Below are 142,203 nucleotides of genomic sequence, written 5' to 3'. Positions count from 1 at the left end.
GGTTGCCAAGTTACCGCAACTCTGCTCGCCAAATGGTAGTGCAGTTAGATCAGGGGATAATCGATCATTTTTACGATCCACAAGGTTTAGTTAATTTAGGTTTAACAACATGCCAGGAAAATCTGTATTGGTAACATCGCTAAGGGATTTATTCTACAAGCTGCTACTGTAAGTGTGTACAATGAGTCTGAGTGTTGAAGCCTGGACAGTTTTAGCGATCGCAGTGGGATTCGGAGCTGTTTTATAGAAAACATCACTGTTGTATTAGTTACGATATCCGTATCCCATCGCAGAGCGCAAAATGTTTTTAAAAACGTGCAGAGGACGGCGTCGTGTTTAGCTCGTGTAGAGGGAAGTATTGGCACATGTCGTAATGATAAATGTTAACGTATACAAACCGTGTCATGTGAAGGATGGGAGAAACTGCACGAGAGAGAGAGCAGGATCTTTTTAAGGTTTCAGTGACCACAAGTGTGTTGTACCCCCAAAAATGAGACGATGTAAGATTTGGTATAAAACGGCACTCTTTTTGTTTTTGTTTTTTTTTCTTCCTGTGTCGAGAGAACAAGCCTTAACTGTTGACTTGAAAGTTGACATAAGTTCATTTGAATGAAGACCTGCTTTTTTTTTTTTTTGTTTGTTTTTGTATTCTCTGACACCCCCACCACCCCTCGCATGGAGGCTTTATTCGATCTCGAATTTTGAAAAAATGTTCTCCCCTTTTTTTTTTTTTTTTTTTTTTTGGTGTTTCATTTTTTTGCCTACAGTATTTTGTATTGTTGTATTAAATCATTTAAATGATTTTTTTTTTTACCTTATTTCTGTTTTTTTTTTTTTTTTTGTTTGTCGGAGAGATTGTGTTTTATAAACTACTTCTCGAATCAAACCGTTAACTCAGGCACGACAAATGCCGGCCAAAAAAAAATAATTAATTCACAAGTAAGCCTTCTGATGGATTCTGAATGGATGTAAACTTTGACCTGCTGTGATTAATTTGAAAAAGAAAAAAAAAAAAAAAAAGGTTTTCAGTATAAAACCACACATGTATATATCTGAATCTGGATGTGTTCTGTTTTAAACCAGTGCTGGCTGATTATCATCTTTTCTTCTGGACTCTAAGATGTGGTTTTGATTTATTTTTTTTTTGCATTCCGCTGATGTTATCTTAATTTTATAACTCGAATACAAACATTAAAACCGATCGAAACCAGTGGGTGAATCTGTGCACTTTAATATGTGGTGAAGAAAAATGAAAGATTTGATATCGGAAGTGATGAAAATGAGTGAAGCTTCTGTGAAGAAATGGGAGGAGCTTCTTAATAACTGAGAGATCTGAAAGTTCATGCTTTGTATTCACCACCATTCTCTGCTCGCTCATTCCTCAGCTTTACATCCGTCTGCTCAAATGTGTGCCCGTGTGTAGAAAATGAACAATTTGATTCTTCTTTCTTCAGTTCCTCACTCGCTGCTTTACTTCCTGTCTTTAGGTACTTCCTGTTTACAGTTTGTCAAATGAAATGGATGAAATATTTTTGACTTGTCCTATAAAACCTGTGTGTGTGTGTGTGTGTGTGTGTGTGTGTGTGTGTGTGTGTGTGTGTGTGTGTGTGTGAGAGACATTAAAAATTGAAGTTGCACTTAGTCTTTTCGGGGGCCAAGCACCCAGACATTTGGTGAGTCGTGCTCTTTAAACTAATCAATCGCAGGAACACGGAGCCGTAACGCTTGGCTTCAAGACTGATTTGTAGTTTGATTTGTGATGTGTTTTGACTGTAGACACACAGGGACGGTGGTAGTTGGAAGATGATTGTTGTCTGGTTGATATGGTTAAGATGTTGGACTTCTAAACTCAACCTTCCAATCAGATCTCAGCGCTGCCACAGCTGGATTATTGAGAGACCTTTTAACTCTCACCTTCTTTTGTTTGTATTGAATAAGATCATAATAAATAGCTTTAAGTCGTGGTTTTTGAAGTTTAGTACCAAGTTAGTGTCTGTGCATGAAGTCGAGATGCAGCCTCTCACGTTGTTTACGGTCTTCGCTCTCAGATTTGTTGGTTTAACTGGCGACCCGTTTTGGCGTATTCTGTATATTTGAGAACGTTTGTTATTCTGATCATGACCCGGAACCAAATTTGCTGATAATTGGACAAACGTTAAAGCATGACTGAGTGTGAACGCCGAATAGTCACGTGATGATCGTAGAAAATTAACCTCTTCGTCACTTGAGGTCACGAAAGCAGGTTCAGCAGCGGCGTAGCCGAAAGATCCGCTCGGTCCAATAAAAAAAGAATCATTCTGAGAAGCGCTTTATTTCTCCAGCAAATGAAAAAGGCCTCTGGTTTCTGTGTAAACTAACGGAAGTGTTTCACAGAGCAACAAACTTCCACTGTGCAAGATTAGAAATCCCAAGTGATGTGTGAATTTGAGGTACAGAACAACAAGTCATCACTTCCTCCTCGTGTGTGTGTGTGTGTGTGTGTGTGTGTGTGTGTGGGGAAACCCGTGCTAAGGCGATGAATATACACGACTTCATGATGAAACTAAAAAAAGATTTTTTTGTTTTTTTTGTTTGTGTTTTTAAATGTAAGACTGCACTAAGATGAAATGGACATCAAAGGAAGTCCATTTTCACTCCTGTACCCATGTTTGGTTTTCCTGCTCTTTTACTGCTCATGTGACTTTAGTCTGAAGGAGTTTATGGATGAGGAGAACCAAGCTGCAGTTTCATCATCTCAGAAATTTAGATGAGATCCCTGATGCCAGCTGCCGAGAAACAGAGACCGGAAAATGAAAGTGCATGTGATGTAAAGCTGGTTTAGTGCTACAGCATAGTCACTTTCAGAAACACTATACAGGACACACACACACAGAAACCGAAATGGTGCTTGTATAATTGTCAATGGTAAAATTATTTTTCAGGGATTATAATTTAAAAAAGTGACCGATATTTGGATTATCAAATTACAATATTCAAAATTACAATACAGCAAAGTTTAAAGGATTTCTTTAAAAAAAAAATACTGTTATACAAAAGAAAAAAACAGTTTTACATGTTCTTTGGTATCGTCGTGCTGAATAATTTTATTTTTAATTTGTGCAATATAGTGATATCCTGTTTCACGGATTCTGTATAAACAGTTGTTTTCTTAAATTGTGGTCATTTCCAATTTTATAGAATGTAGAACCTTACAGGACGAGTCTCCTGACAAATCTCTGAAATGACTGATCTTTATTAGGGATCATGGAGAAGAGTTTGTGGAAACCTGAGCATGAGTTTGGTACTTTTTTTAAGAGGTTTCACTAGATTTGTTAAAGGCCGGTACTGATGTAGGTGAGGTGAGGAGGCCTGGGGTGCAGTCAGTGTTCATTCATCCCAAAGGTGTTCAATAGCAGGAGATCTTCTGCACACTTCCAACCCATGTAAAGCGTATCTTCATGGAGTTGGCTTTGAGGACAGGGTTATTTTAATGCTGGAACAGGTTTAAAAATATTTTCATGTTTCTGCGTTCAAAGACCTCCTATACAGGTGTTAGTGGTAACAGTTTTGGGGAAGAACCACACATTGCATGATTATATCATCAGCGTGATGCTCACTTTTCTGACTTACTGAAGTGGGTAAGTATTTTATCCAAAGGAAATTGCACAGATCAAAAGAGTGTTTCAGACTAGTCGATGTCGGAAAGCCCCACCTGAGCTCTCACACAGGAAGCTCGGCAGTGACAGAGCTCCTACAGTGATGTGCTTGATGACCTTTAAAAGCTCAGAGCGCAGCTGCTGCCACAAACTTCATGGATTTTCCAAAAGCACCACTAGAGGGCGGTGTGGCTGCATGTTTTACCCCGTTATAACACTAGAGGGCGGTGGGGTCGCGTGTGTTTTTGTGAATTATAATGTAAATTGTTATAAATAATCTTTTTCTTCTCTGCATCTCTTTCTTGCTGTCTTTTCTTGGACTGAATCTCTTCCTCTAAGTGTAAATTTTTATTAAGATTATATATATCTATATATCTAAATATCTATATATATATCTCTCTCTCTCTCTCTCTCTCTCTCTCTCTATATATATATATATCAATACAAATTTACATTTAGAGGAAGAGATATAGTGTGTGGGTATCAGGAATGTGTGTATCATGAAAAAAAAAGCCTGCGTTACATTTTCTTTAAAAAAAAACAAAAAAAAAAAAAACGGGTACCCTGGACTGTTAAATTCTTTAGTGTATTCCTATTTTAACCACAAGAGGGCAATGTTTCCCCAACTCAGAATACAGACTTTCACAGACATTCTATCCATTACAGATCTTCCCTCATGAGAATAATGCAATGTGTCTGGATGCACTGTTTTGTCCAAAACTTTGCTCCCCTGTTTATTTCCAAATGTCAAAAAAATAATTAAAAATATATATATTTTTTTGCTTTTTAACTAAACATGATCCAAAAAGCTCCATAAAGATACTTTACATGGGTTGTAGTAAAAGATATTGAGTAGCCTGCTATAGAGTTCTGACCTCAACCCTATTAAACACCTTCGGAATGAATGTAAATGTTGACTGGACCCCCAGGCCTCCTCACCTCACCTACAACAGTATCTGACTTTATTACCACCTTCACAAGCACACTCCAAACTCTAGTGGAACATCTTCCCAGAAGAGTGGAGGGCTATTATGACAGCAAATGGGGACTGAATGTAAAATTGGAGAAAGAAGCACATAGCAATCTTATAGTATGGTGTTACTTAGTGTGTACGTTCTTATCATTCCAAGAAACCTACTACTATACAAGAAGCATCTTGTTACAAAGAATAATAAAAAAAAAACTTTATTGCTACAAACACATCTAGTTATTCACCAGAATCATAGAGGGAGAAATGATTCGAGTTTTAATCTGATATAAAATGCTTTTCTGTCATTTCTGTCTCTCTAAATTGCCATTATTTATTTCAGAACCTCTGCTGCCTGTTTGCCCCTAAAAGCACCACTGATCTAAAAAATATAAAGTCTCTAAAATAAAGCCCTGGATAAATATCAGCGAGAGTCTTGGGAATGATATGAAATTCCTCCAGACTCGCTGAGAGGATGAGTTATAGATTTTGGACGCGGTGCTGGGAGACGCAGACGGAGACGCCAGTCGTGGCACTACAGGAATGTAGGACTGGCATCTACGGGACAGCGCCGAGCATCTCGCACGTCGCAGAGAAGGGACCGTCGTCACGTCACATCTGCGAGTTCTGGGAAACAGCTCTCGCACATTTCTCGCCTAGACTAAATAACAGTGAGACGGAGCAATTTCCCAAACGTGGATTTTTTCCGAGCTCTTCTCTTGATCCTAATTGCTTTCAGCCCCTTTCTGTCGAGACGATGATTATTCTGGAGCCGGTAGCCATGATTTGAGCGTGGCTCGGAAAGTCGTGCAGTCTCCCCTGGATTCCTTCACCCGAAGCACCACCTATAAATAAAAAGCACATGCATGACGTTCTAGCCAAGAAGTGTATGAAACAAGAAATTAAGCACGGGGTGTGTGTGGTCATTCTTGTGTACTTTGCCCCCCCCCCCTGAAGCTAGCATGCTTCAAACCCTCGTCATATTCTGACTCTGACAAGTTAAAACATGATTTATTAGCATATTTTCCATCATGGTTTATGACTGTTTCGCTTTCTTATTAAGCTCAGCTCATATTTTGTTTTTTTTCCCCAGGCTCAAGGCTCTGGAGTCCACTGGTCTCTGGCATTCCGAGCCTCCAGAGCAGACATGAAGATTCAGCATTCAGGCGCCAGGGTTGAGGGCCTCCAACTTCAGCTTCTCAACTCAAGTGTGCTGCTTCCACCCATGAGCTAATGGAGTACAGTAAATGTGTGTGTAGGTTCAGGTGAAGGAGATGTGCCCTTTGTGTCTGTCAATCACAGTAAAGAAGGTGTGGAATTGTGCCTGTCAGTCCCACATGAGGAGGTGTGGCTGATGTGGCTGTGGGCCAGAATAAGGGAGGTGTGGTTTCTTTAGCTGTCATTCAAAAATGAGGTGTTGTGGCTTTTGGGCTTTTAAATTACAGTAAAAGCTGAATCAGAGCTGAAATGCCGGGTCCATTCCAGAAAAACAAGGCGTGGCCTTCATGCCTGTGAATCACAGTAGAAAAAGTGAGCATGGCTTCTGTTCACGTCAGTGCTGGGGGCTTGTAGGTCCTAGTAAAGGAGGTGTGGCCTTGAATCACCTTCAATCATATTGGATTATACACTTTACTGAGTTCATTTCTGCCTAATAACTTGGATCACTGATTCCATTGTCTAACTCTGTAAGAAGATACATACTTTGATTAGTTTTCCCCCCATACATCCAGTGGAAAATTCTCAAAATGTGGAAACACAGAGGTAACATTGGCGTGAGCCGTACTCCCTCACCCTCCACACGCTACAAAAAAATCCATCCTCCAGAGGACTCTAACCACGTGAAGTGCAATTCATCAAATCCTACTCGCATTATCCGTGTACTTGTGCTCGCCAAAATCGTGGAAAAATACATCTTTAAAAGTAAAACGAACGAACGATATCAGTAAACGCGAGGGATTTCCATAATAAATCGTTTTAATGACGTGGAATTTGACCTCAGAGGAAACCGTTAACGGAGTCCTAAAACATAATGGGTTTAGCATGAGTAACAGACATCGATCTGGCTCTCGGCGCGAGGAGACTGAATCGACTTCCTGTGTTCCTGCTTGGTGTCAGCCAACCAGAACAAACGAGGCGTTTATTTACAATTTACGGAAGGAGTCTCCAGTGTCAAGTCAAGTCAAGTCAAGTTTATTTGTATAGCGCTTTTCTCAACAGACATTGTCTCAAAGCAGCTTTACAGAAATCAGCAGTGAAGGTGAATGGTGTGTGTTTATCCCTGATGAGCAGCCATGGCGACTGTGGCAAGGAAAAACTCCCTTAGATGTTATGAGAAAGAAACCTTGAGAGGAACCAGACACAAAAGGGGAACCCATCCTCATTTGGGTGACATCAAGAGTTTGATCATAAATCTTTCAACAATACAGAACACTGGAGAGTGAGAACTAACATGAGCACTGGAGTATAAGATTATAAGTGATGTTCTTTCTACAGTCTTTTACAGTCTTTATGAAACTAGGAGCTACTGTATCAATGCTTCGTAAAAGTCAGGGGTGAAGAAACTTTTCTGACCATCGTTCTGCCTGGCGGATCATGTTTTTAAGAGATAAAAGAGGTTGGTGTGGGGAAACCATTGTGATGTGAATTCCACAGCATTAATTGCACTTATAAACCGAGAAAAACATTCTTTCTTTGATAAATAAAAGCTTTGTAAGATTGGTCAAATTTGAATTTACATTTACATTTGTGGTATTTAGCAGACGCCCTTTTCCAGAGCGACGTACAATAGTGCTTCGAGTCTCCAGAGAATTTCACTGTGCGTCAATGTATATGTGAAAAGTGAGTCTTTTCTTTCTGTCGTTTTTTTTTTTTTATGCCCCTCATATAAAAGTCACTTTACAAATCAGAAAATGTATAATTTTTTAACGTAATACTTTAGATACATTTTTATGAGATAAGCTAAACAGCTATTTCGGCTATATTGTTGCTCACAAAAGACAACTCACAACCAGTGATTAGGCTTGAATGTAGCTTATTTTGGCTCATTTTGAATCTCCTTTTGGCCCAATTTTTATAAATAAATGTTTAAAAAAACAGATTATTCAGGATTAATTACCAACCTGAGGCAAGTATGTCATGATTTGCCCATTTTCCCCATTACCTATTACCTACATTAGCATTGTTGCATCAGAGTCAACCCAAAAGAGCAAACAGTTTGCCAGGTAAATATTTTAGAGACAGCTTTTACCATAAAAACGAAGTGTGTTTCTTTTTTAATACACATAAGATGCTGCTCTAATGGACTATGTGCTAAAACACAGACAATCCATTAGTCATGTTGGCATCTATTTAATCCCTTGTATAACAAGTTAAGCCTTGCAGAAGCCTGAGTGTCTGCCAGTAGTGGCATAAATATGCCAGGCTTTTTCCTGAAGGCCAGCAGTGTAGAACACATGCCAAAACCTCACTGCCCTTAATTTACCTCAGATTTACCTCAGACAGTCTGGACCAGGGTCTGCAGTGTGCTCTGTACCTGTCCGACAGGAGCAGCTCGTCTCTTAGCACACCACATTTCCACACTGGCCAGAAGACATGCTCAAGACACCATGAGTTCAGATTTGTGTCCACCAGAAAAATTATTTTCGCTGTTCGTTATACATGGTGACTTGTAACACTGTTTGTAGGACCTCTAAAATATGTAGAGCATACAAGATGTGTAGATAAATTCACACTGTTTGGACAACCTCTCTGTAATAACTCTTCTGGGAAGATGTTCCATTAGATTTTGGAGTGTGCTTTTGAAGATTTGTGCTCCTTCGGCTAGAAGTGCATTAGGAAAGTCCGGTACTGATGAAGGTGAGGCCTGGGTTGGGGTCAGCGTTCACATTTACACCCAAGGTATTAAACCGGGTTGGGGTCAGAGCTCTATAAGAGGCCACTCAAGATCTTCCACACATGTTCAAGCCATGTATCTTTATGGAGCTTGGACATTGTCATGCTGGAACAGATTTGGGTCTCCTAGCTCAAGTGAAGGGAAACTTTCATGGGACTGCATCCAGAGGCATCCTGTACAATGGTCATTTGGGAAAGATCCACATATAGCTGAAAAAGTCAGGTGTCCTGATACATTTGCACATATAGTACACTACTAGTATTAGTAATAATATGCAGTAATGTATTTGTTAAAATGGCTTCACTTTTTCATAAAATAATATATGAATGTTATTTTACAAGACCAAATACGTACGGCATGTAGAAAAGTGCATAAACGAAGCCAAGAAAATGATAAACATGTTGTAATGGTTAATTTCGAAGCAGTTTATCTACCGCTCAAAGCCTATTAAACCTTTCTCGATCTGTGAGCAAGTTTTGGCAGCACACGGTTAACCAAAGCCAGTGCAATTACTGCTAATCAAAAATTCCTTTCTGCAGGGTTGTTTACAAATCGAGCAGCCTAAACAATTCCACCGTACCTGCCGATAAAAGGACGGCTTCTTGTGCCTGCGCAATTCTTTTTTTTTTTTTTCTGTTTTGGAGTGGGCCAGGATCTCCGTCTTCCCCACTACACGCTCCAGATCCCAAACATATAAACACACACACACACACACACACACACACACACACACACACACACACACACACACACAACCTCAGATCTGTTTTAATGCGAGTCCAGCCTGGATGAATTACGATTAAATAACTGTAGTGTTAACATTGGTGATTTTATTGGCCCATTCTGCCAGGTGGGTGTTCTTGCAATAAAAAGCCCGAACCATTCTTAAATAGCTAATAAATCGAAAAGGTGGTGTGTTTTTCACTACACACACCGAGTCTTGCTGTTTAAAGCAGTTTAACAGCACAATAAAAAGACGCTTTAAGACATTACATTTGTTTTGAACAACCATATTCCAACCCCCCCTGAACCTGGTGCCTTTGCTGGTTTGGGGATAATAAAGACCGAAGTATATGACTCTGGAAAAACTCTGATCTGAGTTTAACAAACGATCCGAAAACCCCCGCAGATCATCATCTCCGCCACCACAAAGTGCTGTGGTGTTGAAGTGCATGAAATGTACAATTTAGCCTAAGCATCTTGTACTGTTTTACAGTGAATGGGATCGTGTTTTACCTCTACCTCTGTCTCTCTTATAGGTTTTGTTGTATAAATTCTGATAAAGCATTGTTTGTGAAAAAGAGTGTGTGAAGTAATGTATCTTCTGCTTTAAACACTACTCCTTTAAACCCAGCATAAATACAACACGAGGCTCCAGGACAGAGTCTTATTGAATTTTAAGTGTTGGTCGTTTCACTTGACAGCTAAAACATAACGTCAAATGATGGTTTTCTGGTTGAATAGCCGCCTGAAATCCAACACTGTAAACTCACAGAATGTAACTCGTGTTAATGTATGAGAACAACCAAGAGTGCCTTAGCTACTTAATTAGATATTAATGCTGCTAATAAACATTGGGACTTTGACAGGAGACCCATGTGAACACAACCAAGCACTATGAGCTGTAATAAAGTTTCCAAACTGGTTTTCTCAGCCACATAAAACACTTCTGCTGGTGCCATGCACTCAAGATTTTCTTTAGTCATAGAAAAGAAAAAAGGAAGAAAGCATTAGAGTTGTATAATTTATGATAGCTCAGTGGATAAGATGTTAGACTTCTGAAGAAAAGGCTGTGCCCTTGAGCAATGCCCTAAACTGCACAGTTGTATAAATGAGATAATTGTATTTCACTGTGAACACGAGGTGTTGGCCGAACGCCATAAATGTAAAAATGCAAATAAAAATTCATATCTCATGGAATGTAGGCATCATGTAGGGTTCAAGAATGTGCACTTGCTAGTTCCTGGGTTTGTGTTGATGTGATGAACACATTGCACATTGCAGTGAAAGACTTGTTCAGACAGAGGATAGACAGTCTGGGGTCATTCCAGTTGCATTAATGTCAGGGATGATTCAGTTCATTTCAATTTTATTTGCGCGTTTAAACACTATCGTCCCGAAGTAGCTTTACAGGAAATAGATTATAAACATATATTTTAAATGTATAAATCAGTTTATTCCTAATGAGGAAGCCAGTGGTGACAGTGGCAGGGAAAAACTCTGATGACATTTTGATGGAAAGTTGCAAGGTTTTCATGCTGTCTGCCACACCTCCCTTTATCAGTGTGTAGCAGTGGTATCACGGCGTTTAGATGAGGTCTGTACTAGTGGAAGGTTGCTGGGAGGTTGAGAAGTCTTAGTGGTGTACTTCACAAATGACTGGAGCTGTAGTCAATGTTAGTGAAAGTAATACACAAAAGGTTCAGAGAGGATAAATATGAGGCAATAGAGGGTCTATTATTTATATTCTAGTATACAGTTATTATAAACTGATATTATTTAATACTGATGTATTCACATCCAAGGCTATTTAATGTGTCCTGGATTTGTATTGTAAATGTAATGCATATTTGTATGTTCTTGTTTTTACTGTTTTCCATCAACTGAATGAAACGTTTTGTATTTAAAATGGCAACTAGTTTAAAATAATATTTTTTTTTCATGCAAATCATGTTTTAAATCCACACGAGTGGATTTTATATTAAAACCCGACAAGACTCTCATTGGTACTCATGTGGTTTTGAAATCAGACAATACAATAATAGTACATTTGAATTATAATCAGGGTAATGCTATGTACTTAAGAAATAGTTATTTGGCCCGATTTTTAGCCAAATCGTTCTTTGTTTTGAGTTACAGTTTGTACAGATCTGTCTCCTGGCAAATACCAAAATACTTCATTGTTCAAACTCTGAAAGTCAACACAGAAATTAATTTTCTTGCCTAAATGCTTGGATAGATCCAGCATGCACTGCATATTCATTATACAACAACTAGACAAGCAGCGACTTGAAATCTCTCATGTTTGTTTTGACAGAAATTGACCATGAGATGGTGCCAGTGACCGCTTGGCTTGACTTTGCATGCAATTTTCAAATTATGTAACAAGGCTCCTTGAGAGCTTGAGCAGGTTAGTATTTAACAAGGTGTTGCTCTAAAGACCACACTGTTCGTTCAGCTGAGGAGAAGTGGTACAGGCAAGAAGGACGCACTGATAAAAGAGGAGGTGTGGCAGGTTGTGTGGAAGGCTGTGCATATTTCCCACTAAATGTCATCATCCTTGATAGCAAAATTTCAGCATATCTGACATGCACACTTCTGCTCCACCCAAATGTCCTTCAGTGTTTTGGAAACACAAATTGAATTCTAAAATAATCAGATCAAATAAACGGTATTTGTTCTCGGTTTCCTTGCGCTCTTTTTCCTTATTCGTCGTCTAAAAAATGGTTTTAAAGAAATTAGTTGCCAAATTGATATCCTCCTGATAAATAAAATGCAGTAGGGATTAAATTGGACAACTTTTAATGATCAAACAATACGCACTAGGACCCAGAGGCCCATGAAAAAGGGCAAAACAAAGCTGGCAGGAGCAAAGGAATGAGCCAAAACACAGGACTGTCAGGAGAAAAGAGAGTTGGGAATGCTCAGACAGGCGGATAGGATGAGGGTAAGAAGAGGTTGAGATGAGGGAGAGAAGAGGGATCAGGGTGGCTGCAGAGAGACAGAGTGACAGATCGAGATTCACAAGCAGATAAGCAACAGAAGGAGGAGTGGAGGGACGAAAGAAGGAGGGGTCGAAGCTGCTCAGGAGCTTAAAAACAGCAGAGCGCGAAAGGGAACCTTCATACACACAGAGTGAACATGGAGTAAACCGAAGGCGCTCGTCAGGAGGAATAAATCAGCATCACTCGAAGGCCTACGGAGTGGAAATGAACCGAACAAGCAAAGCAACAGAGGGACTGTAAGGTTAGTGAGAGAGCAGGGAGTAATTGAAAGGCAATCCCACCCACTGAGAAACAGACACACACACACACACACACACACACACACACACACACACACTGGCTTTATCACAGCAAGTCACACTATAACCGTGTAGCTGTCTAATCATCACACAAACACCTCAACGGTGCCACACATGCTGTATTTATGGAATACACGCACAAGGACTCATAATTCAAAGCTTGCCCTGAGGGAGTTTAGACTGTAGCAAGAAGGCATAGAGAGTCTTGGATGACCCAAGGGCAGGACTGAGCTCGGAGGGAAAAAAAAACACTGACGTTACCTTTTACACAATTTGAATAGCTTGAGATAAACAATCCAGATCTTCAAAACAAAACCTCAGAGAGAGATTTTCCTTTTTTTTTCCCTCTCTTAAAACTACCCCAGTACTATTTCTTCATGAGAACCATCCTACCTTTGAGGAACTGCAGATCCGTCTTCACATCAACTAAATACGTTTGACTGGAAAACTACACGCTCACTCTTCACTTTCGCAGAAGTGGGATGGGAACTGAACACTGAGCATCCGTGAGAAATCACTGCCCTCTGAACCTGCATCATGTTTCCCTGGCATGGGCCAAAAGGACCACTCCTGCCCCTGGTCCTGAGTCTTCTACTCGCCACCTGCGCTGGACAGGACAGCCTGGAGGATCTAGACGGTGATGACGAGAGCAACTCCGTAAGCACAGAGAGTCCTGTAAGTTCAGCATCCATGCCCATGTGGTGTGCACCTGTGTTAATGTTGCAGGGGAATCATTTTATGTGATTTTGTCGTCATCTTGCAAGCATATGGTATTATACAAGAGGTGAAAAACGCTGCCTCAAACTAAATGATAATATTCTTTATTATATATCTGGCAGGGCTGATGCACGCTCCAGTGGGAATGCTGCAACATTTTTTAACAATTATGACTGGTATAAATGTGGTGACCTTCTCTTCTGCAGGAGACTGTGTCTTTAGATTTGGACATAGTTGATCCTCACAGTACCTGGATTGTCTTCAGGGATAACTCAAATAAGGGTGGAAACAAGAAGCCCAAACAAAATAAAAGAACCTCTAAGGTAAGGATCTTCTACTGGACATGTATGTTGCTGAACATGCAGAAGATCTTAAATGTGAATGAATCAATTAGAACATCTATAGGAAGTGAACAACCTTTGAGAAACACCCCCCTCCCCAGATGTGATACTTCTCTTCCTGTTCCACACTATGTAGGGATAAAGTGTGCCTTAATATACACTGAATTCCTACATTTAACCACTCTATCACTCTATTTCTCCAGCATGGTTTGCCTGGTCCTCCAGGCCCTCCTGGACCCCAGGGGCCTCCAGGCCCTCCTGGCCCACTGATGCCCAACCAGGATGAGATACTAGAAGACCTCCAAGTAAAGCTAAAAGGTATGTCAGCAATAATGGTTTGTTTTTAGATATCAAGGAACCAGAAATGCCAAACTGACCCATTATAAGGCGTCATTGCTCAGCCAACCTGGTCAGCACGGGGTCCTGATCAATCACGAAGCTCAAACACTCCTGTTTATGTAAAGGCAGCCGAGTCATACGTTTCAGCAGTGTGGTTTCAGAAGTATCTAAAGCATAACAGTATGAAGCAGATTTGAAAGGCATTCCAAAACGAGGAAAGGTTGAGGTCTTGTTGAGATTTAAACACTGTATGGTTGGAAAAATATTTAAATGCATGATTGATCAATATATATGTAGAAAACAACAAAACCACATTTACAGTATAATTTTAATTCCAAAATGTATATGACCTGCTCTAACTTTCAAAACCAGTTCATCCCAATTTATTATTTTTGGGATGACACATTCTAGACTTTTGCTTAATAAGAATATCACTTGGTGTTTTTTGATTTTTTTAACGTATGGTTTTAATGGACTCGTGTCTCCAATTCTTTTATGAGGCTGCCAGGATGTAAAACAGTAGCGATGTAGCTCATTTACCTCAAGGCTCCATATGTTGTTTGTTCTGAAATGCTTTTCTGCTCACCAAGTTTGTAAAAACTAGTTGTCAGTTGCAGTTACTTCCTGCTGTCAGACTCAACAAGGTGTTTTTTTTACACTGGATGTTTTTTGTTTTTCACACCATTCTGCATGAAAAACGAAGAGTTCAACAGTTTTCTGAAATACTCAAACCCATCAATCAGGCCACGGTCATAAACACTAAGATATGATTTTGTGCATTGTGTTACTGCCACATGATTGGCTGATTAGATAATTGCATAAATTACCAGGTGTTCCGGCGTTCTGATTTCTATATATTGAGCTGAGAGCAAAATTTTCACCAGCAATTCACAACATGCATGAACAGGCTTCTCCTTAAATACACTCATGAAGCAAAAAAAACTTCTGACGTTTGACCGCAGATATGTCTGAAACCTTGCCCAGTCTAAGATGAAATCCTTACAGATACAGCTTCAGCATAAATCATATACAGTCAATAAAGTATAAGAAAATCCGAGAGATTTTTAGTGAAATATATCATCTGCAATATCATCTGTTTGAAAGATGCATCGTTGAGGTCTGAGAAATGGTTTGGTTTGAACAGGAAACATCATAAGCAGGATCGAGCTTCATTTCAAAAACTGGTTTCTACACAAACCATTGTAGCTTTTATCTTCCTCAAATCAATAACACATTTATTTACAGGCTATTTTACAGTTTATACAACTGAAAATCAAATCAGGGATGGGCAGAGTTCGCTCATGGACCAGATTAGATTTTAGATACTGAGCTACTTGTGGGATTTGCTTTTTGAACATCTCATTCTACATTTAGTCTTCGTTTGCTGTTATAATAACCTCCACCCTTCTGGGAAGACTAGATTTTGAAGTGTGCTTGTGGATATTTGTGATTATTCAGTCACAAAGGTGTAATTAAAGTCAGATACTGATGGTGGTGAGGTGAGGAGGCCTGGGGAGCAGTCAGCGTTCATATTCATTTCAAAGCCTCTCAAGATCTTCCACTCGAACCCATGTGAAGCATATCTATCTGGCTTTATGCACAAGGTTATTATCATGCTGGAACAGGTTTGGGTCTCCTAGTTCAAGTGAAAGGAAAATGTAATGCTATCACACGTTCTATACAATTGTGTTCCTTCAACATTGTGCTAACAGTTTGGTAAAGCACCACATACGGTTGAAAAATGTCAGGTGTCCCAATACTTTTATCCATTAATTTTGGGCAATGCAGTTGACAAATTTGACTTTGAAAGAGAGTGAAGTAAAGGTTGATGAAGGAAGGACTGTTTGCTAACTCCTGGGGATTTCGTATAACTGTAACTAGTTTGATTCAAAACAAAAACCATTTGTTACTAGTGGATTAAACTTGTGTTATTGTTGGTGGAAAATAGACTTTGCATCTGTAACATAAATCACTGTTGCTGATTTATTTCCTATAACAGCATATTGTGAAGTGTTTTGTAGGTGTTGACCTACTGCAGGACAATTTTCAGAAAATACCCTCAACAGTTCAACACTTAGCAGCAGACAGGATTAATCCCCCTAAGGGTTTTGCATTCACACTGTTATAATGTATGTTTCATCACTTAAAGACCTCAACAATAATTCATACTTTTGTTGTAGGCCACTGTATATTGTAACCAGGCTGAAGGTTGCCAAGTTGTGCATAACTGTGTAAGATAACTGATGTGTATGTCTGTGCAAATAGAAATCACACAGCAGGTTTTCACAGGTGTCAGGTGCTTGTAAACTAGAAAACTGACCCAGAAAAGCAAAATGTAGATGAATATTTATACGTTTTAATTTGGAGTAAGGCATGGAGGGAAAAGTCTGGCAGCAATACCCATGCATAAACGCTTCAAGAGTCATCACACCAATATTAATAATTGTGGTCTGGTAAAAAAAGTGAAAGAATGAAAAAAAACCCAAACACATTATAGCATGCTTTTATCTATACATGCTCAGCAATACGAGGTTTTATCTATACATGCCCGTCCAATACGAGGTTTAACATCACATTGAGCCGTAAATATTTCCAAAAATACGCAAAAATGCTCGCATAGATACCCCACAAAAAGCTCAAAATGTTTTATTTTGCACATCGAACCACAAAGCGGTTTAATGAACACTGTGAAAACGGCATCCTAAAGACGGCTGCGAAAAAATAAACAACCGAGCAAATGCGGGAATGACTAGATACAATAAATACAGTTTACATACAAATAAATTGCATTTTATTTTATAAACGGCTCTTACATTTTTTTCCACTCGTTGATTATTTCCTTCGAGCAACATTTTATGACGTATTTTATTTATTTAGTACAATTTCTTAAGAAAACGTAATACTTTTCATTATTAAGTGTAAACTCGTCTTTCCTGAAGATTCTGCGAGTTTTACCTCTGATCTGGGAAACTCCTTCGCCAAGTGTGTAGTCAACGTCTACACATTAACAACCATCGCACTGTTTTACAGATGTTTCTGAGACACCGATTTCTACGACAGGGTATTAAAAAGAGCTCATTACATAATGACTTGGCAATGGAGCTACACTACTGTCAAAACCACTACTATAGAAAATGATCAACACTTTAACATCATCCTGAACATTGTGTTGTTTATAGAGTTGCGCTTTAATGCTCTTACTGGCACCTGATGTGGATGATGTCTGACTGATGTATTTAATGACTGTTTGGCCTGACATGTGTGTGTGTGCAGGCTACGCTTTTAGCGCAAATCCTGTAGTGTGTGTCGTATTGTCTTGTGAGTTTGTCGGGACGTCGCATGTTTGATCGTGAGCTGGTTTGAGCCTTTAATAGGTGTAATTTTCTTGGACGTCAGTGTGACTTGGACCTGATATAGAATTCCCTGGATTCCTTACTATGTGTGTGTGTGTATGTGTGTGTGTGTGTGGAGTGAGCATTGGATGTTGGCCAGGAAAGCAGACACAGGTCTGTTTGTGCTCTGGAGCAGCGAGCTGCAGGCTGTTCTGACAGCAATATAAAACATAAAGGCTCTTATTCACGCAGCAAAAACACAGTGGCGCCGCAAACTCAAGCATGTTCAACACACACGCACTCACACACACACACACACACACACACACACACACACACACACACACACACACACACTCTCTCTCTTTTCTTCTTCTTGCACTCCAAATATTTACATCTCCCTTTCAGGCACATTTTGTTTAATGACTTTATATGTAGTCAAGTGTCAATCAAAGATAATCCCAAACGTTTCAAATCTCACTGTTTATCTTCGCTATTTAAGACTTAAGAGAGTAGCGAGGGTGTGAAATGCCGACAGTTTATCAAACAGCACAGCTGTAACGTGAACAATAAGGCGTGAGGAAAATAAAGCTGGCTTCACTTCACTTCACTTCACTTTTATTTGTATAGTGTTTTTAATAACAGACACTGTCCCAAAGCAGCTTCACAAACTTAAATGAATTGCGAATATACATTTTAGTATCATAGAGTCATTTATGTTTATTCCTAATGAGTGCTCCATTGGCAAGGAAAAACTCCCTGAGATGACATGAAGAAACCTTGAGAGGAGCCCGGCTCAGGAAACCCATCCTCATCTGGGTGACCTTGAATGTCCATTCATTATAGTTCCATCATTGTTGAGGTTTGTTCATGTGGGAGGTGGGAGCTCAGTGGTTAAGGCATTGGACTTTGGATCGGAAGGTCACAAGTTAACACTTAACACTATAAATGAATGACTTTTTCAGACAATTTCTGTCTTCTGGAGTTATTTCTTTACGTCCTTTTGTTATTATGCAACTCAATTTCCAATCCAAAAATATTTCAATTCTCCCTCAAACAGGAATGAAGATCTCAAGGATGCCATGATTGTCTGGGAGTTCTATTGGCTGAGCTCTGTGGGTGGGAGGGGTTTACTCTTTCTGTCATGTCAGCCAAAAGCATCGCTAGTCAGTTGACTCGTATATGAGACAGAGGGCAAATATTGCTTTGTGTATCACAGCACTTTGGAAAATTGTAGCGGGTTGGCTTTACGTGTCTTATCGGAATAACGATAACGGAGCCGTTCGCTGGGTGGGAATTGACCGAATTCCCAAATTAGAAAGAAATTCAACAAAACGAGTGTTGGAGTTAGGATTAATAAATAAAAAAGATCTCCTTTCTTTACCCTATTCTTTTTATTCTGGCTGCATTTTGTGTGCTGTCGTCCGTGCCAAATACATCTAGAATACATCTGTCGCATGATTCATGGAATTATTACATAAGCACCATGAACCATCATCATCCAGTGTGGCTGCATCCCAAACCACATACACGGTTTACATAAACATCACCACAATTATCTCACCATCATCAGTCTGCTGTGGCTGCGTCCCAAACCACAAGTGGTCAAAAGTGTGGAACTTGTGCAAAGCGCAACATACAGTGTTTTTGTTTGTTGCGTCACTTTATTCATTTTATGAGCATTGTTAAAAAAAGGATTGTATTGTATTACATTTTTATAATATATTCAATTAATTTTTGCATTATAATTTCTTAAAACAATTGACCCCAAAATGAATATATTACTGCTACACACATTATATATGCTGGATAAACCCAATCCTAATATTCGAGATGTGTGGATTTGTGGACACTTTCAGGTTTTTCCTGCAGATTGCATGAGCTGTATGAGATGAGTTATGAAATCAACCTGCAAACGTGGCAGACGAGTGTATCTTTGGTGACGCGTCTACAGTGGGTGTTTGTCATTAGTATGAATTGTTTAAGGAATAATAAATCGCTTCAATGCATTAAGGAGTTCAAGCACAATCAAGAGTACAGTGGTTACGTTATGTGTATATTGTGATCACATGTCCTGGGACTTGTAATTTACTATAAACTTTGCTTCTTGTTGCTGTCAGAGATTGTGGACAGCCAGTGTGAGATCTGTGAACAGCCCCCCCGCGTGGCCACAGCCTTCCACAGCCACCTGCACCACAATCTGCTGGTCCAGAGACGGAGCCTGCAGGAGCTCCAGCCTTTCAGCAGTGTAAGTTCCCTAAACTCATACCATCAGCAAACTATTTCTTGGCTGAATACCGTGACTATGGCTCGTGGCACCCCCCCACATCTGGAATAAACTTCAAACAGCTTAAATGTAGATTCTGTTTTAATGATGACTGAGGCTTTTTAACACCATCACGAACCAGAATCGAACATAGTTTTATTGGTAAAGTCAGATGAACCCACAGGAACACAGAGAACCTGGCAGTCACTCCGTTTGCCTGTTAGATTCTGAATTAACTGTTTATATGTGTGCAGTAAACTTTAGGAATTGGTCATAAAAACTCTTCACATTCGTGAGTTTTAGTTTGTCAGCATTAACAAAGACGGGGTTTGTAACCGGTCAGAGGAGCTCATTGTTGGTTCAGTCTTTGATAGCTTGCGTTTTTTAACTTTGAAAACTTTAAATTATGAAATGTTGGGAATTGGGCTTAACAATGAAGATTTGTGACCTTTCTAAAAGAAGATTTTTTTTCCTTAACAGCAGTTGCGCCCATTTTTTCCCCCTCAAACATCATAAACACCAAGCAACAACTAAAAATCATATTATATTTCAATTATTGTGATGATTAAATTTGTTCATCACACTTTTTAATCCAATTTCATCAATTATTCGGATGCATGTACAGTTAGTGTGTGTGTGTGTGTGTGTGTGTGTGTGTGTAAAAAAAAACCACACACACACACACACACACACACACACACACACACACACACACACACACACATACCCTGTGACACATTATACACAAAATACAATAAAACTGTAATTGGAAATGTATGGCTTTTGTTTTGTCTTTTATATAATGATGTCTTATTTTGTTTGTATCTCAGCACCCTACATATAGTAAATGAGGCCCTCACCCTCAATGTGTTTTTCTAGATTTTAAGTAAACGAAATGAAACGAGCCGCTGGCACAGGGACTAGACGAGCTGGCAATCGAAAACAGCTGGAACAGTTTGAGTCATTTCTCTTCTCTGTGCTTCCCACAGCCTTCAGACACTGAGCAGTTTCAGCAGCGAGGGCAGGGCTTTAACTCCAGCAGCGGCCGCTACACCGTGAATGTGTCGGGGTTCTACCAGCTCACAGCCAGACTGGTGCTGGGTAAGTCAGTACACAATGCACATGCCACTGAATGCTATCTACTGCACTTTCCTAATACATCAACATAATAAGGTAAGGGTTAGAGCCAGGGTTAGCATGTGCAACCTTCCTCACAACTTACTTCAGATGCACATATACTTAAGAATTAAGGGTTTTCAATGGCATCTTTCCTTCTGATGCGGACTCTGCCCCATCCCTTAACCATGGTCACTGTTTATATAGATTGTTTTAACCTATTATGAACAGTTATGGATTAGGGGTGGAGTTAACATTTCATTTTGGTTAATGACTTGATTTATACCATTTCTTATAGTTTAATTTGCATGACTTGGGTGTGTTTTTCTTCCCACTTGGATCAGTTATGAAGGGTAATGGTTATGATAAAGCTAACCTTTGGGGTATAAATTAAGTATAGACTAAATGAATGTTTAAAATTGAAAATAATTGGTTTGGCAGTAAAACTATTTGAATAATTAAGTTTTAATTTGTATGGTCTTCCCACCAGGAATTATTCACATTCTTTGCCCAGCATCATTTTGTGCCTTAAAGCTGGTGTAGACCCAGTTGCATAATTTATTCATTCAAAAGTCAGTGGCAGTGTAACAGTGAGAGATAAAGCTCAGTAGAATAGGATGTGGTTTTTCACCCTGCATCTTCCTACTTTAACCCTCTCCCTCATTACATCGTGTTCTTTTCAGAATCGAGTGAGACTCAGAAAAGGACCCAGTCACGACAAAGGGACAGTGTGAAGGCCTCCATATGTATCGAGTCTCTGTGTCAGAGCAACATGTAAGTACAAAGGCGTAGTTGAATGTCCAGATTTGGGTAAATATTTTTTTATACTGTGTTTTATTGGAAAGTCGCTATTCTAGAACAATATATTCGTACACACCTGACCTGTAACTGTATAGATATATATAACTGGGGTGCAGTTCCAGATTGATTTAGGTCACGGGTCTACACAGGAGACACGAGTTCTTCCACTCCCACGTTCACACACTATGTTCTAATGAAGCTTGATTTCTGCACAGAGTTCAGTGATGATGCATGAACAGGTTTGGGCTTCTAGGTTACAATAAAGGGAAGGTATAATTGCACAATTTTAATTGCAATGGTGTCTACAAACATTTGGCCATATAGTGCAGGGGTGTCTATCTACAATCTTATCTACAGGTATACAAGTGCCAGTGTGGGTGCAGGTTTGAATCCCATTTAAATCACAATCTTCACTTTTCAATTTCAGCTGTGGCTCCTGCTTAGCTGGAATAAATAGCAGCGCCCATGCCAACCCTTTTGCAGATAAGATTAGTCTTCCCATGTTTATATTACCCAGAGTGCACTCTGAAGGCACAGCGGTTTTAGAAATGAAAAATGGGTGACATTTCTTTATTCTCAGTTTAAATGCACTGCAGCTCTTAACCTGTGAAGATTTTTTCAAGATGTAAATGTAAGGCTTAGAAATGTTCAATCCTGGTGAAATGTGTAATTCTCACTGCAGTTGATAGCACAAGCGGATGAAGTGTATATCAAGAAATATATCAAGAACAGATGCATGCGCAATTTACATTAAATAGACATGTGGTATACAAAGTAAAAAAAAAAAAAAGAGACAGAAACTAATTCTGGTTCTTGCCCAGAATATTCAAGGTACCTAGTGGAGAGATAAGCAAGAAGAATTTTGAGATGCACTTCGGTTTCCTAAACATTGCAGTATTCTGGGACACTTTTACAGGATTATAATGTGTCTAGAGAGATTGTTGAGGAGGAAAAAAAGGTAATATCACAAATAATTTGTAACCTGTCAAACCAATCTATTGATCTATTTAGATCTGAAGAAATCACTCCATAGCAGGTGGGATTTAAGGCAGACCTACATTTGGCCTCAGTAATCACACTATTAACAGTAATATATTAAGATTAAATGAAAGAAAAGTGGGATTATTGTAAGTATTGTGATGTAGAAATGGCACAAACCTGTTCCTAGCGAGGTCACTGCTCATCTTTCAGCAGCTGAGATATGGGAGGGTACCAGACAGTGCAAGTCCTGAATGCACGTGCTCTACACTGAACCACACTTAATGATGATGGTAATAGTGATGGGTTTTGTGATGGTTCTGCAGGTCTTTGGAGATGGTAACAGGTGTGACTCCCACAGGAGGAGTGTTCAGTGTTCTGCTGACAGGAATCTTATACCTGCAGGTAGGACTGACTAACACACACCGAGCAACCATATTTCACGTTACCTTGGCAATGTTATCAATTTAATCTTGTACAGAAGTGTTTTATTCTTTTTATACCACAACAGTTTATAATGAACATTTGTTACATTTACTTTACATTCTTTTATGCCAGTAAAAAATGGCAAAGCAAAGACACGTGTGTGTGTGTGTGTGTGTGTGTGTGTGTGTGTGTGTGTGTGTGTGTGTGTGTGTGTGTGTGTTCTGCAGGCTGGAGAGTACGTGTCTATTCTAATTGACAATGGAACAGGATCTGCACTAACAGTCCACCAAGAAAGCTTGTTTTCTGGGCTTCTTCTTGGAGTATAAGAGCTTAAGGATAAACTACACATGGTCAGGGACAGAAAGACTTGCATATGATTAAACACCCAGACAGATACACACAATGAGAGAGAGAGAGAGAAAGAGTGGAAGTGAGAGGACACATGCGGACATACATTCATTGGTCACTTTAATAGGAACACCTATACCCCTGCCTGTTAATGCAGTTCTTCATTCAGGTGGCAGCAGCACAATGCAGCTACAGTTCAGGAGCTGAACTGGACCATATCAGGACTCTGACAGTTAAAGACTTTTTCAGTCATCGACGGTCCAGTTCAGGGTAGTCTGTGCCCATGATGGCCTCTGATTCAACTTCTTGCCCAACAGGATCGAAACCTTCTGTGAAGGAAGGGCTATGATGTTCGATGCATGATGAGATGCTTTAATGATCAGCATGGTTGTGATAAGTGACTACGTGTTCCTGTTTCCTTCTTGGCTGCTCAAACCTATTTTCCTATGATCACTTAAATCAACAAGGCATTTCTATACACACAACTATTACTCATTTAATACTGTTTTGTTTCTAGAGGCAAAAAAAAAAACGGTGATCAGCATCCTCCCAGGTGATCAGCATCCTCCCAGGTGATCAGCATGCTCAAACCAGTCCATCTGGCACCAAAAACTAAGCCAGAGATCACACTCTTTCAGATGTTTAATGTAAAATTAAGCTCTTGAACTCCATGATTTTATGCATTGTGCTGCTGCCACATGATTGGCTGATTGTACACCTCCTTCATGCTGGTATTTATGCATTCCCGTTGCGAGTGTATATATTAAACAGACACAGTGAGAACGACCAGTCTTTTCCAGGCCTTTTCTCCTTCTCTCCATACACATTTCCTTGTTTGTAATACAGAAATCATATCAGCAATAATAATTATGCCGTTTTCCCCAAGATATTTACACTAGGGCGCTTGAAAAACATTTTCACCTCGACAGCGGATTACACAACTCTGACACGTTGAACAGTGGAGATGTACGGATTTATTTCATGCGCTGTGTTTTACGCTACAGCTGTCCACTGAACAGGTTCGAGAAATTATATACGTATTTATTTCGCATTTTTCAACAAAGTTTGAATGTTAATAAAAACCTCGCTGAACCTCGTCCTCCCCCGACTCGTCTTCATTTACACATATATTTAGTAATGATTACATCCAAGTGACCAGACGTGGGACGCCACACCATCACAAAGCCATACACACATTCACACACACTCATGGAGTAATCAAGCATATCCCCTCTATCTACTGGCATGCTAGAGACCCATGCAGACATGTGGAGAACACGTGGAACATCACAAAAACATGTGGAGAACACGTGGAACATCACAAAAACAGTAACGTTGGACAGGATGGACCAGGGAGCCCTGGAGTGTTTGAATTCTTTAATAGACCCAGTTGATGTTTATTTTTGGTGTATTTTTTCACCAACTGTTTGGATCAGTAACAACCCTGAAATCGCAATACAAGGTGATTAAGCAGTGTTTATTAAATTTTTATGTACACCACTGTCATGACTATGTGTAACATGTACGTGACTTTCCATAGATTTCCTTGGTTCTAGAGCCCCATTTCTTGAAGGACGGCCAAAAATGTTAAGACTTTTGACAGGCATTGTGGATTTAATGTGTTTACTATTTAATCACGCCTGCTCAATACTTTTCGAGCACATTTTCACTTTTTCGTTCTGTTTGTGTGCAAATGTTATTGAGATCCAAAGTAGAGGCTGTTAGTGCTTCAAAAATGCAACACATTTCGAATTTTCTTTCTCACATACACATTCATACAGACATACGCAATGCTTTTTAACAACTATCCAACATCTATGTGAAATTAGATTGAGAATCTTCTTCTTCTTCTTTTGGCTGCTCCCATTAGGGGTCGCCACAGCGGACTATCCGTCTCCACACCCCCCTGTCCTCTACATCTGCCTCTTTTACACCAACTACCTGCATGTCTTCCCTCACCAAATTCATAAACCTCCTCCTTGTTCTTCTTCTTTTCCTCCTTCCTGGTGGCTCCATCCTCAGCATTCTTCTACCAATATAACTCATGTCCCTCCTCTGCACATGTCCAAACATCTCAATCACACCTCCCTCACCTTGTCACCAAAACGTATAAAAAATAAGGTTAAGAATAATAATATAATATAATATAATATAATATAATATAATATAATATAATATAATATAATATAAAATAATATTAACAGATATTGAAAGAAGTACAGATTGAAGTGTCCCAGTGTGATTGTCACTAAAGTGCCTGTGTGCTGGTTTTAAAGTGACACTGTGCTGTGCCAGTGAGAAAAGTGAGACAGAGAGAGAGTCCCAGTATCAGGAGCTAGGTGTTTCTTGGTTTAGATGCTGAACAGCCTTTAAGAAGAAGCTCCTCCTCGTTCTCCCTGTGTTTGCTTTCAGGGATAAGAAGCGCTTCAGAAGGGATCAGAAGGGATCAGAAGACTCAAAAGGGAAAAGAGTCTATTGTTGATATGGCTGAGGTTCTTTACACTCTTCCTGGACCTGGTCTGGCACCTGCGTGCTGTAGATGTCCTGTAGATCAGGGAGCTCGGTGCGGATGGTACGCTAGGCTGAATGCACCACCCTCTGGAGGACTCGCCTGTCCTGCATGGTGCCAAACCAGGAAGTAATGCTTCCAGTCAGGATGCTCTCAAAGGTGCAGGTGTGGAAAGTCCTTAGCACCTGAGAGAGCAATATAAAGTCCCTCAGGCGTCTCATGGTACAGACGCTGCCGGGCTTCACCAATGTTTCTTGATGTGACAAGACCATGACAGAATGCCAAGGTACCGGAAACTGTCCACTCTCTCCACTGGGATCCTGTTGATGTTTAGCGGTTGGTATGACTGCTCCTGCTTCCTGGAGAAGTCCACTATCAACTCCTTAGTCTTGCTGATGTACAGGAGAAGATTGTTCTCTTGGCACCATGATGGTGGAGATGGAAGTGGCCACACAGTCATATGTGTACAGTGAGTACAGCAGGGGGCTAAGAACACAACCCTGAGGAGCTCTAGTGCTGATTGTGAGGGAGGATGAGGTGTGTTTGCCCACCTGTACTGCTTGTGGTCTGTCAGGAAGTTGGAGATCCATTGACTCAGGGGTGGGCTGAGTCTCAGGACCTCTAACTTAGAGGTGAGCATAGAGGGGATTATGGTATTAAACGCTGAACTGTAGCCCACAAACAGCATTTTTACATAATTCCCTTTTCTGTAGTCCAGGTGGCTCATCGTGTGGAAATGATGTATAATGGCGGTAAGGGAAATGTAGAGGATCCAGAGTGTCTGGTAATGAAGCTGTGATGAAGTCTCTAACCAGTCTTTCAAAGCACATCATCACTACTAAGGGTCAGGGCTACAGGGTATCGTTGAGGCAGGTGGGCTGGGGATTCTTTAGGACAGATATAATACTGTTTGAAGTATGAGTGAACAACAGACTCTCCAGGGAGAGGTTGAATATCTCGATGAACATTAGTGCTGAAGCCTTGAAGCGAGTGTAAAAAGTATTTAGCTCGTCTGCCATTTCTGTTTCAGACTGCAATCATGTAAAAAAAAACGTCATATTTGAAATAATGACACCATGTTAATAAGAATTGCAAAGAAAAAGCTATCACTTCTATTGTTGTTAAACGTTCACAGCGACAGAAAAGCGTTTCAGGCCGAGTGTGTGACGTGCCGGTGTAACAAAATCCACAAGCTGCGTTCGCCGCAGCCTTTTATCCTCCAAATGATTTCCATGCACAAGGGTGTGTGCGGTTTATTTTTGGGGTTTGGGTTGGTGTGATATGAACAGAGTCCTCTCGTCATGTGTGTGTGTGTGTGTGTGTGTGTGTGTGTGAGACAGTCGCAGCTGGGTTTCACTGTGTAAAGATCTATTAAGTAACCCCAAATGGATTTTGGCGAGTTTGTTTATGGCCTTTGATCTACACATTTGATTTTTCGCCATTATGAAGTTTAAGACTTGGTCTGGAAACATTTATGACTTTCTGAGTAGATCCTTTAACTAAGAAGCCATTATGAGGCTGTTTTTCTGATAAATGTTTCGTCTCAAATAGCAATTTCGGGTTAAAATATTTGAAAACTGTTCAAATGTGTCGGGTTTTGTGGGAGTTTTTATAAAACTATTAGAAACCTTTCAGCAACATTGCTGCAAACCTTTTGATTGCAGTTAATATGAACCCAAACACTAAACAGCATAAATGTGTGTGTATGGAAATGATTTCTTTTCGAATGTTGCACAATATTTACGAAACATTACTGAGCATTTTGAGGACGTTTTCTGTGAACCAGTTTAAATGTTAACAAAATGCATTCCTTTGCTCTGTTTTGTGCAGGATTTTGTAAATTTACATACAATTCGACTTCTTAAAAAAGAAATGACACCCGAACATCAGCTTCGACTCACATTTTACTGCTAAGTCCAAATCTATTATCCACATTGATTATGAAGCAATTTAGTGACCATTTAGTGAAAACAAGTTAAAAAGATGATGATCCAGAACAAATAGGACCAAAGTAATTGTACCTTCATGTCTTCTAGTCCGAGTCGTTCGTTCTTTTGTCACGTGACTTCCATATACGCTACACAATGTAAAAGATGCGTGTCGAGTAGAAAATAAACGGATGGTCTGAGATTACTCGTTCTTCTGAGTCACATTAAAGACTCGTTTAAAACGTACTAATCGTTCATGAATAAATCAACACTAGAACACAGCGGTTGAGATTATATAAGATGGTTTATCTTTACATTCAACAGGATTTTTAGCAGCAGCCTTTCCTGCTGGTATCTGAAGAAGTCTTTAAATGAGCTTGCTACATAAAAGTGGTGTCCAATAAAATGTTTCTTAGCATGGGGGGTTTCACAGAATGTACACAGAGCTGGGATTTCGTGTTTGAGCAGAAATGTACGAGTCAGTCTTAAATATCCAACACTCTTCTGGTGCTACTGAGGGGAGTAACTGCAGTGGCTGTGCTGCATTACTGGAAAATCTGGTGCATGCCACTATTACACAGTTTAGTTGCCAAGTGAAGCTCCTGAACACATGCACAGAGAATCAGCTAAACTTTCAGTGACCTACAAAACCATAATGACGAAATAAGAAAATGGCTGATAAAATACTGTTTGAGTGACCAGGCAACATTTTAGACTCCAAAACGGATAGAATGATGGAATTTGAGGAGTTTGATGACTCCGATGTTTCAGCAATCGTGATGAGACTCTCCTTATGTAATAGCTTCATTAGTCTTATTTACAGCAAACAAACTTTTTCTGACCAAACATCGCTATACACGGTGTAAATAAGTCAAAATAACTAAAGTATAAAGTTAAGTAATAGGTCAGAATAAGTTTTAATCATACGGAAAATTGAAAATCTGAATTTTTTACATAGAAGAAATAGAAGCATTAGAAATAAAATAGAAGTAAATAGAATAAGAAGTAAAATAGCTTTCGATTACATAGAATCACCGCTAGAAACACACACACACACACACACACACACACACACACACACACACACACACACACACACACACACACACACACACATTCGGAGGTTGTGGACTGTGTGCTGTACTGAGGGATAAGAGATGAGGTCATCATACTCAAATAGTGGCGCCTGCTGTCTGGCTCAGTGCCCCACTCTCTCAACACACACATACACACACACACACACACACACACACACACACACACACACACACACACACACACACACACAAAGCTGCATTTGCAGTACAAGTGGAGTGCCTTACCTTACGAGGACCTTCAAATAACGTGCAGAAAGATAAATGATCCCATCATAATCATGTGGCTATTTACACATGATGGTTCCACTGAAAGCAATGTCTCATTAAACACACACACACACACACACACACACACACACACACACACACACACACAAGCCTGTGTTTGCCAGCATGTTTCTTGTTAATTGCACTACATGGCAGGCTTTCAGTGTAGAATAAATGATGTTTGTTTTTCAGGAGAAATGAGCGAGTTTCCACGCGCAGCATCACGACTCCTCCGCCTGGCTTCCAGCACATTCCCCCGCCCGAGTCCCCCCAGCGCCTGCTCCCACTTCTCACCACTCTCTCATCTACAACAATGCATTGTAGCCAAAAACACCCATTGCAAGGCCTGACTTGAAGAAATAACCTCTAAAATAACAAACAAAAAAATGAAGAAGGATGTTCTTGTTTTAGATTTAGGACCCGGGAACCAGAGGCTACCAGAGCGACGGGGTGACGTCAGGAACTTTTACGCCGAATTTTATCATCGACTGGTTGATAAAAACCCTTGAAGTTTGCAGCAAGTATAAAGATAACAAATAAGTGCAGCTTGTAGTTACCAGTTCAGCATTGTACAAAATGCGATCTAAAAACTCAACATCCTGCTACCAACTCACCCCATTAGCATAAAAATAAACTTCATTATAAACCAGGAGTGTTTGCTGATGCAATAGTAACTGAATCAGCATCCGAATTACTAACGCACAATCCTGCCTTCAATATCTAGGGCATGCCCACTGTGACCTTTGATTTGGCCAGTACAATATCCTTATTTAATTTTTTTTTTCTTTGTAAGCAGATAAACCTTTGGTAATATTTTCCACAGTCTGATTGACCTGACTGACTGTTACCTACATAATATTCTGGAATAAAAAAAAGTTTCTTAGTAGAGATCACAGATATCACCGCTGACTCGCTCATTAGATATAAACTTATAGGGTTTAATTCATCAATTTCAATAATTTATTACACAATATATATCTGTGAAACTGCATTGTGACAAAGTTCACTGTTAAAAGCACAATACAAATAAAACCGAATTGAATTACAAGCGTGTGTCTGTATGGCTTATAGACCGGATTCCTGTATTAAGCACTAAACTCTATTGTACAATAAATGGACTGTTTTCATTGCAATTTTTTTTTTTTTTTTTTTTAAAGAAAACTTTGAAAATAAAACTGCATTAGCTGCATTAACTGCATATTTATGTCTAAATATCATGAAATCTTAAATGTCAGGAGCTGTGCTAATTTGACATTTAATATACTACAGTTTGTTATAATGCAATCACAATTAAGTTTGATTTTTGGTCCTTCATAGGAAAACACTTCTGCTGCATTATTACATGCTAATTTTGGGGGGAAAAATGACAATAAATCCACATTATAATTAAAATGATATAACAATAAATAATGTCCAAGCTATCATGCAATTAAAAAAATATTAAATACGGATATATGTGATGCTGCTTTCAATTTGTAATCCTACTGTCGTTCACAATTTTGTATAGTGAAGTATGTTTAGTGCACTATTAACACCACAATGCATTGAAGATGGCATGCTGAAGTGTCCCTGTAACATCAGTATCTTTATTGTGTAGAAGTTGCCTCAAATCTGAAAAGGTAATTAATTTCCTCTAATAGAACCAAAGGTAGAAATGCAGCCGCAAAGCACAGTTTGAGATGAATACTCCTGCTCCAATACACCATCATTTCTAACTTTTATCTTCTTTTTTTGGCTGCCCCGTTAGAAGTCTTCATAGCGGATCATCCGTCTCCATACCACCCTGTCGTCTTGCCTCACCACATTCATATACCTCCTCAAATTGGCTTGGTGGACAAATAGAGCTGAGTGCTATATTCCCTAAAAATATGACCAAGAGGTAGTAAGTAAATGATAAATAAAAGAGGGCCCAGAACAGAGCCTTGAGGAACACGAGCGGAAACAGATGAGGTGTATGATCTGAAGTTTTTAAGAGGGACAAATTGATTGCGCCCAGAGAGATATGATCTGAACCAGGAAAGAGGGACACCAGTAATACCTATAGAGCATGCCTAATCTAATCTGGAGTTAATACAGCAACTTTAAAGATGAAGGACCCACACCAGAGGTGAGAGAAGACTATATGATATCAGTTACTATACTAGATAGAGAAGATAAGCAGGCTTTGACCAATTGAGTGTGGAAAGGCTCTAACTGACAGGTGGAAGACTTAGATTAGCGAATAAGACTCGATAACTCATCAACAGTTGGAAGAAGAATAAAACACTTTAGGATGCACAGTTATAAGGAAATAATTATCTTTGTGGTTGTAAAATGAACTCTGCTTCATCACACACGTCGACTTTGAATGATTAATAAACTAATATCTATAGCTGTAACACCATACTGTCTCTTATAAAGACAGCAAGACTGAGACAGTCCATTATGGCAGGCAGAAAAAGTTGTTTGCATATTGCCAAAGCAACTGCATGCCGGAGAGAAGAAATGTGTTCGCTGAGAGATGTTTGAGTCAGACATGAAAGCAGGTCATTAGGGGCCATGAGGATCATCCTGCCAGAGATATTTCAGGATATTCTTATCTCACTGGATCCAAACTTTCCACTCATTCATCCTCACCTGCCTGCTGGAGCTGAGAGAGGGCTCATGTTCCCACAGCGCCCCCTGCTGTCCCGCAAAATACAGCACTTTATATTGAAAGTTGCTCCCATTTAATGAACCATGTGATAAAACAGTAGACTTTTTAGCTTTTTTTTCAGTAGAAAATAATTGTAACTTTTTTAATCATTGAATGATGAGCATAAAAAACACTAAATAATTAATTAGTATTTGCTAGCACTTACCTAACAGACTTCTTGTCAAACCTAAAGAACCACAAATTAAAAAAGCATTTCACTACATGTTGTACTCTGTGGGATTGTGTATGTGACAAATATTTATTTTTCATAATTTATTTAATTAAATATGAAAAATATGAAATATAAAATTAAATATTTTTAAATATGAAAATTTTTTATTATTTTATTTGCGATATTTCCCAATTAAATCTAAACAGCTATTAATTTAATTTTCAGAAATCAGATTTAGATTGTTTTCATTTTATGAATATCATTTGATAATTTTGTTAATTTTCCTCTTACATCTTATCATTATCATTAGTCATATAATTATTGTAATTTAAGTGGACCAAACAACACACTTTTCCCACTTTTCCACACTTTTCCCATAGTTTGATAGGCAGAAAAACCCAAATAAATAAATGATTCATATCAGATGTATTTTGTGTAAAAAAAAAAAAAATTGGTGTTACAAAAGTTTTACATGCTCAATTTTTTTTACATAAACAGCATTAAAGAGTTGCCTTCTCACACACACTTTTAAACACGCTGCTTTCAAAACCCAATAGCGTCAAATCACTGATGTGAATTCTGAATCTTTTAGCACCAGTGACCTCACTGCAATTTATCCCAATTTTTAAAACTGAGTCCAAAATGTTGATGATAACATTATAGGGAGGGTTGAATACTATAACTTGGAATGAAACTTTTATAATTGAATTCTATTTTTAATGAAACATAAGTACTAATAATGTTTAAGGGGTAATGAAGGCACTTGAACCGTGGAAAAGATTTTGAGAGTGAGATTGTTCAGTAAAAACAATGCTGGAACTGATTCAACTTTAGGGCTAATAAACAAATCAAATGTTACCATGTGATTTTCTTCTTTTTACAATTCTATCGTCTAAACCAGCCTAGCCTTGGAGATGATGGAACATCTCTCAGACTGTATCTATGCATCATTTTGCCCATTTTGTTCACTTCCAATGGAGCAGCAACTTTCACAGTATTTTTCCCATAAAGTCCCTTTTCATAGTCCAGAAGCTGGTCCCAGAATCCTTCGTTGAGGCGGATCGAGGGTCGACTCTGCCTCACCCAGTTGTGCGCCTGGCACAACGTCACTCCTTTGTACTTCATGAGGTAGGCCATGATCAGAGCAGGGGAGCGGCTCATGCCTGCCGCACAATGCACCAACGTCCCACCTGCTCGGTTGTTATGAATGCGGGCTGCTACTCGGTCAAAGTGGTCACTCAGACGTGCAGTGGGAAGATCAGGAACAGCCACACGTATACATTCAACTCCTGGGTATGTGGGGCAGCTGTGGGACAGGGTGGCGTTTACGATGAGGGTGATGCTCTTACGAGCCACGAGAGCTCGATTGAGAGGGGCATCGGATCCGCCCAGGAAAAGGGTTGGGGTGATCTGGGACAGAGACATGAAGCTGGAGAAAACAAAATGTAAAGTTTACTCCTAACAACCTGGTCATCAATTGTCATTCTACACACGCAAATTGTACCTAGCATCTGCTGGTATTAAAGGGCCGATTTGTAATTTTGCAACGATTTTCAATATAAACTTCACCAGTCTTTTCATTATCTTCAACCAACCTCACAGTCTGTTAAAATTATAATGGGAGACTGAGAAGCTCTCTGGTGCGTCGAGGTGGAGCTAAATTAGGACCAATTAAACTGCAAACAGACTCGTGATATGAATAGATTCTGTTCATAATAAAAAAATAGTTTTAGCGATGTATAAAATAAGCTGTAGGATTTACTAGATGTTCAGGAACACTTTAAAATTACAAGCAGCACCTTTAAAATAGAAATAAAAACTGTAAGATGTAAAAGAAAAAACTAACAATTTACAAATGATATGTTTTTTATACAAAAACGGACAAATATTCCTAACACCTCCATTTCCATTTCAATAATAGCATCCCGGTAATTTTTTTAAAAACATTTGATTGGGTCAAATTTAATTAGAAAAAGTAGTTGTTTCTGAACCATTTTAACAAAATACAAATAGAACTACAGGGATAAAAAGCAATAAACCATTTCACATAAATATTTTAACCAGCCATGATGATAATTATATGTATGTTAAAACGAAGTGTTATATAAAATCACGTCTACATTGAATTATTTTATATTATTAGATTGTTTTACTTTATTACTTCCAGTCATGTTTTTAAATGTATCCATGTGATTTGAATCGACTGACCTGGTCCCTTGTTCTCTCTCTCTCTCCTGACTGCTCTGTGTTTCTCTGCCACAGAAAATCAGCTGTTGGCACACTTGAACCATAAAAAGGCTTTTGGGAACCAGAGACCAGGAGAGCGGGAGGTTAATTTTAGAAGGGCCAAGCAGCTGAGGATAAGCCCAGAGAAACACCGCTCTGTAAAGTAAGTTACAATCAGCGGCAGGTCATGAGGGTCAGAAAGGCCTTCTCTGTTGGCTTAAACTCAAAATCACTGACATGTTAAAATATATTATTGTCTATAAATATGTATTAAATGCACAAAAATAAAGGGAAATGCACTGAAAACATGGGATCATCAAGGTCAATATCGACGCTTCTGCTAGAGATGATGTATGCCGGAGGTCCAGCTGTGGATGCACTGAAAGCGAACTTGCCGAATTGTGTTTTTTTTTGTTTTAGTAATGCCATTCATTCTCACCGTATACCTATCTGTAATACAGCGCTCTGTTATACTGGGTTTCTCTTTAATATTGATACTATAGATGTGGCATCGTAACGATGGTTTTAAGAGGTGGATTTATTCAGGTTGGACACCACTGAAGGCAGAGGTCTGAAATACACAGTGGTTACAGTATAATAAAATAAGAAACCTTTTGTCCTCTATAACTCAGTTATGACTGTGAAATGCTGCCTGACTTTAAACTTGCTTTAAATATAAAATAATTATCAATTCTTAAATTCGTCTTTTTAATATTCACTTACAGGTATTGTCTTTATGGGACTATTATAGCCTATTAGCCGCCTGAAATTGTTAGAATGATTAAAAATATGGCAAAATAATGGTATTTGAGGTTGTAAAAATAATACACAAAATACACAAGCTTTATATACAGGGGAATAAAGTAATTTTATTTAAACAAGTATTTATTTATTTATTTAATTGAATTCCAAAAGAGGTATTAGATAATTATGACAAATTAACACTAACTTCCAGAAAAAAAGAAACAAAACAAAAAAAAAGAAAATTAAAAAATTTCAATGTTTTCAGAGAATCACATGTTTTCAGTGCTTTTTTGGTTTTTTTCAAAGTTTATTCCACTCATCCCTGTTACGTCATTGACAAGCGATCAAAGTGGACCGGTCGCGTTTTAATGACGTATCACTGCTTTGTTTGGGTTACAACGCAACAATCATGGCGGAATTGAATCGACAGCTTCAGGAATATTTAGCGCAGTCTAAAAGCGGTGCAAAGACAATATCCCAGTCGAGCTCCAGCACCACGGTGAACATCGACGAAGCCGAAAGCAATGTAACAGGCACCTGGTTCGGTCGGTGGTCGAGCCCGTTCTCGGGTCGCGCCGGTTCTTCCACAGGCCCGAGCACGAGCAGCGGGTTTTCCTGGCCGTGGTCAGCGGAATCTGATCCCTGTCTGCCTGGCGTGAGTCGGTCTCAGCGAATGGTCGCGTTCGTGGTGTGCATCTTATTCTCGGCGCTGTGTTTCGGACTCTCGGCTCTATACGCGCCGCTGCTCTTACTGAAGGCGAGGAAATTCGCTCTGCTGTGGTCGCTCGGCTCGCTGTTCGCGCTGACTGGCGCCGCCGTCTTGCGCGGCCCGAGCCGCATGATCGCCGCCCCGTCCCCGGGGGCCGTGTTGTACATGTGCTCGCTGGGGGCGACGCTCTACGCGGCGCTGGCACTCCACAGCACCATGCTCACGGCGCTCGGAGCCATCGTGCAGATTGGCGCTATAGTGGGCTACGTGGTGTCTCTGGTACCCGGTGGCAGCGCCGGGATGCGGTTTGTCGGCGGAATGGCTGCATCGGCAATTAAAAGGACAGTGACCGGAAAAACCATGCCCATATGAGCACGTTATGGACACATTACAGAAGACAATAGTGTGCAGGACAGATGTGTTTGAAATTTTGGGATGTGTATTGTATTAATCTAGAGTGCAGATTACTAGTGTTTCTCATCACCTGCTGTCAGGAGAGTGGGTTGGGTTCTGCATTTATCTGGATTAACTACAAATTAATTGATATTTCCACTGTGAAATGAGGACCAAAGCAGTACTTGTGCACATTTAACAAATTTTGTAATATTGTAAATAAACATGGATATTTACACTGTACAGTTTTCTAATCTGGGAATGATTTGTCGTGTAGGACAAGTGCATCTCACTACCGTGTTTTCTAGTCAGTCTGATGAGACAAGATTGAACATCTCTGAGAAATACCATGTCTCCATTTTGATAATGAAGAGAGATGATAAAGTGTAGACCTGAGACCATTAACACTGCACATGACATTTAATTAGTGGTTTTAGTCTGGATGCTCGAGTAGGACAAAAGAGCTTCAGGAAAGCTTCTAACAGGATTTCATAATCAAATAACTTCCTCTAGGTGAACAATACAGCAGTGTTGGAAGGAATTCACCATTCGAGGGCTGCTGTTTTTAGGAAAACAATAGCATCCAAGATGGACCAACTCTATTGTGTTCAAATTCACACCAAAAGGGCAAAAATGTGATCACTTGTGACCCTGTACCTTTCATTGCTGTATTTCAATAAACATATATTAATTTACGGCTGTTAATGCGCTCTTAAATATTGACATAATGATATAAACTTGTGTTAAAATTATTACTGAAAATAAATTGGGTGTGAAATGTGAAAGAATGGAAATGACGACTGATTTGATATAAATCTTGCACAAACTTCTATTGCCATCTCATACAAAAATGCACAAAACAAATATGACAACCTTTTGACAAACTGTACACGTTGAAAGAAAGTCTGCAGCCCCACGAGACTGCTCAGGTTTCCAGAATTCTTTTCAATATTATTTTTTTTTTTTACATAAAATTGATCGTCTGGATGAGACTTATTTCAGTCACTGGATTGGAGGTGTGCACATGGTGCATTCTGAAGTTTGAAGAGGAGTGGGGAAAGCTCTGAGCCAGTCCAGTGAACATCAGTGATTTTCCGTGTGAGAAACAGACTCCGGATAGTGCATTGTAGAGTATTTGGTGAAGGACTGTTCAAAAACACTCCAAAATGAAGTGAAAGGTGTTCGCTAGTCTTTTATCTGTGGTGTCCAAGTGTCAGATTCCGGTCAGCCTGAGCAATTAAGTGAAGAATGCTCAGTCACAGCGTACAGTCCTCAAACGTGCTCATTTTTCTATAATTGGTACGAAGAACATGAGCCACTACGACCTCAGGACGAACTGGAGAAAACGCGCAGATAGGCGTCGAGACTCCGGAGCTGATGAAGCAGATCTGTGGCTTTTTATTTTTTTTTTGTTCCTTGATTTTCAATCCACAGTGTCCCACCCACTGTCTTACGAGCATAGTTCCCCCTACCGTCCCCGGCCTCCTCTCAGTCCACGGCCACCGCGAACCCACCCTCCTCTACTGCTTCTGGATGGAGGAGGACCGTAACTGACGTCGTCACGTGGTGGAGGCCGACCTGAACACAGAAAACATGTTACACTGTGTGTATTTAATATTTAGGCTTGCTGTAGTAATCTGTAGTGTTGAGGCAGAAAATGACATGGAAACTTATTGGTTTCCTCAAAATCATGGTGTCTCACCTGCCCCTCGGTCATCAGGTCCAGCTCCAGGTGAGTCCATGTCTCCCGTGCCCGGGCCGTCATGCCAGGGACGCTTGCGAGGTGGGAGTGAGGCCATGTCCATGCCCTGTAGTGAAGAAGAGCGCTCCCTGCTGACTGCAGACGGGCTGTCGTGCATGCTGTGGTCACCTCTCTGGCCTTCCCGATAGCCCTCATGACCTGCACAAACACACACACACACACACCCACCAGTGTCACAATTAAAACATTTCTTTTCTACAGTATGGGAAATTCAACAATTCATGTTCAGCTTCACATTTACACTATCTGCCTACCCCCTTCCAGCCCACAGGGTTGTTTTTGGTTTTTGTTTTACAGTGGTTCTACCTGAGTCTCGCCCTCCCTCCCAACCCTCCTGGTTTCTTCCTCCTTCGTAGTGAGCCGCAAACTCATCAGGAGTTGGCAGAAGCCCCTTTCTTCCTACACCACCTATGAGATATGAAATGTTCAATCTCATGCTGATTGCACGGGTTCTCAGTGTGTGCGTGTGTGTGTGTGTGTGTGTGTGTGTGTGTGTTGGCTGAAAAGGACCACAGGATTTGAGTCGAACCTCCACGTGGTGTTCCTCCACGTGGTGTTCCTCCACGCGGCCTCCCTCTCCCTCCATTCCCCCAGCCCTGGCCCATCTCTTCCTGAGAATCAAAGCTCTCGTCTCCTCCGTACTCGTCCTGGTAACTTCCTCTGCCTCCGCGTCCGCTCATTCCACCTCTCCTGAAACTAAACAACACAAGAGCATTACAGCACTTTTTTGTCACATCACCTGATTATGGTGTGTAATGAACAGCACACAGAGGCAGTGTTGTGTTGAGTGTATTTATAATCTGTAAATGTACGGTACTTACGAATCTTCAGAATGTGGTGGTCGTCTCAGCCTTTGGTCGTACCCATCTACCGCACCCTCATACCCATCATCAAACCTGCACAGACAATCGGCAACTGGGATTAGCTAACTCTTATAAAGCTGGACATCATGGAGGGAAAAAAAAAACCCTCAATAATTCTATTTGTAAACCTAAATGATTTAGATAGATCATCAAATCATCCACTACTGAAAGAAAAAAAGTCTCTAAAGTGACTTCACTGTCTGACGCACCTTTCATAGTCATCGTCATGAGAAGGGAACCTCTCCTGGTTTTCCCACTGTCCTCCAGAACCTCCTCGGTGGCCCCTGGGATCTCCATGGAAGTCCTGTCCTGGTCTCCTCCAGCTCTCTTGATAGCCTCCATCCTCTGGCCAGTACTGAGAACCTCCGTCTGATCCCTGGTGTTCATGTGGAGGTCCCATGTGGTGGTTTGGAGGCCCTCGAGGTCCATCTACATATATTGACACAAACATAACATTTGAAAGCATGTATTAAGATCTGGTACCTGATTAAATGATTTTTTTTCTTCATATAGAACTACAATTGATAAAATCCAAGCAGGTTCTCAAGCTGACCTTTTCCACCAGGACCATGCATCATTGACTGCGGGCCAGAATTCTGTCCCTAAAATGTTAACAAAAAACGGAGATTCAAACTCTGCGGACTCTTGAATCAAAATTTTTTTCGTTCATGTAATTTACCTTTTTTACCTGGCTGAACTGTCCTCTATTCCCCTCGCCCATGTGTGGCAGTTTGCCCTGCTGCATATAAGGAGGTCCTTGCATGTTACCCGATGGACCCTGCATATTGTTCGGAGGCCCGTGCATCCTCCAGGAGGAGGCCCCATTCCATGCATGTTCCCCATGCCGTGATTTCTGGGTGGAGGTCCCATCATTCCTCCTGGTGGAGGGCCCTGGGCACCCATCATGTTCCCGTGAGGTGTTGGTCCACGCATGTCCTGGTGCATCATTCCACCCTGGGGTGGCCCTTGACCTCGAGGTGGAAGTCCCATCATGTTTCCTGAAGGTGGTCCTGAAGCCATTGGACCTGGAGGAGGACCCTGCATGCCCCTGGGCCCTGGGGGCATTCCATGAGACCCCATATTCCTGTGGGGTCCAGGGTGGCGTGGAGGTCCGTGATGATCCGGAGGTCCCATCATGCCTTGCGAAGGAGGACCCTGGTGAGGCAGAGGACCGGGAGGTCCCATCTGACCTGGTGGTATATACGGACCAGGCATGCCACCTGGACCCATCGGAGGGCCCATGTTGGGAGGAATCTGTTGCGGTGGCATTGACTGTGGAAAGCCCTGTGGAGGCGGTGCCATGGGGCCTCCTTGTCCAGGAAGGATGGCATGGAGCCTGGTTGACCTCCAGGAGGTGGCATGCTCTGATCCTGGAGTTGGGCCATTCGCTCAATCTTCAGTTGCTGCAGATGAAAATACGACATGTAATTAAATGTTATTTGACGTTCACAGAAATTCGTACGCAGATTTAGCTCTGAAGGGAAGTTTTCGCCCGTGTTCTAATAAACCAGTATCAGAAGCACACCTCTAACAGCATGGGGTTTGTGTACTGCAGTGCAGCCATCTCCTGCTCGATTTCAGCCTGAGACTTCTTCTTGAGATCCACCTTCTCATCCTTCCTTTCTTTGGGAGGCTCCCCTGGAACCATAGCTGGTACCTTGTTCTCTGCCCAGGCCTAGACAAGGAACGAGTAGCGATTAGAATATGGTTTACAATAGAAGTACAGTGTTTGAGTGGTTGGATCGGCAGGTTGCGAGTTCAAATCCCAGCACCACCAAGAAGCCGAGTTTTCCCTCCCAAATATTGCCCGAAATACATGAAATTCTCTGTATAAGTATTTCTTATAAAAAAAAAAAAAAAAACACAAGCAGAAATAAATTGTTTGACTTACCTGCTGGAATTGAGCGGGAATTGGCTTTGCATAGGGAACCTTCTTTGTTGGGGGTTTCTTCAGGTCTTTTTGCATCACCTCATCCATTCCCCAATCCAGCCCTGGGATGCTCATCTCAGCCTCCGGTACTGTCTCTTTGTCTGATTAAGAGTACAAGCAATGCATTAATATGGATTTTGTTCTAAAGTTGTGCAATATATGGACAAAAGTATTGGGACACCTGACTTTCCCAGCCATATGTGGTTCTTTGGCAAACTGTTACCACAAAGCTGAAGGCACACAACTGTATTGGACGTTTTTGGATGCAGTAGCATGAAAATTTCCCTTCACCTGAACTAGGAGACCCAAACCTGTTCCAGCATGACAATGCCCCTTTGCACAAAGCAAGCTCCATGAAGATATGCTTTGCATAGCATGGAGTGGAAGATCTCCAGCTATAGAGCTCTGCCTTCAACCCTAATAAACACCTTTGGGATGAATTTAAAAGCTGAGTGCACTCCAGGCCTCCTCACCTACATCAGAATCTGACTTTACAAAACACCCTTGTGGCTGAATGAGCACAAATCTCCACAAGCACATTCAAAAATCTAGTGGAACATCTTCCCAGAACAGTGGAGGAAGTTATAATAGCAAACTGGAACTAAATGTGGAATGCGATGATCAAAAAGCATATGCCATTCTTATGACCGGGTGTCCGCAAACTTTTGGCAATTTGGAAATTCCAACTTCACAATACTTCAGCACACCGAACGTGCAGACGTTCATCATCACTATTAAGTTTTCCAGTTAAAACATCCACAGCAGCACATTATATCGTGTGTGTGTGTGTGTGTGTGTGTGTGTTGAGGTTGGTTACTTACTAGTTTGTTCCTGCTCCATGGCGGCTTTTAGCTGCTCCGGGATCCCCATCCCAGGAATGGTGGCCAGATTGTTGGGCTCCATGTCGTCTAGATGCAAGAACATGACACTCCATCACCCTGTTTATTGTTTAACAATCCATGCAGTTACAGTTATTATATGTGATCTACAATCTCTCACCATATTCGACTCCATCCTCTGACATTCCAGGTAGGAGATTTAGGTTGTACCGGTCACGCATTTTATCTCCTGGACGATTTCGGGTCCAGAATTTGCTGAAGGTTCGAAAAAAAAAAAAGACCATCATCTCAAGGTACTCTTTTTTTAATTATAACCTTTCACAGTGTGTTGGTTTTTGTTTATCTCTGGAAAATTACATACATAGTTAAAAAACATACCTGGTGTGGTCATTAGACCCTGAGCATAAAATGTGGCCGAGAGGATGCCAGGCTAAGCTCCAGATCATACCCTCGTGAGCCATCTCCATACCACCCACCTCCTTCTCCACTCTGTCAATGATAAATGCATGTTAGGATTTACATTAAAATTTCTGCGAATGAAAAGTCCATACAGGGAAGCAGCTCGTACCCAGCATTCCAGAAGAGTAGTGATCCGTCAGAGCCTCCGCTCGCAAAAAGACCCTCGTGGATCGGGTGCCAGGCGACAGCTGCGACAAAACATACACCATCAGCGTTAGGAGATACGCCAAGTACACAAACGCGTGAACCCAGAAATCTTTACAGGTTTTACCTGTAGCTTCCTTTTTGTGTCCTCTGAACACCTGCAGCTCTTCTTTCAGGTTGCGAATGTCGAACAGTTTACACAAATGGTCACGCGACGCCGTGAGGAGCCAGTTTCCGTTCAGGTTCCACTTCACTTCCATTACCGTGTTTTTATGAGCATGTCTGAGACACAAAAAACAGCGGTGAGGATGCGATTAGAGCATCTCGGGGTTTATTGTGGAATGATGAGCAACAGTTTTTCGAGAGGGTCCAAGTTATTTTCAAATGGCAATAAAGAACATGGGCACCAAAGAATATGGAATAAGTGAATTTCAAAATATAGTTTTTGTTATATACTTTGGTCATACTTTTGGCTTGATTACCAACATTCAGATTGCTCCTACTCGAGCGGAGCTGAACGTCTTGCTAGCAGCCAACTTCACAGATCTACTCATCTCACCAGTTTCAGGTCTGATGTTGTGTGATGGAAGAACGTTTCTAACTAAAATGCAGCGCAATAATAAACTCACAATGTTGCCAGACTCTGGCCATTTTTTGGATCCCAGAACTTGATCGGCTGCTGGCTGTCTTTGCTGCCCGAGACCACCAGGCCTTTGGTGGGATGCCAGTCGACACACTTGACGTCTGCGCCGTGACCTGGAAAGCAACGGATGCGGAGAAATTAAACGCGTCAAACAGCATCATATTCACAATACCGTAGTGTAGTAGAAGTGGCAAAATTAGGGTGTGTGTGTGTGTGTGTGTGATTAATAAGGAATGTAGAAAACTTCTGTTTTCCCCGTGTCTGTTTTCTGAGGCATTTTATCACTGCACTTCCCCAGTATAAATGGCAGCACAAATTTCAAGTGCAAAATATCCACCAAATACGAGAAATTTATTAAAGACAAAAAAAAAAGGTTTGTGTAAATCGTAGGTTTGTGTCCACAATCAGGAATTTGTTTAAGAAAAGAAAATGCTCCGATATCTCACATGAGCTTTATAGTGAAATGAAGAAAAACCTCTGGGCCAAATAGACTAAACCATAACATCAAGATCTAATGGGTCAATTACAATCCAATTTTCAGAGGACCAAAATCTTAGTAGTAGTTAAAGTTAGTGACTATTGGATAAAGGAAATCAAACAGTAGGAACCGTAATGCATTAACGTACAGTGTTGTAATATTTAAACCCTTACACAGAACAGGTTGAGCTGATTTCATGAAGTTACACAGAATTATATGGCGTTTTATAAGTAGAGTTTTCAACAACTTTAATCCAAAAGAATGCCATTAAATACTGTACATTAATAGAATTCTGTGGACCAACAATCTGTTGTAGACCAGTGGAATATTTTAAAAATTGTCTAGACCCAAGTGAGAATATAAACCTGTTTAAAACTGTGTTTTTAAACTGGGTATCAGAACAGAAAAACGGCACATAAATACGAAACTAGAACAAAGGGGGAGTTTCGCGAGACTTCCAATAAAGAACGAGAAATTGATGTACTACATGAAAAGTCTCATTCACCTCATTTGCATAAAGGTAGAGGAGGAATCTCGTAGAAATATGTAAATGATCAAAGTACAAAACGCGAGTTTTTTTTGCTAGCTTTAGCCGACTTGTACCTCCTGTGTGTGCTCTTCTCCCCCACGACTTAAAGCGTTTGGTAAAGTTACATTTTTATATCAAGGGACAGCGAAGATTATTTCAGCTTTGTTTAAGTAAACTAACTTGCTGCTACTTAAATTAGAATTAGAAATTAGAATATAACAATATATAACAAATCCAAGGCCTACTTTATTAGTCTGAATACCTGAGAGAATTAGTTACGTTACGATTCTTCCAACAAAATTCTGTGAAGCAACAGACATCTGCAAAATTCCAAAAGAATTCTGATGCAGACCATAAATATATTTAATGACATTTGGCGGCAGCAGCCCTCATTCACAGCGACTTACGTTTATCTCATATTTATTTATTTTTAAATATACCGAGCAGTTTATAGGCCCAGCAGAGACGGATTGATGGTGCTGGGCATCAAACTCCCAACCTTCCGATCCAAAGTGACACACCTTAACCAGGGAGCTCTCGCTGTTCTAATCAAGAGGAGAATTATAAACCAATAGATCTCAGCAGGAATTTTACTGAACTGAAAGTAATCCTGCAGAATGTTGGGAGACTTTTGTGGAATAGTGAAAACCAAAAACAGTTTGATAGCCTCAACTGAACTCTGGAATTCTCGACCTATAGGATTCTGCAAACCAGGATAAAATTCAATTCAGTGAACTAAAATGTTAAATTTGAAAACCAATACAATTTATAAACCAATATAAATCTCCAAAATTCCATCAATTACAAAACACCTGCCAATCAAGAACTTTTTACAAATGAGAACAAAAGCAGATTAACATCATGTACTTATTTGATGATCACATCAGAGGAAAATGAATTTGTTTGTAACTATTGGGTAATATCTGTAAATCATTCCTCCTGACTGGCAAGACAGACTGAGTGTGGTGGGACAATGTGCTGGAAATATTATGGATCAAAAACAGCAAAACGAAGGAACGTGGGTACCAGTGGCACAAATGTCGATGTTGGGCGTTAGTTAAATACTGGACATGAAAAATGGGAAAGTGAGGAAATTTGTTCCAGGGAAAAAAAAAACACCAAGGTGTAGTAAATCCGATCCATTGAGGTTTCAGGAGCAGCTGGTCCTCTAACGGAACTAAAAATGGTAATAGATTTGGTTGATGTGTGTTGAGTATAAACATTTTTTCCTAATAGCTGTGTTTCTTCAGTTACAATTTGTAATTGCTCTGTATAAGGGCATCTTCACTAAACGCAATAAATGTAAAAGACATTTAACTCTGGTGTGGTTGAGGAGAACACATGCATCATAAAGATAACATTAGGGCAAATGTCATCAATCAGTGAATGATTGTTAAAATATTCAAAGATCTTTGAGATCGTTTTACTCCAGTGAAGTATCAATTTTGTCCAAATAAATGAGAACATTAAATCACTTTCTCTCTTTTTCCAAATGGTCTTTAATGAATGACCTCGGAGTCTGAAAATGACACGTCCCAGAACACGGTTTATATCCGGCTCACAAATACTCGGCTCAAAGCTCCGTTTTAAAAATCAATAAAAGTAATACTTTAAGATGTGCTTGTGCACGAATCTACAGTCAAATCTCCAGCAGTGGCTGCTTCATTTTTATTCATCATCAATGAACCACATTAAAATAAAAACACAGGAATCTTAGAATAACTAATAGTTAAAAATGGTTAACTAAAAACACACTGCTATTTTTTTAAGACGAGTCAAATGTAATTTGAACCTGATGATTTTCTTTCCATTACAGAGAAACTTTTTTTTTTCTATCGAATGAACCAAATAAACAGGTGTGTGTTACGGTTTACTTCCTCATTCCTTTGACGATCTTTCCAGTTTCATATACGCCTGAAAACACCACACGCCAAAACTTGGTCCCTGCTCTAACCAACAGGCTCAGAGGTGCTAGTGTGGGTATGTGACTGTTCATTTCAGAGGAAATCTTTACAAAAGAAACCCGAATGTTGTGAAAATGTAATGAAAGTGTAAGAAATGTAGAGAAAAGAACTAAAAATTGTGTTTAAATGAAAACAAGTTACTACTTAAAAAAAAAAAAAAAAGGAGCACTACAGATACAACACTAAGACATTATTATATATTATTAGACAAGACGTTAGGCAGCTTGTATGATGTGTAGGATTTAGATCAGTTTAGGAGATTAGATCAGATGTAATCTAAACAACATTTCCCAGTAAGGTCAAGCACTCTCTCTTTTTACTTGAGTCATCTTCTAAACACTACTGGCACGACAGAGGAACAGGCGAGGTTCTACAGCATCTTACCAGAGAGTTTAAAACTGCTACGCAAAATCTAATTGGACTTTGAATTTTTGGAAATAAGAAAAAAGTAGAACCCGATTGCAGCGAGACAAACAGGGATACCGGAATCTCGTCCTCCATGTTAATAACTGTACGCTTGTAAAATTAACCTAAAGATATTATTCAAACATGATGGGAGAAGTGCAGAAAAAAAAAAGAACCAAACATTTGACCTTGCTGTGACCTTAATCCTGTTTTTATTTTTTATAAAATGTATTCAGCTCCAACACTGTAATACACCTCCAGATATACTGAAGAACATCTCATGGGCGTTAAATCATTAAATAATCTGCCTTTATTAAAGAGAAATCGTCACCATTGTCCTAGATTGCGGCGTAAAGAGAATAAAACGTGTCCAGACATGCTGCTTTTGGAAAATATATTCCAACCGCCCAGTTTTTTACTTTCCCATAAACGTTGCTCACGAACGCTTGACTCATTACTTAATATGACGATGGACAACTGCTATAAAAATGTACAAAAAAATAGAATAACTTTTCAATTGAAGATGGAAGAGTCTGGGTTTGGTTTCATTTTAAGAAAAAAAGGAAGTCAGTGTTTTTATTTTCAAGAAAATAAATAAAACAAACTTTTTTAGTTTTTCATTTGTATTTTGATCACTAACATTTTCCATATATAAAGGATTCAACTAAACTATCTGAAAGCTAAAGCATATATGTATGTGTGTGTGTGTGTGTGTGTATATAAATAAATAAGTTAGGCTGGAAAAATCAGGTGTCCCAATACTTTTGTCCATAATAATGTAATAAACACAAGCAGAAATAAATGTGAAAGGTTTCAGTTCTAATATTGTGGAATAATAAATCTTTAGCACACTGACAGAAGGATCACCTTATAAAACTGAGAGGTGGAAAATGTGTAAATGAAGTGCCCCGCAACACACACACACACACTTAAAAATGTGTTTATATTCCCTGACAAAAGTGGTGTTTGTGTCTTCAGGTCAGTCATATAAACGTACCTCGGAGTATTCTTTCTTCGTGGCAGCGCAGAAAGTCCCAGATGCGCACAGTTCCGTCATCGGAGCAAGTTGCAAATTTATTATCCGTAGGAGAGAAACTGAAGACATGAAAAAGAATCAATAATGAAGGATAACAAAAGCAGCTCTTTGTGGGACTGGGAAACTTCCCAGGTTTCTGCAGAAAGGGGGGACGGGGGGGTTCCCCTGAATTAAACGGTCACTGAATTTAAAGATCTGATTCGGTACTGGAGCAGCAACACACTACACGCTTTTCAAACTAGTTGTCGTCGACAGAAACCCGTTCCACATCCACAACTACAGAATTCCGGCAAAATGGGACGCGAGTGTTTTAAAAAAAACAAGGACCGAATCTAAAAACGGTGGAAGTCACATGTCTAAAGTACTTTAAGCTGTATTTCCGCCAACACCCCCCACGTAACTACAAGCAAAAGACACATATCAAGAAATAGAAAAAAAAAACCTCTAAAATGCTAATCAGAGAATGAAAAGTCAGTGGATGGGGCAGCGTTTTATCCTCTAGATTTGCACCAGTAACACAGCAGAAAACAGCTACTTTTCAGCAATCGCTATATAATATCAACCATGGAAACCATAATCCCATGTTCTTGTGCTCTGCTGGTGCACTAGAATTTGGTGAACAAACTGAATCCTGATCCAGTCCATTAAAGGTGAATGTACTTGCTACCAGGTGCAAATGTGGTTATTACACACAACACATCATTTCCCCCTTAAAGGAATCTACTTTTACTTCAAAACGTTTTTGGGCTGGAAAAGGAAAGAACAGTTTCCAGGTGTGGAAAAACAGCACAGGGACAAATCTCTATTCTCTGCTCTATTCACTTTTGTAGGCTGCTGCTGTTATTAAAAAGAAACCTGTAATCATGAATCTGGTCTACAAAAGCACTAACCCTGAGCAAAACAATAAACCGCAGTTAATAATTGATTTCTTTGGTTATATCTAAACACCAAATTAAACAAAAACAAACAAAAAAGAAAAAAAACACTATACACCATAAACCAAAGTTTTCCCACTGCTCATCCATTAAACACTGAAAATCCACAAAAGTGACCCAATGGCCTTTTACTTCCCCGTCATGTGTGGAATGACATCAAAAAGGGACTTTTATTTATTGATTTTTTTTTTTTAATATGTGGCTTTTTACTCTTGAAACCCAAGAGTGAGAACATAAAGGGAAGGGGAAACCATGATGACCAACTTTATTTGAGATTTTCTCCTTTGGATGTGACCAGAGTATGAAAATGGAGTGAGAGGTTTTTCCAAGTTTTCCAAATGATCACATTTCCCAGGCGGGAGTGGGATGGACTGTGTGGAATTCGCTCATCTTTATTCTAATAACCTTTATTATATTAATCTTTATTTTAAGAATTAAATCTTTATTCAGGACTAAATCAGGGTGCCGTTGTCGTGCAGCGGTGTGAAATGGACCGTGTAGCGCGAGTGTACCGTAAAAACCCTTCACATTCATCATTTTGCCCCTGTGGGTCTCACCATGTCTAGTCTTGTGGTTTTAATAACCTTAGCATAAAGATAAAGGTGAATTCTTTATTTAAAAATGTTCTCTGTACATTGTTATTAAATATTAAAAAATCCAGGATACAGAACTTTGGAGCCACAGGTGACAAATCAATGCAGTGTTGCAACAGCACACACATACACGTGTCAAGAATCAAAAACATCAACATCGAGCATAACAGGGAGACGTATAAAAGGACGGAAGACGCCCGGGGGCGCCTCCGATACACGCTTCTTGGGTTAACTACGGAAAAGGGTAGATTGGGTATAGACCTGGCCTCTCTAATCGCCTCCTTGTGCGCCTGGAACATCTTGACGTTGTTCATGTTGGACTGCCAGTACTTCACGTAGCCGCCGTGGTCGGCGGTCAGCATCCACATGTCGTTATGAGACCACGTCATCGCGCGTACCGGGCTGTCGTGTGCCTGCGAGGAGAAAGCGGCCGAGTCGGTAACTGGGTCTCACGTCGGATCCGTTAAGAAGGATTTGTCCTACTTATAGGAACACTTACCTGTAGAATGGTCTCAAAGTTAAAGGTAAGGCCGTTCCATAAGGTGAATTCCCCACTCGAGGCCCCGGTTACGAGCCGCCTGCCTTCAGGGGTCCACTGTGTATTTATAAAGAGGAGAAGAAGATGGACAGAAGCAGGGAAATAACATGATGAGAGCAGCAACTTCAACAACTTGACAAAACAGCAGTATTTGACAGTATACAGGACACACCCCTCCTGAGTGGGCGTGACAAAAACGGACACTACCCTGGTAGTGAAGGCGAACTTACCCGTACTACAAACACTGGGCACTTCACTTTATTCGTGGATGTTCTGACGAACTTTGTAGTCACTGCGTTCATGGGGTTATTGAGCATACCGACAGGAGGAACGAGCTGCAGACACACACACACAGAATGATGGTAAGAAAAACAACCCTGTAGTTTCCAAAAGGCTGAAGACAAGCAGAGTTAAACCACTCACATCGTTAAAGCAACCTGCATCAGGCTGGACAGAACGAAGATCTCGATGATCCCGCTGCCAGAGGCGGTTCTGTCAGGGAAGAGACAAAAAAAACCCGTCACTCGGCGCACCTATTACAATTAAATTAGTCGAGTCGGTTTTATGATAAGTGAGAATGAGAAGGTGTTTTGAAGTTACCTCGAGGTATCTGATGACCGACGGGTTATAGTCGATGGTCTTTCGGTTCACTGCTTTCCTCATGCGCTTGCCGTCAAAAGTGAGCTGCTGCATGGCCTGCTGCTGCGCAAAGTCCGGCCTCTTGTAGAACAGCTGCCGAGGCGCCTGGTGCTGGAACCGAGGCATGTGGAAGAAGCGCGGCGGGGAGCCGATGTCAGTCGCCATGATGGTGCGTCTTCAGCTAAGCCTGTGGAACATGGAAAAATTGATCAACATCTACACTAGAACAGTCGACAATTTAACCAATCGCGATGCTCCTAAATGTTATGAATAGTTTTCAATTAACGGTTGATAATTTCCAACCAATCAGGATCCTGACTGATCTTATTTTAATAACTGGCAAACGTTTCACGTTAAATCGAACATCGCAAAATCACATTATTGGGGAAACCGGAGCGCCGCAAGAGATTCTTTTTTCTTTAACACATCAACAGATACAATTTATCTATTGAATGATAAAAAAAAAAAAAAAAAACCACAACATTACACTGAATATCTCCAGGTCCCATATTACACACAAAGTAAAACAATACACACAACTACAATATGTTTTTGGCAACGTAGGCAAACAGATACAGAAGGCGACACACAGCACATGCACAGGATTCAAATAGCAGTAAAATGTCCCACAGCTACTGCATTTCATTTTTAATATGCGTGTGGGCATAAATTTATAGCAGTAAACAAAAACATTCACACAAGTATTTTATCTGTGCATGTCAACCGTACAAAAACAATCATTCTCTTCTGAAGAAAATCAATCAATAAAAAGTCCGCTCAGTCTGACAAAAGCAGAATAAAACTTTACTTATAACTATATATATATAATTTTCCAATTTTAATAAAGATCATCCCTTTTTGAAGAATACATTAGATTATTAAGTGTTCAGCAAAATCTCATAACTCTAAAAAACAGTTCACATCTGAAAAATCAGCAAGATATCCAATCATATGGTTGCAAACAAATATACAGAACCATATACAGACAAATCTGTTTAGTAAAATTGATCACCCTGACAGAACATCATATTTTAGTGGCGTTAAATCCTCAAAAAATAAAATGCAACTGCACTCAGTCTGTCAAACATCAACACAAAAAGCTGGAAAAAAAAAAAAAGATCTCTGCATCCTGATAGTCAGAAATGTCATTTTGTGTTTTCAGAACACTGAAGTTGCTGCACAGTAACACAAACAAAGAAACGATCAGTTGGCATCAGACACCTGCTAACACACATGAGGTAGTGCTTGGATAAGAGTTCAGGATTGTACAAAAGGATACTAGGAAGGAAAGGACATTTTTTTAATGTAATTTTTCACAATGTAATAATATATATGGAATTTCTACATTCAATCTTTCTGCTTATGAAATCAATTTTTTCTGCTGATCCTGAAAATGATCACTGTAATAATGTGTTTTACTGGTCAGTCAGAAAGATTAAAAGCACTACACAGTTGCACATTCTCTAGTATATTTCCGTAGGGATGAACATGTCGATCTTTCTGTACTGTATTTAAACTGAGTAGACTGTTCGATAGTGATGAAAGGAAAACCATGCTGCATCTGACAAATCAATTTGCAATCTCAAATAATCTTCCTCTCGGTGATGCATGACGTTCAATGCAGATCAATCTAGTGTAGATCAGCTGCAACGCCAGCGCTACATTAGTGACCATTACAATCATCTGTGCATACAAAAATCTGCGATATAAACCGCACGACTAAATATTACACCAAAACGTGATAGTGACCAAATATCCAGGATTACTTGTGAACAATCACGATATCAAGGAGATTGTAGCATTTGGGGAATTTTCTCTTGCTGTTCACTGCCATTAATAGCGTCTATTGGGTTGATCAGTGTCTATCCATGTGACTAAAACAACCTTTTTTTATATTTGAGCTTCGGTTTGAATCGTACAAGTTTCCTTTTCCATTCAAGCCACAGGAGATGAAAGTCTCCATTTTAGAGCAAGGAGTAATTCGATTATTAAATTATTACAGCTCATAAGTATAATTTGTGTCTGGGCTCTTTATCTTTGGAATAAAAGACTTTCTAATCTTTCAAACCCATCAGCAGTTTTCTCATTTAGAAGCATGGGTGCACCATTCTCCTAACCTCGTGAACAACTACATTCACTAGTGTGATAGTTAATCCAGTTTATATTCATAGAGCAGGTTCATTAACGTGTGCACATTTTGGTTTGGTTGATGTTCTGGCTGAAAACTGGCTCACATAACATGAATGCATCTTCCAAAAAAATAAAAAAGGACTCCGTAAAGGAGAGGAACAGCATTCACATAAGAATCAAACACAAGACATTAGAGCTAATGAGTTTATGCTTCTTCTTCCATGCTACAGAATACAGCTGAGAAAGCTGAAAAGATGGTTATTCGCTTAAGTTATTAAAAGGAAAAAAGGTGCAATGGTTTCAAAATCCTCCATTACATCAATACCTCATTTCTGTAACGTACACCTCTTATACAAAAGACAAGAAATAAGCAAGTATAAAAGGTCGGGGAAAATCAAGGATGGTGAGAGAACAACTGTTTGTAGCTGCTATAATGAAGGTGGTAACAGGAGCGAACATCACATCACTATAGAGATCGTGACCTGTATGCTGTTGGTCGCCGTTTCCAAATATCTTCTACATTAAAGAAGCACGTGATGATGTTCGCCCCTGTTATCGCTTCCACTAATCTTCAGGGTGGCAGCAGTAAACCATCACACTGACATTTTCCGAGGAAAGAAAACTTGATACAGTGCAGGTTACATACTTGATGCTGTACACATACCTCATGAAGATGGATGGGGAGGAGGAACAGCACAAATGATTACTCACATGAAAATAGATGGGATTTCAATACAGAAAAACCCTACTTGGACTAATACATTGATTAGCTTAAAAAAAAAAAAATTAAAAAAGAAAGAAAGAAAGTGGGGAACAAAAGGTGGGCAGTGAAGGATCTCAGTGAAGAACATCCCACATGCACTGGAAGTTATATTATATATATAACATTTATATAAACAACACTTGAGCCTTCTAATTCTAGAGATCATCAAGAGTGAGGGTGAAGCCAACGCTTGAACAGTGAATTTTTTTCTTCGCAGCTGCAGGGTCTATAATCTATAATATAGAACCTTTGGAGTAGAGGGTGGTAACGGGGGGCCTTGCTCAGGGGCCCAAAAGTCACATTCAGACAAGCCATGTTTAAACAAATGGTGTATGTGGTATTTCAATCCTTTTCACACAACCTTAACAAAACTGTTTTAAATTACAGGCAAAGATCATGACAATCAAGAAGACTTTCAAAAAAGTCTGTTCAACTCTACCAAGCTTATACAGACTGTTAGTACAAAGTTGGAAGCACACAATTCTATAAAATATCTCTAATATGTGATGGACTAGGAGACCCAAACCTGTCCCAGCGTGACAACGCCCCTGTGCACAAAGCCAGGGGCTGAAAATATAGGTTACGTGGATTGTGGTGGAAGATCTCTACTGACCCTACAGAACACCTTTGGGATGAATGAGAACGCTGACTTGCTCCCCAGGTCTCCTCACCTTCTCACCCACATCACTACCTGACTTGACTAACACCCTTCAGACTAAATGAGCACAAATCCCCACAAGAAAACTTCTAAATCTAGTGGAACATCTCAGAGAAGTGACGGGGTCGGGGCATGAAGGTTTCATGAAAAGAAAAAAAAAAAAAGTTTTGAAACCCCAAAATGGCACAGTGTTAAAATAACCACCCTCATAACCAGAGATCATCCAGCCATTGAGAACGGCTCGAAGTTTAAAGTTCAGTGTAGGACTGTAACTCTCACAAACAGTGTTTTATCTCTTATGCACTTGTTGACATCCATGTCATTTACTTTAAACTCAATTGTGTGTGTGTGTGTGTGTGTGTGTGTGTGTGTGTGTGTGTGGGGGATCCTTTATTCGACATCAAATTGATCGAATTTTGCTTTCTACAAACATTTAATAAAACCCTGTAAAATTAATCCCACGTAGCCATCAAACATTCAAAAAAAGAAAAGCATCAGAATATACACAGCAGATCCGAGACACCAGATTCTAGTCAGATATTTCCACTCGGTTCTTTCTGCATGCAAGTGGTGGACATTTAAACACACAGGAAAGAGAAAATCTAAACCCCCACACTGTTTTGAGGTCCAGGAGCATTAGTTTGAACCCTGATATCCAGGATTAAAAGATGTATTGTAGCTTGTTTGGGGCACTGAATAAAAGCTCAGGGGATTATAGACACATTATATATGAGGACAATGAAAATGTATTCGCACTGTAAAGTCATTTAAAGGTCAAATCCCTTGAGTGTTGTAATGATTCGATTTCACACAGTGTGAACCTTTAAGCTTGTACAAGAAAAATCCACTTAAAAACACATTCGTCACTACATTTTCTCTCCAGTTAACAATCACCTTCGTTACCCACAATGCCGAGTGACTTCCTGTTTAGTGGTTTAGCAGGTTTTGCTCTGCGCTTATGATCAAACTGGAAGCAATCACAGGTTTCCAGATTGAGAAACAAAGAAATGATGACTGGTTCTGTTGCTCCCTACTGTTAATGTGATTATGGAACCAGCCCACTGTCCCTTTCCCTCAACTCCCTTTTCTTGCCTTATTGCCTCATGCACCTTGTTTCCTCCATCGGGAGCTTTCTAGCTTTTCCTTGAACACAATATGGATGATACAAATGTCCTCTTTATACTACTGCTGAACTGCTTTTTGTTTTTTTAGACATTTTGTCCCCCCCCCCCAACAGTCGATTAGAAACCATTTCTCAGTGACTAGTATTTCCCCTCCCATGTGCTCATTTCTGGGACAAAACCAAATTCTTCCATTTTTTGGACCTGCTATGTCTATGGTAGAAACACAGATGGGAACTTTAAACTATATCTCCATTGCATCCTAGGGCTTTGATTGCACCTTTTGCCATCCACATAAATGTACACTGGATTTCTCACTGAAACAAAACCGAAAATGGTGAGGGAATAAAACAAGTGCAAACTGTGAAGCCTGATGGTGTCACTTGAGAACTTTTTTCCTTCCTGCACTAACAATGTCTGCTGTCATGTTATTCATGTAAATAACAAACCAATATATTAATTAACCAAATTAGAAGCAGAATCACCAGACACAAAGAGTTCAGTACAAACACATTCAATGTGAAACTTTCCTTCAAAACTGTGGTTGTGCACAGAAAGACCATTAAATGTGTGTGTGTGTGTGTGTGTGTGTGTGTGTGTGTGTATATATATATATATATATATATATATATATATATATATATATATATATATATAAGGGCTGTCAAAACTAACGCACGCAAATGAATTTTAACGGCACGAATTTTATAAACATGCGATTAACCCAGTGCATTTCTATTAAATACAAAAATAAATATAAAAGAGGCGAAACTTTAACCTTCAATACAACACATTTAGGCACAACATCCTTTCTTTACTGAGATATATAAAAACTTTGTAGGGAAAAATGCTTTATCATCACTAAACATTTCTTTTATGATGCACTAAATTTTAAATTAAACACTAAAATACAAACATAAAAGTTTGGAGTCCATATTATTTACGGAATTTAAAACAATTACTTTAAAACATTTGCTAAAATATTTATTTTTATATATGTATTAATTATATAAAAAAAAACACTACTCTTTTTCTACTACAAAATTCCATACTTTTCTTATTTTTATAGTGTGGACATCAGTATTAATACTGAAAATAAAGAAAGAACACTGAAGGAGGTGGTGGTTTTGACTGGTAGTCTGTGTGCATGTACAATATATATGTATACATTTATATACACACATACAAAGGGCTGTTAAAATTAACGTTAACTCGTTAACACAAATTCATTTTAACGGCACTCTTACGCAGAGCATTTCTTTAGCATTTTTATTAAAAATATAAATAAACATAAAGAGGCAAAATTAAAACCTATGCAACATTTATTCATGACTTCCTTTCTTTACTCAAATATAAAAAAAATTCATTAATCACTAAACATTTTTTACTGATGCACCAATTCTCAAATCCGCCACGACGCACACATCCAGCAATTAAAGCCGTCCGTGTGGAAACACAGCAAAAGTTCCATTTGGTGTCCTGAAGATTTACGTAAATTATAACACCGTAATTACTTACTTTTAGTACATGATAACTAGTACTGTAAAAAAGTATATTTTGCCTTCATGATCCATGTTGAGTTTGGTTTCACTAAACACATTTGCATAAAGCATCAATATTTGCCCATGGCCATGTTGATGAGAGTATTAAAAACTTTAAAAAAGTGTTAATTTATGGTACATTTCGAACAGATACAAATGTGCGATTAAGTTGCGATTAATCACGAGTCAACTCATGATCACGATTAAATATTTTAATTGATTGACAGCCCTAATTTATACTTATATTAGAGTGTGTATATGTATATATATATATATATATATATATATATATATATATATATATATATATAGAGAGAGAGAGAGAGAGAGAGAGAGAGAGAGAGAGAGAGAGAGAGATATTCAGGTGTGTAAAAAAAACTTTACAATATTTTCGAAAATTAAATGAAAAACACGTATAAATTATATATAATAAACGAGTCCCAATGAACTCCAGTACATAAAGCAAACACATTTACATGCATTTTAAAATCAGGTTCTGCTCAAATTGGGTCAAGAATAAAATAATTACAAATAAAATAAACCTTGATATTTAACTGAGTAGTATTTTTTTTTTTTTTTAACAAAAAGAAATAAACAAAAGAGCGCCATGCTAGCTAAACTGGATGAGCAGCTAGCATAACGTAGGGGTTGAAAACAAAAAAAAAACACCAGGTTTATGGCATAAGATTGATTCTTAATATTTGTAAAGTGTTAAGTGAGTATTTCTGAATATCTGTTTTTATAATTTATGCTTATAATTACCCGAATTCAGTCTAAATCTAATACCATGCTAATCACCTGTGTGCGCTTTTTAGCTAGCATCACGCGCACAACTGTTTTCCTACTTTGTGTGAATGATTCAGCGCTTCCAATATTAATAATTAAAATATAAAATTTGTTAAACTATGTTTAGTTTGGAAAAACGCTAGCAAAACACACACACACACACACACACACACACAATAGTAGCTAGCTAACTTACCTCGCTAAACTCCCGGACTCAACAAACCCTAATTCCTACATGATTATACCACAAATACGGCTTTATTTGTTGGCATACAACATATAAAATAAATATATAAAACATTTTTATTCCGTAAATGTTGGTCCTATTTCCTCTCCCTCTCACTCACACACACAGTCTCACGGTGTGTGTGATTGTTTTAAATGGCGCCCCGGTCACACACCGTTGTTTTATCTTTTATTATTTTTCGTTATATTTCTTTCAGAACTCACCGCAAAAATATCCAGTGCTGACTATAAAGCTATTTTTTTATATTCACGACTCTTCTGTATTCTCCTAAAGAAAATACAACAAAAAAACTAAATCCCCAGCGTGCAATCATCAGATTGTCAACATGAACCGCAAGTCACTCGCGGCCGCCATCTTCAAGGCCTCCCCCCCCAAACAACCCCCGCCCTCCTCCTCCCAACCTTCCGTCTTGCTGCTCGGGGTTTACGTGATGACGTCATCAGACGCGACAGGGCTCAGTTGTTGTGGTGACGCCATCACGCACGCAGGACTTACCTTTAAAAATCTATTAAAAAGTCTTAAACTTAAAAATTTAAGAGAATTCTTTGCAGGGTATGATTAATTAATTTTACCAAGCGGGTGCAATATATATATATATATATATATATATATATATATATATATATATATATATATATATAGATCATAAGTCATATTTATTATTTATATATATTATATTAGTATTCAGTTTAATTATGGTTTTTATTAATCCGATTTAAATATAAGTTTTTTGCTTTTTCTGTGATATAATTTCATACTTATATGTATATAAAGAGAGAGAGAGAGAGAGACCATTTCAAGGAAGTCAACGATAATAAAAGCCTTGTGATGATACTGCGCATGTCTGATTCTAAAGCACTTTTTGGTGAAATTTCCACTTAATTACCGCTCTGATTTAAGGATCCCTAAATTTAGACATTGAGGAAACAACTTTCTACTCAGAACATTAAACGTTTACCTGAAGTACCGTATGCAGGTATGTGTTATTATCTGGTTGAGACCGAGTGTGTCTAAGCGGTAAAGATTTATTGTAGAATAAATGCCTACATGTAATTCTTTAGCAGAAAAGTTGGCCATACAACGTGAATGATGTCTCGCTTGTGTTTAATGAGGATCACAAATAAACAAGAGGGCGCAATAAAGCCGTGTGACGTAGCTTCCGGTTGTTGATTTGTTTGTCGGGAATTTTGTGTTTGTGTCTTACACTTTCGTTATTTTTTTCTCATCGCATTCTCTACTTACCGTTTGCTTCGTGTCTTCTCTTTTTTTTAATTTGTGGAAATACGCTTTATTCACTGTTTAAAAGCAGTGAGTGGAGCCCATTCCTATCAGAACTACAAACACACACTACAGTAACCACATTATGGTACGTCATTTCTCTGCTATGGCGAGCATTTAGTGTGTGAAGTGTGATATGTTTAGTATTTTTTGGTTGCTAGCGATCATTTTATCTGTGAGCAATTTTGAGGGCAAGGCTGTTTGGCCTGTTAGGGCTGAATGGTATCCATTCCATTCGGGAAGGTGCTGCTCTCATTTCTTGTAGTATAGGTCATAGTCTCAGAACAGCAATAGTTAACCAGTGACTGTACAGAGCCAAGGCCAGGGAGCAGACAGACAGGCTAAACCGACCGTCTGCTAGCTGCAGCGTCGTCACTCAGGATTCACTATATTGAGAATGTGTCTGTCCCCTGAGTGAATCCAAAATGTAGAAATTCTCAAAAAGTCTAAGTAACCTGATTAACATTACATTAAATAGGACTGAATGCACAGCAGCAATTCTGAGCTAAAGATAGTATTGTTGAATATTAGATCTCTCATGTCAAAAGCGCTGACTATAATCAAAATTATTACTGACCAGGGGTTTAATGTAATGTGTTTGACAGAATCGTAGATTAAACTGAATTAATATGTAGCATTAAATGAAGTGAGTCCTCCTGGATATAGTTACATACACCAGACCTGTCTAAATGGCAGAGGAGGCAGAGTCACAGCTATTTATAATAATCCCTCATCAGGGACAAACTTACACTTATAAAGAACATCTCATTCATTTTTATTACCACATTATCTGTGTAAAGCTGCTTTGAGACAATGTTCATTGTTAAAAGCGCTATACAAATAAAAATGACTTGAATTGCAATACAATGCTGGCCAACGTGTCTTTTTTAAAACCAATATATTAAATTCTAATTTTGCATGTGTTAGTTTTGTATAAAAATAGATATCCCCGATTTGCTAGTCAATATCAGGAACTCCTGGTCTGAGAGCGCATGAACAACGTGGTCCAAGTTTTAATTTTAAAATTTTTAAACACAAAAACAAATAATAAACCAACCAAAAAATAAACCAAGGCCAAGTATGTCTCCAGACCTGAACCTTATTTTGCACCTGTGGGACATCCTGAAGCAGAAGGTGGAGAAGCTCCATGTGTGTAACATCCAGAAGCTCGTGATATTATTATGGAGGAGTAGAAGAGCAACAGCAACAACCTGTGAAGCTCTGGTGAATTCCCAGGAGGATTGAGGCAGTGCTGGAAAACAGTGGTGCTCACACAAAATACTGACACTTTGGACATTGTTTTGATATGTTCACTTAGGGTGTTCTCACGTTTGTTGCCAGTTATTTACCCAATAATGGCTGTATGTTGAGTTATTTTAAGAGGAAAGCAATCTGAAGTGATATACAAACTGCACATTAACTAAAATATATCCAAGTTTCATTTCTATAGTATTGTTCACCTTCCAATCAGTAACCCAGCACCTTAACCAATTATATATATATATATATATATATATATATATATATATATATATATATATATATATATATATATATATATACATATTTTTGATTCGTTTCCTGTAACAGAAAGATGAGGAGGGTTTGTGAGTGATGCAGGAAAAGAATCGACAGTAGGGCCATGGAGATTCCTCGTGGCTGCTGTGCTTCTCTGATCATGTAGTAAATTTAGCAGTGCTGTGTGTGTGTGTGTGTGTGTGTGTGTGTGTGTGTGTCTTTGCAGCACTGAAAGTCCATGTGAATCTGAGTAACGTGCAAGTATTTTTGTCTCATTTCAACAGCAGCTGTTTTTATATTTATAACACACACACACACACACTGAACGCTGAATGCTGCAGCTGTGTAAGATAACAGACTCGCTGTTCATCAGCAACGCTCGCTCGGCCTGCAATAATGAGCTCCTCCAGAAGGAATCAGTGACCCTGTGCATCAACGTGTCCAGGCAGCAGCCGAGTCCTCCAGCGCCGGTCAGCACTCTGCGTGTGGCCGTGTATGACGACCCCAACGAGGACCTGCAGGCGCACTTCGACCGCTGCGCCGATGCCATACTCAGCGTTGAGGCGGGTGGAGGCCGCACCCTCGTATACTGCAAAAACGGCCGCAGTCGCTCGGCTACCGTGTGCATGGCCTACCTCATGAAGCACCGCAGCTTGTCCCTTACCGAGGCGTATGAGGTACAATTCTCACTTTGTCACTGGTGCGAAAGAGTCGACTCTTTTAGCTCCCCACACACCAAAAAAAGACTTGAGTTGTTTTTTTTTTTTTTACTACAACAGCCATAGCCGGGATTTTTCTCTTTTTTAAAAAGGTTTTAGTAATAAATACGAGGTACATTTATTTTACATTATGTTGATCATATTCAGTCCTCACGTGTCCTTATCGCTTTTAGTTTCTTGCTCGCCAGTCTTCTGTATTGTTTTAAAGACTATATTCACACTCTTGATTTCACCAAATGATGATGAGGTTCCCCCTTTGAGTCTGGTTCTTCTAAAGGTTTCTTCCTCATAACATCTAAGGCAGTTTTTTCTTTCCCACAGTCGCCACGGCTGCTCATCAGGGATAAATACACATCGTTTACCTTCATTCTTAAATTCTGTAAAGCTGTTTTGACAATGGACAATGTCCATTGTGAAAAGCGCAATAGAAATAAACTTAACTTGACTCAATGCATCTCGAGTCTTTTACCAATGGAAGATCTGTCTTTCTGACCTGGAATTTTCCTATTAATTATTTTCTCTTTAATGATTTAATTATTTAAGTTGATGCTTATTGTCTTTTTATTGTTTTTTTTTTTATATACTTTTATATAATTTTACCCACATTTAGAATTTTATATATCACATTGTATAGTAATGATGTGTAAAATCTTTGAATCAGCTCTTTAAAATAAAGAATCGATTTACATCCGTGAGATGTTTGACTTTTTTTAATTGATCTATTTGTATAGGCAATTAGGCAAGATGGCCATATTCAGACTTTTAAAGTGTCCTAAAAGCCAGTGGAGGGCCGTCAGGGCAAGCAAGACCTTCTTTGCTGTCCTGAACTCCATCTTGATTACTGACTTACATTGTAATATAGTGTTGTCCATGAATATGTATAAAATTATTCCCAATAAGCTATTCTTTTAACAAATGTGAGTTTTTATTTTTATCATGAAATCAATGTTGCCCAAAGCTGTTGTTTGAACTAATCAGACTGTGATTTGATCACTTCGAGGCCATCTAGCAGGCGTCTGATAACGTTGGCATGTTCATGTCCTTTGATTAAACAGTCGGAGAGTGCACTAGTCAGAGCTCGCAAACTGAATCTGGAGCAAACTGCGCACTGCTCAAATATACTGTATTTGTGGATTAAATAGCTGTTTTTTTTATTCTACATTGGATTGATTTGGTCGCAGATACACACTTATTCTTTCCTGTAATATTTGCGCAAAAACACACCATTGCCTTCATTTAAAATCCCCAGGGAAACCGAAATGCACAGTCAAAAAGCACAAAATTGTAGGGAAACCCTGGGAATTTTTACGAGGTTGCTAAAGATGTACAGTTTGCAGTGCAGTGCAGTAGTAAGTGTCTTAAAATGTGCCTCGTGTAAAATACAATTGTTCGCATGCCATGGATTTACCTGTTTCTTTTATTCTATCAGATGGTGAAAAGTGCCCGATCAGTGGTGGAGCCAAACCCGGGTTTTTGGGCTCAGCTGGAGCGATATGAGCAGGAACTGAAGATCAGACGGTCAGCAAGCAGTAGTCTGAACATCTCTTTATCTTAAAAAAAAAAACCCCATCCAGTCCATTTTTCATTTAATTTAATTTTATATAGCATGATTCATTATTTTGCTGTACTCGCCATTTAAATTGTATAAGTGCCTGAACATTTGCTATTAGTGTAGATGACACTCCCTACTGTAACAACATGACAGCATGAGTTTTATTTTCAGGTTTTTTAGAACAATTTATTGAAAGTTAGCTGCTATGCTAATAAATAAATAAAGACTACAGATTGTCTGCGCTGTTGAAACCGGACCGTCCATGGAATTTGATGATTCATTTGATGATTCATTCATCTGCTTTTCAGAGACCTACCTGAACACAAACGCCTGCAGTTCAGCCCGATTTCTCTACAGCGACTATTTCACCGGAAACAAAATAAATAGAATATCTCTTGAACGATGTGTAGTTAATTATACCTTCACGTACTGTACATATTATTTATTGTATTATACAACCAGAGATATCAAAAGTACACACATCTTTCACTCAAGTAAAAGTGCAGATACTTATGTTTTAAAAGACTTTGGTAAAAGTTGAAGTACTGACTACACTTTTTCACTCAAGTAAAGAAGTTTGGTCTCTGACATGTACATGTAAAAAGTAGCCATTACTACTAATTGTTTTTGTGTCACGCTGGTAACTGGAGCTTATCACATCATATTAATACAAAAGAATTAAAAATTGTGTTACCTAATTCATGTATCCAGGCTGATCATCTAAAATATAGAACACAAGCAGAGCAGAGATGATGATGAAGATCAGGCAAAATCTTGAATTATCGTTTTGTTTACCTGTATTCAAAAACTTTTTTCCGTCGGCTGCGTTTCTCCTTTTTTTCCCGTTTAAAAAGCAATGAATGGAGATTATTCCTATCGGAACTGTGAACACACACGACAGGTACACCACGTTAAGGTACGTTTCTTTGATATGGCGAGCATCCAGTCCAGGCTCTGCATGGGAAAGTCTGGATGCCCTAGGTGGATTTACCATTAGAGTCTTCGCAGTTTGGCAATTGGGTGACGACTCGGTGGCATACCTACAAAGCCAAAGCTAACACTAAAGCACCTGCTGAGAGTGGGCTCTGGTTATTGGAAACTCTATTCTGGGGCAGATAAAATAAGCTAGGCAGAAGATAAGTGTATACTCGGAGCCAGGGTGCTGGTCATAGCAGGTCAGCTTAGGTCTTTAGGAAAGCATAGGTTCTCTAGATCTAATACTAATGATATACGCTTTTGACAGTCAGAGGTTACTAAGAGTAACATTATTGAGGTGTGTAAATCAGGGAAGGCAATGTTCGATGCTGTAATATGCTATAGCTTACAGCAGGTTATGGTCGGTGAACTGCTGGATGTTTGAGTGGTGCTCCAAAAACATCCAGCTTCCATCCAACTTGGGAAGGTGCTGCTCTCATTTCTTGTAGTAAAGGTCATAATCTCAGAACAGCACTAGTTAACCAGTGACTGTCCAAAGCCAAGGCCAGGGAGCAGACAAACAGGCTAAACTGACCGTCTGCTAGCTAAATAGAGTCATAACCCAGGGTCCACCAAATTGAGACTGTGTCTGTCCCTTGAGACCAAAACGACAGTAACATTAGTTTAAATAAGACAGAATGCACAGCCAGCACCTCTGATCAATAGGATTGTTGAATATTGGATCTCTCATGTCAAAAGCGCTGATTCCAAATTAAATTATTAACGATCAGGAGTTTAATGTAATGTCTTTGACAGACAATTGGATTAAACTGAACAAATATCACATTGATTATAAAATACTACTGTTAAAAATATAATGCACTAAACGGTCTCGCGCCACAGTATCTAAGTGGTGAACTGTACAATTATGATCCACCTCGCCTACTTAGATGGTACTCAAAAGGTGCAGGGGACAGCAGAGGACAGAGCTTTCTGTTATGAACCCCACAGTTATGGAACAACCTCCCAAAAGCTTTCGGGACTCAGACACAGTCTCAGTGTTCAAGTCGAGGCTGAAAACATACATATTTAGTCGAGCCTTTTAATGATAACTTTTTCTGAGGTAAAGAAGCAGATATATTAAAATAGATAAGGTAACAAGCCTGGTTTGAAACTGTGGGAAGTAGATGCAGTGATTCAAAATACAGAATCAGGACTGTTTTTTATGATATTATGTACCGTAAATGATGAAATAACTGTTTTGCAATTTGATGTTGAACATTATTCTGAAACAGTTTGCACACAGTCTTTCACAGATTGCTGAAGCTCGGCCCATCTTTACTTCTGCGAGACTGACTTTCTAAGATACACTGTTTATACCCAAATCATTTTACTGACCTGTCATCACTTAGACTCAATTAGTGCAAACTGTTTCTTCAACTGTTTAATTTGAATAACACTTCCAGGATTTTGTTGCCTCTGTCCCAACTTTTTTTAAAATGTGTGAAAACATCAAATTCAAAATGTATTAATTTGTTCCTTAAAATGGTCCATTTCCTCAGTTTCAACATTTGATATGTTTTCTATATTTTATAGTGAATAAAATAGATTTATGACATTTGCAAATCGTTGCATTCTGATTTTATTTAAATTTGCACAGCATCCAAACACTTTCGGAATTGGGGTTGTACATCAAAGAGACGACAGAATGTGTCTCCTTGAGATTTTCTTGCCCCAATATAAACAATTTTATTAAATGAAGATGATAATGACATTGTAGAGAAACAACATTGAACCGGGACATGTATTGATTAATAATTAGGTCTTTATTAATGCATGCAATGAGGCACTGCATGACTGGGTACAGTCAGTAATTAGCATAATAAGTAATTAGCTTTTAGAGTATCTCTTCAAAAAATAATTAGCCAAAATAATTCTTGAATGATCGACAAAACAGGATTCGATCAAGGCTGCTTTTTCACGCTATCAATCCAATCAAAATAATTGGAGACTTTGGTGTAGATGCCCAGTTTGTCTGTGTGGCCACAGCCCTCGCCCCAGGATACGAGGCCAATGAGGAACCACGTGTTTCGGTAGAGCGTCATCATGGGGCCGCCGCTGTCGCCACTGCACGCATCCTTGATGCTTCCGATGCTGCCGGCGCACAGCACGTTCTCCGTCAGGTTGTTGCTCATGTGCCGTCTACACTCTGAGTGCTCCACCAGTGGTACGTTGATGTGTTTGAGATCAGAGCTGTGCGGATTTGTCCCTTGTTTATCCGTGCCCCAGCCTGTCACCACCGTCATGGTGCCGTTGAGGTGAAGCACACGGTCCGCCAGGTCTTTGCTCGGCAGACATGCAGGGACGATGTACTTGCTGAACGTTACGGGCGACGCCAAACGCAGCATGGCTATATCGTTGTCTGCCTTCTGGCTGTTGTAATTTGGGTGGGCGACGCTTTGAACCACAGCAAGGGTGACCTCAGATCCTTCAAACTCAAAACGTTTGTAGTCACCTAAAGGTCATTAGGTTTTAGTTAAAATGCAGCTACCTTAAAAGTATTTTATGCAGACATGAGGCAACTGTGCACCTTATTTTGGCCAAATATGATGGTCCTCCGATAACCTTTCACAAATATGGTAGACCAAACTGTAGGGGTATGGCCAAAAGTAGAGGTAGTTGTGGAGAACACATGGAGAGATTATGGGTCATAAATAGCATAAATAGGCTGCTGTAAACTAGCACAGGTGTAGACAATCACAAACATTACCTGCTTGCTCTGCACAACTCCATTTTAACTGTTGGCATTTGACCTGCCACTATCTATTAAAATGGCAGGCAATTAAGTCGGTAGCTGATGTACAACAAAAATACGCTTGAAAAATTTGGTTCCCAGTGGGTTTAGGAATTATAAATAGGCTCAAGATTCATTAATGTCAACCTTCTGTTGTAGGGCTCTATATAATATGTAAAATGCAAGTATCAAGCAATGACAAATCACAAACCGAGTCTGACACCGAAGCGGCTGAATCCTTCCAGACAATGAGCAGCAGTAAGAACCCAGAGATCATCAATCAAGACGCCTCCGCAGTGAAATTTTCCTTTGGCATTCAAGATTAGAGCCTGAGAAGGAAATACACAAACATATGTATTAAAACAGTTCAACAGCAAGCAGAATATTTAGAGAGGAATAAATGATAGAAGAAATTCCAGACTGGAATTCGCCACAACACACGTATTAGCGAAGGTTTTAGGATCATGGTACATTTTATAGAAATCAATCAGTGTTTGAGTCATTAATATCATTTTATTAATAGATCAGTGTGCTGAGAGTCACATTTGAGTCTTTTCATATAAACTGTATTGATTAAGTAAAGAGTCTTGTGATAAAAAATTATAATAGGAACATTATAGTTATAATAAATCATAGTACTTTGGATACCTTGTGTATCTCTACTTTAACTCAACTACATGGTTTGTGTCCTTCGTCCACCACTGCATCTCAGTGGTGGGTTTTAACATTCAGGATTCCACCACTGCATCTCAGTAATGGGATTTAACATTCAGGAACAGGTTTCCTTGGTGAGATACATGCTACTTTAAATTGTATCTCCAATCAGAAAACAAATCATTTCAAAACCATTGTTGTTTTCTGGACCTGGTGGCAATTTTCCCTTAGAGCTTAATACATTTGGTGTACTGTGAAAACACGTTTCCAAGAAAACAACTAACCTGCCAAGGACTTTCTCCTCTTTTGCCAACTTCACCGCCAACAAGCCAAGGCTGAAGACCTTCAATGGGCTTCGTTCTGTAGGACGACTTAGCGATCAAAATCTGTCCGCAAGATTGCTGATCTGAAAATCAGAGACAACGCTACCATTATATTACCATCATAAAAGGTAGAAGATTTAGCAATACAGAGACCTGGAATGCACTTGAACACATCTGCGCCGTCCTCACTTTTCGGATCACACTTTTTGAAGTCCTCATTGAGCGTGTATCCATTAATACAGCTGCAGTAGCGTCCTGTGTTGTCTTTCCTCTCGTGGCAGTTGTGATCGCAGTCTCCGTTGTCCAGTGAGCAGTTCGTGTGTGTGCTATCTGAAAGTCAAATCCGGCTCAGAATAAAGTCTTAAAAAGGAAAAAGCCACTAACCGAATGGCATATTGAGATTTATATTTTATTTGTGATCTTCAGAGGCAGTCAAGTTTAATGGTCTAATGCAGGGGTCCCCAAACTTTTTTCTGTGAGGGCTACATAATCTTTCCTTTCTTTATTGGGGGCCGAGTCAGTCTGTAACAGAAAATGACTTTGGCCCAAGTGACAACCAGTGTTATTGTGGAGATATAATTATGACTTCAAATGCCTCCTGATGCTAAATTCGTTTTTTATTTTGTTCTGCACAGTACAGACAAATGAGCTTTACTTCACAAAAGCCTTTTATAAGAGCGTTATTAAATTCATTCATTAATTATTTTTTATATTCATTGCTATTGAAATCAAAACAAATTAATTACCGGTACTAATGCATATGCATATGGCTGGTGGGTGAACATAACAAATAATTAGGCTATGTTAATAACTAGAGGTCGATCGATGGTCAATTTTATATATATATATATATATATATATATATATATATATATATATATATATATATATATATATATATATATATTCTTTTTTTTTTTTTTTTTTTTTTTTAAAAGTATACTGTAGAAAAAACAAACACCCTATGTAAAATAGTACTGAATTCTATTAAAAACATACTGAATGAAATAAATGAGTTTATGAATTAATAAATATCATTATATAATTAATACATTATAAATAATAAACATGCAGTAAAAACAAACAGCAAGTGGTGTCAGTGATTCGCCTCTAGAGGTCGCTATTGAAATGACAGCGGAACGGATGCCGGAAAAACTAACAGTATGGATTTTTGCCTCGACCTCTGTTAATAACTAAGGGACATTTTAGCTCTAAAACCAGCCTTTATTATTAAATACAGATATGATATGAGTAAAACATTTAAAATAAAACTTTCAAAATATGTCTCTAGCTTTATTTAGAGGGCCGTTCCAAATGTGGGGGGCTTGTGGGTTTGGGGACCTCTGGTCTAATGAACTTCGGAGAATTTTCATTCATTGAACTTGCTTTATTTCCATGTATTTGACTTCTTGTTAGGAGTGAGTCTACCTAATTAGAAAGATCTTGTCTTTTTGTCTCTTCTGAAACTTGGTGTTACTGCACTGTGAAGTTGCATTGCACTCTGGGACTTTGACCCTGAACATTTGCACCAGCATACCACTGCTTCTATGCAAATCTTCCCATGAATATAGTACGATGTTAAAAGTTGTTTAAAAAAATGCAAGAAAGCGAGCACTAAAGAAATCAGCACCAGAATCATTAACATGCCACAAATATTATATTAAAAAGAATCCATACGCTCCATATTGGGGTTTTCATACAAAACCTCTTTTTTAGATGACAGTGTTTTTCTTCAAACCCAGTATTTTAGAACACTGGTTCTCATCGGAGACATAAGAAACAATAATACACAAAAAAAACCCAAAAAAACATGTGGTCCAGATGCTGATGCTTCAACTTACCTTAAATAAATCAAACACTCACCTGCATAAACGCTCCAGAACCTTAACTGTAAGAGAAGAAGTGTAGACCTTTATCAGATATTGCTTTGTAAGGAAGAAACACAGGTGTACTAATCATAAAATGCCTAACCGTTGCCTCTCTGGTCCGATAGATCTCTTTGGCCTCCTCGAAGTCACACCGCTCTTCCATACATTCTCGCTCCAGTGATGGAGACTTGAGTTCCTCCAGAATGGAATTGGCCCTTCGGCTACGCAGGAGCATGTGTGCCTTCGGACTGCTGTAAAAAACTGATTTATACGCTAAAACGTGAACAACTTTTTATTGTTAGGGTCCGAAACCATAACGTGGAACACGTCAATGTGAATCTGTCATTTCGGATTAAACAGTTACTGTGTTTCAAACAAATACAAATAGAAATATCAATAGGAAATGCTATTTGTAATAAAAGAATTATGATTGTAGAAAACAGATGAGGGTTCTGTTAGTTTCTTCATAATGATGGATTACAAAGCAGTTATTATGTGAACATGGTCATATTTATTTCCTTAGAGAACAGGAAATAGTCAACAAAAAGGATTCAGTTGCATTTATGACTTATTCAGCAATAGTGTGGAATTCATTTTATTATTCATTAAAAAAACTTTTACACAAGAAATCTGTTGATTCTGATTGTTCAATTCATTTCCTACAACAGCGCAACTACAGATTAATGCTTTAAAATATCGTTACACAGCAACAGCTTATTCACATGGGCTGTCGTTTAAAAAAAAAACAAAAAAACAAACGCATGTGTTAAAATTTCGTGAAATAAGCCGTTTTTTTATGTAACAACTATGGAATGAGTCTCCAGTCTGTTTATTTATTACGTTTTAGAGAGTTTGGCAGAAAGCTACATGGTTTGTGCATTGGACTGAGTTGCACAGCAACAAGGTGCTCACGTTCATGCAGAGCAGGGTTGCCAGATCTCAGCATAATTAACAGCCTAAATTTTCTATTACAAATCACAAATATCCACTGGATCTGAAGAAGATGAGGATAAATCTGAATATGCATTTAGCAGATTAGTTTTTTTTGAGGTAGTACCTGGTGAACAGACAGCAGAAGCAGCCCAGAAGATAATCAATGCAGGGCAGAAAAAAAGCGTTCCACGTGCCATGGTGACTGCAGACAAAACAAAACTGAAATCCTTAGTATTATTTATTATTTAAAAATGCTTATCGGAATCGATTAATTTAGGATTACAAAACATTGACCTTGTGTGCGAGGTCATATTTAATGTATTCCCCTGCGATAAATATTGCATAAATAAAAACCCCCTGGGATATTATTATTCTAGCAATAATGACATCAGTAATCATAACAGAAAACGAGGTGGGACTGGAGATAAACATATTCTAGATTCATCTCTATAATCTCTGTTTCTTTGTTCGTCAGTACAGTTTAAAAAAGCAAAGCAAAGATGTCTTACTGGGTAGCAGATCTGAGCAAAACAGTATCTTTCTTTCTCACAGAAGATCTAGATGGAGAAATACATGCGTCAGAAACTTTAGGTTACTCTTTCAGTCGTGTTCATGTCCTTCAAAATCTATTACCAGGTTCCAGAAATCTGTAAATAAGTATATATCAGTTAAACAAATACCAATAAGGCTCTCAATCCAATGCAATGACCAAATAAACATTATACTGTCGAAAAATACAGAGTAGGGATGGCGCAGGCTCTGTTTAAATTGTGTTAATGACTGACTAATGTGCTTACTGAGAGTCTGCTCCTGCCCTCTAACCTCTGGACAGCAGGAATTCAGAAATCTGAAGCACTAAACAATTAAATGACTGCTAATGTGCCCCCCAAACATCTCGTTAATTCTTCTACTGCTGAAATTCGCAAGCCATTGAGCAGCAGTGAGAACTTCATCAAGAGGACACTGTGAAAATTTCCTTCAGGAATTCAATATAACAACTTAGAATTAGACAAATTTTAATACACAATACAGACAAAAGTATTGGGACACCTGACTGTTCCATCCAAATGTGATTGTTCCCCCGAACACAAAATTGGAGGCACACAATTGTATTGTATTTGAGTAGCATGAAATTGTCCCTTCACTTGAACTAGAATACACAAACCTGTTCCAGCGAGACAATGTCCCTGTGCACAAAGCCAGCTCTATGAAGATCTAGTTTACATGGGTTAGAAGTGTGTGGAAGATCTTGAGTGGCCTGCTATAGAGCTCTGACCTCAACCCTATTGAACACTTTTGGAATGAATGTGTACACTGACTGCACCCCAAACCTCCACATCTCACCTCCATCATTACCTGACTTTACTAACACCCATGTGTCTGAATAAGCACAAATCTTCATAAGCACACTCCAAAATCTAGTGAAACATCTTCCCAGAGGAGTGAAGGTTATTATAACTGTAAAATGACACTAAATGTGGAATGATGAAAAAGCACAAACTTGTAGTCGGTGATCTACAAATCTTTGGGGATATAGTGTTGTACCATGGTGAAGCTTCATCATGGTGTGAATCAGAACCTATTCTGTTTTAAGCATGCTCCTGTCGACATCTGTCTCGACTGCGCTGTGTTGGTCAGTTGCACACTATATTTACTTTGAATCCCTTCAGAAGATACAAATTTTAATGAATGATTGAAAGAATATATTTGAACGATTGAAAGAAATCTCTTCATCCTTCAATTCTCTTGTGTGTTTTTAGTAATCTGGGCCATTAGGCTCGTTATAGCGGGCTATAAAATAATAACCAAACTAAAACATTACCTTAAAAAAAGAATAATTATAAATCACAAAAGTTAATGATAAAATAATGATTTTTCATGATTTTGTGTTGTATGTCATCCACGCTAATGTTAATGTTTATTTATTCATGTTTATTATTGTGATGAAATTTTCTTGTTTTAAGAAATTATAATGTACATTTTATACACATGTCTGCCAAAAGAGTTTAGACACCTAGTGTTTATTTGTATTTGTTTCAATGGAACAAACTCAGTAATGTAATGGTTCGAAGATTTTCCTTTGACCAGACAAATATATAAATGTCCAGATCCTCCACTTTATTCTCATTCAAAATTCCTCCCTTAGCATGAATAACAGCTTTACACACTCTTACAGTTTATTTCTCCAGACATTCTGCTGTAATACTTTGCCCTGCCTCGTGTAATACCTGCCAAAGATGTTCTTCACTAGTATTTCTCTCTTGTGATCCAGTTCATCCCAGAGCAGTTCAGTAGGATTTAGGTGGAGTGAATGGGCAGGTCATAAGATAAGATGAGATAAACCTTTATTTGTCCCACAGTGGGGAAATACCATGATAGATTTCACTCCAGACGTCTGTTGGCTCTCTGAATAACACGTACAGAACTCGGACGTACGCTTCGGCTCATCGTCTTGTTGTACGGTGAAGTCGGTTCCAATGAGCCGCTGTCCAGATGGAATTGCATGGTGCTGAAGAATGGAATGGGTGCCATGTTGGGTTTTTTACTTTTCTTTCCGCTTCAACTTTCCCTGCTACAAAACTATCTCAAACCTTTAAGGTATCATCTTCTCAACTGTTCTCCATCTTACAAACTTTCTTTTCTTAGAGATGAAAAAACATGTGCCAAATCAAACATGCAGATCATGAATACGGACCCCTAATGGGAGAAGCCGAAAGAAAGCGATGAAGTTCTGTCCACAGAACTTTCTTCCAGTCTTTCACTCTCTAATTCTTGCATGTTGTTGTCTTTTACCGAGTTTGTTACATAGAAACAATGGGAATTTTCATGTGTCTCAAAAACCATGACAGACTGTTTTTTCACACTGTATATGTATTTTAAATATATGAATATGAGGTTAAACAATAAAGTGAAACTCAGGATTTAAGACCGAATTGTTAGCATGTTGTTCATCAGTAGTTAATGATGCCAAGCCGTATTGCACATAATAATTCATAACTAATGTTTTATTCCTTAAAATAAAATGATTACAACAAAATGGTGGTATTTTATGGGAGAGCATTTTTTTCTTTGGTGGGAATAAACAGAGATCTGGCAAACAAACAAAACAAACAACAATAAAAAAAACCCCGAAAAAACCTGTGTTGTGTAATATTGTAGGGAGAAAAGCCGTCACATGGCCGGTCTGGATAAAAATAAAATAATGGATTTACTTAATTTCTGAATGTAAATTAAACCACCTCTGAACAGTGTTTGATAATAGCACTGTCAACGAGTCAAATCTTTGTTTTGAAGCAAGTTCTTCTATCGATTCATCTTTGGACAAATAGTGCGATTAAGAATCAAACTTGCACATGGTAGGAATAATTTTTGCAGGCTATAAAGTTTTTAATATAATGAAGGACTTCTTCTGAAATAGCAGCCATAACTAAATCTGGAATTCCAGGCAATAATAATCTATAATCATGGCTGTTTTTTTACGCTATCAATCCACTCCAGATAATTGGAGACTTTGGTGTAGATGCCCAGTTTGTCTTCTTGGCCACAGCCCTCGCCCCAGGATACGAGGCCGATGAGGAACCACGTGTTTCGGTAGAGCGTCATCATGGGGCCGCCGCTGTCGCCACTGCACGCATCCTTGATGCTTCCGATGTTGCCGGCGCACAGCACGTTCTCCGTCACGTTGCTGAACATGTGCCGCGTACACTCCGAGTGCTCCACCAGTGGTACATTGATGTGTTTGAGATCAGAGCTGTATTTCAAAGTCCCTTCTTTCTCCTTGCCCCAGCCTGTCACCACCGTCATCGTGCCGTTGAGATGGAGCACACGCTCGGCCAGGTCTTTACTCGGCAGACACGCAGGGACGATGTACGTGTTGAACGTTACGGGCGACGCCAAACGCAGCATGGCTATATCGTTATCAGCTGTTCGTCTGTTGAATTGTGGGTGGGGGATAGTTTTCACTACAGAAATGGTGACCTCGGATCCTTCGAACTTGAAACGTTTGTAGTCACCTGAAGGGGTAAAAAATAAAACATGTACTAGTTGCCAAGATGATAGCAAAGCTTTCACATTCAAACTACAACCCTAATTTCAGTTGGGAAACTGTGTCAAATGTAAATAAAAACAGAACGCAACGATTTACAAATCTCATAGACCCATATTTTATACACAATAGAACCTAGAAAACATATCAAATGTTTAAACTGCGGAAATAAAATTTTATTTGGAATTGGGGTTGTGGGTGCCAACAGTATATTCCCCAAATTAAATGCCAGTGTCATGTGTACTAGCCAGGCAGCAATGTTTTTCAGTAAACAGTAACCTTAAAAACTCATTACATTCTTCTCATTTTGTGGGACAATGGATGCTAACTAGAAATGTCAGTGATTGAAGTACAGTACAGCAGGTAGCGTGGAGAAGCCCCATGGGAAGTTAACTGTAATGCAGCAAAAAAATAAGTGGCTGTATATCATTTATAGGTATCAGCCAGCTGCCATAATCTCATAATCTACAAAGGAATTAGCAACCTGACCCGAAATGGACTACAGCAATGTTATTAGAATTCTAAATTGGCTTTGCTTGTTTATAACATTGTTATAAATAGAAACCCGTCTCTGTATGACTCCATTTATTCCCTTCATTATTAAAAAGTGACAAAAAACAGAACCCGAAACGAACCCAGTCTGACACTGAAACGGATGAATCCCTGCAAACAGTGAGCAGCCGTGAGCACCCAGACTTCATCAAGCAAGACGCCACCGCAGTGAAACTCGCTTGCGGCATTTAAGATAAGAGCCTGAGAAGGAAACACGTGAAAAATGGTAAAAGCATTGAATCAATGCATGATATCAAATTCGTTTCTCTGTTTCAATGTTCTTTTTACACATGCCACTGTCCGCTTCATAACAGAGCCTGAAACACTGATGGGATGTCGTTGAGGCAAGCTGCATGACCTGGGTAGTAATAAATAGGGGTTCACTCGACCCCTTGCCTGATGTTCACTAAATGGTTGTACAAGTCGAGTGAAATGGAAGCTTGTTGTTATAATTTAATCTTTTTCTGGAGGCACCCCATGAGGTGCTTTATTGATCCAACCACTCCACGTTGCAAATTCTATTTCAAATTTTACTACACTGATCAAAGACCTTGAAGACCTGCTCGGATTCTTCTGCAAAGGTAAAGTAAGTGGAAGAGAAATGGCTCTGAGCTTCACAAGGTGTTCTCGTCTTCCTGAGAGGAGGGTAGTGATGTATTCCATTGGTAATGTTTTTGGGAAAATTAAATTGCGTAATGTGAGGTGGCACCGGGTGAGGAATCCATGACAAGTAGGTCTCCTGAGAACCATTAAGGTAGAGCAAGGTGTGGTTTTACCCAATGAGGTGCTACCTGGAAGTGGAGCAAAAGGGGATGTTGAAACTGGAACTAGGGCTAAAGGCAACTGTCTGGAAATCTCTTGGAGGAAAGTCACAGAATAACTTCCTTGAGACAAATTAGGGCTGACAAATAGAACAAATAAACTTCAAGCAATGTAACAAAGCAACAGGGCAACTTAATACACATGCAAGGAGCCTAGCAGACAGAGGGAAAACAAAACGTTCAAGTTCAAGATCACTGTTTATTACTCAAACCTGCCAAGGACTCTCTCCCCTTTTGCCAACTTCACCACCAAAAAGCCAAGGTTTTAGGCCTTCGAAGGACTTTGTGTTGTAGGTGTTGTAGGCCGACTTAGCGATTAAAATCTGTCCACAGGAATGTTGACCTGGAAATCAGAGATGAACAAACCAAAATTTACACTTGTAAAGGTCAAATAACACCAATATAGAGATGCAGAATGCATCTGCGCTTGACTACAGCAAGACAATCACTTAGTTCTCACTTTTTGGAACACACTGTTTGAAGTCCTCATGGAGTGTGTATCCATCAGTACAGCTGCAGTAGCGTCCCGCGTTGTCTTTCCTCTCGTGGCAGTTGTGATCACAGCCTCCGTTGTCCACCGAGCAGTTTGCATGTGTGCTGTCTGAAGGACAAATCAGTCTCAGAGTACAGTTTTAAAGGACAAAACAACCAAACTGTCAATCTTCTGTAATTCAAACTCACCAATGTGACAGTGTTTTCCTTCAAAACCAGGGTTACAGGAGCAATAATAGCTCTGGATTTGATCCACACAAACTCCATTTATGCAGGGATTTGGGACGCACTGGTCTCCATCTAAAGATTAATACACAAAAGCATTAATACACAAAGACTGTGCATAGTTTTGATGACACATCAATTGACCTTAAATACAACCATACACTTACCTGTATACCTTGTCCAGAACTGTAGCTGTAAGAGGAGAAGAAAAGACATTATCATCACAAACTATGAGAAGAAGTATACGAGTAAGAGTATGGGAGGAAAGAAATGACTAACCGTGGCCTCTCTGGTCTGGTAGATCTCTCTGGCTTCCTCGAAGTCACACCTCTCTTCTATACACTCTCGCTCCATAGATGCAGGCTTGAGTTCCTCCAGGAAGGTGTAGGCCCTTTTGGAGCGCAGGAGCATTTGTGCTTTTAGACTGCTGGAAAAAACTGATCCATAGACTTCAAATTAACAACTGATTCTTTTTTTTTTTGGTGATTATAAATCCATAATGTGGATATTTTTCACATTTTGGCCAAAAGGACCATTTACCATTTCTAGCAATTATTGGCTATAGGTCTATGGGAATTATTTTATTAATAATGAAACAAAAATGATGTAACTAATAATTTGGATATTATTTGTCTTCGCTGTAGCTTTGGAGGTGGAATTTGAGCTGAATGTTTGGTTAACGTGACTCATCATATCACATCGTATCACATACGCTATTGATCATTTTACACACAGCCACGATTTTAATTTTGCCGTATTGCATTGTTGGAATATTGCCAGCGAAAAATGTTCCATTTGGCAAGTCGGAAATCTTTTTATATTCACTCACGAATTCAATTTTTTGTACTTTTTTTTTTTTCCACAACATGCGACCTGATTGGTTTAGAAGTTTGAAAAAAAAATGCTTAAAAACACGAAGAGGGTCAGTCTGGAGCTACATAACGATTCATGAGCTACTCTTTAATCATTCAGATTATTCAAATCATACCTGAAATACAGACAACAGAGGAAGTCCAGAGAAAAAACAAGACCGGACAGAGGAGAAGCGTTCTCACCATCGTTTCTGTCAACATAACAACACCAAACTCTCATGATTAAATATTATATTAGTAATAATAATAAAAGACCATAAAAAAAACCGAAAAAAAACAGAACGTTCCAGAAACAGAGTGGGACTTCACTTTAAAAACAGAAAGTAAATACGCATTACCAAATTGCAGATCTGACTCTGTTTCCTCCTCAAAGAAGATCTACAAGGAGCAATATATGTGTCAGAAATTGAAGCAAACGTTTTTAAACATGTCCCTTTTCTTCAGGATCTAGTAAACTGTATATAAGCACATAACAGCAAAACACACAGAGACAACCTATTCACGAAACATCTAGATCCAAATAAACAATAAGCCATTTTACTTACATGTTGAAAAATACAGAGCAGGGATAATGGAGGTTCTGTTTAAATTGTGTTAATGACTGACTAATGTGCTCCTGCCCTCTAACCTCTGGACAGCAGGAATTCAGAAATCCAAACCACTGGATCTTCTAATGTAACTAATGGTGTTAGAGTTTATTTTCTAAATAGAAAATATAAAAAAAGAACATTTCTTTTAGTCTAATGGTATTTATTTGTTTGACTTAGACTCAACTTTGCGTTTATTTATTTATTTTATTTTTACAGGTTAGTAAATGGCTAAATAGAGATTTTAAGCTTTAAAATGCTACCTAGCAACAGTGTCCATCAGAATAAAAGTGAAAAAAAAAAATGCAGAGCTCTTGGATTTTCAATGTATGATGGGCCAGATTGCTGATTCTATTGAATATTGTTCTGTTATCATTTCCATAGTAAAACCCAACACTGTACAGACAAAAGGATTGGCAACACCTAACATTTACAACTATATTAGTTTTTTTTCCCCAAAGTTTGAGCACAATGTTGGAAGCACACAATTGTACAGGACGTCTTTGGATGTGGTAGCAGTACATTTTGCCTTCAATTGAACTAAGAGACCCGAATCTGTTCCAGCTCCATGATTTGCTTTACACGGGCTGGAATTGTGTGGAAGATCTTGAAAGTGTCCTGCTAGAGAGCTTTGACTTCAACACTATTAAATGCCGCAGGAGCACCGCAGTCCTTCTCACCTCACCTACATCAGTACCTGATTTACTAACGACCTTGTAGTGGAATCTTACAAATCTCCACAAAATCTAGCAGACTTAGCAGAAGAGTGGAGGTTAACGGTAAATTACGACTAAATGTGGAATGGGATGTTCAGAAAACACCAATTTTATGAAGTGTATGTAAAATGTATGTTGAAACAACAAACGAAACTGTTTTACTGCAGATTTTATAACAACCACTACAAAGTGTAGTGTTTTCTTGACAATCACGAGTAGATTTATGGTGATTAGCAAAGTTTCGCTAGTTTTCAGGAAAAAAAAATAATTTGAAAGCTAAAAGAAATGCCAGCTTTGCTTTATAGTTCTATTGGTAATTAGCTTACTGGTAAAGAAATTGACCTTTGAACCAGAAAGTCACAAGTTTAAATCCCAAGCTGCCACTGTTGGGCCCTTGAGAAAGGCCCTTAACCCTCAGCTGCTCTGGAGTTGCTCTGGATAAGGGCTTCTGCCAAATGCCAAAAATGTAATGATAGAAATTTTGAGAAAGAAAGAAAATAATGAGGCTGTGTATCGGTTTTATAGTGTAGCTGATCTCTTCAACTTACTTGTTCATTAATGTACTAGAAATGAATAAAAATAGAAATAAATCTATACATATTCATTAATATAAATACATATTTGATATTTTAAATATAATCATTGGTAAAGTGGTGTAGTATAAGTATAATGAAATCTAATAAAATTTCAGGGCATAAATCAAAATCTTGACATTCTAGCTACAGAAACTTAAACGTAATGAATAATCACAATGGGAGTTGCAGTTATTAGTAACCGCAACTCCCATTGTGATTATTCATTACGTTTAAGTTTCTGTAGCTAGAATGTCAAGATTTTGATTTATAACCAGTCCTCCATCCAAACAGAACTTTAGCAAAGATCACAGTTTGGAGAACGTGTGCATATGACATAAGTTTCTTTACATTATGTATGTGAACAATGCCTTTTCATAGGCGTGTGCAGAAAATAAGCCATCCTGGGCCTAAAGGTGTGGAAATGAGGACAAATATCAGTGCTAGACATTAATGTTTTATTATACTCTTTGTCAGTTAGATTTATTTCACACATTAGCATGTCCCACATATTTCATTCATTATGACTGAGCAAGAATAGAGAGCTCTCGGGTTCCACGGCCGAGCGGAGAGAGCGTGAGGTGTGGTCAGCCCCCGGAGGCTCTACTGGCCCTGAGAGTGACCTCTCAAGGCCTTGCTCAGAAGCTAAAATACTTCCCAAAAGATTCCTCTGCATTTGTGTTTCTAGGCCACTTGAGATTGATCCACGATGGTTGCAATACCACACGACATGTCAGTGTAAACAATTGAAATAAATCCACATTGTCGTACAATTTGTCATGAAAAAGCGGCTGGGAAAATGAATTGGGTCATCGACAATCGAGTCCACATCAGCGCTCGTCCCAAATGGATGGCTTTATGGTTTATGGTGTCTTATCCTTACATCAGTGAATCTCTGAAACCTAAGAATGGAGATGGGAAGGGCTGAGAACAATTTATCCTTATTTTACTTATCATTGTGCAGAACGTGTTGTCGAGTGCCAGCAAGGTTTTAAGAGAAAAAAGCCCTATTTATTTTGTATCGGGTACAAACGCGTATCGCATCTAAGCCTTCGCCAGCTCTGTTTACAGGCCCGCAGGGAAAAAAAACATATTGCACAAAAGTGTTTTTAGGCAAGGCTTATAAATTGATCGGACTGCTGCTTACACGGTTTACTCTGTACGCAATTCATCCAGATGACGGCTCTAGACGTCGCACCAGTCGTAAGTATATTTGAACTTTGCATTATACATCATTGACACTGAAATCATAAAACTCATTGTGATATTGTAGCTTATAAGGAACGCGTGGAAACAACGTCAACATCAACAACAAAAAATAGCTATAAACAATGTTCCTTTCAAACAATAAAACAACGGAACAGGTAAGGAATGATTATATCGTAAAATAATCGAACGATGACAAGGAGTTGTTCGGCCCGACATGAAGCCTGGATTTTACTCTATTTTATACTGAAGCAATTTGTCACTGATTACAGAATTCTGTTTATTAAAAAGCGACATGGCATTCTTTTTATTCATGGCATAGTTTTTTTTCAGTGACGGTTTTCTTGAAGAAGAAAAATTTCAGCTTGAGAATGCAAAACATTACAGATTTGTCTTTCGAATTTCCTGCGCTTATTTTTTTTGACACATTTGTTTTGACACATTCAATCGGTACAATTTCTCCTTACAATAAACATTAAATAATTAAATAATAATTATTATGGTATTTATTTATTTATTTTAAGGCAGGGGTCACCAGCCTTTTTAAAACTGAGAGCTACTTCTTGGGTACCATTAATGTAAAGGGCTACCAGTTTGATACACACAGTTTTCAGTTTGATCTGAAATAACAAATTTGCTCAATTTACCTTTTATCATATGTTATTATTAATAATTAATTATATTTATCTATGTGAAGACACTGATCATGTTAATGATTTTTCATAATAAGTATCAACAATGATTTAACAAAGTAGGAAACAGCTATTTTTAGAAAAGGCACACGGGCTACTCATGTGGTCCACGGGCACCACGTTGGTGACCCCTGTGTTAAGGCATCTGCAGTGCAAGTTTGTTATTGTTATTATGGAAAGATTATATTTTAAAATAAGGACATTAATTAAGTTAAAACTAAATTAATTAATAAAAAAAAAATTCACTGTCAAAACTGTTGTTATTGAACTGAATCAGCACCTTTTGGATTATCACTGTTGTGTTTTTGAGAATAAACCTTGAATTGTAAAGCCGGATTAAAAGAAATGAATGATATGGTTTATGTTTTGTACATTTTTGGTTACATCGTAACACCACGTTCGGGACTTGCGAATCTTTTAACTACAGCATTTACATGTCTGTTTTCTTCCAGATGATAAAGGTGTTTTTCGGTTTGCTGGCTTCCTCAGCCCTGTCAAAAGGAATGTTCATCCATAACAATACAGATAAAGAGAATTTCAAACCTCCTCCACCTGGGTCACATGACAGTCCCATTCCCCCTGAATTCTGGGATAGTAGTGGTTATGCTCCACTGCCAGACAACAACCCCATACCACAAAACATGATGGGTGATGGCCTTCCACAGATACGCGATGGCTTTTTATTGCAATACGACATGACCGTTCCAACAAACAACTACCCAGTTCTGCCAAAAGGTTACCCCTTGCCACCAAACATTCCGGGTAATCTTCAGAATTCCCGCACGTTCGACATGACAGATCTGACCTACTGCAATATGATCTTGGAAGCACCTGTGCCCCCTACTGCAGATCAAGTACCCTGGTTCTGCACCTGCTCTTTGTGCAACACAGCTAATGGTGCTCCAAAGGGTGAGAGAGGAGACAGAGGTCTACCAGGTAATTTTGCAATATACATATTCCTGTGGCGGGCTTTTTAATTTCAATTTTGTCCAACACAAGAAAATGAGTTGGATCAGGTGGGTTACTATTAATAGATTCCCAGAATCTGGAAACAAGGACTGAAATCAAGATGTTTACTAGGATTTCTTCGGGATCTACAGATTTGTATTGTTATATTGTTAATTTTTTGTCTGCTGTCCTTTGCTTTTAATATCTTATACCAGGATACCCTGGGAGTCCAGGAAGTAGGGGTCTAAGTGGCCCCCGAGGTCTACCAGGTTTCACAGGTCCACCAGGATTTAAGGGTAAATACACAAACCCTATTATTCTTTTGGAAAATCACTGGTCATGGGTTCATTTGATTATCTGTGAAACATTTTACAAACACAATCATTGTCAAGGCTTTGACTTTCAAAACCTTCTCTACTTTTGTTAATAGGGCAGAAAGGTGATGAAGGTATAAAAGGGAATGATGGACCAGTGGGCCCAATGGGAAGAATTGGCGAGCGTGGCTTCAAGGGTTAGTACGCCTTCCAGTAGTAGATAAATTTACTGCTATATTAACATCTGCAGACATTTTCATGCTTTTTTTTGTTCTGTAGGTGATAAAGGAGACATGGGCATATATGGGAGTCCAGGGGAACCAGGACCTCCTGGACCACCTGGGGATTGCTCTCCATTGTGTTCTTCTATGAATGGACCTCCAGGAGAAGTTGGATTACCCGGAGCAGTTGGCCCTAGAGGCCTTCCAGGAAGCTCAGGAGAGCCTGGGCCAAAAGGCGAAAAGGGAGATAAGGGTGAACTGGGTATGCCTGGAGTTCCAGGCCTTACTGGGCTGAAAGGAAATCAAGGTGAGCAAGGTGTGTGCAATTGCAAGGATGGGCAAAAAGGTGCAGATGGAATTACTGGGCCTCTTGGTCCAAAGGGTGAAAAGGGGGATGTTGGTCCTCGTGGGCTTGAAGGGGTAAGTGGTCCAAAAGGTGAAAAAGGACAAGAAGGAATGACAGGTTTTCCTGGCCCCTGCTCTCCTGCGATCCAATCAGGGTTTTCAGCAAGACTGGCTATAAGTTCCCCAAGTCCAGATGCACCTGTGCCTTTCAGCCTAGTCATTTATAATGTACAGTTTCACTACAACCCAACTACAGGTATCTACAGGGCTCCCGTCAATGGCACATACAGCTTCAGCTACAATTTGTGCGCCTTAAACAAAGTGCTCAAAGTGGGGCTTTTCCAAAACTTCATCCCAATCGTGAAAAGCACTGGGCCTATAAACCTTGGTATGGTCTCTCAAGAAGTGATTCTACACCTCAACATGGGTGATCAAGTGTGGATCCAGGTCAAGGACACAAACAGTAATGGTATGTGTGTCAACAGCGAGAGCAGTAGCACCTTCTCTGGCGTTCTGCTTTACCCAGACAACTGCGACGTACCCTTTTCCCGAGAAATACCTGACCCGATTACTGGCACATTTAGCTGGGGTACACTGGAGGCACCAGAACCATAGTGGTTCAAACACCAGACTACAAAGATCTGTAGTATGTCTGTTGAGACATTTCATCTGCTTTGACTACTTCTCTTACAGGAGGTCAAAACTTCAGCAGTATAGCAGTTCATTTTGAAAGATCATTTATTTGACCAATTTGGGTTTTGGGGTTTGACACTATAGTTACCACCGAAATATATATATATATATATATATATATATATATATATATATATATATATATATATATATATATATATATATATACAGTATATATAGCCAGAGATATCTGGGTATGATTTAATTCTGAAAATTGTAACAGAATTTAAATATGAAATATGGAAATGATTATGAACTATTAAGGATATTAAATAAATATTCATATTGAAAACCTTGAAAAAGGGAGTACATCAGAGGATAGTGTTTCACAGAAATGTATACTTTAACATAGGCATGAACAATTGCACAATGGGCCATTGCTAATCTTATCTGATTGACTGTATTTCTTTGTGATCTGCCTGAAAGAATGATCTGAAATGCTACCAGCTGCTGAATCACAGTCCGAGCTGGTCATACTATTAGACCATCTTTGCCGGCTGATAATTTATTTTCCAGCTTAATTTTTACTTGAATAAATCAATTAATAAACATCTGAGATTTTCTTATTGCTTCACTGTTGTAATATTTCCTTAATAATAATGATAATAATAATTAGCATTTGTAGAAATGCTATGCAAAAATTGCTTAAACCTAGCAAAGATGGACTACCAGTCTGACTAGATCACTTTGTGGTTTGTCAGCTTGTATGTACAGCAAGTCAGTCATTCAGTCCTTCATAAAGTCTTTCCTTAATACATGGTTCCCTTAAGAACCTGGACGAGAACGTATTGTAAGGTTCCTTCCAAGGAACTCATTCAGTTACAGATGTTTCTTTTCTATATTTTGGGAATGTGTTCTGTCCTTAATTAGTACTTTTAAACATGGATGTATACTATTTTCTTGTTTTCTCTTCATTTGTCATTAATGGGATGAAAGACAGAGTTAAATCTCAATAGGAACCAAAAATAGTTCATGTAAAATGCATAATCACTATAACAGTCATAGACCAAATAAGTTCATTTAAATACTGACAATAACTATAATAACGTTTACTGATATATACTTGTGACATAACCATGCAGAATCGTCATAGTTATATTATTGGTTATATTCTCTTGGTTTATGGTGTGTAACCTTCAGATTTATAGCATTAAATATTGTAATAATCAAAATCTTGGAATCCACAATGATGAATTTTGGTCAAAATAATAAAAACAGTAATTATGAACAAAAAACAAATCCTGAGATCTCTTGTCTTTATTGAACGTTACTGTAATAAATAAGTATAATGGTCATTTCTCACTGACACAATGACATAAATCTTACAGTTATGTCTTGTATGTCTGCATCTAATACATCTGCAGTCTTGCAGACACTGAAAATGTTTACTAAAAGCTCTAAAATCACTGAAGCAACGACTTTTTCAAAATTACGACTCAACATGAAACGACTGACAAACAATCAAAACCAAGAGCCAACGTTTCTTTATAATACAGGATCAAGGTGACTCATCAGGATATTTCAGATGTTCATCATCTCGCTCCAATCGTCTCCAGGTGGCTGGCCGTAATGTCCAGATTTGAACTGGTTCCTCTAAAGGTTTCTCAAGGCTCCCCAGCAGAAATATTTCCTTCTTCTTCATCCTCTTTCATGCCCTTCAAGAAAGAGCGCTTGAAGTCTTCAAACACCATCTCGTCATCCTCACTGAGATATAGAGGACCAGATTATAGCCAATTGTACAAGGGAAATGAGACACCCTGAAGAGACAGGGTTTATATATTCTTGCAACACAAGGATAAACACTGACCTTTCTTTCACTTCAGGAAGCAAGAGTGGAAACCAAAGTAGTTCAGATGATTGAATACACAATCTTATGCATTACATACAGTATGAAGAATGATGCCAAGAAACCATAAATTCCTACAAATCCCTGTCCTGTAGACTTTCGTTGAATAACTTCCTCACAAAGTTTTGACACTGGAGACTCCTTCCAAAAATGTTCAATAACGTTTTAAACAGTACACCTTAACAACAATGGAACTGTAATGAATGGCGATTTTGAGTCTGGTTCCTCTCACAGTTCCTATACTCATCACCACATGCATACAAGATACCTGTTTCAGGCTTCGGGTGCATCAGCTGGAACGGCAACTCCAACCCAATCTCACTGATGATGAAAAACAAAAGTTTCACTTTCTTATATACAGTATAGGCACATTAGTAAAAGACGCTTCAAAACTACAGCAGAACTCACCTGGACCCCATCAGCCTGAAAAATACAGAAAAATTATCATTAAGACAAATATGACTTGTTATAGAATTAGTATGTGCTGTGTTTCGCATATATATCCATCCTTCATGGACTTATTTTGAAGTGTTTTTTCGAAAAAGGTCTGCAAAAAATAGAAATAGAAATAGAAGGAACACCATCCACAAGTTGTGACTGCATAACTATTCATCTACTGCTCTTATCCTCACTCTAGCTACAGCTACTCTGAAACCCCTAAATTAGTTCTGCTACTTCCAGTTACTAACAAACATCTTGAATTAGTTGATTAGAGATCATTGCTAGTTCCTGTTGGTTCTTGGAAGGAGCCTGAGTTTGTTGGAAAACATGCAAACACCATTATGAAGTCCAAAGAATAAGGAAGAAACTCATAAGAAATCAAGAGACTGAGGTCATGTTCCACTGATGTTAGGAAGCTGGGGTTAGAGTGCAGGGTCAGCCATGATACAGCACCCCTGGAGCACAGAGAGTTAAGGGGCTTGCTCAAGGGGCCCAAAAGAAGAGACTTGGTGATACCAGGGCTTCAACCACCAACCTTTGGTTCATTTATCCAGAGCCTTAACCACTGAGATACCACTTCTCCTAGGCCTTACTTATAATGTCAGCTGGTTTCACGTGACCTAATGTTTCACAGCACATGAGGGTAAATTCTATGTGAAGAAATAATGTTGCAAACTTTATTTATTTTTCCTCTCACTGAAATGTTTTGGGTGTATTTGAAGGGCATGGAATCCCAGGGAAGTCCATTTCAGTCACTGGTTGTTACATTACATAATGTTGAATAGTCCAAGAGGGTGAATATTTATGCAAATCACTAAATGCATGCTGGTCATGAGACTATAATATAGAAACATACTGACCCTCCTATGATGAGCTTCACTGAGATTCTATAGGACACCAGGATCCCCAGAACTTCCTTTAGGACTCCTTCTTTAATTCTGTGCCATACAGCAGATATCCCATAAGGACACAAGAACACATTTCAGACACACAAACTTAAACTCGTAATCGCAACTATAAAGCTCACATGCTAGTCGAGGCCAGATTTGTGTCTTCATGCTTCAGCTTTCCATCCAGGGCAATTCCTCGCCTTTCCTTGTTGTTGGCCAAAAGGGGGCAGAGTGTATACACCTTTTCCATCTTGCCACCTGGACCCAAGGTGTCTCTGGATTAAGACAGGTTATATAAGAATCGTTGTCATGTGTATAGGGTCACACACTAGTTAGTGTGTCTTTGCTGGGTTTATGTACCTACCCAGAATCCTCTATGGCCACTGACTTCATGTAGTTGTCGTTGGAGTAAAGAACAACGTTAGCAATTTGATCCACTGCAAAACACCCAACCAGAAACAGGATCAATTTATTTTAAGGTCTATTTCCTTTAAAAACATTTAAAAGGGTTGGTTTTGGTTTTCCTCTCACCAGAAAGAACAATGTTTTTCACATTCTTGTTGGACTCGTTGTTGATGTTGACTCGTACTTTTATCGGCTCTCCGTGATAATACGTCTGCAAGAAAAGTGGTCTATTCATTTAGCATGAATATCATTCAACCTGTGACTACTAAGTTTAAACAATGCAATGTACTTCCGCAGGACTATAATAACTAGCTTGGGTTGCCAGGTTTGCATAAAACAACTGTTTAAAAAATTGACTAAAAACAGACAAATTGACAGTAAAAGGAACCAAATATTCAGTCAGTAGTGCTTTTACTTGCTAATACATTGACAGCAGTGGGAGTTTCTCAACAGTCGATGAAACTATAAATGAAAAATTTACTTCCTCATTCTTTAAAAAACACTTTCAAAATTGCCAAATAGCTGTGGTATTTAGAGGACATGTTTTTGTTGGCAGTTGCTTGCTGTACAGTTCGGTTTTCAGTGGTGTCCTACCTGAATCAATTTACCTCTTAATAACATCATTGTAATTCTGAAGGTTCGAGGCAGATTCCTTTGACCCCGGCAACACCTGATAACTTTCTTTTGGCTTCTCCCATTAGGGGTCGCCATAGCGGATTACCCGCATGTTTGATGTGGCACATGTTTTTACGCTGGATGCCCTTCCTAACGCAACCCTCCCCATTTATCCGGGCTTGGGACCAGCACTAAGAGTGCAACCCTAATGGCTGGGGTTGGTTCCCTGACCAGGGATCGAACCCAGGCCGCAGCGGTGAGAGCGCTGCATCCTAACCGCTAGACCACCAGGGAGCGACCCCAGCAACACCTGATGTAACGGCTAAAATATGATTGGATAGAAACTCTGATCAAAACTTGCAGTCACCTCAATTTGATTATCATCTCATAGCAGTGTGTCCTGTAAATTCCACAGCAATTAAAAGTTGTCAATAAAACAAGCTCCTGTTCTCATTAAAGCAGCATGTCATTCACTCACCATTCACTTGGTTTTCTTTTAAAAATGAAACCCTAACCCTAACCCTAACCCCAAAAACTGCATAAACACCTTTATCCTGAAGACTTCTCTGTGCTGAAGAACCTAAAATAAGAGCTTTACCTCTGACTGGAGAGTGAATACATTTCTCACAGTGAGTAACCCACCTGCTTCTGCAGGCTCGCGTCCACGTGCAGGGGTTTGTCAGACATCAGGAAGTCACGAGTGACAGAGACCGAAGGTGCAGGACCGGGTTTCTGCGAAGCGTACTGGACCTTACGAATCATCAGACGCACTGTACTCCTGCACATAAAAACAAACCTGATGAACAATTAACGTCTGCTAACTAAACAAACCAGTAGCATGTGTTTATACGTGACAGTTCAAGATGCAAGATAAAGATTCTTTGGCATGCGCCGGCACATTCTGTGTTTTTAATAACGGGATTAAAAAAGATCTTTCTGCTGATATGTTGTGTGCTGACCTCTTCTGGACTTTAGCATCCAGGCTCTCGGCACTGAAGGCCTTCACCTCGAACTCTACAGCACAGTGCTGTGGAAAATGATCAAGCAGAGGTGGAGGTGAGCTACAGCAGTATATATACTGCACTTTAGAGTTCTGCATCCAAATATTAACTTCCCTTTAAGCTATCAGAAGCAGAACGTCAGATGTCCTCACCTTGCCCACGTCGGTAGAAGCTGGCTGCAGTCCCACAGAGCAGGGCAGATTATCAGGGAACTAAAACAGAGCCACCAGAGTGAAAATACATATGAACGTACAAGGGCATGGGGATATAGAGTAGGGTGTCAGGATCAGGTGGGTGTGGATGTGGGTGGGGGTGGTGTAATCACTAAAGCATTACCTTTCCTTACATTGTGTAAATTGATGTAGTTAGTCTACATAATATGTATACCATACTGTAGAGTGCTAAAGTGGTCTCACATAGTATTACTGTGGATTTTGCAGAACAGAACAGCACATAACAGAGCCACCGCAGTATATTTATACTATTTATTATTATAGTGTATCAATACACACTTGTAGATAATTCAGATTAAAAAAAGAGTGTGGTGTGAACTCACTTCAAAGAAAAAGGGGTATGCGTTGTAACCCAGTTTGCGTAGCAGTTTTTCCTGCACCTTGGTGAGAGTGCACTGCTCCTTGTCCTGCAGAGGAGGGTAGATCTGCCGGGTGGAGAGGTAAATGTCTCTCCGGAAGGCTATACCGATCACGTCCATGTCGTCTCGGCCGTAGCGGAACGTACAGGACAGAGTGACGTACACTACAGAGAGATTCATAGTTACGAACAATCTCAGTGATCAGCAGGAGGATATTTCTGACACTGTGCATTGTGCTGATTCTCTGCGGAACAATCCATCGGACTCTGTTGCGTGCCACCAGGCACTGCTTAGTCCAATAGTTCATCAGTGTTTGCTTCAAATGCATCTTTTATACACCTGATCGCCGAAGCGAATAGGAAATGGAATGAAAAAAATCCGTCTTGCTAATTTGGTTATTCAGAATGACAGCTGTTTTTGATATAATGTAAAATATAATGATCTTTCAATGACCTTTTTTGCCTTTCAGAAGCTCGGGGTCGATTAGAACAACGCCGTCTGTTAGAAAGAGAGACGTGTTATGTTTCAACAGGGGATAAAGCAGTCAATGGCCAAACAAAAGCTAAATTCTTACCCACTGGATCCACCGAATCGACATGATCGACAAAATCTCGTCTTCCCATATACACGGCCACCTTGGCGATAAACACACACAAAAACAATTTGCAGTCATATTAAAGTACTAAAATGCCACTTTACTGCGTTCTTTACTAGCAACGAGTTCTGCAGGTCGTTCACTGACTCACCGACTTGTCTTTGCACGCTTTCTTGAAGATGACATACTTGGGACTCATTGTGGCCAATCAGTGACGTCTGATGAAGAAATAGAGGAGATTATAGCATCATACATACGTATTTATACAAAGCGTGTAGTTTCAGTTGTGTCGCAATCTGTGATGCACAGATCTGCTATTCCAAATGTTTTTTTGCAACCAACAAACAGTAACGCGTTACAATTAAATACATAAATTGCATTACATTATGCATTAAAAAAATTATAAAGAAAGAAAGAAAGAAAGAAAGAAAGAAAGAAAGAAAGAAAGAAAGAAAGAAAGAAAGAAAGAAAGAACGAACGAACGAACGAATGAAAAAACGAAAGTAAGAAAGAAAGAAAAAAAAATTAAGACCACATTATAGCTGTTTCATGTAATTATTGCATAATTAAAATCAAGAGTAAAATTTATAGTAAATTAGTAAATAGTAAATTAATAGTAAAATTATGCAGGTTATGCAGACACCTAACGAAGCCATTGGGGACTTTTATTTCTGAAATTTACATCCACTGAACCATAATAAAATGTGTTTTTGAATGTGGAAAATATTTATATTTGTCTTGAGTGAATCAGTGGTGCATTCAGATGTCGACTTTGAATGAGTTTGAATGTCGATACGATTAATATTCGATCATGAAAAGACTTTTAATAACATAATAACCACCTAAAACCAATAACGACGACTGCGTAGCTTTCGATGCATCGGTTTTTAAAGATAAAATAACTCTAGCTTAAATATACCAGGATCAATTTTTATCAAGCGTCCTCCAATGTTACGGATCAGATTGTGAACGTATATCAATTATCGTTATATACTTTAAGCATAAAACAGATTATATTATAACTTTATTATACCTTTATATTAGAATTTGCAATGACAATATGACATATGAAATTTCTGCATGCTTGATGATATCCCATAATCTAATAATTCCACTTCTATGCATAATACGATATGGGTGTGGGGTGATGCTCGTACCTGGTGAAGCTGATCCTGCTGAAGTGTGAGACAGTGATAGAGACACAAAGCCTTCATATAGTGTACAAGGCTGCTATTTGTATCCTGGGTTATTGCTCAGCTAATCAGGTTAATTCCCCCCGTAACACACACACACACACACACACACACACACACACACACACACACACACACACACACACACACACATAAACACACCCAGCAGTGCGCCTCCTGTAGGTGTTGCTCCTGGCCTGAGCGGATTGGGTCTGTTCATCTTGGTCAGCACTGGGTGAGATTAATGGCCGCTCGCTGTGGTGTTATGAGCAGAACAGAGTCACGCTTTCGAGGCTTGTTATGAGACTGAGGCACGTGTTGATCACATCACGCCTGATCCTGATCCGAAATTCAAACACGAATTTGCAAAATAGTACTAGAGGCATGATGTTCCTGTCATGTACACATGTGTTCTACCATTCTGTTATAGGAAATGAATCAACAGCATGTCCTGGAGTGCTTTAATTATCTATACTACAGCAATTTGCACACATTTAGACGAGTTATTACATTAGTTTACAATAATTTGTATGCGTTTTTATACATCATATGGACAAAAGTATTAGCACATTATATATATGTTGTTCGTCCTCAAACTGTAACCACAAAATTGTAGCCACACGATTGTGTAGGACGTCTATCGATGAGGCAGAATGACATTTTATCCTTCACTTGAACTAGGAGATCCAAACCTGTTCCAGCATGACAATGAGCCTGTGCACGAAGCCAGCTCCATGAAGATCTGCTTTAAATGCATCTCCAAAACTGCAGCTCTTGTGAGATGTTCCTGGTCTGCAGTGGTCAGTATCTATCAAAAGTGACCCAAGGAAGGAACAGTGGTGAACCGGCGACAGGGTCGTGGGCACCCGAGACTTGTTGATGAATGTGGGGAGCAAAAGCTGTACGAGCTACTGTAGCTCAAACTGCTGAAGAAGTTCATGCTGTTAATGCTCCATAGGTCAGGACTGTTTTGGCAGCAAAATGGGGACCAAAAGTTTGGACACACCTTCTCATTCAAAGAGTTTTCTTTATTTTCATGACTATGAAAATTGTAGAGTCACACTGAAGGCATCAAGGGCTATTTGACCAAGAAGGAGAGTGATGGGGTGCTGCGCCAGATGACCTGGCCTCCACAGTCACCGGACCTGAACCCAATCGAGATGGTTTAGGGGTGAGCTGGACCGCAGAGTGAAGGCAAAAGGGCCAACAAGTGCCAAGCATCTCTCAGGGAACTACTTCAAGACTGTTGGAAGACCATTTCAGGTGACTACCTCTTGAAGCTCATCAAGAGAATGCCAAGAGTGTGCAAAGCAGTAATCAAAGCAAAAGGTGGCTACTTTGAAGAACCTAGAATATGACATTTTTCAGTTGTTTCACACTTTTTTGTTATGTATATAATTCCATATATAATTCCACATGTGTTAATTCATAGTTTTGATGCCTTCAGTGTTAATCTACAATTTTATAGTCATGAAAATGACAGGTGGGTTAGTCATAAGTTATTAGTAGTAACAGCAGGAACACTTATTATATTGATCCCTCCTGTGTTCACTTTCTCAGGTGGTATTAGTCAGGTGGTATAACAGCGGGACAGTGCAGCGTCTCTCCTCCCTCATTCACCTGTAATCCTCTAATCCTGTGTGTAATCCTGCACTGTTCGTGTCAGCACAGTAACCCTGTGAGCAGAGACAGATTGCCTACACACACACACACACACACACACACACACACACACACACACACACACACTCCCAGAGTGTAATCGTCATCTCAGTGAAGATTAGATTACAACCAGCCAGGAACACTAACAGCTTTTAAAAGGTCCTGTTTATGATAACGAGAAGTTACACAAATACTCTCTTATTCAGGATTATTCATTTTGGTCAAATGAAATGTTAGACGTGTTTTAGATGTGCAGTATATATCATTTTTGTGCTCCTTTTATTGACATAATCATTTACAGAGAAAACATCTTAGAAGAGAAACAGGCTCTAAATCCAGCAGTTATAATTCCCTATAGCGCCAAAAGTTAGTGGACACCTGGGCATAAGATTATCACATCCCATTTCACATTTTGTCTCAATTTTACTCTTATATTGAAGCTCCAACCTTCTTGGAAGTTGTTCCACTATAGTTTGTGTAGATATGTGTGTGATTCATTTATCCACAAGGGTGTAAAAAGGTGAGAATGTCAAGTACTGATGTAGGTGAGGAAGTGAGGAGGCGTGGGGTGCAGTCAGTGTTCACACTCATCCCAATAGTCTTCAATAGGGGTGGATCTCCATAGCAGGAGATCTTCTACACACTTCCATCCTATGTAAAGCATTTTCACAGAGCTGGATTTGTGCACAGGGGCATTGTCATGCTGGAACAGGTTTGGTTCTCGTAGTTCTCGAAGTGAAAGGAACATTTTATACCACAGCATCCAAAGTCATTGTATACAGTTGTGTGAATCAAACATTTTGGGGAGGAACCACATATAGCTGGAAAATCCCAATTTTTTTTTACATATAGGGGAAGCCAATTGAAAATTATTTCTCCACACCATTCCTCAGAGATCTCCCGGGTTTATGTTGCCCTGTACCGTGTATTTTGAGTCAGATTTGTGTGCAGAGACGTGGACAGTAAGAACTTCATGTTACTCAGTGATCTGGTCTGTAAAATTCAGCTTTATTGAACCCAAGGAACACTTCACCAAGCACACAACTAGTCTAAACAAAAAAAAACACAATACAGATTAATCATACTCATCAAATGATGTAATATCTTTATCATTAAAAAATCTAATTCCACATTAATCATATTTGAGTCATATTTAAAAAAAAAATATGTAGAAAAAGGGCGAGTTAAAACGAACAACCGAGTAACAACACTGCATGCAGAAAAAGCTCTGAGGTCTAAACGTAAGCCCTCGCCGTCTCTGACTCGGACACGGGTTTGTGGATCTTTGCTGCTTGATTGCTGGGGTAGTATCTGCTGGGGCAAAAACACAACAGCACACAGTTAGAGGAACAGGAATAATGTGTGTGTGTGTGTGTGTGTGTGTGTGTGTGTGTGTGTGTGTGTGTGTGTGTGTGTGTGTGTGTGTGTGTGTGTGTGTGTGTGTGTGTGTGTGTGTGTGTGTGTGTGTGTGTGTGTGTGTTTCAGCATCTTACCCCTTGGGTCGTCCTGAAGATGTGTCTTTGCAGGCGCAACAGAGCAGACCTCCGCCCAGAATGGAGAGACAAGCTCCACCCCATCCCATGTACACTCCTGCCCCTAACTCAAATCTACACACGCACACACAGACACACACACACACACACACACACGCACGCACACGCACACGCACACGCACACACATGCACACCCACCAAAGTGAATGAGATTAAAGAAGATACAATGGAGATAGATAGATAGATAGATAGATAGATAGATAGATAGATAGATAGATAGATAGATAGATAGATAGATAAAACAGGAAGAGAAAGTCTGAATGTGAACAAGAAAGAAAGAAAGAAAGAAAGAAAGAAAGAAAGAAAGAAGCACCCATGCATCTAGATTTACAGGTAACAGGAAAAACTGAAGATCAACACACACAATGAGGACTAAAATTAAAAAAAGAATTAGTGTAGTGTGGAAGAATTGTGAGAAAAGAAAAAAGATGGGAAAGAAAAAAAAGGGAGATACAGAGATAGAAAGACGGGTAGAAGATGATCATTAGTTCTCACTTAATGCCTCCACTGAAAGGGTCTTTAAACTCTTCCACGACGCGCGCCGCGTACCACGAGATGGCCGTCATCGTACAAAGACCTGACAATAAACAACACTTTATAAATGTGTGTCTGAGAATAACAACAAATCTGTATGTTTTAAACGATTTGGATAAAAGAATGTTGTTTATATTATTAAATTCTAGCTACACACTGGACCACAAGGCAATAACAAGCCTTCACGTTTTTAATCTCCTGCTTTTTTTTGTTTTAGGATGTTTATCTGGTATGTTTTCTATCCTGATGGCCTGATGATTCACCTGAACTCGTCATCAAATCATTGGCTTCTCTCCAAGAACTGTCTAACCTGCACCTGCATCTGTCTGAACTCTCATTATAATAATGATACTTTTATATTTATGGCATTTGGCAGACACCACTTATCCAGAGCGACTTATAACTGAGCGGTTGAGGGTTAGGGGCCTTGCTCAAGGGCCCGGCAGTGGCAGCTTGGCGGTGCTGGGTTTTGAATTTGTGATTCAGCGTTCAATGCCTTAACCATTAAGCTACCACCAGTTAGTGTCTTACACTAATACACACCATCATCCATCTCAGATCATTTATATTCTCTGCAGTGTGAATAAATAAAAGCCACACTAGGAATGATGGACTCACCTGCCAGGATGAAGAGGATGCCCCCAGCGACGCTCCTCTTAGCCTTCACCTGATCGCTGGCGCTCCCAATTGTAATGCACTTGAGGCCCAGGATGGACACAATCATGGAGGTAAGTCCTAAGAGGAGGGCGACGATCATCAGAGCACGACATGCCTGTAAGAAGCCTGGACAGAAGAGCAGGTAAATTTTAATGCACTACAAACCCAACAAGCCTCCCATTACCGATTCTCAATTACCAGTTCTCTTTACTGGTATTTCTACTAATGGTTTTAATAATTAATAAGTTTCAATTTAAAATAGAAAATGAATGAGTGTACATTAAATGTGGTGTTTTCCAGGAACGTATTCATTTCTGACATATTTAAACCAGTTCTAGCTGATTCACAACCCTTTAGAACAAAATCACTATCAGAGATCACCAGCACACATCACCAGATCCTTGTAGAACCTTTGATTTCCTTTAGAAAATCAATTACATTTACAGCATTCGGCAGACGCCCCTTATCCAGAGCCGAGTTAAGGGCCTTGGGGTTGAGGGCCTTCCTCAGGTGCCCCAGGACAGGGATCTTGGTGGAGCTGGGATTTGAACTCATGACCTTTGGATCCAAAGACTAACACCTTAACCACTAAGCACCAATCATCAAACGTTGCTCTGGTCCCATTTGAAGAATTCGAAATCAGAACCCGTTATAAACCATCACGCCACTGTCGAATTCTCAAACCTGATTGGTCAGAATGATATATTAAAAACATGACCAGCTCCATTTTCTTCCTTTTCTCCAGAGAATACAAAAAGCTAGTGAGGGACTTTATTGCTGCTATAACATAAATATGTAGAGGAACTAATAGCGACATTCTGCAACATTACAATAAAATGGAAAAAAGGATAATTTTTTTGATAAAACGGAAAAGTAATAATCGATATATTGCTGAAGAATAAACGGAATACACTACAATATACTATAGTATATAACATATTTACAAAATAGTATATAATGTTATACGGTATCATTTATAGTTAGTAACAGTATATTATGGCACTTATATAATCAGTTGATTATTTTCCTACAACTGCACAACACAGCGCTTTATTCCTTAATTCCTACTAGGAATGACCAGGAATACACAATACCAGGCATAAATACAAGATGCAGTGGATACTGGAATATTTTTAAGTAGTGCATTTTTATAGATTTTTTAAATAAATAAACAAACTCAATAAAACATGAATATGAATTGTCGGAAAGCTGGAAAGCGACTACTGGTGTAGAAAAATGGCGGGTTTTGTCTTCTCGCCAGATATTTATCATGCGACTTTGACACCAAAATGGCGTCCAGAAACCAAACGTCTGCCAGAGAGTGAACCTTGAACATCTCACGGTTAATTCACTGCTAGATTTAATCGACAAGTTATTCTTTGGAATGTTTAAAAAAAAACTCTTATCTAATCATTTAAATACTGTATACTAAGCGATACGTTCTAGTGGAGGCCATGCTGAACCGTGTTGAAGACCTGCTCACCTGGCAAGGCCAGCAGGGACTCGAAGTCTCGGCACTCGGCGATCCCGGTGCTGCCTTCGGCACATGCGTGCCACAGGTTCTCGTACTGCCGGCTTGAGATGATGATGCTACCGGAGAAAGACGAAACTTTCCAGTAGTCGTTGGCCAGAGATGCGCCTGTTACCAACCAAGACGCGATGCCTAGCAAGAACCCGGTCACTTCCATTCCCGTCGACATTTTCACCCTGAGTTTTCTTACAAAAGCAGTCTTATAAAGCTTTAAAATGGTCCTTTCCTTCTTCTCCTTCCTGTCCTGCTGATTACCAAGAGTGGAATAATTTCTAGTAAACAGCCGGACTTTAGCCTCAACAGAGGGTCATAAAGTCGAGCGCCACACCCCGGGCGCCCACTCTGCTTTCGATGACGAAGATACGGGTGTGGAACCATGAACAGACACTTCCCCATCCTATAATGGCCCAGATAACCATGTTTGGCTTTAGCTGGAGTGATTAATGGCGGGAGGGTTTGTGTGCATGAGACTCAAGAAAACATACGGACGATAATTTCCTGTATCACTGAAATGTTTATCATCCTGTAAACCCCTCTGTGTTCCTGCAACAGCCACTGAGTCAATTGTGTACAACATAAATATCATTGGAAGTTCCATACATACCACACATACATTGTACATATAAGAACTGTGTACGTTGTGTGTATTGGTGTGAAATATTAAACTGTGATAAGATTTTATGGCTGTGCGAAGTAAATCCACACTCCATGAATTACCACACACTCACTAAGTCATTCCTTCTTGACAAATGAGAATAAATGGTCCCTGTGTTTATATTAAACTGAGCTGAATTCATGTCTTCACCTCCTGTTTAACAGCTCTTGAGAATCTACTGTACTTTTGTATTGTTTCAAACAAACCAAATGTTTATCCGACTTAAATTTGCCTGTGGGCCTTCAAGCGTCCTTCATATTAGGTGCCGTTTTGTCAACATAGGCTCCTGTAAACAACACCACAGATCCTGAAACTGGCAATCCAAGTCACCATCACAGTGAGTAATGCGCTGCTGACTGGACAGTTTCACTGTGGTTGATGAAAATGAGCTCAGTTTCATAATGAAACTGTTTCGTTTGAACGTTTGTCACCATAATAATCGATTTTAACGTTATAACTTTATGGCTTTATGGCCTGGTTAATGGTTGATCATCAAAACTCAAAGTCCAAACTCTCAACTGAAAGCTACTTGTGCCATATTCTCTCTCTCTCTTGTTCTTTTCCTCTCCGCTCTCTCTCGCCATCTGCTGGAGGACACTTGACATGACAGCAATTATCAAATGAATGCAGATGTACAGACACCAAAAATCATTTGAAATCTCATTATCTGTTCCATTAGTTGAAATATTTTTTAAACTGTAATATGTCTATCTCTACTGTTTGCATTTCAATAACAATTGTCATAGAGGTTTCATAGGCAATGCCTTCTTCACTAGAGCAGACAGACATGTAAGCCATGCCTCATTCATCAGATCTGATGACAAAGACCACACATTCTCTACTAACATTGAGCTTTGACTGACAGCACAGAAACCACGCCTCCTTAAGTAAGACTGACAGCTTTGACTTACAAGACAGAAGCCACTCCCACTTTAGTAGGACTGACAGCACAGAGGCTACGCCTCCACCACTGATACTAATCTGTCACTGACAGCACAAATGTCTTTTTCATTAAGAATGGCAGCACCCAGACCACACCTACATTATCGAAAGTAATTGTACTGAGGCCACACCTCCTTCAATAAGACTGACAGGTACATAGACCACGCCCCCTTCAGTAAAATTGATATACATGTAGGCCACACCTCCTTCACTCATACTGAAACATTATAATACACTATAACAACAGCAATACAACAAGCACAGAGGCCACACCTCCTTCATTAAGACTCATTTTGCAGAGTCCACACCTTTTATACTTCCTCTGGCACCTCAAATACCTTTTATTTTAGAAAGTAACATTTATAAAAAGTCCTGTAAGGTTTACAGCTTTCAGCTCTACCATGTTCATGTCTTCCCTCAGTCCTAATCGCACTGCATCAGACAAAAAAACGCAAGTTCATGATTTTACACGCCATCATTAAAAAGTGGGCGGAGCTTATAAAACAGGTTTGGCAGGTCAGCAGCATAATGACTTCACCTTCATATTCTACATACACACACTCATACACACAACACATCAAGATATTTCTTCAGTTCTCACACACAGATACAAACTTCATCTGTCACAAAGCCCTTTTGGAGAAAGGACACACACACACACACACACACACACACACACACACACACACACACACACACACACACACACACAAATATATGCTGGATGTGCTGGATTTATGGTGGAACTTCTTGGGATTTAAGTGTGAACTTGGCAGGAGGTCGCTGGAGGCTGTCGAGAGGTTTTGGAGGATATGTGCCAGATGAGGAACTTGCTCAAGACTGTGACCTCGGCGTACCTCATCTTCAGTCTCAGCCGTAAGTTCCAAAATAATGAAAAATTCAAATGCTGTAGGTAAACCCAGGAGTCTTGGTACTCTGATGCCCAAGTGCAGCATGGAAATTTAGTGTGTTAGAAGCTTTAGAAGAAAAATTCATTACATTTCTCGGCTGGTCAATTCTGGAAATATTTTTTCGCCAATACTATTTAGTAGATTTAACAAGACATGCGATTGTAAAGTTTAAAGGAATTAACAGAATTTGTAGAAATAAAATATGATTTGTACATGAAAATTTCTTTTACAATGAATCCAGCATTTTTTGCAATTAACAAGAAAGTTTTTTCCCTCCATTATTCATTATTCTCCGATTTATCTTCGCATCACAAGGCATAGTCAACATCATGATACAATAAAGATACGGATGAAGCAGCTAGCGATGGGATGTGATACGATTCCCCTCCGTAGCGGTTCAGTGTGATACGATTTCGATTCAATTCAACACAATGCGTTTCATGATTTCTAACACATGGCTCTTTCACACACAGGCCTTTGTAGTGCAAAAAAAAATACATTAAATAGATTTAGAAGTTCTTTTCTTGTTCTGTCTCCAGGCAGACGCAGCTCTACCTCTGCCATGTAGATCTGTATCCTGACTCTCAGGACAGCAGCAGTGGTAGAATGTAGCAGCAGAGGTGCTGAGAGAAGGCGCATTAGAAACCAATCTACATAGAAAATATTGGTCACTTTCTAATATAATAAAAGTGTAGCGCATCTACTAATAATGAAATATAAATAAATCGTTTTGTTACCTATGCAAATATGTAAAAAATCGCGACACAAATTCCAACTCGAAGCCGATTAACTCGATTTTTTTTTAAATCGATGCATCACATCGGTAACTTTTATGCTGAAGCACCGATACGAATCGCCAATTCCCTTCTATATAAATATTCTCCTGCTAAATAGGGGCTGAGAAGAAACAAATATTTTTTAATAATTAAATAATTATAGGATCATCTCCAAAATGCATATCTACCCATACTTTCACGAGTAATCAAGACTGATGATTCATACAGAAACTATAAACAAAATCAGTAGGTGTGTCTATAAGTGTCGGATCCATGTAATTACTCATAATTTCATCGCATGTGTTTGGCCATGCCAGATGGTTTACTGCCTGAGTGTGTATTGACTTTTGGAGGCCGTGCCGATTCCTACCTACTTGCAAACTCTTCATGCTGTTACACACCTTAACAACTATCAGGTGGAAACACATGCTTCCTCTGAGGTACATGAATCCAGACTCCATCTTGTTTCAATGTAAATGCAGGGAATAGTTGATTTAGCAAAATCAAATATACTAGGTGAACATCAAAAAACCTTGGAAGCAAACTCAGATCATGGCCTGATTTCTCTTTTTGGGGAAATTTCCTGGACCTTCACAGTGGCAGATATGGAATTTCCTGGTCAGCGTTCTTCAGGGTCAAACTCTTCTTCATTGATTAAATACTTATATTTAAACTCGTCCCTTGTAATGATGAGTTGGTGGTCAATTGTTGGCAGGTCAACGAAAAGGGTATGTTGGAGACAATTTTGTACAAACTTGGCCAAAGGAAAGAAGAATTTTTCTTGTCATAGAAAGTTCTCAGGAATCAAGCCGTCTTGTGTGGGACATTTTAATCAGCAGTTGGCATGTGAGTGAAAAGCTTGGGTACGATTTATAAAATACAGTCGGATATGACTTGAACAGGCTTGTAAGCTGTAATCAGGGAAGTAATCAGTAATCAAACAATTAGTTGTGAAGATTCGGAGAACCGGTTTATGGTTAGTAGGATGGTTTTATTTTCATGGTAAAAGCAAATTGCTGCCTCAAACATATCGCAGCTTCATTTCCATCTAACTTCAGGACTTTCCATGGAACTGGAGGTAATAGTAAGTGTGTGAATGGTGTTCACATCAGTGAAAAATTCAAGAATTTCTTTTTTGATGAGGAGATCTCAGGATTGAACAACTAGGGTTCTGAAATTTTGGTAAAAACTAATGAAAACCAGTGAAAATCCCAATATTCAACAAAACAGCAGTGTATATACATAAGCACCGGGACACGTTTTCCAGTCATATGATTTTCTTCGCCAAACTGTTACCACAAATTTGGAGGCACACAATTGTGTTCAATGTGTTTGAATGCAGTAGCATGAAATTTTCCTTCACTTGAACTACGAGACTCAAACAAGCATCACAATGCCCCTGTGCACAAAGTCCATGAACATCCGCTTTACATGGGTTGAAAGTGGAAGATCTCCCGCTATAGAGCTCTGAACTCAACACCTTTGTGATGAATTGGAACGCCGGCTGCACCCCAGGTATCGTCACCTCACCTACATCGGTACCACAGCACAAATCTCCACAGGTGCTCTCCAAAATCCAGTGGAACACCTTCCCAGAAAAGTGGACGTTATTGGAACAGCAAATGGAGACTAAATATGGAATGGGATGTTCAAAAAGAAGCACATAACAATCTTATAATCAGGTGTCCACAAACCTTTTTTTTTCATATAGTGTCGTTTGCTCATCAAATACAGTCATTAATAAAGAACTGTGTGATTTCAGTGATCCAGTATTTTAACAATATGCAATTTTGAATCAAATACACACAAAAATCCTGATCATATTCCAGTATTGATCATTATTTCTTTATCTTCTCACTCTAATGTGAAATATATGAATCAATCATATGTCGATTATATGTCAGATCATAGGTCAGAGATTAAATCCTAGAACACGCATCAACACCACATTGATGGGAAAGTGTACACATGTTCACCATTTTGACACCTGCCCCCTGCAGATGCTGCTCTGCTGCCTGCATCACTGAACATCTGGATACAGTCGGAGAACATGAGGCACATCCTGAAATGGAGCTCCCTGCAGGAGACCTGCCCCTTCGTCAACTACACTGTGAAGTATCAGGGGTGAGAAAACACACCACTGTTATTTCCATCCTGGTTGGAGGCAAACACAGAGCACACCGTGTAGGAACATTCTGCATCAGGGGAGCAGCTGATGGGACTTACGGATAATTAGCATGCACTAGCTGGGGTTGAAAAACATCAGGGAGTCTGTAATATCTTTAGAATGTATTATATGTTTAACAGTGTTGTAAAAACTATACACAGATCAGACTCATGGACGTGGGAGCAAAGGCAGATGTCAAAGTAATACTTTATATTCACAAAATAATTACAACAAGCAAAGGCTAAAAATAAACTATTTGTAACACAACAACAACAACAACAACCATACTAATAATAATAACAATAATAATAATAATAATAATAATAATACAATAATAATGATAATAAAACAACAATAATATAATAATAATAATAATAATAATAATAATAATAATACAATAATAATAATAATAATAATAATAATAATAATACAATAATAATAATAATAATAATAATAATAATAATCTTTATTATGTGTATAATAGTCACAAAAGTATCAGTTTTATTAAAAATATCTTTATGTAGTACAGTATTTTGGTTAAAAATCTATTATAATTACATAAAATACACTAAATACATCAAATTAAATATTTGTTTAATTTCTGTAAAAATAAATTATTATTATTATAATTATTATTATTATTATTAATAATAATAATATTATTATTATTATTTCAGTGTTTTATTCCTTATATTAAGAAATGTTACAGTACATTTATAACATTTAATCTTTTAAATAAGAAAAATAATAAAAATTCATTATTATAAAAATTAATTATTAATTATGAAATTATTATTATTATTTCAGTGTTTTATTCTTTACATTTAAACATTAAAAAATTCTTTCTATTTAATTTCTGTACAAAATGATGATAAAGATGCTGCTGATGCTAATTTTTATTATTATTATAATTATTATTATTATTATTAAAAAAAATTGTTTGAATTTGCTTGAGATTTTACTTGTACTTAAGTACAGTCGTATTTCTGCCACATTTTTATTTAACATACATAAAACATAAACACAGTATTTCTGTCCCCTGGCACTAAGGTCGTATCTGTAAAGCACTGGGATTCGAAATATTTCTCATTTATGGCATTTAACAGAGAATTCTCTCAACATGGTGAAAATGTTGGTATAAATAAATGCAAATAATATGATCTTTACAATCTTATAGTTTTATAGTTTTGTATTTTATATAGTGGAAACACCTTCCGCTAAAATAATTCAACTAAAATGATGTGCAATTACTGTCAGAAAACTTCACAGTTACATTTTCGTGAATACCAGATAGAATTTTCGAATTGTAATATAATTGGATTAGTAATACACCGTATACACCCTGATAATAAAAAACCCGCACTCGCACTGGTGTACAGCGTCTCTGCCGATGGCATGAAAATCACACCAATTACAGCGTATTAAACATAAAACTGGAAGAGCTGCTGTTTAAGGGTGGAGTTTAATAACCCTGAAGATATTAACTACTCTAATTGAAAAATCCGACCTTACCAGATCTCTCTCCACCCTGCAGAGCAGAACAGCATGAGAAGCATCAGGGTAGGAACAAAAAATAAACAGAAAATGATATGCAGGTATTTTTTGGGGGGGTTTGATGTTAAATATTGAGCCACAAATGCACATGACTGTCAGAGTTAAACAGTAATGAAGTCAATGTAATTCGTTCTGGTAGTTAAGTAACCTTTTTTCTGCATTACTACTACATTACTGATTTATTTCCAATTGGGGAGACTTTTACTTTTACTTTACTACATTCCAAAGTCAAATATTGTAAATTTAACTCAATTACATGAAGCGGATAAAATACACCAGTGGATAAAAACTGGCCAAACAGTCAGCGACCCACCGATCAGGGTCGATTTATCAGCAACATACAGTTCAACATCAGTTTAACAGCAAGCACAATGTTTAGAGAGGAATACATGATGGAGGAAACTGAGGGTCTCTGGTGGTCTAGTGGTTAGGATTCAGTGCTCTCACCGCTGCGGCCCGGGTTCGATCCCTGGTCAGGGAACCAACCCCAGCCATTAGGGTTGCACAAGCCTTAGTGCCGGTCCCTAGCCTGGATAAATGGGGAGGGTTGCGTTAGGAAGGGCATGTTCCAAATCAAACATGCAGATGGTCCGCTGTGGTGCCCCCTAATGGGAGAAGCTGAAAGAAATGATGGAAGAAACTCCAGACTCGAACTCGCCACAACACACGTTTGTATTTGTACGAGTCACAAAAATGATAATAGGAACATCAAAGTCATGATAAATCATAGTACTACTTAATTATTACTTAATACATTTGAAGGCAAATACTTTTGTACTTTTGCGAAAGTGAAAGTTTACACTTTTAGTTTTACTGGAGTTACATTTTATCGAGTGTCTCTCTACTTTAACTCAACTACGTGCTTTGTGCACTTCATCCACCACTGATGAATGACAAGAATTTCTTTACTATTAAATATAAGAAAGTTAGTTTTTTTGGATACATTTCCAAGGAAAACCTTGTCTTTAGGCAAACAGACTCTTTAACCAACCTTCTTTTTTAGAAAAAATGTACACAAAATATACCAACATATATATATATATATATATATATATATATAAATCAGCTATAAGGTCCACACGAGTATATTTGAGCTTGTGCAGTGCAGTTTGCTACAGATGCAGTTTGCGAGCTCTTATTAGAGCGCTCTCTCATAATCCAATCAAAAGATGTAAAAAATTTTGACATTATTGTAAAACTGCTCGATGGCACCGGTGTCACTGATTGGTTAAAGCAATAGCCTTCAAGCAACATGTACTTTTTGGTACAAGCACACGCACTGCTGATTCTAGAGGCCTCATGTCGGACTGCTTTAACCCTTGCAACACGTGATGTGATGGCTGAAATCTGATTGGATAGAAACTCCAGCATAGTCATGCACTCCTAGAGGCAGCACAACCAAGAGAAAAGCTATGCAATGACTGCATTAGACTATTAGGACTAATTTTATACATATAAATGAAGAAATTCTTGTCAGTGAGTGTTATATATATATATATATTTACTGAGACACACAGTATGTGGTTCTTTCCTAAATTTGGAGAAACACAATTGTATGAAATGTCTTTGGATGCAGTAGCATGAAATTTTCTATTCACCTGAACCTGTTGGTTTGGAGTGGAAGATCTCCAGCTATAGAGCTCTAAACCCTATGGGGTGAATGTAAACGATGTCTTTGAAATGATGTTACTGCCTATTTTGTGTTGACGGCACTGTTGCAAAATCTGATTGAGCAATTTGTGAGGAATTTGTCTGGAGGGCAAAACATTCCTAGTGCACCTGAAGAAGCTAAGGCACTAAAGTTCTCACACTCAAATGAATTGAAGAATAAAATTAGTGACACATGAGAAGATTTTTTAAAATGGTTTCATACAAACACACTCTCACCAGCGCCATGAGGTTACGCTCGTGCTCTCGATCACAGCTTCTCGTTTTACTTTTCTATGTGGTTTCACTTCAAAGTAACGAGAAATTATGTGTTTTTTTGACATGGAATGGACCAAAAAGTAAAATAAATATATATTTGAATAAAGATGTAAAATGCACTTAAATACAGGACTAAAGAAAAATACTTCCTTTTTAGGAAGACTACATTCAATGCACGTTCTGCTCTGCGGCAGAGTTTCTATTAACAATACTTTATTTACGTCATAAATGTTAGAAATACCACAGAACGACAAACGTGATTAAGTGTTCTTAATAACACTTAATTAGGTCTTTTGTTGCGAGGCACATATTTTGCCTATGATTGTAATTACAGGTCTGATTCATGGCCTCATCAATGTCACATCTGTCGAACAGGTGAGTTGTTCCTGATATATGTGACAACATGAATTTGTTTTCTCGTGCAGTGAGTTTGAACACATGCAGAACACTTGGCTGGATGCACACTCGTGCAATGAGATCGTTCACACCGAGTGCGACCTGACCCTCGACCTGAGCTCCGACTCCGATTATAACATCCGTGTGCTAGCGCGATGTGGCGACTCGACGCTGTGGACTCAGCTCTCGGAAACCTTCAACCGCAGAGACAGTGAGTCATCACGTCACGTCACCTCATATCATCTCACCCTTAATGCCAAGTGATATATAATAATTATTAACCCACAAAGTTGTTATAGTTTGACTTCTGATTGGTCAGAAAGTATTGATTAAGTTTTACACAATTACTATTCACACTGTTTAAATGACACGCCAGGAAGTGCCGTGATCATCTTCAGGGTCGTTCATTACACCATCATTATGACAAAATCTCCCATTGCTTTTTTTTGCTTTTTTTGGAAGATGTTTCCTGAGTCATCAGTTCCCCTGTTTTTGTTTTTTGTTTTTTTTTAAAAGATGTGCTCCATTGAACTTTTTGACCTCTTGCTTCTCCTTAGCTGTCCTGCTAGCTCCAGACATGAGCGTGAACTTAAATAGGGGCAGAATTGAAGGTTACTTCAGCGAGCTTCCAAATCATATTAACGTAAACGTTAGAATTTGGAAGAAAGGGGACGAGAAGAATGTAAGAAGCAAACTTTACTTCCTAACAACTTACTAACTTCCATTTTACAGACTTTTTGTTACACTAACACTCCGCTGATCATCCGTTTTAATTTCAGGCCTTTGTTAAGGAGATAACAGATCAAAAGTTTCATCATGATGTCCAGCAGGGAGATGAAGGAATATACTGTGTAAGCGCAGAGGTTACACTGGACATCACCAACAGGTCCAACAGCACACGTGAACATTGCATCCCTGTCTGGGGTGAGTCTTACAGCAACATGGTAGTATAATATAACAATGTAATATAAGTGCTAGGGTGTGGATTCACCTCAATATATTACTTTTTACACAATGACACAATGGACCAGGTCAAAAAAAAAATTATTCCTTGAAGATTTGTCAATCATTTATTATATTAGTTCTATATATCTAAAAAGATTTTTGCATTTAAAAAGCTCATCAATTTGCCAATCTCATAAACACATATTTGATTTAAAATAGAACACATATCAGATGTTGAAACTTAATAAGCTAATTTTCAATTTGATGGCTGCAACACGTCTCAAAACATTTGTGGAAGGGCCATGTTTACCTCAGCGTAGTATCCCAACTTCTTTTAACAACGGTCTGTGTACGTCTGGGATCTGAAGAGACCAGTTGCTGGAGTTTTGGGAGTGGAATGTTGTCTTATTCGTGTCTGATACAGGATTCTAGCTGCTCAACAGTCCTGGGTCTTCTTTGTTGTGTTTTTCGTTTTATAATACACCAAATGTTTTTAATGGGTGAAAGGTCATTTAGCATGTGGACTCTTTTACATATTAACTAGTTACTTCTAATGTTGTGGATCTTATGTTAAAGTCACATTATAGCGACTATAAATGTCCTATTAACAACCTCTATTTTCTCTCTCTTGAAGTAAATAAGACAACATGCTAACTTGTCATGTTATGTGTTTTCATGACGGTTAGAAAGCATCAATACTGAAGACTCCTTTCATTGTTGTTGCTTTAAAAACATGATCCTGGTTTGATTCCAGTTTTTCTCAGTTGCTTTGGAGCGTTTCTCAGATTAGAAACCAAATCTACTCGTTCAACCTCCACATCAGTCATTGAATAAAAAATGGTTAAACCGGTTGTAAGAATCCGTCAAACTTCAATTCCAACTCATTTTTTTTTTTTTGTAAGTGTCTTCAAATGATGAATTGCGCAGATGACTCTTGAATGTCACTAATGAGGGCGAGTGAACGGCATCAGATCAACCAACAATGAACCAGTTCTCTAAAACGGGTCAAAGGTGAATCTCGTGTACCTTCAATTGGCAACAGAATAAAACACAGAATTACAATTTCTGAGAATGGATAAACAACTAGGAAACGAACAAACACCAATACAGTACAGTGAAAGTGTGAATCCTGTCCGGTCTCTTTCAATCAAAATAAATCAAATATGCAATGAAATAAATAAGCTGATGCTGCTGAAATTCATAGATGCCAAACAGAAGAAATTCAACCACTTCAATTTGTGCGCCGTCATACTGACAACACGGGTAATGCTTTTTACGATCTTGTTTGCGGGACATGTTGTTCTGATGGGAATATGATGTCCATTTACACAAAGAATTACTTTTGAGAGATGGTCTAGATTTTGAGAAAAGTACAGGCTTTTGCAGGAAATCTAATGTGTTGTGCTGTTTGTACACATTGATTTTGGAGAAATGCATTTACTGATTTGCAAATATTAGGTTGATTCGAGAAACGCAACTGAGAAAACCTGTAATCTGAACACCCTGCTTTGTCCTCTCAGATCTGAGACCCTCATGGCCCATATTCCTCGCTGTGGGCATCGTTGTGGCATTAACCCTCGCTGTGGCTTTGATTTTGGGTTTGATAACGCCACGCTGTAGCCTGTGGCTCCGGAGGTTCGTGCATAAAAAAGAGCCATTGCCTAATGCACTTGTGAGTACATATTTTATATATATATATTTGAACCATAACCATATTTGTACCTCTACTGTGATTTACACTTTATTGACAAAAGTTTGTGGACACCTGAGTATTAGATTGATATGAACTTTTGAAACTTCCCATTCCACAATGAGCCCCTGTTTGCTGTTATAAGAACCTCCACTCTCCTGGAACGATGTTCCACTATATTTTGGAGTGTGCTTTTGGAGAATTGTGCTGAGGTACTGATGTAGGCGAGAAGGTGAGGAGGCCTGGGGTGCGGTCAGCGATCACATTCATTCCAAAAGTGTTCAATAGGGTTGAGGTCCGGACTCTATAGCAGGAGAACTCCAGGAGCAATCCAACCCATGTAAAGTACATCTTCATGGAGATGACTTTGTGCACAGGGGCGTTGTCATGCCAAAACTACTAGCAAAACATGCTACGACATTCAAAGACCTCCTGTGCAATTGTACGCCTCCAAGTTTGTGAGTAAGAATCACATATGGCTGGAAAATCAGGTGTCCCAATACTTTTTCCGTATAGTGTATTTTTACATAGAGTTAAGCGGGAAAGGAACTCTGATCCGATTTCAGTCTGTTTAATATCTCAAACACGATATTATGTTCTTAAGGTAGAGCTGAATAACACAGAAATGTGACCTTTGGACACAATATTTTATCATTTGTGATTATAAATAGGGAAATATTGACTAAAAATGTTCATTTTCAACTATTTTCAGAGGAAATAATGATTTTTTTTTAGCACATACTGTATTATGATGGGTTCAAATGAATATTTGTGTACTGTTCTTGATCTCCTTAGCTCGGCTGGACAAAAAGCACCCCGATACTTTCCTCTAAGATCCTGCTGGAGCTGACACACTCTGTTTTACTGCTGGACCCATCAAAAGAGCAGGACAGAATGTCTGAGACGACGGCAAGTGTGAACCTGTTTAATGTGAAAACGAATGAAGAAGCTAGCAGTTCAACTTTACTCAAGCCATGATGCTAGTTAGAAGTATCTAAATCAATCCATTTCACTGATTCAGTCTGTGAATTAATATGTATTTATTGCTCCATCTGATGATGTCACTGAGGAACTCATTGTGGTTTGAGGTTCGAGATTTTCTGAGGGCTTCTAAATGGTGAGAAAGAAACGTGTTCAGCGCAAATCCAGAGGATTTCATCGTTCATCAGGGGCAAAAGAGCAAAAATTGCCCGAACTCTCTAAGTGGGAGGAGCATGCTTTCTCTCCCCTGTCAATCACAGTGACACTAGCCAATCATGGAGATGTCTATGAACTCTTGTATGCAGAAGAGGGATGATAGTGCTTATTTTGGATTGTGTTATTCTGTCCTGTGAAGAAAGATGGCTGATGGAAAAGAATCAGAAGAATGATATAATTTATTTATAGCATCATATATATATATATTTACATTTTTATTTTATCCTTGTCCAAAACATTAAAATGTTGTGATACCGTTGTGATGTTTAATTGTGTATCTAAACTATATTGTATGGTCAAAAGTATCGGGACACCCAGTTTTCAAGGTACGCAATTGTAGAGGGTGAATTTGTATGCATTACATTTTCCCTTCGCTTGAATTAGGAGACCCAGACCTGTTCCAGCATGACAATGGCCCTATTAAAAAAAACAACAACATCCACCCAGAAGAGTGGAGGATAATGGAACAGCAAATGAGAACTAAATGTTCAAAAAGCACATACCAATCTTTTATTCTCAGGTATTCCAAAACTATCCATCCAGTGAACAGCATATAAAATAGAATAGGAACAAAATAAAGAGTTCCTATATCTAATGTCTCAACACTCTGATAGATCAGAACCAACGTATCATTGCTACATGTCTTAAAGCCGTTCCCAACAGCTCAGACTAAAAACAGTCATAAAGCTGAAACTACATTTTATTACTGAATGTCTTCTGACCAGGTTTTCACTGTTTCTGTTGTTTATTGGTACTGCGTTGTCTGACGTGTCTCTCTGTGCTTTATTGAGTTCTAATGACGCCATTGTAATTTGAAAAAGCCATGACATGGCCTAGTCTAGCCAGGAGTCTTAAACAATGTTGATCAGTATGCGGTAGTGTACTGTCATTTGTTAATTATTGAAAAATTCTAGTACATTATTCAGCAAAACAGAGCAATTTACAGTACATTAGCGCATAAACTATACAGTATATATGTATGTGACAGGACACGAGTGGACATTGTGATTTTTGCGAAAAAAACATATCACAATCAAAAAATCGTGAGGCAAATCATCGTAACTTGGGGACCATCCGTATGCTAGACAGTTTTGTTACTAAATCGAAGCTGAAAATATTACTGAAAAGCCATGAAATACCAGTGGGAAAACAGTGTTGAGTTTTATTGCATTACAGAAATAACACTGAGCCTCAGAAAGCAATCAACAACCTGCTACACACCAACAATTTAATACAAAATACTTTTTTTTTCAACACCACAACAAAATCTGGAATCTGCCACATGCAGCAAATACGGAGAAACACTAACTACAGTAGCGCACTGTCCAAAAAGGCAAACGTTTCGGCTTCTGGTTTTCACATGAACTCAAAACCGACCTCCTCATCGTGTCCTTTCCCTTTTAGTAAAGAGTGAATTGAATTGAACAGATTCTTGTTTCTTTTTTTGTTTTGTTTTTCGATTTTTGAGAAAAACCCTGCAAAGTTACCCAAATTAGTTTTATTACTTCTAAAAACAAATGTATTCTCCACTTAAAAGGGCCACAAAACGTCTCTCTGAAAAGGAAAACGTGACGACTCTGAGACGGTGGAAGTTACACACTGCTACCTCCCCCTGGGAGGCGCTCTACCTGCACTACCTTTTGCTCAAATCATGTCAAAATGTCACTGATGTTTTCACCAACGTCCTCTAGATCAAATCATATCCTGAACAAACCTCCTGAACTGGACCGAACCCCGGAAGAAAGGAGTGAAGAAGAATGACTAAGAGATGGAGATAGGAAAAGGTGTGTGTTAGACCATTAGACGAGACAAAGCAACGTTAATGTAATCGAGTAAGGAACTGACTGACATTATGAGGTAACTATAGTGTGGAAAAATCAATGTGCTTCCTCTCGAGGGTGGAGGTTGAAGGATTTAGATTCAGGTAATGTAATATGCGCAGGATGACGAGCAATGAGATGCTCACGTTCTGAATGCGACTTCTTCAAGCTGAGCTACGCAGGTCGAACAGCTTCCATCCCAAAAGACCACCTGCTGTATCAAAGGCAACGCAAAATAGATAAAAACAGTAGCTCCACTTTATTGTCTTTAAGGCTCGGATATATCGCTGGACTTCCGTTTAAAAAAAATGATGAATATGAGGTTTTAACGAATGAATTTACTACGATGAATATGAGATTTAGAATAGATTCATAATAAGATTAATAATAACGTGCCCTTTTCTATATCATAAAAACCAAACAAAAATATTGAGAAATCTCAGAAAGCAAGTTACAGTTTATAGACGTAGAAAAAAATAGAAAGAGCAGGTTTATTTAAAGCACCACAAAAGGTACATCTTGTGTCAATGTCCTGACTTGAATCTCTTTAAGCATGCTTTAGCTGGATCAAATCTATGCAAATCGTCATATCTGCTCTCTGCTGATGGTCGTATTCAAAATGTTGTGACGTCAACAAGCGCCAGGCGGGCTGTTGCGCATGCGCAGTCCGCTGCGGCTTCGGGCAGGGCGGCGAAGAGGAGGGAGAAGGAAGAGGAGGAGGATCATCATCTTCATCGTCAGCGCGCGCGGTGGTGAATGAAGCAGAGGAGGGCACCGGAGAGGAGACGCGGCCCTGCTGTTTCTATGGTGAATGAAGATGGCGGCGCCTGTGCTGAGCGGCCGGAGCGGATCAGGGAGCAGCAGCAGCAGCCCGACCGCTGCTGCCAACACCACCACCACCATCAGCAGCCGCCTTGCCTGCGCTCCGGAGCTCGATTTCAGGTCCGGAAGCAGGATGGACGAACTGAACCGACTCATTCAGGAATTCAGCAAGCACGACCAGCGCGAGTACGACGACCAGCGCGCGCTGGAGATCCACACGGCCAAGGACTTCATCTTCTCCATGCTCGGTGAGGAAAGAATTCAGTCTAAGGCATCATATATTTATAAAAAAATATATGATGCACACGACACTGATTCTCCCAACATCATTATTCGCTGCGCGCGTTGCCAATTGAATATTTAATTAACATTTCAATTTGCATATTTTTGCATAAACCCGAGTGTTGCGTCACTATACATGTAGTTTAATCACTCCTGCTCTTTTCACCTTTTTAAAACAAAAAAAAATTTGTATCATTCCCAAATAATTTTGATCCCCTTTCCCAGATGCCCAACACATCCTTCCACTTTCTCAGAATCTTTGTTTATCTTGCAGGGGATCCAAATCATCATTTCCACATGTTGAATCCTCTGTTGAAAAAAAAAAAAAAGTCATGTGTTAACAGTATTTTCTGCAATATATTCCATCAAACATTCAGTTGCCTGCAGGGACGTAAAGATCTGACAAGAACGGATTTCACAGTGAAAACCTCTTTATTTTGGATTCCGAGTTAAAACCCAGGGACAGCCGGACCTCCAGGTCGGTGTGAGACGTATGGCTGTGATTTACTGTCGCTCCAAGAGCAGTATGACTAAGGCTGCGTCTCAAATCGCTGCAACGCTAAACAGAGTGTGGGTATAGCATTGCACGTATAGCGTGTACTAGGTGGAATATAGTGTGGGGTGGGGACGTGTGCTGTGACAGCTGTTGCAGATTGATTGGACAGGATGGTTTATTACCTCCTAAAAGGGATGAGGGTGAATTTTAATGCAGTGTTTGGCCGTAAAATGCAGAAATGTGTATATGAGGAAAGTATATCTGGTTCAGTTACAGTCAGGGAGGTGTTGTAGGTGGTTGGAAAGATGATGAAATGAAATTGTCTCTAGATGTGGGAGATCCAAAGACTTACTTGTTACAGGATCTTAATAGATACAACACTCTGCTTCCACAAGCCTGGTCCCACCATCTCTTAGAGTAGAAGGAAGACCTGCTTCAAGACTTTTCGTTGCCCAGGCACCTGCGTGGTAGAACAAATGTACACTTCATACTCAAACAGCTGAGTGTCTAGAAGTCTTTAAACGACATCTAAAGAACCGCGTAAATAATCGCTTCTGCTTATAAATAAATAAATAAATAAATAACTAATGCTCATTTTCATCCTCCTTTGTCCTGAAATCTGGTATGAAATGTCGCTGACTTTGGAGACCCCTTCCATATAAGAAAACGTAATTGTATTAATGCATCGTTAAATGGCACAAATTAATAAATTATTCTGTGCATAATTAAATATTAATGATATATTTTATATTAATACATATCAGAACTATGGCTGTGTAGCATATTTAAATAAATATTTTTCCAAAATGTAATGATATTTTATTGATTTACTGTCTATATATATATATATATATATATTAATTTTTTTTTGCAATAGCTATTAAATTATAAAAAATTAATGAGGGTGTCTTGTATATAATTTTTTTTCATATTTAGATTATAAAAATAATCGAGCCCTAATGACTTTTTAAAAAATGAAGAATAATATATGAGTAAATTGATGATTCAAGAATTCCACCGCAGATCATTTGCATTTCTACATAAATTCATGTGTAAAATCTTCCATATAAGTCAAATCCGAAAAATCAGTATCTTGTAAAATATAAATGAATTTGTGCGCAGATTTTTTTTTTTATAAGTAATTAAATTTCGCGGATATTCTTTCATGCAATGACTTTAGCGAACCTCAGTAACCTGCTACGTATAATTTCTCATGCTGAGTATCATTTCAGTAAAGCTACACACCACGACGAGCGTCGGTTTTAGACACCCTCAGCGCTCGGGCTATTTTCCGAGGCAACCCAATAGGCTCGTGTGCTGTTTTTTTTTGGTCTTCAGCCCAGACGGGAAAGAGCGTGACAGCACGGAGCCATCTGTGGGAACCTCATGTCCTCTAATGTGAGAGTGATCTACAGCGCCTTCTTTCCCATTCTCTCACACACACACACACACACACACACACACACACACACACACAGATGGACACAGTTCCCAGACACCCGATTTTAACCATTCAGTACGGCTCAATTCAGAGAGCTCACGCTCTGATTGGTTGGCGGTGCAGTTAAATCAAAGATGAAGAACAAAAGTGACACTGGGTGTTTTTACAACACTTTGGTGAGAAAGCCTTTGAAAGGATCGACGGGGAGGAGGAGGCCCGCTGTGCAAGGGGATTTTCCCTGTGAAGAAATAATTCTGTTTTGACTGAAAGATTTCTTTTGTATAACCTTTACATTCTTTGATAGCGGAAAAGCTCTTCAAAAGGCCAGACGGTTTCTTCAGGATGTTCTTGTAGTAGCTTATTCTCATAAAATCTTTAAAAAAAAAAAGGCCAGGTGGACGTGCTTCGCTTTAATTCCTTCCTGTACGCTTCAGACATTCTCAGTTAACCTTTTAACTAGCACATGGAAATGCAATAGCAATAAGGATCAATAACATTTTAGAGCACTTGGTAAGGTCCAGTACTGACATGGATTCTTGATGATGTAGTGCTAATGTTGTCCCAGAGAGGGAGTCATAGCTGCTTTCACTCGTTTTACTCCAGAAATAGTCAGATCTGCTCAGTCATTAAGAAAGTCAGAGTGTGATTAGCTGTTATACTGAGTACAGACACACATTATCCTGTTACAGACGAATACAGACGAAACTCATGAGCTCGAAAACAAATTACTGTTCCTGCTCTGTGCGGTGACTTGTGTAGTCTGAGGCTACGTCTACACTAATCCACATAAATTCGAAGTCTAAAAACGCTTCACATTCACACTTTTGTTTTCAGTCGTTTTCCAAAAGTCGCTAATCCACACAAACACCTGAAAACGCTCACGTAACTGTACTGCGCCTAAGCAAAACGTAACACGCGCCGACACGTGTCTTTTTCTTCTGCCGTTTTTAAGCGCTGGTTTTAAGCGAAGTACCGTAATTCCCGGACTATTAAGCGCACCCAGATATAAGCCGCACCCACTGAATTTTACAAAGATTTTTATTTTGAACATAAATACGCCGCACCTGTCTATAAGCCGCACTAATGAACTAATGAACTTTACACAGGCTTTAATGAAAGACAGTGTCTGTTACACGGCTTGTATCTAAACAGTAGCCTACCAAGAAACTCATTGTTCACTGTCTTCCTCCTTCCTTTCACAACTATTTCTCTCGAGAGTTTTTCTTTTGGCGTCGTCGTGCGTTTAAAAATCACCATCGGTGAATCTTTTCTCCCGATGCCGTGCAGCTCAGAACACAGGTGAAGTGTGTTTTTTCATGCCCGGTTGTTTTCAGCGTGACGAATGATTCACATTTCCTGTAGACAGTCCGAGTGAGCGGCAGGTCAAACGTCAGAGGAAGATCAACCATATTTATGATGTGGTGCGGCCCGATTCAGTGAGAGCGCATCTGATTTAATATAAAGAGTTTCATTGGTTCACCTGAACCCGTTATGCAATTTCATTGGTTATGGGGCTCAGTTTTTTGGTGGCATGACGCTTGTGAAACCGGGAAAAACCCAGGAATAATCTATAAGCCGCTTCTTTGTTTAAGCCGTGGGGTTCAAAGCGTGGGGTAAAAGTAGCGGCTTATAGTCCGGAAAATACGCTACACAACACACGTAGTTGAGTTAAAGTAGATCAATTCAGTAAAATGTGACTCCAGTAAAGTGTCCCTTTAAACATTCACTTGAGTAAAAGTACAAAAGTTTTTACTTTCAATTGTACTTAAGTATCCAAAGTGCTATGATTTATTATAACTATAATGTTCCGTTTATCATTTTTGTTACAAGACTCTTTACTTAATCAACTCCGTTTATGTGAAAAGACTCGAATGTTGCTCTTAACAGGAAGTGCATTTCTCAAAACAATTTGTACAAACAACACATCGGATTTCTTTACTCAAAAAATCTTTAATTCATCCTCATTCCCATCCGAATCACACGTCCTTTTGTAATTGTTCACAAACACGATGTTCAGTCGTGTTCTCAGTGTGACGCTGCACAGTTTCAGTGTTTCCTGATATAAACTACGGTTTTGGTTATGATGAATGAATATGCAGGTTGAATTTCTTCTGTTTGGTATACGTGAATTTCAGCAGCACAAATTTCAGGTTTTAGGTCTGCGATCTGCAATTCTGTACGCATTAATGCAACGTTGCCAGTCATTTATTTTTCATCGTGTGCACACTGATGTTAAAAAGTATTATCTCTGACTTACAGTGATTCTTACACTGGCAGTTGGAAAGTGCTTGGAGTACAGAAATAAGAAATGGAAAAGGACTCTAGTAATAGAATACAAAGTCTATTCATAGATTATATCAATGCTTGTGAACTCCAAGGTCTTTTGTCCCGAACACTCTGATCCGACATTTGAATCCATTCCTATGCCCTGTGGAGTTTACATTACATTTACGGCATTCGGCAGATGCCCTTATTTATTCAGTGAGACTTCCAATTCTCTTATTTATACAATCGATCAGGTGAGGGTTAAGGGCCTTACTCATCAGCCAATGAGGAGTCACGGAGTTACAATGGGGCAACTTACAATTTTTCAATCTTACGATTATGATACCGAAACGACATGCGGTGTTGGGAGGCTGTCAAGATGTTCCCATCTCCTGCCTCCTGCGTCTAGCTGTTGATCTAGTTCAGTTGTCTTGGTGTTAGAGCGCATCCTTTTTCTGTGTTTTTGCCCAGTTTTAACTCTTTTCTCTCTCTTTTTTTATCGCCGGACAACAAGCTCCGCCCTCCACTCGTGAACCCGCGCTCGCTGCCACGTACATATCTACTGTAAAGTTTATACATTAGTGTTGTGCAGATTGCTCTGTTTTGATTAATTATTCACTGTAATTGCTTTAATGTCTCAATGTCTCAATGTCTCAACCATCGCAAGTCAGGACTACCTATATTTGAACTCATGACCTTTCTATCAGTAGTCTAACATCTTAACAACTGAGCTACCACTTCCCTCATTAAAATGTGCAGCCATCTGGGGTGCAATATGTTTGTGCATACAAACAGCACTAGAGTTACGCATTCATTTATTAAAATCTATTGTAGATCTGTGGATGACAGAATCCACGCCCTTTTCACTGCAGACAAATGTAGAAGACTGTAGGTTCCTTCCATATTGATCGTCTGCCTTTTCTCAGCACTGGTGTTCTCTTTCAGGTCCTTGTATTGATTCTTTGGAAACACTAGCTCGAGTTTAGCATTTTTTTTAATAACGTGGTGGTAGGACTTGCCGTTAAGTTGGTGGGCTAAAGTGTCGAAAAGCATGCAGACGTTCATGTTCATTACGCCCCTGTTAACTTTGCGATTCCAATCTTTCCTTTTCTCTTTTCAAACCCCTCTCAGGCATGGTGCAGAAGCTCGACCAGAAGTTGCCGGTTGCTAACGAGTACCTGCTTTTGTCCGGTGGAGTTCGCGATGGTGTTGTGGACATGGATCTGGATGAACTCGGAGCATATAACCGTGGCTCAGACTATGACATGGCCTTCACTTTGCTGGTGCCAGCGCTGAAGCTGCACGATCGCAACCAACCTGTCACACTTGACATGCGCCATTCTGCACTCGGTCACTCGTGGCTGAGCCTGCGGTTGTTTGACGAAGGCACCATTACACGCTGGAGGGACTGCTGCATGATGGCAGACCACATAAACGGCACCACTAATTACTTCTTTTCACCCACCCTGGTGGCTGATTGGTTCCAGGAAGCAGTGGCGCTTGTGCTGGCCGAGGTGCAGCGCAAGCCGCAGAGAGGAATGCCCAGAGTGGAACGTGTGGAGCGCCACAACACACTCCTCTCCATGATCCTTGGCGTAGGCAGCAGCCGTATGCTGTATGACATTGTACCAGTGGTGTCATTTAAAGGTTGGCCTGCGGTTGCTCAAAGTTGGCTGATGGAGAACCACTTCTGGGATGGGAAGATCACAGAAGAGGAGGTTATAAGTGGTTTCTATTTGCTTCCTGCTTGCTCGGTTTCAGGTCGAAGGGAAAATGAATGGCGGCTCTCCTTCGCCCGCAGTGAGGTTCAGCTAAAGAAGTGTATCTCGCCAGGCCTCATGCAGGCATACCAAGTCTGTAAAGCAATTATCGTGAAGATGCTTGCTCAGCCTATGGTTGTTGGGCCCTACCACTTGCGCAGCATAATGCTATGGGCCTGTGATCGACTGCCAGCAAACTACTTGGGGCAAGAAGACTTTGCCGCCCACTTTTTGTTGGGGCTCATCGATGACCTGCAGCACTGCCTGGTCAACAAGAGCTGCCCCAATTATTTCATCCCGCAGTGCAACATGATGGAGCACCTGTGCGACGAGACAGCAATATTTCACGCCCGCAAACTCGCCCTGGTGCGCTCCGACCCGGCGGAACACCTCCGCGCTACCATCGAGCAAGCTAAAAGCGCTAACCGCTTGACGCAAGAAATGCAGAGGCGTGGAAGTTCCTCTGGCCTGCCTTCTCCGCAAAATGACGCAACCTCCTCTGATAACCAACAACCTGACGATCGGCTAGCGAAAAAGCTCCAGCAGCTAGTCACAGAGAACCCAGGAAAGTCTATTTCGGTGTTTATCAACCCAGATGATGTCTCACGGCCGCACTTCCGTATCGATGATAAGTTCTTCTAAAAACCCGAAAGCTCTTCCATGCAGTCAGTGGAAGTACCGTGCAGAGTAAACCTGTCTGTTATGCAGAGATCCCGTGTCGAGTGTGTGGTGTGCTGGTGGAAAAGGTTCTCTGGGACAAATGCTGAATTAAATTTGGGTCCAAGTAACATTCTAAAGCCTTCTAGGAGCAACAAACTCTTAGTAATTTTTTTCTGAGGTATCACGGACAAAAGTGCTGTGCACAGCGTAATGCTTTGTATATGAAAATTACTTCTTTCTTTATTTGGTTGCCATGTTCAGGCAAGAAATTGCTGCAGCATCTGGAAATACTGTAAACGTCTTCTACGTTATTGAGAGCTGAAGAAGATTTCTGTGTTTCCTAGCTGGTCCTTCGTATGCTCTCTTTCCTGTTCAATCTCTGTGTTTATTTTACGGATGAACAAAAAACATCTTGTTACGCAATGATGGTATGTCCGAACAAAAAGGTCAAAAGCTTTTTTTCTTTTTGTTTTAAATCTGGCTAATGAAGACGACACAAAAGACAACTTTAAGTGCAATTAATGAAAAGTACAATTACAGCAAAGAGGCTTTTATATACTCTGTATGTTTCTTTTTTTAATGTTCGAGTCAAAAGGATGCAACGGTAATATTTGTCTGCTGCGTAAAAATCCCAAAGCATCGCTGCTATCAAAAATGTAAGAAATTTCATTTTTCTATAGTCATTTAATTTTTTTATGAAATCGCTGCCAATATTTACGACTAACCATCATAATCAATGAAAATATGCACATCATAAAACATTTATCCGAAATAATTTGAGCAATTTGAAAAATATTCGAACCATGACTTTACCACTATTGTAAAAAAAAAAAAAAAAAAAAGTTGGGGTGGGGATTTGGTATTGTATATGATTGTATGTTTTTGCTGTTGTGAAGAAAATATGTTTTTTTTTTGTAATTTTTCACAAAGTGTATTGAAACTTGCACTTTGTGGCGAAAAGTGTGGCAGCAGCGGTTTATAACCATAGAAATCTGAGGGGTGTGGCAACCTTAACGACAATATAGACTTAAACGAAATAAAGTCATCATGCTTTTACATTTGATAGTAATTTCTATCGCAGGCAGTTGAGGGACACACATCCAGTGTAGGATCTAGTAGCATCAGTTTTTACACGTTTGTTTGATGTAGCAGGTGTGCGCCCACTTCATGGTGTGCAAGGAATCAACGTGCTGGAAGATCCATCGGTGTTGATGCAGATTTCAGCAAACCTTTAATATCACACAAAACACATGGAGCTGTTCTGAACTGGAACTAAGAGTGAAAGTCTCTGTGATTGCACATGTAGTTCTGATTAATGGATATTATTCTCATCCATGTCTCCTTATCTATTCTTCTTCCTATCTTTAGAATTTTGCTTTGTTTGCAGCAGGAAGGACATTTGATGACCAGGTTGCCAGGGTTACGCAGTAATACTTCACTGCCGTATTACTGCGTAACTCTGGCAACCTGGTCATCAACTGTCCTTCCTGCTGCATGGGGCAGCGTAATTCTTGCCTCAATGGGCAACTATTAGTGCTTGCTGCAGTTCCTATTTTTGACCACCAGGTTTTGGTAATAACGCTACAAATGATGGTAGTGGGAGCACTAGAATATGACTGTGCACTTAAGGCTACGTTTACACTAATTCTGATTTAGACGAAATCGCTGATTTCAAATATATAAGAGCTCCACATCCACACTTTCGCTTTCAATTGTTTCCCAAAAGTTCCTCATCCACACTGAAACATCGGAAAACACTTACGTCTGTGTACGACATATGCGCAAATCGTAAGATGCTTCGACCCGCATCCTTTCCAGCTGGCGTTTATTTACTTTCCGGCTCTTTCAAACTGAAATGCGTCATCGGTTTCTTGACATTGCGACGTGGAGATGACATTTTCAAATGTATCCACTTTGAGAAAGTATTAGTGTGGACGTGGCCTAAGTAATGGACATTGTGACATTCATATAAAATCGTTGGCATTCAGTGAATTTTTAGATCGGATACAGTATGAATCAGTAAATGGGAACTTTATAAAGATTAATATTTGTAAGCTTTGCTCTACTCAGCCCCTTTGGATGAGCTGCTATTTTTGGGAACATTTCAAAAAATACAGAAAACTTCAACCTTAATTTCAAGCAGCTGACAATTGTAATCACAAAACCTGTTTTTGCCATGTAGCCTTTTCATCAACATTTAATATATCAGATAATATTCATGTGTAGCATTAGAAATAGACATGTTATTTACGGGACCAAGCATCTCTAGCAACCCTTTATCCTTACCTCTACTTTGCTCCCGGGTCATTCGGACTCATTCTCTGATGCTTCACTTTGTAATCTATTATTTATTAATAGTCTCACTTCACAGACATTACTCATGTGCTTGCTGTTAAACAAAATATTTCATCATGCTGGTTTGAAGGAGTCATCAGGGTTTTTGTTTTTTGTGTAGGGTTCAGTGTATGCTGGTGTGCAAATATGGAAAGGTAATAAACTTGCTTACTGGGGCATAATGCAAGTGCTTTGTATTCTCTCTCTTTTACACACACACACACACACACACACACACATACAAAGACAGACTCTTTGGTGTGTTCTGTACACTTGCTGAATCTGCATTTTCTGTCTTGTGATATTGCTGACCTTTGGTCCAGAACACTGATATACTCATGCACACACATGCTTGTAAGAACCTTCCATTGATGTTTAATATTAATGGAGCTCATTTTTAAAAACCCTTACATCATCATCATCATCATCCAAAAAGAACCTTTTACATAAAAACTCCAGTTTCTTTAATAGCATGTGAACTGGCTGATTAGATATTCCTATCTTTGTGGGGACATTCGGACCCCAATACAGTCTCACACAAACACACACACACAAAAGACATGAAAGTAACATCTGTAGCTATTTGGTCTGAATTTCTCTCCTTGAAATTGGAGCATTCATGAGCGTTTTTTTTATACCTTTGTAGCTAATCTGCTTAACCTTTTGAAAGAATCTTGTGTAGAAAATACTTGTTTTTGAATAGAGATGTGAATCTTCAAAAAAACAAAATAAATAGCATAGAAATCAGGGAATGTAGATGCTATTCCACGACTTTTTCACCCATATGCATCGCTTCCCAAAACTGTTACCTCAAATAGAGGCACACAATTGTATTGGACGTCTTTTGGAAAGAAGTAGCATTACATTTTTCCCTTCACTTAAAATAGGAGTTTTCCTATTATTCATCCTGTTCCAGCATGAAGCCAGCTCCATAAAGATATGCTTTACATGGGTTGGAGGTATGTGGAAGATCTCTTGCTATAGAGCTATAAACCTCATTGAACACCTTTGGGATGAATGTGAATGCTGAATGCAGCTCAGGGTTCCTCACTTCCTCACCTACAGCAGTACCTAAATTCACTAAGACTCACAAATCTCCACAAAATGTAGTGGAGCATCTTTCCAGAAGAGTGGAGGGCATTATAACTTCAAGTTGATTCAATTCTATTTGTATAGCGCTTTTTAGAATGACATTGTCTCAAAGCGGATAAAATGGTAATAGGGTTATAGAAAAGTATGTGTAGGTTTAATGCATATAACATCATTCCTTATAATTGTTCATCCCAGATGAGCGGACCAGTGGCGACTCTGGCAAGGAAAAACTCCATCAGAGGGTATGAGGAAGAAACCTTGAGAGGAACCAGACTCATCTGCGTTTCTAAATAATTCCCTACTATAACTGTGTAGTCAAAAAATTTTGCAACCAGTTCTTGAATTACTCAGCGGCTTCATGGATCTTTAGGCTGTAGGTGTGGAACCATCACCAGCTGCACAGAGTGCTCCTAAGACCTAAGGAAGACCCACTGACAAAAGGCTAGACTATGGGTTTTCAGTCTAGACTTGAGGTTGTGTCTAAGTCCTGAACACTAAATGAAAGGTTGTTCCATAGCGGTGGGGTTTATATGAAAACTGATCTGCCCCCTGCTGTAGTCTTCATTATTTGAGGTACCAACAAATAGCCTGCACCTTTTGAGTAGGCGTGGAGGATCATACTGGTACAGAGGTTCACTCAGATAATGCAGCGTGAGAGCGTTAAGTGCTTTATACGTCAGTAGTAGTATTTTATAATCAATGTGAGATGTAATTGGGAGCAGTGTAGCTGATTAAAACAGGGCGGATGTGCTCATATTATCTAGATCTAGTGAGGACTCTTGCTGCTGCATTCTGAACTAAATGAAGCTTATTTCTGCACTTACTCACACACCCAGACAGTAAAGCGTTACAGTAGTCTAATCTAGATGTAACAAAAATATCAACTAATTTTTCTGCATCCTGTAACGACGTCATATTTTTGATTTTAGCATTATTTCTAAAGTGAAAGAAGGAGATCCTGGTGATATTATTCACGTGAGACTCAAAGGAAAGACTCGGGTCAATAATCACACCAAGGTCTTTGACTGCTGTACACACTGAGACAGAAACATCATCCAGAGATGCTCCGAAAGTTTACTTCTAGGTGCATGTGGTCCTAGTAGAAGTACTTCCATCCTATCCGAGTTGAGCAGTAGGAAGTTGTCAAGCATCCACAATCCAATGTCCTTTACACACTCCTCAACATTGTTAATCTGATCTCTCTCATCTGGCTTTGCTGAAATATACAATTGTGTATCATGAATTTTAAAAATCATATCTTATCTTATAAATATATATATATATATATATATATATATATATATATATATATATAGATAGATAGATAGATAGATAGATAGACAGACAGACAGACAGACAGACAGATAGACAGATAGATAGATAGATAGACAGATAGATAGATAGATAGATAGATAGACTGTTTATTCATACTGTCCATTTTCATAGCATTATATTTCAGCACTATGAACTAAAAGGTGGCCATGTCTCATTTTCTTTTTTTGCACAGAACCACAAGCATTGGTCAAGACCTTGTAAACACGATTGTTCTTTTGTTACTTGTTACTTGTCCAAGTCACTGAGGTTGTTTCAAAATCGTCTCCGGTGTCTCGTTACATTCAGGACAGCCTCGGACGTTTAATTTCGGCACTGGGCGAATCTTATACCGGTATTGGGTTCTGTTTTAAAACTGCCCGTGTAACGCAAGCTGTTATTGCGACGTCCTCGTGAACTGCTGCCTTTGCTATTCCTGACGTCGATCGATCAGGCTGCTTGATATCGCTTTTTTATTGTGTTTCTTCTGCGACTTGGAGTTGATCAGCGTGATGAGCGTGTTGCAGGAAGGAGAAGCTCTGTAGGGAACAGATGAGTGGTTAGGTCCTGATTGGGAGACAAACGAGAGCTAAGTAACCATAAGGAAAACAACACAGAAAGACATGTTTAGATTGCAAAATTTGTGGTGTGTTTAGAGATGATTGTGATGATATAGTGGTTGTTGCTGGATTTTTGTAATTCCTGTAAAAATCCTTATACATTATCATTTTTTTTTTTTTTAATAGCAAGAGCTTCTTGTCTTATTCACCATTTTCCAAAGCAGTGGGGACAGAGACACAAACTCTGCACTTTTAAGTTACAGAATGCATTGCAACTATACTTTCAAGTTTGGCTAGTCAGCGAACCAGAAGATGAAGCGTGTGAAGCCAGTATTGTATTGTAGTATGAGAGTTTAAGCAGATGTGAAGTCGAATGGGCCAGACAGACTTCAAACACTAAAGCGCCGCTGCATCGTTCTCTTTAGATTCGATAAAGTAAGGGTTAAATCCCACTGCACCACTATGAACAGGTAGTCAAACAGCATTGTGGGTAATACAGGAAGTGAATTTAGAGCAGCATGTCCTGGTACTAAGTGCTGTTCAAGATCTGTTTATTATAAAGGTGAGAAAGTGGAGGTTTCTTTAAACACAATAAGTAACCCAAGCAAGCATTGAGTTCTTCTGTCTATGTGTGTGTGTGTGTGTGTGTGTGTGTGTGTGTGTGTGTGTGTGTGTGTGTTTGTGTGAGAGTGTGTTTAGGTTGCTTACACAGGCTGTGTGTAACTCCCCAGAGTGTAAGGTCTCCAACTCCACCTTGCAGACGTCACTAGCACACAAACAGCAAAGCTGCAGCATCACGACAGCATCTTTCAGAAAGCGGAGGAAACTTCATCCTCAACTGCACCAGATAACCCCCTCTCTCTCTTTTCCTGCTTCTCCCTCTCTCTTTATCTTCCCCTCCCTCTCTCTCTTCCTCCTTCTCCCCCGCCCATGTAGTACAGAATAAAAAACTCTGCCTCTCTGGTTTGTGCATCAATAGCGTTTCTGCTGCTGTTTGGACACGTCACACTTTCCTTCCACGATCTCTGAAAACACGGCGCCACATGGAGAAAGGAGCCGGTAAGACACTTCATACTGAGTTCATTGCATTTGTTTGATCTGTGTTAGGAGTTTAAAGTGTGTGTGTGTGTGTGTGTGTGTGTGTGAGAGAGCGAGTGGATCTGGACTGCAGGCTTCGAGGTTCATTGCAGCAGCGCTCTGGAAACGCCTCACTGAGCGTTTCGCTGCTCTGCCAGACAGAACGCTGTAAGTTGTGTAAATGATGAATAACGAGCAGCGAGAATTAGGTTTCTTGCTGAACAGCGTTCATACAGACTCCTGTTTACGGTAAACTTTAAAAGGAAACGGGAATCCCCGGACGGAGTGTTTCCACATTTCCATGAAGATTTTGTTCTTCCCAGCTTTGGGGCAGGTACAGTAGATGGAAAGTGCTGGCTGTGAGACGGATAAAGTGCTTTGTATCAGCACGGCCTGCAAATACCAGCCTCCTTTCTTTTAGTGACATCCCCAAAAATTATTAAGGCTGTCTTAAATCTAAAATCATCAATTCAGCAAAAAAAACGTTTTTTGTTGGAGGAAAAGCACGCAGCACATTCCTGCGTAATAAAACCACTCTGTTACGGTGCTTAATTAAATGATCTTTTACAGCACTGAACCCCTCCAGAGCACACACACACACACACACACACACACACAAGATGTAGGGAAAAAAATTGCCACTGGCAGGTAACTGCTAATTTGTTCGCCACTTTGGCTGATAACCTCATGCTGCTCATCAAATAAACAAATCTGTGTTTTGATCCATGTGACTTATCTGTCAAGTCGGTTCCAAAATGAAATAAAATTGGGTGTAATGAACAATCGTATGCTCAAACCAATCCAACGAATACTTTATCAAACATATTTGTTGTTCATTTTGATTCTACTCGCCTGCATATGTTATGAAGACAAATGACTCAAGTGCCAAACTGAGGCATGTTCATGAGCCAGCTGAGTGATGTTAAGCCCTGCTCACAAAACTTCATAAAAGTCTCATGAAACGAGCTGAAAATGTGATGGTCTGCACCATAAATCTTCCAGGAGATGTGTATTCATATAATTGAGGGATTTGGATCAAAATCGGTTCCTGTAAATAAACGTGTTGCTATCCAGCTTAGTAGGCATATTGATTTCCTTGTACACCAACCAGACGGTGAAGTGAAGAACACTGATGATCTCTTCATCATGGCACCTGTTAGTGGGTGGATGTATTTATCAGGCAGCAGGTGAACATTTTGTCCTCAAAGTTGATGTTAGAAGCAGGAAAAATGGGCAAGCATAAGGATTTAAGCGAGTTTGACAAATTGTGACGTCTCGACGTCTGGGTCAGTTGTGGGATGTTCCTGGTCTGCAGTGGTCAAAATCGATCAAAAGTGCTCCAAGAAAGGAACAGTGGTGAACCGGCGACAGGGTCTCGTTTATGCACGTGTGGAGCGATGGCTGTTTCGCGTGGTTCCGATCCAACAGACGAGATCCTGTAGCTCAAACTGCTGAAGACGTCCATGCTGTTTAATCTCTGGAGTGTTTTAGCAGCAAAAAGGGGACCAACACTGTATTAGGTCTGGTCGGTGTGTCCAATTGTGTCTGCACATTTTTGATTTTAGTTCGCACATGACTTAATAAGAGACGAATGGTACTGTTGACAGCCGTGTTTAAGCATTTGCGTGGACGCTTCGTGGTGGAGGGATTTAAACTCACGGTTTTCTGAGCAGGCATATTACAATGGTTACAGTTGAACTGAAGAGATCATGGCTAGAGAAATAAACAAACAAACAAATAAATAAATCAATTGCATAAATACGTTTTTGACTTCATCATTCCAGACATCATATCACATAATTGTGCATGTGTTTCATTTCCTTTTAGTTGTGCACTGAATTTATTTACAAAGCGGATGGAAATTTTCTCCCAAAATCCTGTTCAAAAAAAAAACAACACTATGTGGACTAAAAGTATTGGGACACCTGACTTTTCCAGCCACATGTTCTTCTTTTACAAATTGTTCCCACAAAACTGGATGTGCACAATTGTATACGACGTCTTCAAATGCCGTAAGCATGAAATTTTCCCTTTACTTCAGAACTAAGAGACCCAGACTTGTTCCAGCATGACAGTGCACAAAGCCAGCTCCATGAAGATCTGCTTTACATTGGTTGGAAGTGAGTGGAACATGTCGTGCTGTAGATCTCTGTCCCTCAACCATATTAAACACCTACATCACTTCATGACTTTTCTTTTCTAACACCCCTAGAGTGGCTGCATGAATCTCACAAATCATTTCCCAACATCTAGTGGAACACCTTCCCAGAAGAGTGGAGGATATTTTAACAGCATATCAGCTCAGGTGTCCACAAGCTTTTGTCTAAAATACTTTTTGCTGTTGTTCTTTAGTGTAAGAGTAACGCCGCTTCACATCTGGCTGCATCAGGCCACTACATCACAAATAATCTTTCTATAACAGAATGTTCTGTCATGTTTTCTCGCTTCCATGAACATTACCGTAGTGTGAATTTATCACTGGAAATGCCGGATTCATGCACACACCAAAACGTCTATTTGTCAGCAGAATTGACTGAGACCGAGTGATTTATTGTGTGCACTCACTCGAGTCTCGTTTATTTATTTATTTATTTATTTATTTATTTATTTATTCATCCATTTATCCCCCTACTTCAGCATCATTAGGCTTTCTGCTAGCTGTCTTTCTGCTGACCTGCAAGTTTTTATTCCCATTTTATCCATCGGCTTGCTCTTGAAGCAGCGTTCCCGGTGCTCGCCTTCTTTCCTGAGCGTTTAAAAGACACGTTCCTCTCTCGTCGTCTCGTTTCAGTCTCACGTGCTTTCTCTCCACACGTTTCCATTTCCGTCTCTCATTCTTCGTGATTGATCGCGTTCATCCATGCGTGGATTCTAGCTTATATAACGCTTGTACAGTATGTACACACGCCACTGTAACATCACATTAATAGCTTAGGAATCTAATAGATGGAAACGTAAGACTTATTATTATTTTATAATTAATGAATAAATCAATTATTATAATTTTTTTTTACTTTTGCAGCCAATCAGTCGTTCTTCTCCAAACTTTTACCACAAAGTTGAAGGCTCGCGGTTGTACAGGACGTCTCTAAATGCGGTAGCAGGGAATTTTCCCAGCTCCAATAAGATACAGTATGTTTTACTTGGGATGGCGGAGTGTGTGGAAGATCTTGAGTGGCCTGCAAATAGAGCTCTGACCTCTGACCAACAAAATAAGCAAATATGAAACAGAAGCATTCCCATGTTTTGCTCATTTACTTTTGCTGCAGTAAAAAAAAAAAAAAAAATCACTTCTAGAGTCCAGCCATTATAAGGATTTTAATATCTGATGTAAAACTAACACACGTCTGGGTGCAAAAACTTATTAAAAAAATCTCTACTTTCTAACTATTTGAAGGATTAGATATATTTTGATTTTGTGACTCTCTAAAATCGAAAAGTGTGTTCGTCAAAGCTGATTAGCTCCGCCCACAAAACTCACATTAACTTAGTGAGCTCAAAAGTCATAAAAAAGCGCATCCTAAATCCTGGGTTTTTATTATGTGTCAGATTTTTTTTCTAATTATTAAATTGTTTTTCTTTCATGCTTCCATGATTGGGTTTATAAATGGAAACAGGGTTGATAGAGCAGGAAGAGAGTAGCAGTGTTTGTTTAATTCGTCCATTATTTTAATTTTTTTTTGCACAGGAATTTACAAATACAGAATTTGTAATTCACGTGAAGTGTAAAGTACAGTCTAATTCCCCAGATTGCTCGGTATAGATGTATTTCTTTATAGTATTTATTCAAGTGTAAGATGTTTCAAGGTTTTAATGAAAAGTCCAATAGTCTATCTATCAGCACAATAAGACAATGACCTCCAGCTTTGTGTCCTGAATCCTGCTCTCTGACAAACCGAGGCGGATTCTGTTCTGTGCAGCAAACACCAGCCACATTTCTTTCCTCGTTCGAAAAAGAATGACCCCCGTGTCCTATAAATACATTCAGGATACTCAGCGTGTTAGGAGAGATGGGCAAACGTTTGCGTCGTTAGCAGAAAACGATCCTTTGTGCAGCGTTGATACGTTCCACAGCTACCTGTCCTCTACCTGTACCTGCCCTCAGATCACTGTTACACCTCGCTCGACACTTCTGTGCCTGTGAGACGGAGAGGCGATGATCAAGTGGAAATTTGCTTTGAATTACTCGAATAAATCGAATAAACCAGACACTGACCAAGTGTGTAGACAATATTCAGTATGTGTACTTACACAGAGTATTATAATATAATGTACAGCTTCAGATTTACTGGAAAAATATATAAATTATATAAAAAATTATATCTATTTATTTCAGTAAATGTCTTTTAAGTGCACCACAATTATTCATACCCTTGTGTTCAGTATTCTGGCATTCTTGCTGCATCACCTGAGGACACACAGGAGTTCCTCTGTCAGCTCCTCTGGTATAATTAGCAAAGGGCAACATTTCCTACTTTCAGCTTCTCTACACTGTGTTCTCAGTGAGACAATCTGATCTACAGAAACTGGTGATGAAAACAAAAATGTGTTCAACGTAACGCTAGCTAGCCAGCTAGCAAAGTTTAAACGCTAGCAGCTGTCAGCTCAATGATTTGTTGCAGAAGTAGAGATGAAGAGATACACAATATAACACAGTAGAGAAATGGTGTGTTATTTCCAAACAATTAGATGTTATTAATCCTTTATGATCCTATAATATCAAACACTTATTAGTATAATTATTAGGGAACCAAGCAATTTAAACAGTTTCCTCTACTTTTTCATCTTCCTCTTTATTGTTTTCTCTTTTTCTTATTTTCTCATGCTTCTTCTTCCTTTTCCCCTAGAGCTCCCAACATTCTAGCGCCACCATCTGGTCTAACTAATGGCCTAATTTTGAAGTATGTTTATGCTCAACCCTTTTCAACCCTGTGACATCAATTTGATTTTCTGCCATCTTAGATTCTGTCAAAAACTATAGAGTAAACTAAAAACGCAACCCCAGCAAAACAGAACTGCTGGTTTGTCTCCATCTCCAGGTCAAGATCTCAAAATCTCTCTTCATGACTCTTTGCTCTCCCCTTTAGCCACCGTTTGAAGTGACTATGGACAATCGTCTGTCCTTCTCCTCACATGTTGCTAATGTGTCTCGTTCTTGTCGATTTCTTCTCTACAACATCTAAAGGATTCGACAATTTCTGTCCACACAGGCTGCCCAGGTGCTTGTTCAGTCTCTTGTTATTTCGAGACTGGACTACTGCAACTCTCTGCTAGCAGGTCTTCCTCTGAACGCTATTCCTCCACTGCAAATGATCCAAAACGCAGCTGCAGGACTTGTGTTCAATCTACCCAAGTTCTCCCACACCACCCCACTGCTGCGCTCCCTTCACTGGCTTCCAGTAGCTGCACGTATCAGATTCAAAACACTGATGATGCCTACAAGGCCAAAAATGGACCAGCACCATCTTACCTCATCACTTCTCACACTGCACCATGCTGTCTGAGATCCTCCAGCACTGCTCGACTGGTACCTCCTTCTCTCAGAATGATGAGTCCTAGCATTAATTATGTATGCTTTATGGCTGATGCAGAATAAATGAAGCAGAAGTTTGACTTTTATCGATGCGATGTGTTTTTTCTAACCAGCACCAAGCTGACATGACATTTCAGTGTCTAATATTTGTGTTTTTAGTTCTGCTTAGTTCTAAACTCTGAATCTACTAGAAAGTGTTTTTAGGTTACATTTTCCAGGGTTTTTATTTAACTACGTTTTCATTATCGGTTAAGTTTCCGTGATGTAAATAGATTATATAGACAAACGTTTGTGGACATCAGACCATATGATTGGTTTTTTAACATCTTATTCCACTTGTAATCCCCATTTGATTTTATAATTAACTCCACTCTTCTGGGAAGATGGTCCACTAGATTTTGGAGTGTGTGTGTGAAGATTTGTGTAAATACTTTTCACAATACTTTTGTACATACATATAGTGTATTTTATGAATAGGATCTTGGGTGAAAATGCAAATCTGCATTGTAAATTCAGTGCAAAATATTCAGAAGACATGAACCACATGAACAATTTCTGAATGTCTAAAGTGGAAAATTGTGGAGTTGTCAGTTCTTATCTTGTAGTTGATAGAAAGCCACTTTTGGGTCTTGGTACTGTTATTACTGCCAAAACCTCTGTTTGCCTCTTTTTCACATTGCTGTTGACTTTGCTGTTGGTTTATGTGCCAATGCAGGCTTTCATTTATAGCAGCTTTGAAAGTCCATTTCTGGCACCATTTAGTCCAGCTGGGAGAAAAGCGATGTAAGTCAGGTGTTCTTGTTACAATAAAATCACCAAAATGTTCTCCAGATTTATTACACCACACATCCACTCCACCACTTTATCTTCTTTTAACAAAGCTAAAAAAATGGATTTGGCGCTGCCTGTGTTCAGTATTACATTAATTTATGATGTCATGCTTCACAATAATGGCATTCAAATGAGCCACTCAGCAATTTCCAGATTTCTTTCTTTTTTTTTAAATAGCCTACCAGCTTATAAATAATTATTTAATGGTGGCAGTTGGATTTAGTGTTTTACTTAAAAAAAAAAATACATTTAATAAAGCTTTATTAGTTCTGTCTGTCCAATGATATTGTAAAGAAGTGTGAATTGTTTCCCCAGAAGGAGCCTCTGATTTTCCCCCTGTCTGAAAAACACAGGATCATGATACCCTACACACAGAAACCCAACAGTGTCCTGTCGGAATGCAATGTCCATAACTGAGGGCGATGCGATTCACATCTCAATGCATAGCCAAGGATACGATACATTAAAGATACATATGAATCTGCTACTGATACGATTCACCCCCATTACGATGCAGTGCGATTCGATTTCCATTCGATTCGACAATGTGTTTCGATAAAAAATATACTATATGATGCTCTGCAATTCAATATGGTACAGATAGTTAACTTTTTTGTCTTCGGTTCAGACAGACATCAAATCATTCAATGAAACCAGAGGTTCTTTTCTGTTTGTGTCTCCAGGAAGTTACAGCTCTACCTCTGCCATGTTAACCTGTATCCTACGTGACTCTCAGGACACGCCTCGGTCTCCGTAGTGTTGCAATATGTCATATTAACGTAACAGTTTAGTGAGGAGAAATCCATCTACATATAAAGTCTTCTTCTTCTTCATTTGGCTGCTCCCATTAGGGGGCGCCACAGCGGATCATCCGTCTCCATAACCCCCTGTACTCTTCATCTGCCTCTTTCAACCCAACTACCTGCATGTCTTCCCTCACCACATCCATAAACCATAAACCACCTCCATAATTTCACAGGTTTATACCGAATAAAAATGTCCAAAAATGCTTTTTCCACCAGAATGGAAAACCAGTGCAGTGTGAGAATGGGATTTTAATATATGAGAAAGAAAGGGCATTTCCATCTGCTGAAAAATAATCAAAGGCTGTTTTGATCAGTCCTGCTTTAGAACCACTTCCTCTGATTTTTCCATCTTTTCCAATATCATTTTCTTTGCAATTAACCAACTAAATGTAGAAAATGCTTTTGGATGATCATAATAAAGTCAAGAGTTAATGTTTTAGCTTACAGTTCTTTTTTCCGAACCCATGAGCTCTCACTGACACTCTTCAGACCTTTAGCTTGATTCTTCCTCTCCACAGACATCCGAGACGCTAAATATCGCGAGGAGATATTAACCTGTGCTTGGTTGACAGTTTTAGAGTCACAAGGCCTTGCTGATTCAGCATTTATTTGCCTGCCAGCTAAGCAGAATATGCATGGATTCTCTGACCCGGTATGTTCGCTCGTATATTTCGTTTCAGGATGGTACGCTTTGTGCACTGGATAATGTGGAGGAAATGAGATCTCTGGGTTTATAGACTCATATGATCACTAATCAATGGATGATGGGGTATGGATATGCCCCCTGCAGTGTGTTCTTGTGGTTTTAGGTACCCTATTGATTTAAATGAGAATGGCAAATATCTGGAAGGAAGTGAATGAAACTGTTGCCTCGTTCATTCTTTCTCTCCCTCCTCCCTTTCTTGCTGCTTTGATGTTGTACAGTTGGCTTACAGCACCATCTCGTGTCTCGGGCTGATGGTCACAGCTTCTCCTTTACAGTGCTGCATGGTGCACAGTGGTGATGTCACTCCAGTGTATGACGTGAACAAGTGTTTGCTTTGCATCAGACTCGGATCATGTGTGTGTGTGTGTGTGTGTGTGTGTGACCTTTTCTTATTCTTATGTCATGACTTATTGGTATATATTTAATATACATACATACATCACACATTGTACAACGTTACACGTGAATACTAAAGACATGCAAACTATGAAAGAACACGTATGGAATTAAAAAACACGTGAAATAATTTAGATGTTTTATATTTTATGATTCTTCAAAGTAGCCAGCTTTGTGCTTTAATTTCAACTTTGCACACTCTTGGTATTCTCCCAGTCAACCCTAGAATGGCTTTCCAACAATCTTGATGAATTCCCAGACGTGTTAAGTGCTTGTTGGCTGCTTTTCCTTAACTCTCCTTTCCAACTCATTCCAATCCATGTCAATTGGATTTAGATCAGACTCATTTTGAAGCCAGGTCCATCACTCTCCATCTTGAAAAAATAGCTCTTACAGGATGTTATATGTCTAAGTCTGGTAATTCTAATAAACCTAAACTCTGCAGTAAAGTAGCTCTTGGTCTTCCTGGGATTTCTGGGATGGTCCCAATGAGAGCCTTCATCATCATAGCGTTTCATGGATCTTTTTGGATTGACTGATCTTCATGCGTTGTCTTTTCTCTTTCCTTAACCAGGGGTTTCTTGCCATAATATGGATTTTACAGTTGTTGTAGTAGCACTAACAGGGCTATTGATCCTTGAAAACACAAAGGAAGAATGTGAAAGGCTTGAGATTTCATGCTATCAGGTTCTGGATGAGTTTTAGTGCTTTGTCTTTAAATGCAGGCTGCATGTGACGTGGCGCTCCACGTCTTACACGCGCGCTCTCTCTCTTTCCGCTTTCATACGGACACGAAATAACGGGCTTTTTTTATGTATCCAAAAAACCGCTCGTATCTCCCACATGCACCGGCTGCATTCAGCTCTCGGCTCTCGGCCCTGCGGCGCATCACACCGGAGCTCCTGATTGTTCTTCTTGACTGATGCTCGGTGATGGTAAAAGTCGGGACCAGGTCAAGATGGTTCTGGGCAACGACACGTGCACGTTAGCCCTAGGGGCTGGAGCTGACTCCCGCTAATCTAAGGGCAAGTGACCCGCACTGGGGGGCAGAAAAGAAAGCAAGGGGGGGAAGCAACCGGATGCACTCCGTCAGGATGTCTCGGTCGGGGACGTTTCTCCTGCTGATCTCTTTCGCCCTTTCGTTTACGCGCTGAAGACAGAGACCGCGTCTCCGCGCGTGCGGGGTTTGTTTTATTTTATTTTATTTATTTATTTATTTATTTTTTGGTTTTAATTATTTTGGGGGTTGTTTGCTTTTTTTTGCGTGGCAAACACAAGAAGTAAAAAAACCCCGCACAAGCTCAAGTCAAATGAGGATTCTGGGGCGATTCCTGAAGAAAGGAGCGCATATGCTGCAGTGTCTCTGCGGAGAGCGATCGGAGGCGACCACGACCACCAGCAGCGGTGAGACACACACACACACACACACACACACACACACACACACTTTCTCTCTCTCTCTCTCTCTCTCTCTCTCTCTCACACACACACACACACACACACACACACACACACACACACACACACACACACACTAGGTGTTTATTAGCTCAAGACTGCATGTTATGCAGAAGGTAAATATCCACCGCGTGTATCCTGCGGTATTACACGGTGTTGTACCCGGCGCGCAAGTTTATTTATTTATTTATTTATTTATTTATTTATTTATTTATTTGTCGCGACTTTCGCTCATTTCATCATCTTTTGGTGCACAAAGTCGCATTTTCATAAAAAAGAAAGGAAAAAAAGCAGTACAAAATTCTGTGCTTTTCCCTTTTTCTCCCCACCGTTCCCTCTGTCTCCAAGTCAAGGACGTTTCCTTACTATTGCCAGGAACAAAGCATGCGGTCCACTTGGTATTAAGAAGAAATAAAATAAAATTAATAAATAAATGAAGCTCCTGGCAGATGCAGTCCGCAGGCCCGCAGCAGTCAGACTGCGTCCTGGAGATTATTTTAAGGTGAGATGAGCTTCTAAAACGGGCTCCAGAGTCCCTGCAGGACGGCCAACTTCATCACGTGATTCAGCACCACGGACAGCAACTTTGATTACCCGACTTCTTCCCCATTCTTCCTGCATCTTAAACCAAACTGCACCTTGTCTTGTCATCTATGCACTTATCTTACCTCCTGCACCAAAATAAGTGTACACATGATGCATGCAGCAACATCAGTGTTTGGGTTCGTGCACCTTTTCAAGCAATGGATGGAACAGTGTTTCTGCACTGTCGCATGTTCTCCTTGTTTCTGTGTTCTGTGTTGCACTTACATCCACCACTTTCATAACATGATACATAGAGAAGGAAGGTGGAAATCGGCACTCACGTGGGGTATCAAACTCTTATACAGTATGCATGTTGACCATTTCATTCCTCCTTTTTTGCTCTTAGAATACGCTCCACTCTTCCGGGAAGGCTTTCCACTACATTTCAGATCTGGGGATTTGTATTCATTCAGCTCCAAGACCATAACTAGAATTTGATGTTAAACAGAAGGTCAGGAGACTCCAGTTCTAGTTCATCTCAAAGTGAAGATGAGGAGTTTAGGGCTGAATGCAGGACACCTCAGTTCTTCCACTCCATGTCTTCAGCTCGCTTTCAGGACAGAAACAGTGATGCTGGAACACCGTGCTGATGCTGGAGCACTCTGATGCTGGAAAAGGTTTGGTTATTTTAGTTCCATTGAGGGGAAATTGTAATGCTTGCTCTTATAATAAGCTCCACTTTTCCTGGAAGGCTTTCCACTACATTTCGTAACTTGGCTCTTGTGTTCATTTAGCTCCGAGACCATAAATAAGATCTGATTTTGGAGGAGGTCAGGAGAGTTCCAGTTCATCCCAAAGTAAAGTAGACGAGGTCCGCGCTCAATGCAGGACACTCAAGTTCTTCCAAACCATTGGTTGTTTTAGTTCCAGTGAAGGTTAATTGCAACACTGCAGCATAAAATTTGTGTTCTTCAAACTTTGTGGCAATAATGAACCACATAACGGTGTGATGAAAAGGTGTCCAGATACTTGGGTTACGTCACCAAATCTGCACTCTGTGTACTTTTATTCTAGTCGGTTTATTGTGTCCAGATATTAAACACTCTTAATATAAAGGGTACTAAACCACGTCTTCACTGGAAACTGTGCAAGTAGTGTTTTCTCTAAACACTAATTCGATCCAAAGAGTGTGCAAAAATAATTCCTTATCCATATCTTGCGATACAGAGATTGCGATTCCAAAAATACACCAGCAGTTGTAGTATAATAAGATTATAAATCACAGCATGTGTTTTGAGGCAGAAGGAAAACAAACCAGAGCGCAAAAGGTTTAAAAAGAACCAGACAAATGACAGGACGTGAAAAGGTCACATACACGAGACTTTTTTCCAACAGAAATTTCTGCACTTGTTTGCTGGAGTCTTACGCTGTTTCTTTTTTTACTCCTCGAGTTCATTAGGTTCACTGTGCTTCTGCTGAGCTACACATCTTTTTTCTGTTTATTCATTTCTTCAATACCTAATGTACTTGGGGAAGAACCTGTTCGCTTCACTGCCGCCTCACACAAGACATGATTTAGTGTAGTTTAGTCACACACCTGTGTGTTAGTGTACTGTGGCTTCATTGATAACCAAGTGTCCACTGATCAACATTCAAAATGTAGTGGTGATTGACCTTCTGCATGTATCTCCACACAAGCATTATCAGAGTGAACATGTTCTTGCTCCACCTCTCTTCTCACCAAAACCCTTTTCGCCTGATTACTGACTTCATGTTGTGCCAAATGTTTTAAAATTATGGAGGCCAAAGTGCTCATGGGAATCTGCAGTGCAGAAGAAATATTTTCTGTAGACTTCCTCAGATCTGTGCCTCGACACAATCCTGTCTCTGAGCTCTTGCACGTAGTTTGTTTAACCTCACGGCCTGTTTTTTTTGGCTCTTCTACTCTCAGGCATCTTCAGCTGTTGGATTGTATAGGTGTGAGTCTTTATAAACTCATGTCTAATCTGTTGAAAATCCCATTTTGCCTCCAGTCAAAGTGTAGAAACATTTAAAAAATATATGATTTGGAGATGCACCTGAGCTCAATTTCAAGTATACTGGGAAAAGACCTAAATACTTATGTCATAAGTAGTAAGTGGAGATAGATGTGATTTTTTTTTTTTCATTTTAAAACATTTTAGGAAAAATCTGAAACATACTAAAGTGAGAATGTCCTGAATGCCCTGTAGGTATCATTACACTTTACAGTATATTCTTCAATTTCTATATTATGTGCAGCACCTGTAAAAAATCTAGAAACTCCTAGTCTTTTATGTTACATGCATGTTCGCAACAAACTTGGACATGTGACGGTTTAAAGATTTCCTTTTGACCAAACAAATCTTTAAATGTTCCACTTTATTCTCACTGAAAAATCTTTCCTTAGCATGAAAATTGCTATCTGCATCCAGGACAGTAAATTTCTTTGAACATTCAGACATATTTTGTTTTGCCTCTTGTAAAACTCCAGACGACTGTCTGCTCTCTAAATATCTCTTACAGAACTCAGACGTACGCTTCGGCTCATTGTCTTGTGGTATGGTGAATTCGGTTTCAATGAACCGCAGTCCAGACGGAATTGCTTGGTGTTAAGATATGGAATGGTTGCCATGTTGGTATCTTTTACTCTGAATCAGTATCCAACCCTCCCTGATCCAAAACAACGCAAGCATTAGGCTTCCACCTACATGTTTGATGGTGGGGGTGAGGCCGTCTGATCACATCTTCTGTCTTGTTCTCCAGCTTACAAGTTGTTCTGTTAGAGACAAAAATCTTACGTGTGTACTAAACATAACTTTTTTCCCAATCACTGTTTAGTTCTTGTGTGTTTTTGTCTTTTACAGAATTTGCTGCATAAAAAGAAAAGAAACATACATGTGTGAAATATGATAAATGAATGTGTTACAGTATCACACTTTTGATATTCACTGTATGTATATATACATATATATACACACACACACACACACACACACACAAAATCCATAAAAAGGTAAAAAAGTTAAGGGTACAGAAGGTACTGTTTTCCTCCTGAGTGTGTATATAATTAGACTCTGATCATTTTATGGTTTATGGTTTTATAATTATATTTATATATATATATAATTAATATATATTAATAATTATAGTGTTTTTTGAGCAACAACATGTGACATTGTAACATGGGCAGTTACTGTGCTGTAAAATCAGGCACTCACGGGTCTTGGGGCAAAATTTGTTTGCTTTGCCACATGCTTGCGTTGCTTAGCCTGCCGTCGTTCAGGTGGTGTGTGGACGGCAGATGCTGTCGTCGGCCGCGTTGTGTATGCTCCGTTACGCTACACTGAAGACAAAGGGGAGAAAAAGAGCAGTGTGACTATAAAAAGGAACAAACATTATCCAGGACAATCTGTGCAATGTTCCAGTAACAGAACCATATTCGAGGGCACTAGACAAGTGAGCTCCAAAAGCTCCAGGGTGCGCTATACCGCTATACTATTCACTACGCTGCTATATGATACTTTCCATACATTTTTACTCGTTTTTTTTTTTTTGGGAGAAATGCTGATAAAACATATTTACACCTCTTCAGTAATAGACGCACGTGGGAGTTTGATTGGACGAGAAGCCAAGACTAATTTGGGTTTTTAAACCAGGACAAGAGAGACAAGAGTTTTCAGGAGGCACCACGCGTGGATCTCGCTCATATAATGAGATATTGCTTCTCATCTGTGCCTTGGGACTTTTTAGAATATTCATGCTATATATAAGTTGTTTGAAAGGTTTCAATAGAGTCTGTCTGCAGACGGCACATAAAGAGTGTCCTTGAGTTCATAAGCAGTGTGTGGAACTCTATAAATAGGACGGTGAAAAGAAATAGGTATTTTCCATTTTATGGCATTTGGCAGACTTGCACTTGTTCAGAGCTACCTACAATTATCACATTTATACGACCGAGCAGTTGAGGGATTACAGGCCTTGATCAAGGATTCAATAGTGGCAGCTTGGTGGTGCTGAGATTTAAACTCACGACCTTCTGATCAGAAGCCTAACATCTTAACCACTGAGCTGCCACCTCATTCTTTAAGATATATGTATCATTTTGCTGTTAGCAGTAGCCTAGGACAATTAGTAAAATCATATACAAATGCAAATGTATGCAAATACTTCTACACTATACAGCTAGTTTCCATAAGCTAAACTAGCTAGCTAAACTAGCTAGTTTCCATAAGCTTTCCGTAAGTAGATCTTTTTAGGTTATGTACTGTATATACAGAAATGATCTTTGAAATTCAATACAACTAGCTTGCTAGCTAACCTGACAGGAGAGTACTAGTCTAGCATATCATGAACATGAACATTTATTTACTATTTACCATTAACTAACAAATACATTTTTTTAGACTTGTATATTCGTCAATGTTTATACACAACATCTTAGCCACTGGGCTAACCAGCTAGCTAATATTAGCTGATAAACTAACAGGACATGTTTTTGGAGAGGATTTTTTAAAATTATATTATAATTGTACTACTGTTACTAAATTAACAACAAGTGCTAACATTAAATTTTCTGTCTAAATGTTCTCATAATTGCTAAGACAATCTACTATTAATATAAGCGTATTTAACCAAATTTGGCAATTATTTCAATTTACATGACTAACTTTTTAATTCTCTCTAAAGTTCTGATGACAAAGAGTCTTAAATAATCAGAATCCCAAACATTTATAGTAATTTTAAAATAAAATAGAATATATAATGTAGTATATATAATATTTGAGCTAATTAGCATGAGCTAAACTGAGAGGATTTTTTTAAAGGGTTTTAAATCACAAATCATAAATGCTCACAATAGACACACAGCTAGCTAGGTTGCTACTACTACCCAGTAGCTAATGTTGCGCTAGCTGATTATTAATTTAAATAATTAATATCTGATTAATGACAGAAATTTTGGAGTCATTTTCATATATGTTCACGCAAACATGAGCCAAATTCCCAGTGTTAGCTTGTACTATAAGCAAGTAGCTAACAAGTTAACATTTTTTTAATTCATATCCATATACATTGCCACCACTAGCTAACATGCTAACTTCATTGTTACTAAGAATTTTTTTTATTAATGAATTAATTAGATATTAAGTTCATAGCCAAAATGCTAATGCTAGACAGCTACTGTATTAGCGAAAATAACAGGATAATTTACTAACTTAACATTTAACTATTAAACTGCTATTACACTAGAAAATACTGGCTAATACACTAATCTGACTGGATTTTCCAGGAGTTTGATAATAAATATTATAATTGTAACTTGATTGGTTATGAAACTAACGAACACAAGCTAATTGGACAGGTTTTCTGAGAGGATTGTGAGGTAATTTCAATAAATGCTTAACATTTTCATTCACATTCTATAAATCCGTGTAACGTGAGCGAATCTGACATGATTTGAGTGTTTTATTTCTATACACTATAATAAATTTTACTCATATGAAATAAAACTAGCTAATATCAGCTAATCTGACAGGATTTTTATAATAATGCTAATAAGTGTTACATTTTCTGAGGGGATCTTTACATCATATCAATAAATACTATCAATTCTTCTTTGTACACTTGCACACATTTTTAGAAGGAACTCCGAAGGTCTGTTGTTTCATATTTCATGGAGAACTAACCGCAGATCTTTCTCTGGATGTAGGCTCCTCAAATCCTTCCGTCTCTTCATGTAATCCCAGACAGATCAGGGCTCTGTGGGGGCCAAAACTATTTCATTGAGGACTCCTTGTTCTTCTCTACACTGAAGATAGTTCTTAATGACTTTAGCTGTATGTTTGAGGTTGTTGTTCTGCTGCAGAATAAATTGAGTAAAGTTGGTTGGAGGTTTGGCTTTTTGGCTGCAATTCTTCCATGAAGAACAAGTTCAGGCCGGATTTCCTCAGACAGTAAATGGTTGTACTCGGATCCCACTGGTTTCTGCCAGTTCTTTTCCTGATGGCACCGCTGGACATCTTAGGCCAAAGGGAAGTTTGCATGATTTGTCTTCCATCTGCTGCGTTATGTTTCTTTGGCCAAACACTTCGTCTACGGTCCTCAACATTGCCGTTACTTTGTGCTTCTTCAAATAACTTGAAGAACATATCTTGAAGCTCAAGTCTGCTTTGAGATCTTTGCCTGGGAGAGACCTTGTTGTTGTGCTCAGACTTGCCATGGTGTAGGACCTATGAAACTATCTTCCACACCCTCACCTTATTAGCAGAGCTCGGCTGTTCCTCACCCAGTCTGAAGAACCTTTACAACTGATTCTGTTTCACTTAATGACTGGGTTTCAATCTACAGTACATACGAAATCGATGAGCATCAGCACCTGCTTGGTGTCATTAGTTGATCAGACACTTGAATCCGACAGACATTTTTCTTGGATTTTGGATTTTTCTTTTGTTCTTCTGTTTACTTACCATTTTGCTAAAAATGAATAATTAACACTTTTATTTTTAAAAGCATTTTTACTTTACAGCATTTTTCACAAGTGAACAAAACGTTTGGCGCCGTACAATGCGTTGAACTT

The 142,203-nt window shown here is 39.2% G+C and overlaps 12 protein-coding genes across 20 annotated transcripts; 6 read left to right on the top strand and 6 right to left on the bottom strand.

The window, feature by feature from the left end:
• The first annotated feature begins 12,105 nt into the window (after nucleotides 1–12,105).
• On the top strand, nucleotides 12,106–24,278 carry si:ch1073-184j22.1 (erythroferrone). The gene is made up of 9 exons (XM_046877111.1): nucleotides 12,106–12,460; nucleotides 12,884–13,193; nucleotides 13,442–13,558; nucleotides 13,780–13,894; nucleotides 19,368–19,495; nucleotides 20,503–20,614; nucleotides 21,313–21,403; nucleotides 22,735–22,813; nucleotides 23,062–24,278. The coding sequence occupies exons 2-9, from the start codon at nucleotides 13,056–13,058 to the stop codon at nucleotides 23,158–23,160; spliced, it is 879 nt and encodes a 292-aa protein (XP_046733067.1). The 5' UTR covers nucleotides 12,106–12,460; nucleotides 12,884–13,055; the 3' UTR covers nucleotides 23,161–24,278.
• Nucleotides 24,279–32,121: 7,843 nt separating this feature from the next.
• si:ch1073-184j22.2 (dual specificity protein phosphatase 18) lies at nucleotides 32,122–34,154 on the bottom strand. Its single transcript, XM_046876899.1, has 2 exons — nucleotides 34,038–34,154; nucleotides 32,122–33,258 (listed from the first exon to the last, which is right to left on the bottom strand). The coding sequence occupies exons 1-2, from the start codon at nucleotides 34,118–34,120 to the stop codon at nucleotides 32,715–32,717; spliced, it is 627 nt and encodes a 208-aa protein (XP_046732855.1). The 5' UTR covers nucleotides 34,121–34,154; the 3' UTR covers nucleotides 32,122–32,714.
• Nucleotides 34,155–35,041: 887 nt separating this feature from the next.
• On the top strand, nucleotides 35,042–36,144 carry sft2d3 (SFT2 domain containing 3). The gene has a single exon (XM_046876344.1). The coding sequence runs from the start codon at nucleotides 35,209–35,211 to the stop codon at nucleotides 35,878–35,880; it is 672 nt and encodes a 223-aa protein (XP_046732300.1). The 5' UTR covers nucleotides 35,042–35,208; the 3' UTR covers nucleotides 35,881–36,144.
• A 561-nt stretch (nucleotides 36,145–36,705) lies between these two features.
• wdr33 (WD repeat domain 33) lies at nucleotides 36,706–57,285 on the bottom strand. Its single transcript, XM_046876343.1, is given in 25 exon segments — nucleotides 36,706–37,479; nucleotides 37,604–37,801; nucleotides 37,970–38,071; nucleotides 38,193–38,359; nucleotides 38,485–38,559; nucleotides 38,736–38,955; nucleotides 39,080–39,128; nucleotides 39,215–39,330; nucleotides 39,333–39,845; nucleotides 39,848–39,929; nucleotides 40,052–40,201; nucleotides 40,418–40,557; nucleotides 41,278–41,364; nucleotides 41,456–41,550; nucleotides 41,674–41,784; nucleotides 41,864–41,942; nucleotides 42,026–42,180; nucleotides 42,528–42,654; nucleotides 46,915–47,012; nucleotides 48,743–48,894; nucleotides 48,981–49,076; nucleotides 49,250–49,354; nucleotides 49,443–49,511; nucleotides 49,620–49,845; nucleotides 57,108–57,285. Coding segments are annotated over 24 exon segments (3,300 nt in total). The 5' UTR covers nucleotides 49,824–49,845; nucleotides 57,108–57,285; the 3' UTR covers nucleotides 36,706–37,369.
• Nucleotides 57,286–57,700: 415 nt separating this feature from the next.
• dusp28 (dual specificity phosphatase 28) lies at nucleotides 57,701–62,506 on the top strand. Of its 3 annotated transcripts, none has more exons than XM_046875984.1 (4): nucleotides 57,701–57,880; nucleotides 59,985–60,377; nucleotides 61,849–61,937; nucleotides 62,280–62,506. In XM_046875984.1, exons 2-4 carry the CDS (start codon nucleotides 60,033–60,035, stop codon nucleotides 62,356–62,358), a joined length of 513 nt encoding a protein of 170 aa, XP_046731940.1. In that variant the 5' UTR covers nucleotides 57,701–57,880; nucleotides 59,985–60,032; the 3' UTR covers nucleotides 62,359–62,506. The 3 variants fall into 3 exon arrangements, with proteins under 3 accessions (XP_046731940.1, XP_046731941.1, XP_046731939.1); XM_046875985.1 differs by having other exon boundaries at nucleotides 59,927–60,377; XM_046875983.1 differs by having other exon boundaries at nucleotides 57,701–58,270.
• Nucleotides 62,507–64,693: 2,187 nt separating this feature from the next.
• On the bottom strand, nucleotides 64,694–70,225 carry LOC124402782 (vitamin K-dependent protein C-like). 2 transcript variants are annotated; one of them, XM_046876016.1, is made up of 9 exons: nucleotides 70,139–70,225; nucleotides 69,968–70,015; nucleotides 69,583–69,677; nucleotides 68,629–68,786; nucleotides 68,521–68,545; nucleotides 66,847–66,987; nucleotides 66,619–66,740; nucleotides 65,892–66,009; nucleotides 64,694–65,401 (listed from the first exon to the last, which is right to left on the bottom strand). In XM_046876016.1, the coding sequence occupies exons 3-9, from the start codon at nucleotides 69,653–69,655 to the stop codon at nucleotides 64,851–64,853; spliced, it is 1,188 nt and encodes a 395-aa protein (XP_046731972.1). In that variant the 5' UTR covers nucleotides 69,656–69,677; nucleotides 69,968–70,015; nucleotides 70,139–70,225; the 3' UTR covers nucleotides 64,694–64,850. The 2 variants fall into 2 exon arrangements, with proteins under 2 accessions (XP_046731972.1, XP_046731971.1); XM_046876015.1 differs by having other exon boundaries at nucleotides 69,583–69,660.
• A 2,220-nt stretch (nucleotides 70,226–72,445) lies between these two features.
• On the bottom strand, nucleotides 72,446–77,070 carry LOC124403429 (vitamin K-dependent protein C-like). 2 transcript variants are annotated; one of them, XM_046877167.1, is made up of 10 exons: nucleotides 77,011–77,070; nucleotides 76,804–76,843; nucleotides 76,582–76,656; nucleotides 75,873–76,030; nucleotides 75,761–75,785; nucleotides 75,558–75,668; nucleotides 75,337–75,477; nucleotides 75,089–75,219; nucleotides 74,139–74,256; nucleotides 72,446–73,471 (listed from the first exon to the last, which is right to left on the bottom strand). In XM_046877167.1, exons 3-10 carry the CDS (start codon nucleotides 76,649–76,651, stop codon nucleotides 72,921–72,923), a joined length of 1,305 nt encoding a protein of 434 aa, XP_046733123.1. In that variant the 5' UTR covers nucleotides 76,652–76,656; nucleotides 76,804–76,843; nucleotides 77,011–77,070; the 3' UTR covers nucleotides 72,446–72,920. The 2 variants fall into 2 exon arrangements, with proteins under 2 accessions (XP_046733123.1, XP_046733122.1); XM_046877166.1 differs by lacking the exon at nucleotides 77,011–77,070 and having other exon boundaries at nucleotides 76,804–76,993.
• A 3,620-nt stretch (nucleotides 77,071–80,690) lies between these two features.
• On the top strand, nucleotides 80,691–82,681 carry LOC124403374 (complement C1q and tumor necrosis factor-related protein 9-like). The gene is made up of 4 exons (XM_046877093.1): nucleotides 80,691–81,174; nucleotides 81,402–81,482; nucleotides 81,617–81,697; nucleotides 81,780–82,681. Exons 1-4 carry the CDS (start codon nucleotides 80,691–80,693, stop codon nucleotides 82,679–82,681), a joined length of 1,548 nt encoding a protein of 515 aa, XP_046733049.1.
• A 1,317-nt stretch (nucleotides 82,682–83,998) lies between these two features.
• On the bottom strand, nucleotides 83,999–90,412 carry saga (S-antigen; retina and pineal gland (arrestin) a). Of its 2 annotated transcripts, XM_046877168.1 has the most exons (16): nucleotides 90,302–90,412; nucleotides 89,296–89,362; nucleotides 89,124–89,184; nucleotides 89,003–89,047; nucleotides 88,514–88,713; nucleotides 88,110–88,169; nucleotides 87,916–87,983; nucleotides 87,599–87,734; nucleotides 86,468–86,552; nucleotides 86,301–86,373; nucleotides 86,074–86,211; nucleotides 85,907–85,984; nucleotides 85,014–85,028; nucleotides 84,874–84,926; nucleotides 84,567–84,576; nucleotides 83,999–84,463 (listed from the first exon to the last, which is right to left on the bottom strand). In XM_046877168.1, exons 2-16 carry the CDS (start codon nucleotides 89,341–89,343, stop codon nucleotides 84,364–84,366), a joined length of 1,170 nt encoding a protein of 389 aa, XP_046733124.1. In that variant the 5' UTR covers nucleotides 89,344–89,362; nucleotides 90,302–90,412; the 3' UTR covers nucleotides 83,999–84,363. The 2 variants fall into 2 exon arrangements, with proteins under 2 accessions (XP_046733124.1, XP_046733125.1); XM_046877169.1 differs by lacking the exons at nucleotides 89,296–89,362; nucleotides 90,302–90,412 and having other exon boundaries at nucleotides 88,514–88,715; nucleotides 89,004–89,047.
• Nucleotides 90,413–92,986: 2,574 nt separating this feature from the next.
• Nucleotides 92,987–96,538, bottom strand: cldn15la (claudin 15-like a). Of its 2 annotated transcripts, none has more exons than XM_046875851.1 (5): nucleotides 96,227–96,538; nucleotides 94,705–94,869; nucleotides 94,048–94,129; nucleotides 93,493–93,606; nucleotides 92,987–93,313 (listed from the first exon to the last, which is right to left on the bottom strand). In XM_046875851.1, exons 1-5 carry the CDS (start codon nucleotides 96,441–96,443, stop codon nucleotides 93,235–93,237), a joined length of 657 nt encoding a protein of 218 aa, XP_046731807.1. In that variant the 5' UTR covers nucleotides 96,444–96,538; the 3' UTR covers nucleotides 92,987–93,234. The 2 variants fall into 2 exon arrangements, with proteins under 2 accessions (XP_046731807.1, XP_046731808.1); XM_046875852.1 differs by having other exon boundaries at nucleotides 92,987–93,310; nucleotides 96,227–96,533.
• Nucleotides 96,539–96,631: 93 nt separating this feature from the next.
• crfb16 (cytokine receptor family member B16) lies at nucleotides 96,632–109,683 on the top strand. Of its 3 annotated transcripts, none has more exons than XM_046875849.1 (7): nucleotides 96,632–98,747; nucleotides 101,559–101,682; nucleotides 105,631–105,812; nucleotides 106,159–106,283; nucleotides 106,381–106,525; nucleotides 108,067–108,218; nucleotides 109,032–109,683. In XM_046875849.1, exons 1-7 carry the CDS (start codon nucleotides 98,684–98,686, stop codon nucleotides 109,212–109,214), a joined length of 975 nt encoding a protein of 324 aa, XP_046731805.1. In that variant the 5' UTR covers nucleotides 96,632–98,683; the 3' UTR covers nucleotides 109,215–109,683. The 3 variants fall into 3 exon arrangements, with proteins under 3 accessions (XP_046731805.1, XP_046731806.1, XP_046731804.1); XM_046875850.1 differs by lacking the exon at nucleotides 96,632–98,747 and adding an exon at nucleotides 99,653–99,998; XM_046875848.1 differs by lacking the exon at nucleotides 96,632–98,747 and adding an exon at nucleotides 100,022–100,404.
• Nucleotides 109,684–110,594: 911 nt separating this feature from the next.
• mb21d2 (Mab-21 domain containing 2) lies at nucleotides 110,595–120,035 on the top strand. Its single transcript, XM_046877238.1, has 2 exons — nucleotides 110,595–112,323; nucleotides 117,691–120,035. Exons 1-2 carry the CDS (start codon nucleotides 112,065–112,067, stop codon nucleotides 118,959–118,961), a joined length of 1,530 nt encoding a protein of 509 aa, XP_046733194.1. The 5' UTR covers nucleotides 110,595–112,064; the 3' UTR covers nucleotides 118,962–120,035.
• The last annotated feature ends 22,168 nt before the right edge of the window (nucleotides 120,036–142,203 follow it).

Source organism: Silurus meridionalis, chromosome 20, assembly GCF_014805685.1.
Source record: "Silurus meridionalis isolate SWU-2019-XX chromosome 20, ASM1480568v1, whole genome shotgun sequence".
NCBI classification, from domain to species: domain Eukaryota; kingdom Metazoa; phylum Chordata; class Actinopteri; order Siluriformes; family Siluridae; genus Silurus; species Silurus meridionalis.
Note: the sequence above shows the minus strand (reverse complement) of the source record. Positions and strands in the feature narration are given on the sequence as shown.

Excerpts from the sequence above, each read along its gene's own strand:
- si:ch1073-184j22.1 (XM_046877111.1), top strand. The coding sequence starts at position 13,056 with ATGTTTCCCTGGCATGGGCCAAAAGGACCACTCCTGCCCCTGGTCCTG. Across the intron at positions 13,194-13,441 it reads CCGTAAGCACAGAGAGTCCT|GAGACTGTGTCTTTAGATTT; the intron begins GTAAGTTCAGCA and ends TCTCTTCTGCAG. Across the intron at positions 13,559-13,779 it reads AAAATAAAAGAACCTCTAAG|CATGGTTTGCCTGGTCCTCC; the intron begins GTAAGGATCTTC and ends CTATTTCTCCAG.
- si:ch1073-184j22.2 (XM_046876899.1), bottom strand. The coding sequence starts at position 34,120 with ATGGTTCAAGTGTGCCAACAGCTGATTTTCTGTGGCAGAGAAACACAG. Across the intron at positions 33,259-34,037 it reads GAGAGAGAACAAGGGACCAG|CTTCATGTCTCTGTCCCAGA; the intron begins GTCAGTCGATTC and ends TGTTTTCTCCAG.
- sft2d3 (XM_046876344.1), top strand. The coding sequence starts at position 35,209 with ATGGCGGAATTGAATCGACAGCTTCAGGAATATTTAGCGCAGTCTAAA.
- dusp28 (XM_046875984.1), top strand. The coding sequence starts at position 60,033 with ATGCTGCAGCTGTGTAAGATAACAGACTCGCTGTTCATCAGCAACGCT. Across the intron at positions 60,378-61,848 it reads CCCTTACCGAGGCGTATGAG|ATGGTGAAAAGTGCCCGATC; the intron begins GTACAATTCTCA and ends TTATTCTATCAG. Across the intron at positions 61,938-62,279 it reads CAGGAACTGAAGATCAGACG|AGACCTACCTGAACACAAAC; the intron begins GTCAGCAAGCAG and ends TCTGCTTTTCAG.
- LOC124402782 (XM_046876016.1), bottom strand. The coding sequence starts at position 69,655 with ATGGCACGTGGAACGCTTTTTTTCTGCCCTGCATTGATTATCTTCTGG. Across the intron at positions 66,741-66,846 it reads CAAAAAGTGTGATCCGAAAA|ATCAGCAATCTTGCGGACAG; the intron begins GTGAGGACGGCG and ends TCTGATTTTCAG. Across the intron at positions 66,010-66,618 it reads GAGGAGAAAGTCCTTGGCAG|GCTCTAATCTTGAATGCCAA; the intron begins GTTAGTTGTTTT and ends TTTCCTTCTCAG.
- LOC124403429 (XM_046877167.1), bottom strand. The coding sequence starts at position 76,651 with ATGGTGAGAACGCTTCTCCTCTGTCCGGTCTTGTTTTTTCTCTGGACT. Across the intron at positions 75,786-75,872 it reads ACCAGACCAGAGAGGCCACG|CTACAGTTCTGGACAAGGTA; the intron begins GTTAGTCATTTC and ends CTCCTCTTACAG. Across the intron at positions 75,220-75,336 it reads CAAACAGTGTGTTCCAAAAA|GTCAACATTCCTGTGGACAG; the intron begins GTGAGAACTAAG and ends TCTGATTTCCAG.
- LOC124403374 (XM_046877093.1), top strand. The coding sequence starts at position 80,691 with ATGATAAAGGTGTTTTTCGGTTTGCTGGCTTCCTCAGCCCTGTCAAAA. Across the intron at positions 81,483-81,616 it reads AGGTCCACCAGGATTTAAGG|GGCAGAAAGGTGATGAAGGT; the intron begins GTAAATACACAA and ends TTTTGTTAATAG. Across the intron at positions 81,698-81,779 it reads TGGCGAGCGTGGCTTCAAGG|GTGATAAAGGAGACATGGGC; the intron begins GTTAGTACGCCT and ends TTTGTTCTGTAG.
- saga (XM_046877168.1), bottom strand. The coding sequence starts at position 89,343 with ATGAGTCCCAAGTATGTCATCTTCAAGAAAGCGTGCAAAGACAAGTCG. Across the intron at positions 86,553-87,598 it reads ACGCGAGCCTGCAGAAGCAG|ACGTATTATCACGGAGAGCC; the intron begins GTGGGTTACTCA and ends CTTTTCTTGCAG. Across the intron at positions 85,985-86,073 it reads AATCTGGCCTCGACTAGCAT|AATTAAAGAAGGAGTCCTAA; the intron begins GTGAGCTTTATA and ends TGTATGGCACAG.
- cldn15la (XM_046875851.1), bottom strand. The coding sequence starts at position 96,443 with ATGTCGACGGGAATGGAAGTGACCGGGTTCTTGCTAGGCATCGCGTCT. Across the intron at positions 94,870-96,226 it reads GTCCCTGCTGGCCTTGCCAG|GCTTCTTACAGGCATGTCGT; the intron begins GTGAGCAGGTCT and ends TCTTCTGTCCAG. Across the intron at positions 93,314-93,492 it reads TCTTCAGGACGACCCAAGGG|CAGATACTACCCCAGCAATC; the intron begins GTAAGATGCTGA and ends TTTTTGCCCCAG.
- crfb16 (XM_046875848.1), top strand. The coding sequence starts at position 100,035 with ATGCAGGGAATAGTTGATTTAGCAAAATCAAATATACTAGGTGAACAT. Across the intron at positions 100,405-101,558 it reads TTTTAATCAGCAGTTGGCAT|ATGCTGCTCTGCTGCCTGCA; the intron begins GTGAGTGAAAAG and ends TGCCCCCTGCAG. Across the intron at positions 105,813-106,158 it reads AACCTTCAACCGCAGAGACA|CTGTCCTGCTAGCTCCAGAC; the intron begins GTGAGTCATCAC and ends GCTTCTCCTTAG.
- mb21d2 (XM_046877238.1), top strand. The coding sequence starts at position 112,065 with ATGAAGATGGCGGCGCCTGTGCTGAGCGGCCGGAGCGGATCAGGGAGC. Across the intron at positions 112,324-117,690 it reads CTTCATCTTCTCCATGCTCG|GCATGGTGCAGAAGCTCGAC; the intron begins GTGAGGAAAGAA and ends AACCCCTCTCAG.